Raw genomic sequence first — 144,179 nt, 5'->3', positions numbered from 1 at the left:
TTGAAGGACCAAACGTGCACAACGCACTTTTCAAATAATTAAACTCTGCTTTTTTCGCGCATTGTCTTTTGACTGTAATAAGGTAAGTCTACTTACTGCGAACTTCGGATACAACGAATGTAATCCACGTGATCGTCAGGCTCGTTATAAGTGGGCTCGACTGTATTTCGTGGCATGAAAAGAAAGCCCTCTCTCACCGTGGGCAAATTCGATGCTTCCTTACACCTGTTTGCTTTGCTGCTCATTTATTGTTATTTGCAGCAAGCAGATTTTATTATAGGACGTTTTTATCACAGTTAAAACAACTTTTCCTTGCAATATTTTTTTTGCGAAAGTCTATATTTATTTTTTTGTTGTTATCTTTTAAGGCTAACACTAGCCAAGCCATTTAAGAAACCGCGTCTTCCCGGCATTCCCGTTGTGGATGAAGTGCTGTTTTAAGAAACTCGCATAGACGGTGGGGCGAGCTTTCCGTCTAGTTAATATTTAGAAACTCTACGCCCTTGCTTGAGAAGCCTGCGGTTATGGCGACACAATCTGGAATCTGTACTCTGCCGCAGAATTTGTCGGCTCATAAGAGGAAACTATGCAGCTCGCGCCAGTGAATCAGGGGCCGAACTATCGCGGCATCTCGTCCTCAAAAACGGCCCGTGACTGGCTTGTGGCAGTGGTATTTTTTCGCCGGATGAAGTTCTTCTTCCCTCTTATCTCTCTATCCCCCTTTCCATTTCTCCTGCCCTTTTTGCCGGTGCAGGGTACCCAACCGAAGTCCTGGACTCGTTGACCCCCCTACTCACTGGTTCTCTTGTTCTCTCGTTGGGAATAATACTACGCACACTTCATAATGTTGACGTAGTATAGACTCAGAACCCGAATATTTCGTTTATCTGGCCACTCGCAGTTAATTCGCCGTTCGTCCAATGTGAAAATCTGCTTTTTCCTTTTTATTATTGTTTTTCATAGCGTGGAAACTTTCAGTCAAAAGAATGAAGTTCGTACTTCACGCCAGAGCGGTCGAACTCGTACAGGATGGTTGGATGGACGGACAGACGGACGGACGGTATAGGAGCGTCTCCCTCGAAATGGGATGGTGGCAGTTGCCACCATACTAGGTGTTTTTTTATTATTTCTTTAACGTGTTATAAATGGGTGTATAAATTCGCTATTTGCTTTAAATAAATTTTTTATCTTACACTTTTAAGCGTATGCCACTTCTGTGCTTTTGAGCCACCAATCTGCCAATCGCTTTTCGCTAACTTCCACCGCAGATTTATTCACATGACCATTGTTACCTTTAAACACTAGGGCCTCAGGAAGAGTGACCGTGCCTGCATCGACATCCGGATGGATACCATCACATTCGAGTATGAGGTATTCAATTGTTTCTACAGACTCACCGCACACAGTACATGCGTCACCTCTCTCGTTAAATTTCTTTTTATAGCTGCGCGTTATTTTTGTAGCTGCGCGTTCTAAGACACCCTGACGTAGCTTCAAAGGGTAGGGCACTGCCTCCCAATCCCGACAGAACGATTCCTTCCCGATCTGCCTTTTCCAATTTCGATATAGGTCTACACTCTGCTTTTCCACTGAACTAATTCAGTTTTTATCCTCTGCGTTTTTTACGTGTCGTTTAAAGTTCTTTATTTCTCTTTGTGTCCTGCATACTTACTAGCTGGTTAGTTTCCTAGTCCTTTTCCGCCCTTGTGAGTCAACACTCTTTCTGTAAAAGTATTTAAATACCTTAGCTGCCCACCTGTTGTCATCCAATATCCTCGGGCGTTCTCGATATAAAATTTGACTCTGAGCTCCCCGTGCTTCGAACGATGCCCAGCCCATATCCCCCTGTACTGCATGGTTCGTGGTTTTGCCGTGGGTGCCTTGAGCTAATCTTCCAATAGCTCTCCGACTTATTTCTAATTTCGACTGAACTTCTTCTCTTAGGCATATAACCTCATTCCTGAAAGTAAGCCCTGTCATCAAGCCATGCTAGTGAATGTGAGAAGCTTACGCAACGGCAAAACCCAGCCGTATACGTACGTGAACGCGAAGACGCGTGGTTTCGCAGTCAAACCGAACGTCGTCGCCAGCCGAGCGCAGCGTATGTTTGGGAATATCGCAAGCGTAAGAGGGAAGCATCCGGACTAGCCGCCCCGATGGCCATTCCACCTGCTTAACGTACGCTAACGGGTGGACAGAGTGGTTGCAAAGCGGCCAGTGCGGGGACCGCTTTTCACTGAACTGTTCGTTATATTTGTTATCCCCTTTTTTAGTGTACACGGTGGATAGAGAGGGCAGAGAAGATGGCACCTTTGACCCCGCAAGATGAACAAGCGGCATGAGGGAAGCCTCAGACTTCTAGGCAACGTTTCGGCAACGGGACGAAGATAGGTCCTCTACTGCTACTTCTCTACTATACTATTACTTTTCTGAATGTAGGCCAATGGCTGCATTTTATTTTCAGTGACTCGTCATAAGTTAGCTCTTGGATGATCAGCAAGTGAAAGACTCGCAGCACTGGGGCCAAGAACCGAGTTTCAAGGGCCGTTTAAATCTAAGACCCTGGCTGCAGGTATTTCCTCGCGTACTCTTTGGAAGCGTGAAAAAACACGTACACGAAAGGCACACCTGCATGCAGGACAAAACGCTTTTTCCAGTTTGCGAGTGCGTCTTTCGTATCCGTATTTTTTTTCGGGCTTCCAAACAGTATGAATTTTGTACCAGCAGTCCCACCTTTTCATTTCAACTTATTATCTCTCCTCAACCAACACGTCTATTGCTTCAGTGAAACCAGCCTCACCCCCTTTTTTAAAAATAAATTTTGTCTCTGTCCTCTGTCTTTCTTTTGCATTTTGCTGTTTTTTTTTAGTGTGTGTACTGATACTCCTATCAAGTCCAAGGCAATTCAGAGGAGTTCGCACGGCCCCTTCCTTGTAGACACAATGGCGTCTCGTGCCAATTTTGTTCGCGCTCCCCCGCGCTTCTTCGCGCCGCAGAGCGCTACCTGCGTGAGCGCTCCTACAGGTCTGCTATGGCGTCTTCGCTTGAGCTTCACACGAACGCTACTCCTATTAAGAAATAAAAATGATTCCCCAAGCAATATAATACCCCCATGTGACATACTTTCGGTACAACATCCAGCCCATTACGGCTCCTGCAACCATCTCTGTGCAGTGATCCATTGTATTTATAGAGGGGTTTAATATAGTAGATAACGAAATTCTGCTCTAACCACCAAGTTTAATTGCAAAGAAAACAGACTGAACAGTCCAGTCGCGCAAGGGCTGTGCGCGGAACTCCATTGATTTGCCCAACAGCTTCTGCTACATGCATGTATAACAGGTGAGCCAAGCGTTTAAGTTTAGAAGTACCGTCTTTATCAAAAGTAACCAGGCTGCATGGTTTGCTTCTGGCTTGTATAGTGGAACCATTGTGGCTTTCCTAAAGATCAAAACGTGTTGGAAGGTAAGAAGACTCCCAGTCCTTACCTTTAACGACCATTTCAGCTTCAGGGAAGCTGTAAGGGCTCCACTGTACGAGCTAGAAGCAAACCATGCAGCCTGGTTGCTTTTGACAAAGACTGTACGTTTATGGCACTGTCTTGTGTATATCTAATTAATTATATGCTGACCGAGCAGCCACTAACGCCATTAAAAACTGCACAGTGGAATTTGCTTACCAAGAATTCAGCTGCAGCGATTTGTGCCCTGTGTCAAACGCTGACAAATGAGTAAGAGTTGTTAGTGTAAGACACATACATTATATTAAACTGGACCTGGGATATATTACACTCTGGGCACGTATTAAAACCTCCAAAGTGTCGCGCTTTTTCTTTCCTGATTGCGTCTGGCCGCTTTGCCGCACACGCTAAGCGGAAGCCGCGCCAACACTGTCCGTGACTCCTAGTGCAAAGCTGAAACCTTCCCTGGCCTTGATCATGATCACCATCAACACCGTCCCTGACCTTGTACTCTTTTCAAGCGCAAGTCTGTTACTGGGCAAATGCGGAGTACTCGGAAAAACAGCGCAATCTGATCACTGAAGGCTATATAAAGTAGTCACAAGTTTACTTTATTGATTGCCAGAATTTTATTTTGAAGTAGATATAATTGCATCTCATTTGACATCATACACACCTTTGAATTACAGCGCGTGAGCTGGGTTCACAACTGCACATGGAAGCGCTGTAGCGCTTTCGTGCACCATAGCTTCGTATTCCGCTGCTGTGTAGCTTGTGACGGTATCCTGTAGCCCTTTTTCCAGCGATTCTGTTTACTACCCATTTCCCATTGGTTGGCTCCATCTTTGATACCTGGGCCAGTGAGTGACATTGCTAGCTAACTGTAAGCTCCGACGTTAGATGCGTCAGAGGCGGTGATTATACACCCCACTAAATGCTGAAGGTGCAAGGTGATCATTCCCATCCTCCTAATCAGGCCCAGTGCAGGACAGAAGGCTCTCCCGCATTCCTCCATGAACGTTGTCCTCTACAAGACAAGATACCAGATATCCTACGACAAAGTTGCGGAGACTAACGCAGCTGAAAAGTAATACGTTGGCACGCGTGCATCTTCCACAGCGAGTGCTGGCGAATAAACATCGGGAAGTTAGCACCCTTCGAGCGTGTTCGCAGTTTATTGAAAACTACAGTATCAAAAATACATCATACAGACGTTGCGGCCAATCGGGCCCGTTAGCAGAGAAATTCGGTCGCGGTTCAAGCCCTAGTAGAGAACTTCAACTTGGGTGAGATCGGTCGCTTCTTGAAACGCGTTATGGCTGCGCGAACAGAAGGTGGCACACGTATCGGTCAAGCTAGCCCGAACGAGCATGGGCAAGGGAGGGCTCTGGCTGCGCTCCTACTCGAGCTTGCCTCTGCACGTGCCTCCGTGTGCGCGGCGTTGGAGATAAAGCGTCCGCTTTGGGAGCTACTCTATCAGCGGGAAAGACCGACACTGGCCGTGAGTATGACGCCAAAGAGGCACGGTGGCGCGGCGTGCTCTTCTTAACATCCACACAATGAGTGCGCTGCTTCCCACGCCCCGTGGCTTCCACGACTTCAAAGTTAAGAATACGTTGCTCTTGGTCAAATAGCTATCCGTACACAATAAAATTCCTTCTACAGCGGTGCGCGCCATTATTTAGCTTGCACAGTGAGAAGCCTGCACGGATTGGTGGGAAGCAAGGGGGTGGAGGGGGGGGGGGGGGGGGAGCCTTTACAGCAGGCGCATCTGGAAACATTCCTTCGGCGCAAATCTCGAAGCAGCACAGCTCTCGCCAAAGCTTAGCCACGTCCTTTCCTGGCAATTGAAGCACTGGAAAGGTGACTTGTAGGGCTGTTTCACCGGATGGCTTGCAAAACAGACGGGAACTCATGTCGGCATAGAAATATATGGGCAGATGGACAGCAGTACACATGGTAATGCATAGCCTTTAGTTCAGCTGTCCCAGCTCCTTGTATAGGACATTAAAGTTCTATATGGCTCCCAGAAAAACACTCTGAAGTCTTTCAAGTGCACTAAAATCAGAAATCCGGCGCTCTCAGGAGGTACCCGCTTTACCTTGCCAAAATGTTTGGCGCAGAATTACGGACACTAGGCGCACTGCCGTTGCGTGCAGCAATCCTGAGCACAAAGAATATCTTAGCTGCAGCAAGTGACTCACCATAAAGCGACCGACTGCCGTCCTTATTAATTTTGTGCGCCCCCAATTTTTATTGAGTAGTTGTAAGCAGCTTCCTCGCAGCCGTATCCTGGTTCACTCGCAAGAATGACGCATTCTCGGAAAATATGGCTTGAAGATAGCATCTAGTCCCAGTGAGTGGTTCTTTCCGTACATCATACGGACAAAGGAAGGCTTCTCCACCAGGGTCAGGGCCATCTTGTTGCTAAGAAATTGATTTGAAACGGCGACAAGACCGTATTCCTCCTTTTAAGCGGAGCTTCGCCACCAATGACTCTCGCTGAGTGTAGCCCTGATAGCTGAGGCTGTTGCGCTGCGTCGAGCGGTACTGTGGACCCATCGACAGCGAGACTAAGTCATTTTATCACGGAAGAGCTGCCTATTGGATGCGAATTACATTAGGTAGACGATGTCCGTCATACTACAGCTACATTTCGTTGCTCTCGAATCCAACAACACTTTAGGACTAGTTTCTTTGTCACTCCTATGATTAACACGTGGTAATTGAGCAGGCGGACATTGGCCGCCGCGGTGGCTCAGTGGTTGTGGCGCTCGGCTGCTCACCTGAAAGACGCGGGTTCGATCCCGGCCGCGGCGGTCGAATTTCGATGGAGGCGAAATTCTAGAGGCCCGTGCACTGTGTGATGTCAGTGCACGTTAAAGAACCCCAGGTGGTCGAAATTTCCGGAGCCCTTCACTACGGCCTCTCTCATAGCCTGAGTCGCTTTGGGACGTTAAATCCCCATAAACCAAGCCACTGGGGGATCAAACGACACAAAGACTGAGCGTGACTGACTGTGAGGAAATGGCTGCAAATAACCAAGAAAGCGTGCCGTCCGTCGTGCGTGCAGATTTCGCTCGAGGCGTGTGTGTGAGCCTACGGCATATACGCGCGCGGGCTTCGCGCTATATTGTAAAGTTTTTTGTCTTGTACAGTTTTGTATATACCCTTCCCCTGTCCCTGCTCCCTGTAAGCTCCTTATATCTTTTCATTTCCGCTCTCCGCAGCTCAGGGGCTTCAAGATTCGATTGTTATCAGTAAAGCACTAAGAAAAAGTGGGCCTCGTACTGAAGCACAAAGACTTTGTAGTGTTCTAAGCAATCCAATAGACCGGCAACGCACGTTTCCAGTTGCTGCAAAATCCCTGCCTTCGCTACGCCAGAGAAACCATTGTCCCGATATGAGAACGACGCATTGTTGGGCTGTACGCGGGATTTGCGAGGCAGGAGGCCTTTGCCAAGTTGAAGTGACAGGCTATATCAGTAGACACAAGTAAGAATAACGCATGTAAAATCAAACAGAAGCCTGCAAGGAGCAGCGTCCTACAACTACGTCTTTGCCTTCGTTGTTGCAAAAACACTCAGCGTTGTCACTTGCCTGCCACGCGCTGCACGTCAAAGCATTTTCCAAAAAGCATGCTTCAGTTCGCGACTACCATAATCCTGTGACGCCTTCTACCAATCCTTTTGCTTCTGAGAGAGCGTGCATGTACCGGACATGTCGCTGCAAATGTCTCTGAACGCGGGACGGTACTGCTCCGCGTAGACGGAATTAATCCAGAGTACCTTTGTACTACGCGCTCGCATCGCGCTTAATCCCTCGATGTGCGCGTTCAGTGAGACGGGCCGCTCAGAGTAGCGAAACGTCCGCGGATGAACCGAAGGCCTCTTCGCGCTCACTAACACTTCTTGCACGGCAAAAAATGAGCTGATATCAGCCCATGAAACCTGGCTGACCGGCTGTACTGAGGAAGGAACGAGGAAAAAGAAAGGTGCTATACGCATTTGCGAACCCACCGAGCCACTCCAATTGACTATATGACAGTTGATAACTATATAAGGGGTGATAAATCAGTGCTACAGGTCTGCCATGCCGTGCAATGCTGAAGGCAATAGGTTATGCTCAGGAAGTGAAAGATTTATTTTAACTACCCAAACTATCTGACTTGTAGCACTGGCAAACTTTAACGAAAGAGGAGGGGGAGTCTTCCCTTCGTTCGTCGCAATGGCGACGTTTGACGGGGCATGCGCATGACAATCATCGCGACTTTGTGTACCTTCACCTTAAGACCGCAGCTTCACCGTTGTGACAGACGTTCACACCAAGTGAGTAGTCACTGCGTTCACTTTGTTAGCGGTCTATTGACAGGCTGATTAATCCTCTGAACAGGAAGCAGCGAGCCGGCATTCCTAATCTGGCAGTTAAAGTAAGTTTCTCAAGGAGATGTAGAGCTTCCAGTTATCCTTCGTGTGTATTTTACTTTTATCTTTTTAATTTGGCTGTATAATTAACTATCAATTCGTGTGCAGGGGTATTGGGTCCAGGCCTTGCGCTAAAGCACGTTTTTTGCGCATTGCAGCATTGCAATGCACAATGAGGTGAGGCTGCACGCAAAATTTGAGGTGGCAGCTACTAGGCATTACTACCTGAAACGGCTGTACGCACGCCCACAGGAACATCGCACGAGGAAATTCGCTGGTTCCAACTAAAGGAAATGTATGCCTCGCCTCACGGCAGGAGGTAAGTAGGCCTCTCGTTCGGCATTTTCAATATTGAGAGCAAGTTCACGAGTATCCCGCCGAGAATATCCATGGGCAGACGCCTCGGGGCTTGAGTTGATTCTAAAAGCGTCCCGCGTGGGGCTGTAGTTGCATACTCAATATATAAAACTTTTGGATACCGCTTACAAGACCGAAAGGAAAGGCTTTGCTATTCTAACTAATGGCAAACAGCTGTAACGAATATTTGGCTTCTGGAAGCTGGAATTCCGAGCATGAGCAGCTCTGTGCAAGCGATGCCGCGCGTAAAACACAGAGAAACAACGCACGCAGCGCATCACAACGCCGGCAGGACTTGCCCACGCTAATAGGGCGCGAGTGCTTGCACCATTCAACGCTTGTCAAACGTGCCAACTAGTCATGAAAGTATTCGCGACGCAAACGACGGTGCTGTGTGTAATTGAAGGAATCGCGGGCTACTTACATGGCACAAGTTATTCGAAGCTCTGCGGGGAGCGATCAACCGTGAGATACGATGATTCGTCGCGCCTTCGAAAGATTTCGCGCACGCCAAACCTTTTGGGGCCGGTATAGGTAGTAGTACCTGGGGCCCCGAAGCCGCCGAGCCGAGATCGGCGCGCAACTACGTAACAACGCGCGGACAAGCGTCGCGCGAAGCGGCAGCCGGGGCGCGCCGGCAATCGCCGGCAACGGCACGTCCGCGCAATTTCGGGCGCGCGTTCTTCGTTCCGCCGAGCTTTCTTTTTCCTCGAGTCACCCCGCGCTGCACTGGCCGTTCCTCCTCTCTTCCCACGCGGTGGCACCCGCGGTGTAAGGCGGCCCGTTTGCCTCTTGAACGCGGAATAAGGACGTTGTTGAGTAAGGACGTTCCACCGAGCGCGATTGAGTGGGTCCGACGAAGGAAGGGGGAGGGGGGGAAGGGGCAATTAAAAAGTGCGCGTGCTATTAGCAGCGCGCGGGCGCGAGGAGTTTAAGCAACGCTTGGCTGGGCATACGGGCCTTCGTTACGGTGGAATCCGCGACGAAAATAGCGCCCGATTCGCATGAACAGCGCGATGTCCATCTCGAACGAGATCGGACCTGCGCGGCCGATATATACCTAGTGTTTCCTATTAAAGTAAACAGAAAACAAGCTTCTCTTCTAATAGTTTCTTTATTATAGTTGTTTTTCTTCCATATTGGCTTTATTTCGAAGCATCCAAGGGCAGATGGCAAAACTGGCGCGGGAAGACCTCGTCGAGGCGCATATCTCGACGGATGTCTGTAAGCTTTGCAGTCAGGTTGACTGAAGGTAATACGGCGCAGAAAACGCATTCGATGAAGTCTAATCACAGGCAGCGATTGCTACGCCTCCAGGGCGGGCGAGCCATTTTGTTTTCCTCGTGAGCTTATGTCGCAAATGATGACGCTACAGAAGCAGGCGAGTGGATCACATGAACGCGAGAAAGCGCTCCAACTGCGTTTCGCGGATGCACAAGGAAACCCATATGCTTGAGTCCAGTTTGAACGTGCTTTCACCTAAAGCCTGTGTGAACGACGCACGCGAGAAGCGTGCACGCGGCATTGTCGCAACATGCCGTGCTAGCACGATGCCTTCAGGTATAGAGAGGAGCAGTGCACCGGGAAAGCCTTCATGGCTGACGATTGCCTCTTCTCTTAGTCATCCCTCGTTCCTCCCCTTCCGTCAGTACAGGGTAGGTGGTTTGATGGTAAGAGTAGTAGTGACAGTAGCAATTAAAGCTACCGCCCTGCCAGTTGGCCTCATCGAGGATCCCTCGAACGTGGAGAGAGATTTGGTGTGCTGCAGTCTAATAAAGGAAAGGGTTTAATGAAGTTTAGTGCACCTCGTCGGATGCAGTTAGGTGATATCGGGGTTTTAGTGCGAAAGCGCTACCTAACCGGGAGTCAAACCCAACCAAGAATCTTGTGTGAGGTCTCGGAGTTACTCGGGTACGCTTGGGTTAGTTCGGGGAGCGTCTCGCAAGCTGCAGCCAGTGGGAGGAAGCTCGGGTAAGTTAGGAGGAGTGTCGCACAAGCTGCAGCTAATGTGAGGAGGGTGTCGCGTCAGCTGCCGCCAAGTGGAGAGGGGGTGTGAAGATGAACAGCGAGAAACGCGGTTGCGTGCACATGCAGAGGCCAGAAAGAAGAGGCAAAGAATGAACACATGCTTTCGCAAGTCTACTCGGTTCAACTACGTTAAAACACTACCACTTTTTTTTTTTCGCCAACTTAGGCGCAAGTTCAGCGCTTTCGCAGTGCTTTTGCGAGCGCCCTGTAGGACACCAAACAAGTCTATTATCTCTGAGGCTTCCTTGACGTCAAGTGTATGTGGAATGGTGTTGTCTTCTCTTCAAATAGACGGCTGTGGTGTTTGCTTAGAAGCCTAATGACTGATCAGAAAAATATCAAAAGACCCTGGTAGTATTCCTAATAAAGATAGTAGTAAAATCTCCCATAACAGACAACTTCTCGCCGTCACTGCTCTGTGGTTATGTGCTCATCTAACCTATTAGGGCTGAACGTAGGCGGGTTCACCTGCCGTGAAATGGGAATTTTGAAACAAGCAGCACACGCCTCAGTGGCTCAGTGGATATAGAGTTCGGTTAGCCCAAGGTCCCGGGACTGAATCCCGGCCGCGTCCGTCTCGTTTTTATGGAGGGGAGATGCAGAATGGTTTGTTCGTTGCGTGATTCTGCGCACGTTAAAGATTACACACTAGGTCCTTTAACGAAAACCTTCACTACGGCGTCCTTCATAAGCTATGAGGGACGCCGCAGTTAAGGTTTCCGTTAAAGTACTTAGCTTGGCATCTTTAACGCGCTATGAGTCATAGCCTATGTGCTGCGCTTCGGGACGTTAAGCCATCCATGGCACAGCAACACGCAGCTCAAAATCACAAGACAAGACCATTAAATTCCGCAAGGTACAGTAGTCAAGGACGCACAGCAAGCATGGCCGTTTCAAAATCCAACGTCAAAGAGCCCAAATCATCCACACATGAAGGAGTCGAGGCTGCCCCTAAAGAAGGTGCTTGTGTACTCTATCTGTATTTTCGTGTTTTGCAGCAAAAGTTGCGATACCTTCGTACAAGCCATTTGGTAGATGCAATTTATTTATTTATTGAATACTGCGGACATGCTGAATGTCCAAGCAGGAGAGGGAAATACATACAGGGGGAAAAAGCAAAGCAAGTGCGATAGTACCGAACAATATAGATACCACAAAACAAGTAATGCAAAAGTACAAATGAAAATGCGGTTACAGTACAGCTACAGCCTACAGTGAAATGTAAAGAAATGATTACAAAGCAACGGACAGTTCTCCGGTAGAGCATTCCACTGAAAAACTGTTCTCGAAAAAAAAAGCAAACTTTTATGTATGTGTGCGTGCAAAAATAGGTTTAAGACTAAGAGCATGCTTATGGCGCGAGGCTCGTGTAGAATCATTAGCGATGTAACTTTCGGGTCGGATACCAAGTCGAGAAAAGTATAATGAATGAAGTTGAGACGGCCTTTCTTCCTTCTTTCTGCAAGTGGTTCTAAGTCTGCGAGTTTCAACATGGCGGAAGGAGAGTCGATCTAAGCGCCTGTAACGGTTTAGGAGGCACAATAGCAGCCGTTCAGCGCGTTATGCGTAACTCGTTAGGTGTAACGCCACATACCTCAAAGCGAGACTGAGTTGTCCACTGACCCAGTGAGCCAGTTATGAGGCTTTACTCAAAACCAACGGAGTCTAAACCCCTTCCCGTTGGTTTTAAGAAACGGAGAGATGCATAACTGCCTCAATGTGTAGGTGGACACTACCGCCACATCACAGCGCGATTGAGGTGTCCACTGACCCGGAGAGATAGCTATGCGCCTTTCCATTCCTAAAAATCAATGGGGGGGTTTAGACTGCGAATAAGACAGCACCGGAAACTATACTACCTGCTTCGTGCAAGCGGGCCCTGGAGTTCGTGAAATGTGCCGGGGACGCGATCGAACCGAAGACCGCAAGCGGAAGGAGACCGAGTACGCACGCGAACGCCAAAACGCGCCGTGAAACGCCCGACCGGGCTGTCGCCAGTGGAATGTAAAAATGGGCCTTCCGCTCTCGGCCGCTAATGCCAATGAGCTTTCGCTGATTAATGCGCTTAGCCGGTAGGCTTAGATATGCTAATTTTTTTTTCCAGCAAGACTGATGGGCTCAACGCACCTTCCTAGAGCATGTTTATTTATTATAGGACTAAGGTTATTTTTTTTTTAATGGAGGCCCTCTGCCGGGATTGTCCAGTTCTCTTTTGTCGATTGGGCAGAGAAGTGCTACTCTTAAGTGGTGGGGATCGGTACGTTAATTTGTTTGTTTGTTTGTTTTTGTGGGGTTTAACGTCCCAAAGCGACTAAGGCTATGAGAGACGCCGTAGTGAAGGGCTCCGGAAATTTCGACCACCTGGGGTTCTTTAACGTGCACTGACATCGCACAGTACACGGGCTTCTAGAATTTCTCCTCCAAAGAAATTCTAGCCGCCGCGGCCGGGATCGAACCCGCGTCTTTTGGGTCAGCAGCCGAGCACCATAGCCACTGAGCCACCGCGGCGGCTGGTACGTTAATTTCATAAGGGGCGAAAAATGATTGCTTTGTGGTTGCGCACCGTTTGAATCTGTCGATATCCTGTTATGCTGTTTTTTTTTCTTAGCATTTCTGCAAATTGTTCCTAATGCATTATTGTTGCGAAGGAAAAATGTCGATACGTATTGGTTTGGATAGCACTACATTATTTTCGCCTTTCCTTAGGCGAAAATAAAATAAAACAGTAGCCTTCGCTGATTTATGATGGGAAGCAACAAAGCAATTTTATATCCTTAGAAGAGAAACTGGTGGCCAAAAAAATGATTAAAACAGATTCATAAAGAGTAACTAACTAATCTATGAGAGGAAAGGAAGACTCCCATAAGTGAGAATATATACCAATATAGACTGCACACTTTCAGTGCATCGTATAAGGATGCAAATAAGGTCCATAGGAGACTGACGTCAGTACACTTGATCACTCCCGCGGACAAACTCGCAAAAATCGCTTCTCAGTGTACTGCCGCCTTATTACTTAAACATGTTCCCAAACGCCTTTTAAGTTCTGCTGCAAGGACTTGCTTGCTGATCAGGGCTGGTGCACCAGCTAGCCTGGCTAGTCTTATCTTCGGAACAGTCTGTTACCTTTTTACGGTCAGCGAATCTTCTATCAAACCCACAGAATCGCGCCATGCGCGTTCAGGTTAAATGTGACGGCAGCTCAACATATACTGCTATAAACGCGTACCAGTGTGGTTACAGAAAGGAAGTGTGCACAATATAAATTTCATGGCAGCTACGTATCGCCTTTGCGAAAAGTAACTAGGCAATGGGATTTGTTTCTTTGCCGTGTCACGGAACGCTTTTGACGCCAATAAATCTGTGTAAAGTTTGGTTTGGTTTGGTTTATTGGGGTTTAACGTCACAAAGCAACTGAGGCTATGAGGGACGCCGTAGTGAAGGGCTCCGGAAATTCCTACCACCTGGGGTTCTTTAACGTGCACTAACATCGCACAGCACACGGGTCTCTGGAATTTCGCCTTCATCGAAATCCGCCGCGGCCGGGAAAATCTGTGTAAAGTAAAGAGAATCCTTGTGCTCACTTTTCGAGGCCTTTCGGTTTTCAAGTGTGCCGTAAGGGCACACACACATCATATCGCACGCAGTACGAGGAATGTGCTCGGGTGGGCGGTCTCATTCCAAGCTTTTCTCGAGGGCTATGTGACCGACGCCGAATTGGAACGCACCAGAGCAAGTAGAACTTGTCCGGTCATGGCTGAAGACGCTGGCGCCACTTTTATGCGCAATTAAACGTTTCGCTGTCTTTTTAGCGCTTCTTTTTCCAAGCAAGGATTGCGGGCGGGCCGAGTTGATGGGAAGGGTGCCTTGGCTTCGCCCAGTGCATTTGCTTGTGCGAGGAGGAGGCGGATGATTGATGGTGGAGCCAAGATAGGAATCGTCTTGAGTGCTTTGTCGTGGGCCCTCGTACCACTGCGGTGCTCTTCTGACCTCACGGGCTGCCCACGCGGCTGTTATGGGCCTTCCCCTCAGCCAGAGTATACACGCGCACAGAATTCTGGGCAGGGCGACTGTGGACCACAAGGAAGGCGCCCAGTGCTGTTGCACCCCGTCATTTTACGCAACTTCATCCATCTGGCATCGGAAAAGGAATGGGTGGTACTGCAATAAAGGTGGACCCGCTTGCACCAAAGTAGCGACGCAACTGCTTTTCTATTAATTTTAATACCTCTTTCGGGATTTTCGAACCTTGTCACGTGCGGCTGTCCTAGTTGTTCCAGCTTACTCGCATTCTCTGCGGCGGCGTTGGACTTTAAGAAACAGTGGCCGTTATATAGATCAAACTACTTAATAAACGGTATTAGTTTTTTTTCTAAAAGGCAGCAAATTCAATAAATGGTTGAAAGGGCGCCGTGTAGGTTCGGCCGTCATCGTAGCGCTGCTGTCATGGAAGCCGCACGAAAGGGACCGAATATGCTGCTTTAAACAGTTCGTTCATTAACTTACATTTACTGTATGTGCTAAATGAACCGTGACAAAAATGTCGCTTTGAAATACTATGAACACAGTCGTCGTTCAGTAGACGCGCGTCTTAATGCTTTATCTAAGAAACCGCCTTCATGAAAACGTTTTAAAACTACCTCACTGCTAGCATCGCGGACGAGGCGTTTAGTCGTTTGTTAATTTATTATAAGGAAGAAATTGAACTTGGTTCACTGGGAGAATTCGAATGCTGTCAAAAAAAATAAAAAATACAGCCGCTGCAATAAATCAATACGCACTTCTCCGCTACGCGTCCCTGAGAGCCGAGTTTTGGTTTTTGGCTTGACACTATTCATTTTTGAATTTCTTGAAAATTACTGCTCTCGTGGCATATGCGTCTTAGTCGACCACTGCACTCGGCAAGAATCTGACGGTGTAGAGAAGGCTCTGTTTATGGAGTGAAAGTTGAATGCGAACTTTAGCACGACAACAACATGTGCATAGGAGTAACATAAAAGTGATTTAATCTGCTCGATCGCTTCAAAAGGCGGGTCGGCGTCTCGACAGCGCGGGTACAACCTTTTGTGGAGGCAACAGCGCATTTAAGAAAACCCGCATCTATAAGGGAATCTTCGGATTTTTAGTGAGGGCTCTGGCTGTTGCCAGCTGGCGCTAGTTATGACAAACATTTGGTCAGAGACAGGATAGCAGTGTCTGGTCAAACTTTTGTTATACCGCGTGTTTCATCTAAGATGTTCTGCAGTTTTTAAAAATAGGCTTCTTGAGTTAGAAGAGCGCTTTTATCAGTATCATGTCCAACATTCTCGGATAAAAATTTTGAAAACTAGAAAATTGTAAGTCACTGTTATGGAAATATTGAAGGCAATGGTCTATTCTTCTGATATGTGGAAAAATATTTCTTTTAAAGCGTTTCCATCACTCGCATCGAGCAGTTACGACTTCCACAGAAAACCAATGGAGAACTCTTTTGACGATAGCAAGAGCGTTAATAGAAAAAAAAAACAAGGCTGCCATCGGGTGATCGGCGGATATATCCATTGTTATAATGCAATAAGGCAGAGACTTGGGCTTGTTGGTTCTGACCTAAAACGATCGTTGTAGCGCAACACACGACAACGATACACAACGAAAGGACACACACACATCGCCGTTACAGTGAAATCTTACATTATGTGAAAAAATTGTGTTCATAAGCGGTTTCCCGCTCAAAAATGTTTTTGTCCAGAATTGCTGGGTATGGGCATTGTCAACGGTGTAGCGCATCAGAGTACCGTTAAGATGAGCTATTAGGCTGGTTAACTGATATTGAATAGTTAACTTTTAATACGGTAGCATTTAGGAGGGACATGAAGGCGAGAACTGTCTGGCGACGTCGGCAGCGTCGGCATTGGCGTTTGTGTAGGCGTCTGTGTGCAGCCTCTACCTGGTAGGTGGTATCTAAGAGGATTTGCCTCTCCACCACTCTTCACCTGCCACCTGTCAAGCGTTCCTCTCTCTCCCCCTGCCACTCTCTCCATTTCCACTTGTAGGAAAAAGGAGGGAGAAGCCGGACGAAGAACGACTCATCAGAAATGAAAATGGTAAAATATAATGACTCGCACAACAGCAGGTCTACGTGCAAAATATACAGCACTCGGCTGCTGAGCTGAAAGACGCGGGTTCGATCACGGCCGCGGCGGTCGAATTTCGATGGAGGCGAAATTCTAGAGGCCCGTGTGCTGTGCGATGTCAGTGCACGTCGAAGAACCCCAGGTGGTCGAAATTTCAGGAGCCCTTCACTACGGCGTCCCGCACAGCCTGAGGCGCTTTTGGGGCGTTACATCTCCAATTACTATCTTTTTTTCTCGCTTCTTAGTGTGAAGCGTCGAAAATCTGGACGTGCAAACAGCTCCTTAAGTGGTTATTTTTTTTAGCCGGCGACATTTATCTCTCTCTTACTAAGTACATTTTCTGTGCACCGTCCGCCGTGCAAAGAAGGCGTCCGGCAAGCACTTTCAGAATTTGCCGATGCATCACATTGCTGGGAGTACGTTAAACCCCCATAACCAAACCAAACCAAAAAACTATCCGAACAAATGAGGCTTGCGGGAGCTATTTCTTCTCGCATTATTCGGGAAGAGCAACCTGGGTCTCACAACTCGCACCGGTGACTGTTTAAAACAGTCGCTTGCCAGTGCAGTGGTGCATCGCTTAACCGCTGCGCCACTGCGTCACTGCGCCGGTAGTAGTATGATGACCCGCCGCGATCTATGACTGTGGCACATTTTCCGTAGTTGCACAGTCGTAATTGGAATAGACTGAGGAGTGAAAGGCAATGAACTCAGAATTGGAATAGAACCAGAACTCGAATAGATTGGCGAGTGAAAGAAGCATGCTGTTGCATTACCTCCGCATCAATCCAATTGATCGCCCCTATTTTTAAAACTTTTATTGTTAGTTTGCTTATTTATTGTCAGGCGTGTACTGTAAGCCCACCGTAAGTAATATCCATATGTGTTTTTGGAATTTCGAAAACGCAGTTACTATTGGCACTGCGGCATAACAAATTTTGCCTACATCGCGCCAAAACACATGCGCTCTCGAAAAGCTTGCAATCAAAGCAACCCCTCTAGCGCATATAACTCCTCAAAATACCCAAAATTTTTAGGTTACAGCGCCGAGGGTAACTGCATTTGCAAAACCCTAAAAAACTGATAGGGATGTTACTTACGGTGGGCCACACGTCTCTCAATAAATAAACAAACTAACAGTAACATTTTAAAGTTAACATCTCAATATTAGTTACCCAGCCTACTAGTTAGCACGTCTTAACTATGTTCTGATGCGCTACACCGCTGGCAATGCCATGCCAAAAAAAAAAGCGCTCTCCTAACTCAAAAAACCTATACGTAAAAACTTGAGCGCATCTTAGGTGTAACTCTGTGCATGGTCGTTCACTATACGCGAGTGAACATTTGTTGGACTTCATTATGAACTAAGGAGCCGGTGCAGGCATCCCGGCGAGATGCCAGGCCTCTCGCGCCTTTCACAGAGGAGGAGAAGGAGGAACATTATTTTTAAGAAAAGAACGAAAGGTCCTCAAGTGTGGGATCTTACTTGTCCGAGAGTCCACGGGCCTGGGCCTCACGGAGAGCTCTGTAGACTATAGCCATGTTAGGCCAGCGGTTGAGCAGCTGGCAGAGTGGCTTCCCATTTGGAGGTAGATGGGTTGGGCATGAGGGAACTGCCATGGTTTGGTGCATCCCCACAGGTAGTGCATGAGGGTGGTCTTGGCCGCCCCACATGTTGAGCAGAGTGGGTGGGTCAAGGAAGGTAGCGGTGAAGGAGGTAAAGTGAGATGTAGCAGTTTGCATTTGCCGCCATACAGCACTGTATTTTGTATCTAGTGTACGGGGAGGTGGCGGCAGGGTGAAGCGGCTGTTTTTGCAGCGAGTGATGATTTGGTGGCATGTGAGTAGAGCTCGCGAGGCTTCCTGCGTGAGTTTAGGTGCCCGATCTTTCGGGGCCCGGAGGGATAGTTCTCGAGCCAGCGCATGAACGCGCTGATTACCGGGGATCAAAGCATGCCCAGGGATCCACGTGAGGGTTATCTCTTGGTAAGCGTGTATCCAGATGCGAGACTACGTCGGGCGGTTTGTGTGCGCTTTGCTGACAGTGGCGGCACGCAGCTTGAGAGTCGACGCAGATTTCCGTGATGTTGGGATCATGAGTAGCGTGCATGAGCGCTAATGCGATGACCGCGCCATCAACCTGTGTAGGGTTGTTGGCGTGGAGGGGGGTTACGGCCCCGATGGTGCCATCCTCGTAGGTGGCGACAGCGGTATAATAGCCTTGTAAGATGTGTTGAGTCGTGTCCACGTAGAGGATGTCGGGTGTGCCTGTAGTGTTTGGTGTAATATTCAGCTCGGGCCTGGTGTCTGCCCCTGTGTAGCTCAGGGTTCATATTTCCGGTTAGAGGTTGACGCGCAGTTGTTCCTGGATGTCAGGTGCGATGATATGATTGTTGGGGGCAGGTGAGCAGGTGGCGGGGCCAGGTGAAGATGCCGTAGGAGGTGTTGCCCGGTTTCTGTGTGGGTTCGTCGAAGTATCTGGTTGCTTCGTTGGGCTTCGGTTTTGGTTCGGGGGGGGGGGGGGGGGGTGGATTTAACGTCCCAAAGCGACTCAGGCTATGAGGGATACTGTAGCTTCATGAAGGCTCCGGAAATTTCGACCACCTGAGATTCTTTAACGTGCACTGACATTGCACAATACAGGGACCTCTAGAATTTCGCCTGGCATCGAAATTCGACCGCCGCGGCCGGGATCGAAGCAGCGTTTTTCGGGTCAGCAGCCGAGCGCCATAACCACTGCGCCACCGCGACGGCTTTTCATTGGGCTTAAAGTAGTTCCGAGTTCGTATTGTAAATGCCTGTTGCGAGAAAGCTATTTGTACTAACGGATTGTGGTAGGTGGAGCGCTGAGGTGTTCGCCTTTCTAATACGAACATCTGCTGTCTTGTTACGTTTAGGTGAGCAAGTGATAAGGGAGGTGACAAGTGGCTGGTGATAAGAGCGTCTGTCATATTTAGGGTCTTCCTCTCAGACGGGCCATTGTTGCGTGTGGCCACTCTGCGGATAAGGCCCGAGATTTGTTTGGTTTTCTTGTCTAGAAGTTCGAGTGAAGGCTGCATCCACAGTGTCCTGTATATAGAGCCCAAGGACCTTGAGTCTATTGACCAGTTGTATGGCATTACTCCCTCAGTACGTTCTCCGGAGCTGCGATTTAACTCCGCCACGGGGTACTGTGTTCACACAAACAATAGATGACCATGTAAATATGTATGCTATATATCATGCAGCATATATACCTCTATACGCCGCATATACATCTGCGAGGCTTCTATAGAATTCGCGGCCACTGGCCTTTCTATATAGAAGGATGCAGCAAGAACAAGAATATAAGACTCCCGTTCATAGTCACAGCGAAGCATCCTACCCTTCCTTTACCAGGCAGCTCAGTGAGGCTGAATTTTCATTCTGCTTGTCACTGTATGCGCGCTGTCGACGCTGGACGTCGGCCCGCGTGGCTGCAGCTCGCCTTTCCGTCGGGTCGGCGCGATGGAGCGCCTGCGGCTGCGGTGCGGTTCCGCCGATGGTATATACACACACTAACGCGGTGGTCCGTCGCTGTAGCCCGAAGCAGAGGCGGCCGTCCGTTCTCTTCTTTTCTGGGCGCGTATACGAGGCGAAAACGGAGACGGACGAGGAAGCGGCGCGTGTGACGCCCGGCGATTGTGAAAGGCATCAGGAAACAACTAAACGGAATAGATTGAGGAGTTGCGTTTCCTGAAGGGGGTATCAGGCAAGAAATAGCGGAGGGAGAGAGCACGCGGCTCATCACCCCGAGCGCACGCTCATAGTGTGGCAGGCGGCCTGAAACGACTTCCGCTTCAGGCCTGCGATGAAACAACCAGCGATTAAAAGAGCGCCAGGAAATCAGCGGCGACGCAGAGGAGCCAACGTAGAAGTCTTCGCTCTGGCCGGGCTGAAGGAATAATGTGCGCATAAAAATGAACGCCCCATTGCTGGTGGCAAAACTAAGGCGCCGCGTTGAACTCATTGGTTGGTGCTGCGAACTTACAACGGGCGCTTACAGACGCATAATCAGGGTGACTTAAAATGGCGCCCCCTTTTTAGTTATCTTGCTTCCGCAGTCCGCTGCTGCATTTACAAAAGGCAATGAGTATTCGACCGATGACTGTACGTATGCATACGCAACTTGGCCGCAGGAAGCGCAATGTCAGTCGACGGCTGCGTTACTCTTTCACTGAAGATCTGAAGCCGCGGTCAAGTGTGGCGCCGGTGAAAATTTTCAGTGCTAATTCACATGCTATAGTGTATGCCCACATGAGTTGTAGGCAGTACGGCCAGCAGGAAAGTGAGGCACTTCTGGCACTCTGACCAGTTAAAAGGGATCAGGGGTATTCAGAGCTGTCGAGTTTATTGACTAGATTAGCACCAGGGCCGAAGGAAAAAAAGCATATTAAAAGTGGTTGCTTCAACCATGATGACTCACTGAATGTACCAAAACAAAGAGCCAAAAAATAGGTGTTGGTGATGACTGCGGGGTAGGCGGTACCAGCTATTTTCGGTGTTCGTGTTCGTGTGCGTGTGAACGCATGCGAGTGCTTCTTTCTCACTTTTTTAATTTCCGTTCATTCCTTTCCGTCATCTCATTGCGTATATAAGAAACTTGTAGTTGAAGTAAGCGGGGGCGCAGGCGACCCTTCGCCAACTGGTGGCTGCCCGGATACAAAATACTATAGCAGTCTCATCTGATCACGGACTCCAGAAATTCGTTCATTGGAGGGGGACAAGTTACAGAAAAAAAGTTTTTGCCACTGGGAAGATCCGAACCCGTGCCACCTCGTAGCATCTAGCTCCCGCAATAGTCATCTTTCAATTACGCCACGCGCTCTTCTTTTCTCTGTCTCTTTGATCCCAGGCGAGCATGTCACTATACCGGGTGTTTTTTTCTTAACGTGTACAGATTTTGCTTTAAAAACCCATGAACGATACAGCAATGCTGTCTATTCAGGTGGATTCTACGCTTTGGCGGACAGTATGTCCATGGTACTAGGCAGTTCAAAGAGTATTGAGTAACTGTTATTGAATAACCTTTCAATTTTTGGCTTTAGAAAACAATGTTATAATGCGAAACAGGATGCCTTCAACATCGTAGGAGAGCGCAGTTTTCAAAATTTATAAACCGGCATTGTTGTTCGAGTTATCTAACGTAAAATAATGCGCTATGGCCCCACTACAAGCCAGGGGACTCAGGGTCACGAAAAAAGCCCGCCCACATTCTGAATCATGAGACGCGCGCTTGAGTCGCAGTGTACCTCGTCAGGTGCTCGCTACTCCGCCACTTGACTCGGCGTAGTCACGCATACGCATGTTACCCGCGGGGCTTCCGCCGCGTTGGTGGTAAAATTAAACCGGAGAAGGCAGTAACTGCTGCCGGTCGCTGTTCTTCGCTTTACGTAGTCAGCCGCGCGATGCAGTCTCTTGCATGTGCTACGAGCTCCATACCACGTTAGTTTCGTAATTTGTTCCCGAAACACAGCAGCGTTTCTCTGGCGTCGCGGCTCGGCGCTCGGAGCGTCGCCTCCCTCTTTAGATTGACTTCGGCTGGGAAAGGGTAAGGCGGCGCCCAAGTAACGCCGCTTCATTTGTTAGTATTTAAACGTGTTTCCCTGGCGTTAAATGCACCGATGCTGCTTCCGGCACATCTCGCGCGTTGGATGCGGTGCGGGCTTGTTTTGCACGCGTAATTCTGTGTCCGATATCTGAATCCACAGTGCCAATATCGAAATTTTAAAAGCTGGGTTCGCTTGCGATATTCGGTGCCTCTGATTCCATCACATAATATTGCGCCCTAAAAGCAAACATTACAAAAGGTAATTAGTTAATAATAATTAACTCATCGCTTTTAACTACCTATCACCACGCACGTGACGTCAGCCATGCCGTATAATCCACCCGCACTGACCGTATTGTCGCATCTTTCGCGGCTTTTTAAGGCAATATCTGCTCAGATTAAGAAACAAAAAAAAACATCTGGTATATGCAAACACAAGGCAGAGCTAAATAAAGCCGTGAAAGTAAAACTTCCCGCAAGACATGCCATTGTCGGCATGCTCAGTACTGATTCAACCCGAGGAATCCAGTCGGGAGCCCATTTTCACACCCTATCAAATTGCGAGGAACTTGTAAACTAACTCATGAACGTACTGACGGACTCGTCGCGCGTCGACGCCTGCAATACGCACAAACATCCGGTACCCGACATATTGTGCGGGCTCTGCAACGTACAGTATACAAGGTACACAACAACCTATGCTGACGAAAACTGCGGTCTATCTATTCGTCGAGAGTAGATACAAGCAGCAAGAAACGCATTACAAGAAAGGCCTAACACATAATAGATGGTGGAAGCCGCTGCTGGACGCGCCACCTTCACTCCCCGCTCATGTTCTCCAAGCTTGGAAGAGCGCATTCTGCCCTGGCTGCTTTCACAATTTGAAAAGCCGCCCCCGGCCATCAGGCGCTTCTCTTCCAGCTGGACAGCAGTCTCTGTGTTGGGCAGCGCGCTCAGCATCCCTCGCTGTATTCGCTGTTTAACGCGCCGTCACATTCACCCGCTCTCATAGGGCCTTAGCGACGCTTTTCTGCCGCCATCCCACCTTCGCCTGCGGCTGTATAAAGCTGCTGTTGGCGGCACAGGCGAGCCTTCCCATAGTTTGACTCATCTGAGTCCATTGCGCGTACACGGATGTATCCCTGCTGCCGTCTAGCATTTGAAAGCGCAGAGCTAGTGGATATCGCTTTTTAGTTGCTACTTAGTGCTGTATACCAATTAGAACACACAGCGCAAGACGCTGCGGTGATGGCCGCCAGTGTCTTGTACAGTGGAGGCCCGGGCAGCAACTTATTTAAAAAGGGTAAACGAAGCGGCCGATTTCCCTAATTTAAATCGGATTAAACATCCCGGCTCCCGCCTTTTTTTTTAACTCATCACTGACGGTAGGAAGAGTAAGCCAACGCGTGGAGTGCCTTTCAGCCAGCCCCGTGGCGGCTTGCCGCTCTGCCATCGGCGGAGCGATACGTAGCGATCGGCGAAAGCAGAGAGTTCACGCGTATTTTTATTTCCATTGGCCAAATTTGCAGCTATATTGTCTCTGACTGGATATATGTATTCACAGAAGCCCAAAAAACAAAATAAAAGTGAAAGCGAAGCCGCCACGCGACTGCCTGAAAGGCACTCCACGCGTTATTTGACTCCTCCTACCCTCAGCGGTGAGTTCAAAAGAAGGCGGGAGCCGGTACATTTAATCCGATTTAAATTAGGGAAATCGGCCGCACAGGACGATAATTCGAAGTTTTCTAAGAATGCGCGGAACGTGTAGATCGAGTTTCCACGTTAAAAAGACTAGTTAAGAATTATATTTAGTAAACCTTTAAGGTACGCACTGGAACTTCACATCTGAAAGCTTTTCTGGGAGCAGAAAGGATGCTTCCTCCTTGGCGATCGCATTGCCTGGTGTAAAAGCAGCTGGAAACAAAAAAAAATCAGGGGGGCACTTTGTTGACCTAAAGTGCGGTGAGGCGAAAGCCTGTTGCTGCTCGTGTCACTGATGTGTGGTTAAGATGCTAATTAAGTACACAATTGTTTGGGAATCTTAAATGCTGGAGACACTGGAGGACGTTTTGGAGGTATCCGTCTGATTCGACGCCTTTCTGCAGACACTATCTAGCGTCCTAGACAAGGAGAGCTGCATATGCGCTGGCAGGAAGTAGCGTAGCCATTAGCACGCTCGGCTTCGGAGCGGAAGGATGGTGGTTCGAATACCATCGTGCGCGAAGATTTTTTTTTCTTGTCTGACTAGAAAACGCGTGACACCTCTGCTGACAGCCTTCGCTGACAACCTTCTGTCGACAGCGATGAGGCATTAAAGGCTTTCGCCTGAATAGACCACGTTTTTCCGCGTTCTTGGGGAGTGGTATATTTTTGGGACGTGCTGCAGAGGTATGGAATCGGGTTCCTGCCAGCAGAAAATGAGGACGAGGCTCCGTTGGGCTTATTCATGCTGGTGGGCCTCCACAGTACTTGGCGCCCCCGAATGGCTGGGTATTATTGTGAAACAGAGCCCGACGCACCGCCAGCATGGATGTATTTTTGTGAAAATATACACAAGTTTCTAAAAGTGCAGAACATACATGTGGGTGTTCCTGAGTGTCTACCGAGGCTGGAACCTTTGGGGACATTCAGAGAATTTTTAATCTGACAAAGCCAGGCCGTCTCATCAGGTTTTTGGCGACATAGTTTGGGGTGCTGTTTTGTAAGGTCGAAGCCCGGCAATAAAGAAATAATGCAGCGAGGGTAACGGGAAACGAAACTGCTGTATTGGTGACCGTGATAGTTCTAATCCCGTATGCGGCGCTGACATGGGCAAGTTTCAATGCGATAGCAATGGAAGCTTCATCATGGAAAACAAAAATCACGGCGTGGTTAGCCATCAAATTAGCTGACTGGTCGAGACAGTGATGACATCACAAGGTCACGTAACATGGCCGTGCGCGGGAGCGGGCTTGACGGCAGTTAGCAGCTGCGCTTGGTTGTGTGCAGACGTGCTTAGACAGGTCCGCGTACCATGTTGGAATACAGAAAGAATCAACGCCACGTGTGTCTGTACCGTAGTGGAAAATCTACGCAAGCGGAGAGGGCGACCAGGGAAGTATGTCGCTGATGATGGAGTACCGGCGGCTGCACAGACTCAGCGTATGCGGCGAGCAGCAATTACGGAGGAGGAGAAGCAGGCCGAGTGGGCTTCAGACTTTAATGAAATGGCATTCTCAACAGTTAATGTAATCAGGAGTCCTCTAAATTATTTTTTTTTTCTGCTTTACACCAATCCGAAGTAAATTTTGGAATGTCCTGGAAAGTTTCGGTTTCGGGCCTGTCTTCAGATTCGACGTCGAGTTCGCGGCCGTTTCGAGACTATGTTCGCCTTAGTTCACCGAGAATATCAGCTAAAAGTGTTTCACGCTTACTACCGCATCCCGCGATCTCTTCGACGGCAGCGAGAGCTCAAAGGAATCTGACCGAGCGCGAAAGAGGTGGGGAAACGCCGAACGACTGCGTAGCCCAGAGTGTTCCGCATTGATTTCAGACGTTGGAAAATCAGGGGGACGCAACCGTAAGGGCATTTAATTGCGTTTCTCAACCAACCGCCATGCCCTGGCATTTCGGTTTCGCCGAACATGAAACGCTGTTAACGGCGCTCCTAACAAAGCGCTGCGTGCCTTGGGCTCACGTCTTGTGGTCGCCGTAGTGTATGCGTTATGGCACCGTGGGCGAGGTGCGGTCGGCTTCACTCGTTTACCTTGCAACTGCCTTCGCCTAACGGTCGTGATAGGCACCTTCGCCAAAACACAGCGTGACTCGCCCTCGGGTATCGAAATCGCCGCATTACTGCCACCTGGGCAAGCCGCTTCGGTCTTCGCCTCTGTTGTGCAACTGTGAACAGCTACGGTTTAGTGAGAAGGCCGGTCTATAAGGAGGCCCCACCGCAATGTGAGCCCAGGTTTACAAAAACAAAAAAAGCTGGCTTATGTCTCCGGAATAAAAATTAAGCATCTCTTTAGCGTTCGCGTTCAGAAAGCAGCGGCATTCTCTATGTCATGCTGTTAACATTGTTTGAAAGATGCCACTGAAGACTCCTCATAACCAGCATAGTTTCTTGTGTTCATGAGGGCACATTTACCGGTCTCTTGCTCTCTGTGGTTTTCATTAATGATCTCAGCGCTAAAAATTTGTCCAGCATTTTGACTTTTTATTATGGTTTGCTTTATTGACCTATTTCTGACACTAACGGCGTTCAATTACTTCACAAATGTCTGAATCACAGTTGCTCACTGTGAAGAATTGAGGGATGCCTACAGAACATTAAAAATAATGGCTTTTCACCGCCGGCACACTCTATGCGTTTCCAAAAAGACTGCCAGTTAGATAAGATGTTCGGCAATGCGCTTAAAATGCCTTCGCATCCTGCCATGCAATAATGTTACCCTGCCAAACAACGTATCTAACTTTACCAACGTTGCCAATGGAACCAACCGTCATATCGGCTGCTCTAGACCGTGGTGCCCTAGACTGCGAGTAGCACTTTTTTGTTAATTTACCAGCCTTTTAAACTCGGCTAAAGCAAGGTCTTGCATCCACAATGTAGGTCCTAAGAAGCATTACCTGTGTAAAGTTCTCGAAACTGCACATAATCGCCCACGAGGTTTATATACCCCGATTATCCTTTCACTTCAAGCACCATCAAATATGAACTGAAGGTTTTAGCTTCGCTGATTGAAGTCACGACGCAAACTCGCTGGACTTTGTCTCTTTCATGAGTATCATCACGCCCCTGCTCGACCGGGGCATTGTCAATAAATCTCATAATCTCAGTCATCAAAAAGTGTGCTATCAACTTTTTGCTGGTACTTCCGTTACGTGCTTTAATTTTTGTTTTTTTTTTATTTACACAGACCTGGAACGACTTAAATTTCCCACCATTGAGAAGCACCGTTGCAGCCTGCCTCAATTTTAAACAAGGATTGCAGAAATTGTATAACAAATGCAACTGCGCATCTGAAATTTAATGCCCATAATCTGGGCACTTGGGTCATGGTAAAAAGATGTAGGTAGTAAGCAGTCTTTAAACTGTAGGCCATAGGGAAAAAAGGAAACTTCATGACCATTGACGATACGAATGCTAGAGCAAGGTGCACATATGCGTGCATCAAGCAAAACTCACATAACCCAAGGAACATACAAATGTGGCTATAGACGGTATTTTTCTTTCCATTCACCCCCGTTGGGTTCATTGCAAGAAACGATCGGCGATGCTGTGGTGGTGATATGAGGTCTTTGAGGAACCACACTCTGTCGGACACGGTCAACACGCTGAACAGCATGAATTATCGTTCAGCGCCCGTTCGAAGACCCGCTCCGATCGAAACGTCGTGGTTGGCGCGGACGCCTAAGCCTGGCGGCTTCGCCTGACAAGCATCAACCAGCGGCTGCTCTCGTGTCGGCCGACGCGTCATGAGCTCGCACGTCGGGATCGGGTGACCGCGTGCGTATCTGCGCCGGCGCTGCTTCCCGCCTTCGGCGCGCTTGCCCCCTCTTCGCTGGCGCGCACCCCTGGATCTTTCCGTCGTTGACGCATGCACGGATACGTTACTGACTGCGTTCTCACCCCTCTTTTGCCGAGCAAAGCATCGTGCCGGCACTGTACGGAGTGTCTGCTTGAGTCGCGCTCGGTAAGCCGACCGGGGTGCAGCCTTGTACAGGGAAAAAAGTGAATAAATATATGTTAACAACGACAATGAAAAGCGACTTTGGTGCCACGTCAGAACTCTGTGTTTTTCCATGCTATTATTTTATTATCTTTGCGAGCTCTAGGACACGTAGCACACGCCCGTGCTGACGCACACATTCAAGGTTAGGAGGAAGCAGTTGCTCTGCAGCTTTTATCGCTCGGTGCTCAAAGTCGCTGACTCCTGCACTGCTCCTGTGCTTCTCTGGTTCCGGGGCCAGATGACGTCGCGGTATATCTTCATGACGCGGACGACGCAATGCATTCACGACAAAAGTGTCTGGGTTCCAGACTTACGCCACTTGTGGTCTATTTTGACGTACCTGCGACTTACGTGTCCATCGCAAATGATTGCACAAAGATAGGATACGTATTCTTCAAGGGCTGATAAAACACGAACGACTCTTCCATATTTCCTCGAAACTTAATCCGCCAAGAGGGCGTTGTATTACGCCACCTGATAACTCAGACACTATAAAATGTAGCTCCAGTGCACACGTTACATACACGGAGTGCCTGGACGCCCTTCCTGCCTCATTGCGGGAGCTACCCATCAAGTACGCACGCACATGATGTGCTCGCACGCAATACCACTAATACCACTAAGACCACTAAGCGCCGTACACCACCTTACCCACACTTTGCACCCTACCTCTTCGGAGGGCAGGTTGTAGCCTCCCCAACAGAGTACTTCAAACAACTCTTCCTGCCGCTCCTAAACCAACACATTCCCGACTCAGTCGAGCAAGTCGAGCACCACCATTTCAGACAACCATATACATTCATGTCGTTCGTCTCTCTCTCTCTATATATATATACCGGGTGTCCCAGCTAAATGTAACCAACCTTTTAAAAAAGACGAAGTGTCCTAGTCCAGTGAAATCAACTAAAGGTTGTTCAGAGTCGCATGGCCTAGTCTCGAGTATTTTTTTCATTCTTCATAGTTAATTAATTAGTTAAGTTTAATTAGCTAACTTTTTAATTATTGACTTCCCGAAAAAAGTGTCAATGAAAATGTTTTAGATCGCCTCGAAAAACCGCTAGTAGGGTTGTTTCCACCACGGTACGATTTACGTAGCTTCATTTATCGGCCTTAAAAGAAAGTTATCACGTGCCCAGCTGCTCGCTCGCATCTCTGTCCCAATGTGCACCCAAAGTCTCATCGATCAGAGGACTTCAGAAAAAATTGATTTTATTCTCTAAGGTGCATCTTGGGACGTTGAAGTGGCACTGTTGTCACGTGGAAGCTTTTCTTTATTCTCCCAATTACGGTTAAAGGCCGGTAAAAAAAACTACTTTGCGTAAATAGTACGTTGCTGCAAATGTCTCAGTAAGCTGTTTCTCAAAGCGATCTACAACTTTTATATTGACACTTTGTTCATCAAGTCAATAATTAAAAAGTTAGTTAATTAAGCTTAACTAATTACTTAATCTTGAAAAACGAAAAAATACTGCAGACTAGGTCACGCGACTCTAAAGAACCCTCAGTTGGTTTCAGACGGCTAGGACACCCCATGTTTTTTTAAAAGCTTGGTTACATTTAGCTGGGACACCTGGTATATATATATCCCCCGCAGGCTGACCTGAACGTGACGTCGTTTTCCCCGACTACATTTGTATCGAGACTGAGAGCAACCGTTTGCTGTACAGCGTTCCGGGTGGTGTCATGCGATTTCTCGTTTCCATATAGCTTAAATGTGCAAGTTGGAGGATAGCTTGCGACATGCATTTTAACTGATGACATATGCACCTTCACTTGTATGCCCATTCCCAGCCTCTTTTCCCTTTAAGCGCAGCCCCGCAGTGGTGGCTCAGTGGTTACGGCGCTCGGCTGCTGACCCGAAAGACACGGGTTCGATCCCGGCCGCGGCGGCCGAATGTCGACCAAGGCGAAATTCTAGAGGCCCGTGTACTGTGCGATGTCAGTGCACGTTAAAGAACCCCAAGTGGTCGAAATTTCCGGAGCCCTTCACTACGGCGTCCTTCATAGCCTGAGTTGCTTTGGGACCTTAAGCCCCAATAAACCAATAAACCAAACCTTTAGGCGCGGTTGAGGTGTCCACCGAGATGGGAGATGGGATATGAAAATTAATTTTCATATCAAAATCGCGACGCAACCGTTCGTCGTACACCGTTGAAGGTGGGGTCATACGATTTCTCGTTGAATATAGCATGCATTACTTAGCCAGGTTGGAAGCTAGCTCGCGACAGGTATTCGAACCGAGTGTCCGAGTGTGTAACTCGGACCTTTGCGGAATCAGCGTTCGGAGGCGCGTCTTCGTTTCATTTCTCAGTGCGCAACCTGCGTCGAGTTCGGACGCTAACGATGACACACTGATATTTTCGCCTTCACAGCACGTAAGCAGTCTTAAGTGCCCTATGAATTTTTATTTTCATGGCTTGACATCTGCAGCTGTTCAAGATTTGCTTAATGAGCTCTAAATAATCAGTTTGGTAACCCTGATACAAAAAAATACTCATCCTTGCTCTGGGAGACTGCATGGAACAGGTCTGCCTGAACAGGCCGCGATGGCTTTATAGATTTGACGTTTGGCTGCTTATCCTAAAGTTGCGGAATCGAATCCTGGCCGCGGTGGCCGCATTTCGATGGAGGCGAAAGGCAAAAGCACCCATGTGCAGTGCGGTGTCTGCGCCCGTTAAAGGACCTAAGGTAGTATAATTTAATCCGGAGCCGTCCGCTACGGCGTCCTTCATAGCCTGTGCCGCTTTTGAAGGAAACACCACATACCAAATACCATATCAATTATGCCTCAGTTTCACTCGCGCATCATATCCCAGTTAATTTTTAGTTATAAAAGGAAAGGAGAGCTTGTGCAGTTTCAAGGCACTCAACAGGTACTATACCGCGTGTCGCGCGCATTCGGCGGTGCGCTAAAACTTAACGAAGTAGGAGTTTTTTTCGATAACTGTTTCAACGCGTTTGACAGGCGAATGCAACATGAACGTGCGAAATCAGGCTTTCGGAAGTTGTGTATATTCGTTAGCCCTTCCTTTCTGCTAACGAAGCAGCCCTCTAGCGCACTTAACGTGCTACATTCCTGTAAGCCAACGGTATAACGCACCGCAGCCTTTGACAGCGATTCGATCTTTGGCAGCTGAGCTCATGGAGTGATCGGGTTTCGGGCACAAGGCAGGCTAAAATGAAAGAGAAATGGACCTAACTTTTACTAGTCGAATACCGAAACCTTCCAAAGCATTAATCAATCACTCGCTGGCTTTTCCGCCGTTTAGTGGAGCCAGAACAGCCCGTATTTGGCAACCAAGTGGCAAGCGGACACGCCCGACTTCTTTGCGGCTTGACTCACGGGCCTTTCTGCTGAAATAAAAGTATGCCGAAAGCAAAACTTGCAATTTTTCTACTCTCAGCCGACTGTTTAGGAGCAGCAATGTAGAGCAAGAAAGGGTACATTGTATGTTCTATTCAACACTGGCAAGTTCGGAACTGTGCTCTTACTACCTCATGTGAGGCACGCCATTTCTTCGCTTATTTTTAAAGGATTTGGTTGCTTTTGGCTGGAGAGTTAAAAAAAAAAAACAAGCCTAAGGCTGTTTGGGCCGCATGTTTTTACATGATGGCTACCGCGACATCGGCCCCGGTCACGGGGCAACGTGTGAAAAACTCTGATTCTTGCGCGCACAAGAGCCTTTTGCACACAGCTACTCGTCCACATCAGGTTCCCACGTCATAAAGCCTGCTTTTCAGCAACTGCCTCAGCCAGAGCTCCTCAAGAAGTGATTCCACGGGAGAATCGAACATGCCTACAGGTGATTTAACTATGTTACAGTCTGGTAGTGCGTCTCGGAGAATGCCTTCCTAAGACTGCATACATCCGAACTGCCAGAACTCCGAGTCAACGTCCTGAGGGCATTTTGGATGTCACCGGGGTGCTACATCGCGATATGGTTGCGCGAGGTTGACCGTCGTTGAAGTCACTTTATTGGGAAAGATGCAGAAAAGTTCACAAAAGAGGGTATGGAAGCTAAATTGCAGTCAAAGAAGCGCAAAGTTGACAGTGACGCTTACTGCATGGCTGGCGACTAGTAAATAGACTTCCAGGGAATGGTTGTTCTGGCTCAAAACTGAGCTAATGATGTTTTCTGTTTTTGACCTTAAATATCTCAAAATGTCATCTTTTTTGCTAAATTTGACCCGTCTTCAGAAAAAAAAGAAAGGAAAGAAAGACAGCTGATTTTTTCCCCCTGTTTTTCTCACTAGAATGCTACACATCAACGCAGTAGCGTTTCTTCTAGAAGGGTTTTCACCTTGAAAAGACACCAGCACAATTATCGTCCTTGGAAAAGAAAAAAATCACAAACCTGTCAAAATATCCTGCAAATCAATTATTCTGATTCAATTCAAAGAAGAGGAAATGGGGGATAAATGAAACAAACTCCGGTGAGCAATGCGTATTAGTCGCAAAGAAAACGGGTCTTAAATGTATGCCCCAAAATAGATGGGAAGTTTAGGACCTACTCTGTACCCTTAAACACCCGTTTCCTTTGACAGCAGCGAGCGGTGCAAGTCGCACATAGCTATCCCACGCGGCGTGTCCGATAAGTGTGCACAGCTTGGCTTCTGGTGCCGCACGCACTCCAGAAAGAGAGCAAGGAAGCCACGACAGTCGTGAAAGGCCTCGAGCGCTGCAGTGTCGGAAGGAGTCGAGGACGCGCGCTGCTCGCGTGTTTCACTGTGGCGGCACGACCGCTACAGCCGCAGAGACAGAGACAGCTGCCGTCTTCGGAGTGACGTCCTCCGCATTCGTGACTGCCCGACCGTGGGCCTCGTTTGTTCCCCGGAGCCGGGGCTACGTGCGCGGCGGAGGAGGAATCCCGACGACGCGTCGTGACCGCCCAGACAGACGAAGCCAGCGTGTGGCGCTTGGAAGTGGGAAGCGCGTCGCGAAGGCAGCCAGCCGCAGGGTGGCCCGCGTATGGTCTAGTTTACGGACGCTGCAGGACCGCTTCATGCGGGCGCAGATCGGGAGCGAGCGTAACGGTGTGCGCTTCGTCGATGTCCGTGCCCATGTAATACTGAGCACTGCACACCACTCCTCGTTTGTTCGCTGTAAAGGGAAGAGGAAGCAAATAACCCCAAAAAAGGATGCACGTGGCTTGTAGGGAAGGTGGGAGCAATGTAGTGTGGTTGTGGTAGATCTACTAGCGCAAGAATTGTCGCCTCTTTATTTTTTTTTTCTCTCACGTAGCGAATCCTTGTGAGGTTGTGTTTCATGAACCAACAGTTCTTTCTCAGCCCGTTAGTTGAGCGGCTCACACAGCAGCCTGTTTAACTTCAGTACGTTCTTTCCGAGTTATCGAGGTCTAGAGCAAAGAGCTGGTTGCTCGATCTATCGGTTTACTGATCGATAGAACAAGTAATAAATTAATCAACTTTTACGCCGACTTCGGCTGGCGAGCAGGAGTTTACCACGTAAATACTGCGCGTTCAGCACCGGGCTTACAAAGTGTGAACACGGCTCTTAACAAAAACCACTTATCTTTGGACTTGCATGGGGCAACCGTAGTGCCAACAGTATCAGCAGGACCGAGAAACCTCGCAGTTGTGGTAAAAAAAAAAGTACGTCGGATGTCAGGCTGTATGTTTTAACGACTCCTTTTCTGGTTAATTCTTTTGCCTATTTGCCATTGGCCAGCCTTGGCTTCGATGGCGACACTGATATTGCTTGCTAGCACTCAGCAGTGTCGTCACAGGCGGTATATAGCTAACAACGTTAGAAGGGTTATTCAGTGAATTGGAAAAAAAAACAAGCGTTACAGAATTCGACCCTGGATCTGCTTACAAGACCTTCAGATGTTAAAAGAGACATTAGTCCAAAGCAAACGGAAAGTTCAAATAAACTCAGGTTTTATGGTCGGTCGTGCGCAGGATATCGATCAAGACTGTGCGTTCCTAGAAATAAACAGAAAAATCACGGTGGTGCCCGAAATTACAAAACAATGAAAAACGATTCTTGGAAGTGCGCGTATAAAATATTCAAGATGCGCTATACGAATGGAGAAGGAAGCGATGAATTTCGAGCAGCTTCAGAGATTCGTAGAAAGTTTTTTTTATTGATGTAAAGAGTTTAGAACATTGCTTAAAATATTGATACTTATTTAACTTAAACCGCTCATAAAACCGGCACAGATGTGCTCTTTCAGCGAAGCAAGCCATCAAGGAGGGGAGATAATCGAGGCAAGCCGGTACAAGATCCTCCACCTGGTACGGGGGAACACACACAATAGAAAGGAAAATGCAACGAAAAAATCTACCCGCTTTGACTTCTATAACTCGATGCAGCAGCGATTGATTGATATAAACACGTGCTTTATTTGGAGCCCTTCAACTGCTCGAGGCATCTGTGCGGACGTGAGCGATGATTGAGCGAAAAACGGCTCACTGCAACACAGTGAAATACAACGCAGGTCCTTGCAAGAGATCTTGGGCTGAAGCGTGAAAGCTGTGACTCCTGTGACAAACAACCACCGGAGCTGTCAGACGTGAACCCAGCACTCCAGATTTTACAACATGGGTTTCCTCTGGGCTGTGCTTGACTGGCTTACGTTGGGCCAGACGCATACGCAAAAAGACGGCGCCCGCAACGATTACTAGCAGCTCCCACAATCTATAGGTGTGATTCAGTTAAGTTACAAAGTTTTTTGCTCTCTTGAAGGTCCGACTTCGGCGTGATCAGTGCCCTCTATCACACCGCAATATTGAGTCGTGATGTGATCTAGCTTCATTTATCCATCGGGACAACCAATGGATAAATGAAGCTGCTCGGATTCACATTTGCTCGGGTTTCTGCTGTTATGTTTTTGCCTAGACTGCGCTGTCATTCTTTTTCGCGCCTTTTTTTCAGTTCTGCTAAACACCTGTGCAATTACAAGTAAGGCCATGTTCTCTGCAGAAACCACATGGGCTCCAGTTAATGCATTAGTGTCACATATACGAAAACACATGGAAATTGAGAGCATGGTGTTCATTACAAGGAGCAAGTGACAGGCGAATGGGACCATACGAACGCGATACAAAAGAAAAAAGGATGAACAAAGACAAAACAACCCTGCTAACCTCTTACTTTTATTCCAGGCAGCAGATATTTCTTTACCAGACATGGGAACAAGGTAAAAATATATTTGTATATACAAATACAAGTGAGAGCCAACCATGCTGTCGGCTTTTTGTTCCCCTTTTGTGTTTTTTCCATATTTCGCTTCGCAAACGACTTTGCATCTTGCTTGGCAAGCAAGGTTATTTTATATCTAAATGTCAACATTGACGCGCATACCTTTCTCGTCCACGTCGGCGCTGCTCAAACTAGTTTCTAAACAGTGAAACTTCACGGCTCTGCTCTTCTGAAAGAGGCTTTCCGCGCCACACGTACCCGTCCTTGGCCGAGTACCCTGCGCGTAATTACAAACGTCGGGCAAGCTTCCTCTTCCTGAACAGGAAGCCCCACTCTTTGTGAGCTGCTGAAAATGAAAACATAACGACAAAAGGAGCAATGAAGGAGATATGCCCGTTTGAAGATAAGTTTATTTTGACGCATTTGTAGTTATTATGAAACACTATTTCTACTATAAAAATGTTATTCTTTTTAATTATAGAGGTCATAGACCAAACAGAGAATGTAAGAAAACTGAATCGCAGAGAATCAACTGTCCCGTATTTCCGTTAAGTCGGACGAAAGGAGAAATTACTCTCCAGCTGCGTTGGTAATGCGACAGCCAACCGTGTATCCCTCGTCACGCACATCGCGAGATCAAGTTCCGCATATTTTATTTCTTTTTGTGTCACGCACGCTGGCATGTTTAGATGACTGCAAAATGCAGCCGTGCGTTGCAAGCTGGCTTCTTGTTTTTCGCGGACAGAAAAAAGACGCAGGCTTTTCTTGCAGGGATGGAACTCTGAATTGAACCATGCATGCTAAGGCTGAGTATGGCGACGACATTGCGTCAGCGTTCGCACATAAATAATGATCGTAATGATCGAACCGAATAAATCTAGCAGTGCTATTTTATAATCCGTGTTTAAAAATTAAGTCGATTTAAAGCTCTGTTTTTAAGACGATCGACCATTCAACACTCCGGACAGGACGAAGTTCATATGTTTTAGAGTAATGACTTTTTCTCCCATGGATCGTACATAAACGTAGCTGAATGGCTGATTTGGCTAGCAGGCACTCGTGGGTTGACATGACAAAAGTGGTGCTGACACAGCGGCTGTCGCCTCAAGGTTTTGCACTTGTCTTCTTTCGTACACGAATATTCGTCGCACTGAACACCCTTTCCCAGAGGCGACAGAGCCAGCAGCACCCCATGAAGCGTCCGCCCATCCCCCCTTCCACGCTACGCACCGTACCCTCATGGGCTGTTCCATTGTAGAGCTTGCTCAGTGCTCTACGACAGATAATTCAGTAAAGCACCACATGGAATACCTAATTATATTGAACGATAACCACATCTTTATTGCTACAAAAAAGCAGAAAGCGGAGCCCTAATTTATGGATGTTGTTCTTGCAACCCAGGTAGCACACAAACGTTACAACAGTGTTACTTTTTTGTTTTTGCTCAAACGTTAATGAATTGTTCTGAACGTCCCTTTTTTAAATGTTTCTGAAACGTTAAAAACAAACGTTAGAATGACCTCACCGTAATTTTAGTTAAACATGTAAAGAACATAAATGGAAATTTTTCTACAACGGTAAAGTGACCTTGCAATAGCATGCAGGCCTGCCAGTTGTGAAGGTACACAACTTCAGTAACGCTTTGAAAGGACCAACAACGAGGGCGACACTTGTGTTTTACACTACTCCACAACCAATACATGAAACTCACTCACCTCCGAACGACCGTTATGGAGACAAGGTTTATATCTATTATTGAAGGGTGTCCCAAAAGTAATAGTGGCGAATGGTTAGTAATAAAGTTTTCTAACGAATCGCACAGTACACGGGCCTCTAGAATTTCTCCTCCAAAGAAATTCAACCGCCGCGGCCGGGATCGAACCAGGCCGCGGCGGTTGAATTTCTTTGGAGGAGAAATTCTAGAGGCCCGTGTACTGTGCGATGTCAGTGCACGTTAAAGAACCCCAGGTGGTCGAAATTTCCGGAGCCCTTCACTACGGCATCCCTCATAGCCTTAGTCGCTTTGGGACGTTAAACCCCATAAACTAAACCAAACCAAACCTAACGAATAGTGGGGCTGTGCGAGCAATATCTATGACAGACTCAATCTATGTTATCTATTGCAAAGTGCTGCTAGTTGAAGAACATCTTTACTGTAAGAACAGCGGGAAAAGTTCTGGTATGCAATGCTTCAAAATAAATTTGTAACGCTGTTTTATAGATTGTGACCCAAACATTATGATAACATACAGAATGCAATATTCGAACAATGCTTAGTTGGAACGTTAAACTAATGTTTACGTTACGCCATGTAACAGTATTTGTTAATTTCTAACGCAAAGTGAATTTCGAACACACTGCACTACTTGCTGTGAATGATGAACTAATATGTACGTTGCAACATAAAAAGTTATTTGTTAAATTTTAGCAATAAAACAACAACGTAACATGTAACGTTACTGCAACTTGCATAACAGTTTTATAACATTGTTATAATGTTCGGTGCTACCTGTGAAATCGCGGTGGAGTAAAGAGTGAAGCATTTTTCTTGGCACCAGCGACATTTCATACCCGAGGTCTCGATTGAATAGCGCAGCGCCGCCCCTCCCCCTCCCCTGTCGTTCCAGTAGCGCCTTTGGATCCTCACTTAAGTCCCGTATCAGTGCTAAAGTGAGCCTGCTTCAGACCTATACAAGGCTACGCGATGCTGTTGTGTACACGCGGAACAGAGGCGCCACCTACCAACAGCCGGGAGTACACCTTACGAAGACGCTCTGACGCGGAACTTTCAAGTACGAAGACAACAAAGCCCTCCCTTCGTAAAGGAGGCGGCGAAATAGAAAGGCTGCCTGTCCTCAACCCCATTAGCGGACGTCATGATGCTTCACGTTTTCACGCTTAATCTCTCAACAGAGAGGTTGTAAAGTTCAGCTCATGTCGATGCGCTTCCTTTTTAACGCGATAGGGTTAAGGGTCCGGTGCCGCAGGAAAGCCGGTGTAGTCGTCGGCGTCGTTGGCCGTGGGCGAAAAATCAACAAAAAATCCCCAGAGGAGCAACCAGGTGGCAGGTGGCTATCTAGGTCACGTGACCTCGTGACGTCATCACAACCTTCCCATCAGATTGTGAGCAAAATGCCCGCCGTGGCAACTGGCAGTTAAATTAGTGAATGGTAGCGGAACAACTTGGGTCTCACAAGTCCCACCGGCGGCAGCACCTGCCATCGCTGGGCAGTATTACCCTATCAGTGGTGCAACAGTGAGGACCCCAGGGATATATAAATGTAGAGAATAGCCAAATCAACATACAAGGCGGTCCGCAGAACTTTTGCTAGAGAAGTGTGGGGGGGGGGGGGGGGGGGGGGCTTCCCCCCCCTTTCCCATATATGCGATGCCCATATATGCTGACGCCCATGTCAGCATATATGGGCATTAACCCATTAACACTATCGCTTCATACCCTTAAGGTTGATATTAAGCGTCCCTCCAGTTACTTTTTTTTTCACAAAGTATCTAAAGATAAGTCCGATGTTATCAGTCGATTGTGATTAAAGGTACGGTGGACGCCGCTGTAGGACCGTGGCTAAAATCACGTCCAACGTATGACCGTCAAGCTGCTTGCTAAGCTTGCAAGGAATTCAGCCTTCGCGACTTTCGAAGAGACGCAAAAAGAAGTTTGCCATTCTTACGTATCCACACTCTCAGAAATGACACAGATCAGCGTCTTTACGTCCTGTTGCGTGCAGCGAGCACCGCTGTCGCTCTCTCCAGGTTTCTTTCAAACGACGGTGGCAAGCGACGAGACCCAGCAGGGAGACGCATTCGCTCGGTTCCTTTCCTTCGCACTTATTAAGCAGTCCCGCACTGTCTCCTCGATCTGCTCATAATTTAAGTAACCGGCTATCACTACGCAGCATCTGTGGTGTCTGCGCTTCTACGCTTACCTATAAAGCACGGGTATATGTATACTTGGGATCACGCACTTGTTCCCGGCACAACGCGCATCTTACCGTGCAGAACAGTCCATATGAAATAAATGTTATGCTAGTTCTTTTTTACCGGCAAACAAAACAGATAGGATATCAACCACCTAGATTTCTAGATTCTATCTCACAGCCATGGGAAAACGCATCATCGACATCAGCCTGACTTCGCCTACTGCAGGACAAAGGCCTCTCCCATGTCTCTCCAGTCAACCCTATCTTGTGCCAGCTGCGGCCCCCCTATCGCCGCAAACTTCTTCATATCATCCGCCCATGCACCTAACTGCCGCACCCTGCTTCGAGCTTACTCTTGGAATCCAGTCCGTCTTCTTGGTTTCGACTAAGATACCATTAATCCGTTTTTGTTCCCTCATCCACTTTGCCCTCTTCCTGTCTCTTAACGTTACACTTGTCATTTTTCTTTCCATAGCTCGCTGCATTGTCCTCAGTTTAAGTTGAAACCTTTTCTTTAGCCTCCGCGTTTCTGCCCGTAAGTGTGCACCGGTAAGATACAGCTGTTGTATACTTTTCTTCTGAGGGATATTGGTAAACTGCCATTGATGATGTGAGATAACCTGCCATATGCGCTCCACCCCATTCTCATTTTAATAGTTATTTCACTCTCATGATCCGGATCTACGGTAATTATCTGCCCTAAGTAGGTGTATTCCCTTATCGCATCCAGCGCCTTGCTACAAATTGTAGACTGCTGTTCCCGACCGAGAATGTTGAAAATTAGTTTGTTTTTCTGCATATTAATTTTTAGACCCACCGTTCTGCTCTGCCTGTCTAACTCATTGATCATGCTTTGCAGTTCATCTCTTTATCCCGATCTCGATTCGCTCGATTCAATTCGCTCTCGATTCGCGCTCGATCTCGATTCGCTCCATATTGAACTTCCTTAGTCAGTTACCTTGCGCTTATTGATTAGCTTTGATTGCTCTGCCAGTTCTATTTTCTCTGTGGGGTTAGAGGCTTTCATCGATCATGCTTTACAGTTCATCTCCTGAGTGACTTAGCAAGGCGATGGCATTAGCGAATCGCAGATTATTGAGGTATTCTACATTAACTCTTATCCCTAACTGTACCCAATCCAGGCCCCTGAATGCCTCTTGTAAATGGGTGGTGAATAACACTGCAGAGATCGTATTTCCCTGCCTGACACTCTTCCTGATTGGAAGTTTATTTTATTAATAACTTTATGGACGACTATGTTGGCTGTGTGGGTTATAAATATCTTCCAGTATTTTTACATAATAATCATCTACACCCTGCTTCCTCCCAGCATGCATAGCTGCTGTGGTTTTGACTCTGTCAAATACTTTCTCGTAATCCATGAAGGCTATATATAGGGGTTAGTTCCCTTTTGCGCCTTTCTCTATCACCTCATTGATAGTGTGATTATAGTCTATGGTCGAGAAGCCTTTACAAAAGCCTGCCTGATCGTTTGGTTGATTGAAGTCTAAGGTTGTACTGATTCTATTAGCGATTACCTTAGTAAATACCTTGTAGGCAATGGACAGTAAGCTGATCGGTCTGTAATTCTTCAAGTACTTGACATCTCCTTCCTTATGGATTAAGATGATGTTAGCGTTCTTCTATGCTTCCAGTATGCTCGAGGTCATAAGTCATTGTGTATGCAGGGTGGCTGGTTTTCTAGCACAATCTCTCCGCCGCCCTTCAGTCGATATGATGTTACCTGATCCACACCTTCTGTTTTCCCCCTAAGGCTTTCCTTTACTTCCGAAGGCTTCCTTCATTTCCTTTCTTTACTGGTGGGATGTCCATTGCTGTGCGCTGCTGCCTCTCTCATCAACGTCCTGATTACACTGGCTACTGTATAGATTTGTGTAGAACTCTTCGGCTGCTTGAACTATCTTATCCGAATTGGTAATGACATTTCCCTCATTGTATCTTAACGCATACATCTTATTTTTGTCTATGCCTGTTTCTCTTCACCGCTTTTGCTACCTCCTTTCTTTAGAGCATGCTCGATTCGCTCCATATTGAACTTCCTTAGTCGGTTACCTTGCGCATATTGATTAGCTTTGATTGCTCTGCCAGTTCTATTTTCTCTGTGGGGTTAGAGGCTTTCATGCTTTGGGATTTCTTAATCAGATTTTTCGTCTCCTAAGACATCTTGACGGTATCTTGTCCAATAATACTACTGCGTACTTCTATTGCACATTCCGTAATGATGGCTGTGAGATTAGCGCTCATATTGTTTGGTCATTATGGTTGTCGTCCTCAGTTAAAGCTGAATATCTGTTCTGCAATGATATCCTGAATTCCTCTACTTTCCCTCTAACCACTAACTCGTTAATGGGTTTCCACTTCACTAGCTCCTTCCATTCTATCTTCAAGTCTAGGAAAATTCGATACCGCACTAAAATGGTCGTTACAACGCACTTTTCCGAGGACCTGCATATCCTGCACCATTCCAAGGGGAGCGCCGAATATGAAGTCTATTTCATTTTTAGCCTCACCATTTGAGCTCTTCCACGTCCACTTCCTGTTCTCTCGTTTGCGGGAGAAGGTATTCATGATCAGTAAATTACTTCTTTTTGATTTCATTTCATTTCATTTAATGTATTGAAGCCTTAAGGGCCCGTGGGCATTATCTGCGAACTCTCCTAATAACTCCCCCTTGCTATTCCTAGAGCCTATCTCATAGTTTCCCACTGTCTCCAGCCTGCTTCGTGCCTACCTTGGCATTGAAGTCGCCCATAAGTGTAGTGCGCTGTGTTTTGACTTTGCTCATTGCCGATTCCACATTTATCGGGTATCAAATGGGATGTCATAGGGCTTAATGAGGTTATGAAGACAGATAAAGCATATATAGTGCTAAAGGGGGAAACGAATGTCAAATCTATTTGAGGCCTACGCTGGTACAGCGCGGCGATGAACAAGCCAGAGGCGAAGACGAGCTCCACCGCAATGCACATGGGAACGACCGGAAAGACAAAAGCGCGAACGATCCATTTCCGGGTAAACAGCAACGTTGTTTGTGTAGTTCGGGAAAGACCAACCAAGCGTCCTGCCCGCAGCTTTGTCTTCTCGCGAAAGGTCGCGTACGTGGAGTTTAAACACCCGCGGGTTCGAAGTTAACGCGAGCCGAGCATACATCGCTCAGCGGGCCGTCGTCACATGCGAGCAGATGCGGCGCGCGCACTCAACTTCCACTGGAGAACGCGGCTCGCCACAAGTAAAGCCTCAGCGTTTGTGATGCAGTCTTCGGCACACGAAAGATAATCACTCAGAAAAACAGCTCAGATCGGCGTCTTCACTCCCGGTTGCGCGCCGCGCCCCGTCACTCGCACCGCAAGCGGCGGCGGCAGGGTGACGCCATGGCTAGCAGAGATGTGCATTCGCTCGGTGCCTTCGCACTCTGGTTTCAAAACAGTCTCGTAATCTCTCACCTGTTTGTGCTCGTAATTTATGCAAGTTATCACCAGATGTTATGCTGGCGAAAATTCCGCGCTGATCTCTGAAGCGCAGCGACACACTTGCCAGCGATCGAAACCTCGTATCCGAAACAACACGCATCTTACCCTGCTGAGCACCCGAAAGTAATATGTAATTAATATCATATGCTACCTCTTATTTACCGGCAAACAGAATTTCCATTTTTAAGACTCTAACAATGTGTCTCACAGTCAAGGCAAAAGTAATAGTATGTCAAATTTCTGAGGCCTGTTGTTACTGGCACAACGACGATTACCAAGCGCCGACGTTCCTGCCGAGGCGAAGGCGTGCTACACCACAATGCACGGGAGAGGAGCAACAGCAATTCCGGGAGTGGGTATGAGCCACTTCCGGGCTGACACCGGTTCTTTTGCAGGAAAGACGACTAAAGGGCCCTGTTCGCAGCTTGTCCTTGCATATGGAGTTTAAACCTCACGGATTCTAGCTTAGCACGAGCGCAAGAGCCTGAGCCTGATCCCAGCCATCGTCACAAATGCGTGAGCACCGATGTAGCAGTTTCGACTGGAGGACAGCGGCTGGCCGCAAGGAAACAATCTTCCAAGTTGACGAAGCGCGTTTTGGCGCACGGCAGTACAGCACTGATGGTGACATGGAAATAGCAGGAGCAATTTTGAAGTTCGCACGCTGCAACCAAACGAAGTGCGACAAACGATGCAACCGGAGTAGTAGATAGTGCTTGTGATGCGCTTAGCAGGACATTTGCTGCGCTCCACAAGTACGCGCACCGAACTGCAATCTCTCCATTCCGGGCAGTGATCGTAAATACTCGTGAACCGACATAATGTATAACTAGTTGTATTTGTTAAACCAAATGAGCGCAACGAGAACAAATCAAGCAGACCTCTGAGCGAGCATCAAACTTTGAAAAAAGTTATTGCATCTAAGCTTAACGCTTAGCGCATTGATCAGCGAAAGCAGACTGGCATTAACGGCAGAGAGATGTGGAGTGGCGGACTGATTTTGTCGTTTCACGGGTGACTGCTTGCGGTCTTCGGTTCGATCGCGTTTCCGGCACACTTCACAGACTACAGGGCCCCCTTGCACGATGCAAATAGTTCCCGGTGTCGTCTTATTCGCATTCTAAATCCTCCGCGTGTTTTGAGGAAAGGAAAGGCGCACGCACAACTGGATTACTGGCTCAGTGGACACCTCAATCACGCTTTGACGTGGTAGTGGTGTCCTCCTACAAATTGAGGCAGTTATGCGTCTTTGCTTTTCACCAACGGAGGGTTTAGACTGCGTTGGTTTTGAGGAAAGGAAGGGCGCATAACTGGCTCTCTGGGTCAGTGGACACCTCAGTCGCGCTTTGAACTACGTGGCGGTAGTGTCCACCTACAAAAATTCGCTACGTGTAACGCGTTACACGGCTGCCGTTGTACCCGGTGGTTTGCATCTGAACCGTTTCGGGGGCCTTTTGTGGCATCTGTGGAAGTCCTAACTCTCCGAGGGGTGAGCACAAGAATTGCTAAGCTTCGAAGGATTTGGAACGGTGGTGATGCATAACAAGCTGCAAAGCATCGTCCAGAAGTAAAACCCAGTGATCCTAAACTTTTGGCAAAGGATGGACGTGTTGCTGCGGCCTGTATTTAGACATTATTGGAGATCATCTTTTTTGTGAATATATGTATTAGCTTCTTGAGCGTGGAGGAGGTGGAGGGAATGGACAAGTTGAGGGGGTTGTCTGTAGCGCCCGACAGACGTACTATGTTGCTTCCCGCATCACGGGGTTATAAAGACGAAAATAACGAAAGGCAGGACGTCGTCCTAGTTTTTGTGCTCGACGTCAGCGTACATGGCGGACATGTCGGCAATGGTTTTGTGTAATCTTTCTGTCAGCGTGTTAGTTTATGAATAGTCGTCCTCCGGTGGCCGATCTCGCTTCAGTACAGGATTACTTGGATAAGTTCAGCAGTAAATGCAGTACTCCTGTCCATGATGAAAATTTCGGGTACGATGCCTAAGAAGGATGTTTTCGGTTGCTACAGTTATCCACCTGCCAGCGGACGTCGACGTGGTATATAGGTCGAGTAGATCCATACCTGTTTGCTGGTAATGTCTCATTGGTGGCTTAGTTGGCTCCATAAATCCTGCAGGTCTTTTTGGTAGCGTTTTGCGGCATTGACGTCGCAACAAATTTTAACGCAGCGTGCGACGTCAGTGGACAGACGGGGCCAGTAATATTTGTCTTAGATTTGGCGGATGGTTCGAGTAGAGCCGAGGTGCCTACAGATTCGTCGTGCGAAGCTTGCATAATTTCTTCCTGAAGGTTTCTTTGGCAGGCGGCCTTGTTAGGTGCGAAATTTTTCTTCACGATGATCCCATTCATATGGAAATTGAGAATGATCCACGTTTCAACAGGGCGGGGCTGAGGAAGAGGAAGCCTTGCCTTCGATATACTCAATAATGCGCTGTAGCTCTGTGCCCGAGAGTTGTTAAGCGGCAGTGCTGGCGCTGATTGTTCCCAGGAAGGCGTCCTCACCGTCGCATTTTCAAACCGCGTCGACAGGGACACGTCAGAGGCAGTCTGCGTCGGAGTGCTTGCGTCCATACATGTAGAACATGGTGACATTGAATTATTGGAGTCACAAACTCCAGTGAGTGAGACGGCCAGAGGGGTCTATCAGGTTGGAAAGCCAACACAAGTCGTAATGGTCGCTGATAGCCCAGAATGAGAGGACATAGTAGTAGCGCTAAAAAACAAGGACGACAGGGTAGACAAATACAACACAGGCGCTCAATCCAAACACCAACTAGCCCAGCTTTCTGCTTTAAAAGCTCAGAATGGCCTTCCGTAGAGGCAGAGACGGAATTCTGATTCAGCCGCGATGACCACGAGGCACTCTTTCCCGTCGTTGAACAATAGGTCAACGCCTTTGACAGAGAGTGGCTCACGTAGACGATGATTGCCAGTGTGTAATTTTTTTTTTTTGAACGAATATGGCGCCTGGGCCCAGACTGTTTGCGTGTTTTGTGTTGTGTGTGTTGTGTGTCAGAACAGGAGGATCTTTGGCACACGAAGAAGTCGCTAAACAGCTACGATCGAGGCACCGGACCTTGAAAACTCTAGAATGAATGCATAAAACTTTTATTGAGGAGAGCATAGAGGTTTCTATTGCACATGAGACTGTAAAGGCTCGCTATACTGCTGAGATCTAAAGAGCAGACCTCAGTAGAACTGAAGCACGAAAATGTACCTAACGTGTTTCTGCCGACGAACTTGAGCATATGAACACGATATGAAGTGTTTCGTACATTTTTTTTTCTCCTAGAGTCTGCGATGCGATCTGTACGAAAGGTCATGATGCGAATATTCGAAATTTTCCAATGTCGAATGGAACATACGCCTGTTCTATTAGTTGAGCTTATCAAATAGAGCATATTCACAAATGTTTGAAACGAACTGAATAAGATATGAAGAGTTCTAATAGTTTTCGCCTAACAGACAAATTTTGAATCGGGCACGCCGGAGTTTTCTTTGACGGTTGTTTCAAAAACAGGGCCCACTCCAAACTTCTCATTGCATACTGCCAGTATTGGTCTATGCGTTCAGTGCCGCGACGGTTCTATGGGTGTGGTGACGTTCGTGACGCTTAAACATATGGCCTTCAAGACTGAGATGCGGCGCCAGTTGTGCGCCGTCGTCGTCAGTTAGCAAAAGGTAATTATTAAAATGGCTGTCACAGAGTTAATACGCTGACTTCGGGCTGTGTGACTCATAGTGAAGACCAGTGCTGCGTCTATCGACAACTACAGCTTTAACTCCATGAGTTACAATGCTGTCGCTAGCTCTTCGCTGTTTCGCATGAATATTCGTTTTGTACGTATACCCCCGCAAGCATCGAATAATCATGCGAATATTCCATTCGCATTCGATTCGGTATCGAAAAAGCACTATTCTCGTAGCCCTAGTCATGACTGATAGATGGTACATGCATGGAAAGCGGTTTAACGATACATTTCAACGTTAGAAACTGCGTGACTGTTTGCGAACACTGGATATACTTCTTACGTTCGTACGATGTGGCGATTATGCGCATAATTTGCACCGGAAAAAGGTCGATATTAGTGAACACCAAAAACTCCACTCGATGGTTTACACAGTTTTATCCTCGTCATTATACTTCAGCAAAAAATAAGCTGGCAGTTGAGATGCTCGTGGTTGAATTGCTTGAATCTTCGCGGGCAGAAGGGATTCGTGCCGCTGTCGCCAGCAGGAAGGCGGCGGCTGAAAATGACAATGAAAACGCATGCATACACGTCGCCATCTATGGAAGGAAGTGAGTAACACAACTTACGTATTCTCTCGCCTGCGCGGACACGATTCTCCAATGACTTCCACCAGGTGGCAGAGGCCGGCAGGAAAGCTCGACCGAGTTTGACCCCGTTTTCGCGCGGGCTGGCCCAGATGCGCGAAGCGCGACACAGAAAGCGACCATTTTCTTTCCTGTACGCAACGCTTGCGTCTTTTCGGGAGTCGAGCACTTTCCACCCGTTTCTCGCTTTCGCTCGCGAATATTTCATCTCGGCGCCTGAAAGATCCTCAAGACTTGGGATTCGAGAGCGCTCATTGCCTCAACTTGCAACGCCTCATAAATCGAGACCCCAAGGTTATGGCCTCACACCAGCTAAGACATGTTTTAAAAACGAACCGCAGCAGATATAGTATTCTATGTATCCGTGTCACGCGATCAACCATTTTAGTGAGAAGGGACGCGCGTCTGAGCTGTTTTGTTCTCAGTTTTTTTTTTTTTTAAGGAAACGCGGTCAGCTACGAGGAAGGGATGTATTGTGGTTGCGAACTGTGGCTAAGTCCTTATGTTCGTTTAGCATCGCACAAAATTGCAAATTATATGCGTCCGACCTCAAGTCCACTCAGCATACGATGCAGCGACCTCAGAACAAGCGCGAATAAAAGCTCCGGGTGTATTTCACGCCGAGACGTTTTTACGGAGGTATGAACGTTCTCACCCTGGAGTATCCACTCTGGTTTTCACCAAAATGGCGTCCTCTTAGCTGAAATAATAAAACAGGTGTCCCTGGGCAGCAGCTGCGAAAAACTTCAATGAGGTCGGCCTCTTCATAAGATCATTTCTTTGAGCTGCACCGTATATACCAAAACACATAGAATTGATAGCGGTTAATGAACTAAAGATGAAATTTTCCTCTGATTGAGTATAAATTTTCTGGCTGCATTTGAATTTACCAGGTGTCTTATAACATAGATACGGTATTGGTATGGTATCTAGACAATTCATGCTCGCCGAAACGCACAGCAGACCGAACCGACAATTGTTGTGCACTTTACGTTCCAAACGCGGTAACATTCTTGTAAGGGAGAGTTTCCTTCGATGTCCTTTTATGCGTAGCATATTGCAATCACTCAGTTCAGCCCTTGGGCGCGGCCGGGCAGCCACCAAACCACGTGACGTCACGTCACGTGGTGACGTGACGTCACCAAACCACTTAAAACAAAAGAAAAAAAGGAAAAAAAAAAGAGAAAAAAAAAGAGAAGCGGCTCAGCATGGGGGCGGTTGCCACCGCCCCGTTTCAAAGGGGGCGCTCCTATCCATCCATCCATACGTCACGGAGGAAAAGCTGCTGAGAAAATCGAGTGCCGCCAAGCAATACCTTGCGCAAAAAGACCGCGCAATAAGCAACGCATTCTTGGCTTAACCAAGCTAAGCCTGGGCACCTTTTTTCAGTCGCAGGTCATTCAGAGCAGGCGACACAGTCAATTCTATGCAGTAATTCAGCTGCAGAAGGACTAAAATCGTTACTGCAATATAACACATTTCTCAACAGCTTGCACTCTCAGGGCTGTGACGTACACCCCCCGTCAAAAGTATACAGCCCAAGGGGTTTGATTGTGAGGCCTGCAGCATGGCTCGTTATGCATCCTCAGCAACCGTGATCTCTCGAAAGAGGAAAGGCATTGCGTCCTCAATCCTGCCAAGGTTTGGACTGCTTGATGCGCCAGGGAGCCACGCTAAACAGCTTCGAAGCAAACCCCTTGGGCTGTATACTTTTGACGGGGGCTGTACGTCGAAGTGACGGGCTCGCCCTTTGATTGTAAGAAAACACTCTTTACTTTTTAAGCCGCCGCGGTGGCTCAGTGGTTATGGCGCTCGGCTACTGACCCAAAAGACGCAGGTTCGATCCCGGCCTCGGCTGTCGAATTTCGATGGAGGCGAAATGCTAGAGGCCCGTGTACTGTGCGATGTCAGTGTGCGTTAAAGAATCCCGGGTAGTCAAAATTTCTTGAGCCCTTAACTACGGCATCCCTCAAAGCCTGAACAGCTTTGGGACGTTAAACCCTCATAAATCAAACCAAACCTTCCTCCTTAAGAGATCACAGGCTATTTAATTGGTGTTTTTCAGACTTCTTGGAATTGTAGGGGTTGCCAATTCATCGACAGGGAGAGCTGTCTTTAGCAAGCCTTGGCCTCTGGAATGGAGTCTTTGCCTCGAGTGTCGGCTCGACGTCTGGACGTTAGTCCTTGTGGGCTCGATCATGTTGATTGTGGTCATCATGAGTGAACCGTACGTAGGTTCAAAACATCGCGACATGCACAGGGGAATAAAAGGGGTGCAGGCACAAAGTTTCCTGGTGTGCTTTTTTTTTTTTTGCCTTGGAAGATTAATGCGGGTTTAGTGGTCATAAAAATGAGCTCGAAATGCCAGGACGCATCGTTCACAATTAATTACAAATGATTTTGTACCGGCAGTTTCGGCCTTGGTCGGCGCCAGCGCTAAAGTGTACCTTCACGTCACGGTCGACTCGCCAACCTGGACTACCCATTCCTGATGATGTCGGCGTCGTAGCCAAACACTGGTTGCTCCTGTGAACAACCACTGGGTTCGGTGACGTCACAATAATTGGGGCAAGTGCACCTTGACGTCACTCGATGCGGGTGGAAATGCCGAGCGGCTCCTCGGTCAACATTTAAAAACATATTAAATTCTTTAAGTGAGAACAGAACGCCAACCAAAAATTAGATAACACGCCCTCGCTCAGGGGGTTCTTACTTGAGCCATGGCACTTTTAACAGACGCGGAAAAATGTTGAGCGCTCCCACGGAACCTTTCCCTCCTCTTGCACCCACGGTTTGCGTTCATCAGTGACCAGGCGGCTAACTATACGAGGGTTTTTATTCAAAAGCCAAGCTGCAGCTCACCCGCAGTCACAACTGATGAAGGAACTGAGTAGTTTCCGAAAAGTCATGTTATCTCATTGTTGGTTGGCGTTCTTTTCTCACTTAAATTAATTCTTTTCCCAACCAGACAGATCTCTGGCGAATGTTTTGTTTTGAATAATAAATTATGTTCCACTCAACGTCTGTTACTGAAACTTGCTAGGTAGCGTCTAGTTGCGCCCATTAAACAAATCATATCGTTTGTTTCCTTCAGAAATTTTGTGTCCATACCTCTTTAAGGACATGTTCTATGGTTCCTTGCTGCCAGGGCTCAGCACCAAGGCGATCCCTGGTTGTCTTGGTGTAGACCTCGTCATTGCGGGGAGAAAGGCTCTGCTAGTCCTGTCTGCTGACGGTGTTGGTCAACAGCTCTCCTCTGACGATCCGCCGTATTGCCTGTGAAACTTAGTTTAGGTGGCAACAACTTCATAAGAGGCGAACAGTTCAACAGTTCAGCTGATGTCCTTGTCATTACCAAATCTGGTGTGGTTTCTGTAGGACAACAGGAAGTCGCCGCGCCGCTTTTGCACGGCACGCTACAGCAGTTGTCACAGCCGGCTCCCATCTTTTCCTCCCGTTTTTATGCGAAGCATATTGCTAGAGCTACCACGCCGTCGCCGTGGGACCCCTAGCCGTCACGCCACGTGACACCGTGACGTCACACCACGTGACATCGGATGAGAGAGCCGGCCTCCACCTCGCGCCGTCGCCGTGGGATGCTTCGCATTCCCAAGGCTTAGACAAGCTGAGCCTCAGCAATTTATTATTATTGTTATTTGTGTAGCCACTACTATCACAACTACCGCACGTTTCACTCCAGCAGCTTTGTCAGCCACTACTTGCTTGAAATAGGTAGCTTTATGTTTACTTACGTGCCTCTTTGCAGCCGCACTGTATGCGGCGTGATTTGGAGACGTCTTGGTATGATTGAACCCTTTTAAGTCATCCCAGGTATATTAAGAACAGTTATTAGGAACATTTATTTGTTCGGTGTAGCCAAGCTCTGCGAAGAGTGTTCAAACATTGTACAGTCTTTGCGCTGGTCGCAGCAAGCATGAATAACACCTATATCCATCTGAGTACACAGGCGTTGACAAATACGCATATTTATTTCTTCGGCAGCGTGGTCAATATGAACGTGTTGCCAAATTATTATCGGGTATGGCTATGACTACAGTGAACCGGCAGTCTGGACTAGGGGGATACTCTGACAGACGCGACAGTAACGTCCTTGTCAAGAGGTCGTGAAACATAAGAGCGAGCCAACATCTTCATCCGAGTCACGCCTTGTAGCTTGTGAGTGCTAGCACACCCATGGAGTTGCAAGATCTTGGGTGCAGTAACCCGACCACCTCAAGTTGGGCATGCCTGTTCAACCGGAACCTTGGGTCGGGGCACAAAATATGCCAGTGTTATGTCTAGTTGTCTATTCCGTGAGCGTACTGTTCACAGCCGAAGTAAATATACGGTCGCACTTTATTTATTTTTTTTGCACACTGTTTTGCAGTGAGTTGTGTTGCGTCGAAAGCAGCCAGGCGTGCCGGTTCATCTATTTAAGAGGCAGTCGCAATAGCGCATCTGCAACTTCCATATTCTTACTGTTCCCAAACTTCAGCTTGTACTGTTGTGCCATAACTCTCATCGTTTATTTTTGAATTATTGCTGCTACCAGCGATGACACGCTTTTGTTTTGTCCATGAAGTCCAGAAATGGCTGGCGATCTGGGCAAAGGATGAAATGGCTGCCCAGGCAAGTAGTCGGCTGATGGTGTTTTGTACGACGGCCGTGCGAAACGCCACAAGGTTTCGCTCTGTCACTGCGCAGTACTTGCAGGATGAGAAATGGTCTGACAAGATTCCGTTGCCAACTGCAAGCGTTTGAGTGAGGATCCCCCGAAGAGGGAGTAGATAGAAATAGCCATATCAGTTTTGAGGATTTCGAAAACTGGATCACCCGCAGCGCTGTCACTCAACAAATTTTGGCCAGCTTGCGCCAAAAGACGCGCTCTTTCGAAAGGCCCGTGTGCCAAACACCTCCTAGGGCACGTCCCTTCATGGCAAAAGTGCCACGTGACCTTTTCTGTCCCACCCGCGCGGCGGAGCTCACATCTGTTCGCTTTGCTCGCTACTCCAGAGCACACGAGAGAGAAAAGGTCCCGTGGCAAACGCGCCAGAAGTGCCGTAGCTGGGACCTTTGCTTTGCGCGCGGGCTTTTCGAGAGAGCGTGTCTTTTGCCGCAATGTGGCCAAAATTTGTTCAGCCAAAGCGCCGACGGTCATCGCGTTTGCAAAATTATATAAGCTTATTTTTCTATTACTAACGGTCGGCTACAAACCTCTGACTGCAACCGGGCACCTAACTGTAATAGTCAAAAAGTTTATTATCATAAAGTAGTAATCACCTTACTAGTTGACATTACCCACATGTTTTCTGATGCCCGTGATTACTGGTATTATTGTGCTGCAGAAGCCATCTTCACACCTCAAACAGCCTATTTTTTTTTTAATTAGTGGGGTGCTTCCTTAAAACACCTAGTACAGTCTCCACGAAGTCTGTGTCCAATGCCTTGTTGTGCACTACAATTGGAGTTACCAAGTCAGTCCATCTCGCTCTTTTTATGCTTCCATTCTCCTCCAAACTTCGCAGTTCTTCGGCTACTGGTCCTTTGCAGTCAGGGTGGACTGCAGAGGGCCAGTTTTGATGCCGGTCTTTGATTGAGAATAGAATTGGTCTTGCTTCGCAGTATACGGGCTTACTGTTGGCATGCGAAGTGAGGCTTCCCTCACGTAAGTTTAAGTGGCTGTACGAACGAAGAGAAGGAATGTACACAGGCCTGTTGACTGGCACCAAGCGGGCCACACTCGGGGCGGGTTCTCCTCGACAACACCATCCCGAGGATTATGCAGGCCTGAGTGTAAGGATAGAGAGGGAAGCGGCGGGAATAATGTCCGTTGCACGAAACCGGCTATGCTTAGTGATCACATACTTGACCCGCATACCACCGGGATCAAGGACGATCGCTGGAAGCGCCGCGCTTAGTGTCGGCAAACTTCAAGGTGATTAGGACTGTGGGCGCTGTTGATTGCTTGAGCGGCCTCAATTAATTACAATATGGCGAGCGTAGCCGTAAGCACACGACTGGAAACTAGCGAGCTCTGTGACCTCGTGTATTGCCAGTAGTGATGGCCCAATAACTTATACAGGGTGCCCCACCTAACGTGAACTGTACTACACGCTGTCAGAACAAAACAGAAGCAGTGTTCATGGTGGTCGCGCATCGCATGCAGGAGTATATGTGCATATTGACATTATTAGCCAAAACTATCCGTTCACCATTTAAGCCACTGGATATGCGCTATTTGAAATGGTTCAGCTTCGTTCGTCCGCCCTGGCAGCGACAGCAACTGCGCGATGTTTGGCGTCAGTGTCAACAGTGGCAGGCTGACATCTTGAAAATCAGCGCGACGCACTAGAACAAGGACGAAGGCCGCTAGCAGGTGCACGTGGCGCATTCTAGCACCCATTCCAGTTTTCGGTGTCCTTCAAGAACGCGCCGGCAGGTGCAGACTCCAAAAATAAAAATAATAAAATCACGCTTCGTAACACGAGATGTCCGTTGCACTCGGGCGCACGGCGCGCGCGGGCGCGGACACTTTATTCCGCGAATTCGCCTTTTCACCGGTGCTGCGCGTTAGACTAAACAGGAGCAGGTCCTTGCCCCAGGGCAAGGACAAATTGTGAACGGCTCAATCGCACAGGCTTCACCCACCAACGCAACTTGTGGCGGAACAAGCGAAGCGGGAATGCTTCGCACCGGCCGCCGAAGCGAATCAATCAGCGGCCCCGAAATAACCCACGCCAGTGCTGCCCGGGCACTGAGCGCGGCTGCCTGCCGTTGGGGAAAAAAAAACAGAGCGAGAGAGAGCATCCATCTCGGGCCGTTTCCGTGCCGGCCTTGCTCCACTGCACTGGGTCCAGCTGAGGCTGAGTGGCGCGCACGAGCGCGCGCCGACGGCCCCGAACGAAATCGAACTCACTTCGGCACCACGCCGCCCTAATCGTTTTCCTGATGCCGTTTCTTTGGCAGCTGCGGCTGCGTTGCGCGGCACGCGAGTGCGACACGCTGTATGCGCGCGGGCTCTTGGACGTCCCCCGGGTTGAGCTGCTGCCTCCGAGGCTCTCGTTGCGCTTCGCCCGCAGACACACGACGGCGTCTATGTATAACGCTGCCAATTAGGGTTTTCTTCCGCACCAGGTCGGCTATGCGGGCGTTCAGTGGGAAAGCTCCAAAGCGGCTTCACGCGGCGCGGGATTAATTAATTCGCCGGTGTCGCCTCTAATTCGCGTTCCTTTGCGATAGCAGGCACTCGTTAAGGAAGAATGAACGGAAAGGAACAGAGAGGACTGTAACACGAGCGCCTACAAATACACAAACGCTCCTAAGTCTGTCGATGGAGAACTCGCATCTCGGCGCAAGCACTGGTGAGCATTCGCATTTACCATTCCAGCACTGCCTTCACTTCTTGCTCTTCTGTGACACGAAAAATAAGGATATAGATTAAAAAAAAAAGTTTCGACACAAGGACCTCGAGGCTGCAGTTTCAACTTTTCGTGACAATAACATCGGCAGGAAAGCACTGCAGGTTAGTACAGCTTAATAAACGGCAATCCCTGTGCTGTTGGTAAATTCCCTGTGCGCTCGTTGTGTATTTTCCGATCACTGGCGACAGCTAGGTACTTTTACAGTGACTTTTTTCTTATAACAAAATAGCTGTTCCTAAACGTTATAAATGTAATCAAGATTATGACGCCAGTCACAGCTGAATTGAAACTTAGTTGCGTCGAATGTGTACATTAGTTTTCATTTCAAGACTGCACGGACCATGGCGAATTGCCCGCTTTCTGATGGTGACTCGCGATTTTTTTTGTTGTTTTTTTTTATTTTGCATTGAATATGGAAAGTAAAAACTTTTCTACCCCGGCATCTGCTATCGCTGTTGGAAGCACCTGAGCTGGGGCAGCGGAAACAAAGGATCGCAGGCAGCGTGTAGAAGTGAAAAGAAAGAGGGGAGGGGATAGTAGAAAGGACAGGGGAGGAGTACACTGACAATAAATCTATTTACATATATACATGATAAATATAAATATATACAAGTCGCACGCGCGTGAAGGTTTGGTAGAACACAGTACAAACACACGCGCACGACACAAATCATCGTGATTCGCGCAATGGTGCATTCACGCAAAGGCCTTGAATGGCACCGCCGTGAACGTTCATTGTAGTCCTACCTACCTCGCAAGTTTTTTTTTTTTTAAGTTTCTATTGATATTGCCTTGGAATATTTTGCTCTGTCAGTTCGAAGCGCCCTCCGTGAATATTGGGAAAGGAAGTGGAGATTCCACGACTATCCCTATTTTGAAGCGAACGTGAAACTTTCTGTCTCCATTAAGTAAGCAGACAGTCATTCGACTCGTATATTCAGTAGCACCGACAGGAATGTCCAAGCTACTTTATAAAGCGCGGAACGACACTGACAACGTCAACTTCTTTCCTTCTATCCAGGTGACACCAGACATGCGAGCTCCAAACATCAGCAACTCTGCGTGAGGGCCATTCGTTGTGCTGGAATCCTGAACACCCAACTGAACGGGCACTCGGGTTAACAGTACTGCAGTTCAAAACAAAGCAAATTCCCTTCCTCTGTACTGTACTTTTGCCGGTGAAGAGTGCTATGGCTGCCGCAGTATCTTCTGCAGTATTTGAGGTCATGACCGTTCTCCGATACCGATGTCATCCGCTGCAGGAAGCTAGATTGTATGGATGCGCCAGTGTCAACTATTAACCATACGACCTATAACATTCAAAGTGCGTTCCCTCTTCAGTTACATCTATGAGCAACCATGCTGAGCGTGGCCCACGTTTACCAATTTGCGACGGCTCTACGACCGTTAAAGTCGTTGGGCTGCAACATCAACTCCCCCGCAAAACCAATCTTTTCCACTGGCCACTACACAGAGTACACGAGAGCGTTGCTCCGGAGAAGCAGACCACCCGCTACATAGTAACTTGCATCGGGCGAGGCGGAAAAGGCATTCAGACCCACAATTACCGATTTTCTCGCTTTAGTACTCCAATTTTCTCCTTCAGAAGGGACGCAATAGCTGTTACGTTTTCTACACGACAGGATCCTCAGCGCTGACTCAGGTGTGATGCAGAAGAACAGTTCACTCCTCTTTAGATTACGTACTAAAAATGTGACTTCCGCGTTCCCGCCTGCGCTCAGGAAGCGCGACCAAGCTTTTCCGCAACGCGTACGGCTAAACATGGCCGCACTAAACAATTCGCCCTTTAGCAACAAACGGGCAGCATGCCTGTGTGTTCCGGCTTTGATGTCCGCACGGAAATATGACATGCACTCCGCCCATGCAGCCGCGTTCCAATGACCATGCTTCCTCAGATAGATTAATCATGGTTGATCCGCGCCTCGAACAACGGGGCGTTTGCTGTTCGCTGGCAAGCGCTGGTTCCTTCTTTCCTTATTTGTCTGCACGAGTGTGTACGTGCGCTTTGAACATACAATCTCGGGTACAAAGATGTGGACTGGCGTGAGGAGTCTGGCTTGTTTGGGCTCCAGGGATTATTCTGGATTCACACTAAACGCGAATTAGCCTATATGGGAGTAAAAAAGGAGTAAACTGTCCTCTAGCACACATCCTTTTAGGGGCAGGGTATTTGTAGAGTAGAGCAGGAGTAGAGCAGGAGTAGAGTTTGGAGTAGAGAGTAGAGCAGGACATTGGAGTAGATTTATTTTACTCCAAATATTGTATACTCTGGTTGGTAACCGAAACAAATTCCCTCATCAGAACATGCGACGTTCTACCAGTTGCGAAAATTTTAACAGAGGTTTTGGTATGCTGAATTCGCTAACCTCAAGGCCTCCGGTGCGTTTAAAAGCATCCTCCCATTGCTAACTGCATCAAGTTACTATGCTCTGCGGTGTAAATATGCCTCTGCTGCCAAGTGTCAGCGTTCCGTATATTTAGGGATCGAAATCTACACCAGGGCATGGGCAGCGTACCCTACCACTAAAATAGAGTGTGCTACAGGACAGTTTACTCCATTTTTACTCTCATATAAGCTAGTTCGTGTTCAGAGTGTACTGCAGCAGCCAGCTAAATGCTTTTGAATAATATGAAGTCCACATAAAAACCTTTCGCTTCTTACCCACCGCGATGGCTCAGTGGTATCGATCAAGTCCGCGGCGGCCGCATTTCACCAGAGGCGAAATGCAAAAACGCCCGTGTGCTGTACGGTTTCATGGCACATTAAAAAACCGCAGGTGGTCGAAATTAATCTGGAACCCTCCATTACGGCGTCCTTCATGGCCCACGTTCAATTTCGGAACGTTAAACAACACATACCATATCATACCAAACCATACCATACTACACTATACCATGTCATCCCATACCATATCACACCAACCATACTACACTATACCATGTCATACCATGCCTTCCTATACCACACCACACCACACCACACCACACCACACCCCACCATGCCGTGCCATGTCGTGTCATGCCGCTGCATACCATGCCGTTCCATACCATACCGTACAATTGCGTTCGATATCATACCATGCCATACCATACCATGCCATCACGTACCGTTCCATGTTGTGTCATGCCATTCCATACCGTACCATACCACACCGTGCCATGCCAAGGGCATGCTGCTTCGGCTGCGCGTGGGACAAAAGCCATACAGTTTATCTTAAGGACACGGGCTTGACAGGCACCGTTTGATGATCCTGTATGTTTGTCAGTGCGCGAGTTTCGTGTATGCTTCATTTCACCACCCACCTTTTCTTTCTTTCTTTCCTTTTCTTTGCCCTCTTTTTGACTCTCTTCTTTCACCTTCATCTGGAGTAGCATGCAAGATTAACTACCAGGCCCTGTAATCATTAAAATCTCTCTCTCTCTTGTCCCATATCATGCCATGCTGGTCATACCATACCATACCATACCATACCATACCATACCATACCATACCATACCATACCATACCATACCATACCATACCAACGCAAGAGAAAGCTTCCGCGCAGCCTCTACGCACACGTATGGTGGATCCATGCTTTCCGTTCTTTCTTAAGATTAAGCTGATGCAATGCGGATGTTCTGATTAGTTGCCACACACGTCTGATCGGCTCATTTTGGCAGTTTCGGATCTTATAGCCGTGCTCTAATGACGCAACTGAAGTAAGTTTTAGCATGACCATTGAAGTGGCGCTCTGAATGCTGCAATATTGGGATACGAGTAAGTGTTGGCTTTGAGCGTGGCTATCCTTTGGTTACAACGTGAAATGGTGAAACGCGCTTCGCCAGAAGCGAATCATCGCGGTTACAAGTTCCGTCACTATAAGAAGGCTGAAGCACCGAACATGAGTCGTCAAGGCTTTTGTTCGGCTTGCCTTGAGATCAAATTAGAGGTGACAAATCTAAAAACCAGGGAAACGGTGAGGGGGACAGCGAGAGAGAGAGAAGAAATAGCCGTCCGCAAAGCCGCGGCTATGATCTGCTGCGGTGAACACCACGATAAGACTAACTGTTTCCCTACTCTGGCGTATACGGCCAGCATACTCGCACGGCTAGTTGCGCACGTTAATGGCGAGAGAAGGGCATCCGTGCGAATCACAGCATGGTATTAAGAAGCACGTCGTGAGCGGAACAAATGAAAGCCTCACTGAAACACGAGCCTGCCGAGCAGCTGCAGGAAGACCACACAGCACGCGTGCAGGCATCGAGTTTCACTTTATCGCCCTGATAATCGTGGGAAAATGGACACTGAAAAGGAAAAGAGAAGAATATGAAGAGAGTAAAAGTAAGAAAAGTAAGGAGCGCAGCCAAGGGCGCTTACACGCTCTAGAGACAACGATCGCGAGGGGGCCCCCGTAATAGAGGCCTCGAGCAACTGAATGGGCGAGCGATAACTATCGCTGCCCGATGGCCCGCTCTGGTTTCTTACATCTCGTAATAGCTCCGTCGACACCTCGCTTCTGGACTTAGCGCAATTATGCAGGCGCGATGTTGCTCGTTAACGCGGTGGCATAAGAAGCCTCTTCCATCAGTGACATGCTATTTCTTCCTTTCCTTCGTGCGTGCAGGCAACGAGGCACGCGCTGCTGCCTGCGCCGGAGAATGGGCGCGAAAGCATGTAGCTGAGCTTTGCCACGAAGAGGAGGAAAAAGATGTCAGATGTTGAGTTACCTCGTTATTTTGCAGTCTCGGCGGGTTGAATAAAACAAACGCTGGTAATAACAAAAGAGGAAAAAAAAGGCGACCGAAAAGTGTAGTTCTGAAATGACTGACGCGTTTGATCACGAAAAAAAAAATCTGAAAATGACTAGGAATTTCTGTTCTTTGCAGTGCAGTTATATGTCGCACTGCTGTAAGTTAGAAAATTTTAAATTCACAAAAATGATGTCCTAGCCCCTGAAGTCTCGCGCCGGTCAATGTCAGCTTGGGCTGGGAAGTATTACGAGAGGTTCTTCAGCTGAAAGCGTTAAGGTTATTTCTTACTCCACCTCAGCTGTGCGAATTTACCTTTTTTTTTTCCAGTGCCGCATGATATATGGCATTAACAGGTACTGAAGCCCACTGAAGCTATCACGCCCCCACATGTCGTAAGGTTAACGTTCCTACCACGTTCTTTTCTTCCAAAATTTTGGGATTGATTGATTGATTTTCGGGACCGACCGACCGACCGACCGACCGACTGATTCTCTCTTTAGACCTCGAGGATAAAATTAAAGAGGCTTTAAAAGACACCTCTTTCCAAAGTATGCGCAGTTAGATGTGTAACACAGCGCCTTCGATCGCTTCGGTTGAACTCTTCAGCGATGGCGGACGCATGCAGAAAACAATATGACGCCACGGTGACGCCATGCAAGCTCATGGAATTCTTTCAACGAGTACCTTGATCCCCGTAAGCCTTTGTCAATCGTTTCGAGTAATGTGCGCAGCTTTCAAGAATCTGCGCACCAGCTCCACCGTTTCCAATCTCTCGCATTCGAGCAAAGACCTGGCGAAGCCTACCTGTATACCCCAAGAATTCCGCGCAAACGTGGCAGGCCCAGCGCCTATGTCTGCAGCGATAATTTTCTACGAGGTCCCTGGCTCTCGAGATTCACATATGAAGCTTCTACGTATTGGACCTATAGAGGTTGCTTTGGCAACTTGCAGTGGGTAATCATCTCAGGAACCTGATGGTGTGACGTACTCCGCGCTTGAAAACCTTGGACAAGAAGCGCAACGTACACTTCTGGATCATTACAACAGGTCACTGAGGCTCAGTTCTTTGTAAACGGAAGTTCAGTTGTTTGATCCCACACGAGAAACGTTGCAAGTCTCCTCTAGAACTCACGTAATGCCGTCAGACACCGGCCAGCTGTTCTGAAAAGTCCGGAAACGATGGTTCTTACGATAGGATGGAATGGAACTGTATCGTTGCGAAATAAATCCACATCTCACGTCTACTTTTCGATGAAGCTGCTAATCTATCAACAACCAGACTGATCTTGCAACAACGCTAGGCACCAAAAGCGTCTGAAGCGATTAACCGAGGCATTGTGCTCAGGCGCCAATGCTGGATGTAGAATGTAGCTTAAGAGGCTATTCTGGGGCTTTGCAAGCTATCGAAATGGTCACGTATCCCGCTAGATGCACAGTTATTCTGACTTAAAAGGCCTTATTCTTGCGTTCTACGGATAGACCAATGTGTTCTCGTTACACTTTCTTGGTGTCCCATCGAGTGGAGCGCTGAGCCCAACGCTGTACAGCCTCGCTCGCACAGATCGTGCGCGCATGCGGCCACACTTTGCACAGCCTTAAAAGTCGATAAAAGCGCCTTTGAATATCGCATTTAATAGTTAACTTTTCAGCTATTACTGTTAGGCTCGTTAATTACTGAGAGGCGTGTAGCTCATCGTAGGTAATATCCATTTAAGTTTGTAGAGTTTCGAAAACGCGGTTAATCAGCCTGCTGGTTTATTATTTTACTTTCTTATCCCCCACTTTTTTTTCTGTTTTTTGGCACTTTGTATGTTCGGTGCATGAGTTGTGTGCCGTCTGCTGCCGGGCGCTGCCACTCAAGCCTTCTAAGGCTTTGGCAGGCCCGCATTTGTATTGGAATGAATAAATAAAAATATTATTATTATATTATTATTATTAATTCTTAGCTGTATTTTGATGTACTACACCACCGGCAATGCTACGCCCGGAAAAGCGCTGTTCTAATTAAAACAGCCTGCTTTTAAAAATTGTGTGAAGACTTAAATGAAACATCCTGTAGGATGCAATATTTTTGGTCTTCCTGTGGCACAGTCTGCCTGCACTTGAAAACGTTCGCAGTACCGACACTCGAGCTCTTTAGTGGGCGCAACTGGAAGCCTCAGTAGACTTATCTTGGGCTGACTAAATGCGCCTGTATACTGCAGCAACTGTTGTCGTTATCTGAGAGCATTATATCAGTGCGTACGTTGCGGCTGACTCCGTGAGAGCCCGTATTCGACGTCCGACTCGGCTTTCCTCCCATAACATTGCAAACCTGTCTGCCTCCTACAGGCCACGCTCAGAGTTCACAGAATCACTGTTGCCCACTGCGTCTTTTTGCCATCACAATCTGTACTCGGTTTCAGACCTCCGCCCTCATTATGAAGCCTGCCTGCATGAATCTCAAGTACTGCCTTCTACACGGTGTTTCGGGGAAGATTTTAAGTAATTTTCAGAAATAGGCTTTTTGGGGTGATAGTACGACTTTTCTGGCATATACTATTACCACTGTTGACGGACACCGGAAAGCTGGTGAACTGTGTTAAGTAGTAAGCTGGTTAACAAATTTCGAATAATTAACCTTTTAACTATCACTGCTAAGCAACTGGTTGCAATTAAAGATTTTGTAGCCGGTGGTTAGTAATAGCCATATAAGTTTTTGTAATTTCGAAAATGCGATTATTCTCGGCGCTGTGGCTCGACAAAATTTGTCTGCATCGTGCCAAAATACACGCACTTTCGAAAAGCATGCAGGCACAGCAACCTTTCCAGTACGCGTAACTAGTCAGAAAAGCAAATATTTTGTCGAGCCACAGCGTCAAGAGTAATCGCGTTTTTGAAATTCTAAAAACTCATATGGCTATAACTAACTACCGGCTACAAATCTCTAATTGAAACCAGTTGCTTAGCTGTGATAGTTGAAAAGTTAATTATTCGAAATTTGTTAACCAGCTTACTAAAGGCGACTCGCCGGTTTTCTGGTGTCCGCCAACACTGGTAGTACTATATGCTGAAAAAGATAATTTTACTTTAAAAGACCCATTTTTGATAATTACTTAGTCTTCCCTGAAACATTCATAATTCACAACAGCGCAGGAAACAAGGACAAAAGGAGGGAGAATAGACAGAACAAGCGCTGGTCTCCCCTTTTGCCCGTGTTTCCTGCGCTGTTGTGAATAAAGAATATGTACCAACTCGCCCAGCTGTCTTCATTCTCCCTGAAACACCCTGTACGCGTATACCCGGCACCAGAAAGCGAACCGATGTGACGTGGCTAAGACAGGCCACGCTAGAATTTCTGCATGAGACACACGGACACCGACTGGACGCAGGAATAGATAACGCGGTTAACTCCGTATCTGTTCAGGCCCTGTGGTCGGCCTGGCAAGGTTCGTCGCCATGTAAATGAAAACGTCTTGCAAGAACTCTTCGAGGGGGGTATGAAACTCGCGAATCTTTGTGCTGCCATTGAGCCCATTAACTGAGTCGGCATTAACTGAATCGGCCCTAGCTCTAAGCCTCCTGCACTGTCGCGCGGATCCAAAGAACAACGCTCCCTGAGATCTGAGAATTTAACCCCGGTGCCGTGATCAAAGGAATTCGTATAATGTATACCAATGGCTACCGGCACTGCGCAATTACAGAAGACTACCACGTAAACGAAGCATCCTGATCTGCTGATAGCGACGTTTTTTTTTTTTTTTTTGCATTCATCCAGATATCGAGAATGAACGCAGTGGGTAGGCTTCTTACGCTTGTGCGTGACCTCACGCTAGCCTCATCGAACCCGTGCAAGTTTCCAAACTCGTACAGTGTGCGCTCAAAATGAGGCCATCATAATTTTTTAAACACAGGTGGTGAGGACGGTCAGTAGCTCACGAAAGCCGGCTTTACGCGCAGGTTTCGCGACCGGAAGGACACAATGGGAGATTGTAATCACCGCCTTCAACTAATGATTCACTAAAGCCAATTAAAATATTTAACTCACTGCAGTTCACTTTCATGTCTTTGTATGCAACTTTTGGGCGGTAGTATACCTAGGCTAATCCGTTTTACAGAATCCCCGCAGAAGGCCGATTCCGAAATATCGACGCCTCCAAATTTCCAACTATGTCCGTGTAGTTGCGCATGCAAGGTGGAGACAAAGGGCATGAAACTCTTCGTCGTTGCATTGCAGCTCTAGCTTTTGCGTGTGGCTTTTCTTTTGTCGATTTCGCTAGCCGGAGGTGAGAGGAGCAGTTATTAGCCTCGGTCGGTAAATTTCCGGAGCCCTCCACTACGGCGTCCCTCATAGTCGGAGCCGCTTTCGGACGTTAAACCCTAATAAACCAATATATATATATATATATATATATATATATATATATATATATATATGGGTTGCGAAAGCATGAAGTACCTGACTGCTTACAAGAATATATAGCGAAGTACGCTTCGTTAAAGGAAACATATTTATTCGACTCGACGTTTCGATCGGAAGACCGATCTTCTTCAGGAGTGATTTTACATTGTTAATGCATACCCTTTTATAGGGGTGGGCACAGAACAGGTAAGTGCTTTGTGTTTGCCACTTACCTGTTCTGTGCCCACCCCTATAAAAGGGGATGCATTAACAATGTAAAATCACTCCTGAAGAAGATCGGTCTTCCGATCGAAACGTCGAGTCGAATAAATATGTTTCCTTTAACGAAGCGTATACTTCGCTATATATATATATATATATATATATATATATATATATATATATATATATATATATATATATATATATATGAAATAACCGTTAGATGGTCCCTCCAGAGCGAACGTTCTATTCCTCTGAGTGAACCCACGGTGTTGATGAACTCAAAAAGGTTGGCTTTCTTATTAGATGTCACAAAACTTGCAGTATACCACGCGGTATCCGCTGTCCGTCTTATAAAAAGTCTTGAAGTCCCATGATGTGAGGCCGTAGCAAACTGTTGAAGTTTGTGTTAGATCCACGTCAATAGGCAGATAGACTTCGAACACATATCAAAATCATATCTCCTAGTGTAAGTAAGCCGAAGCGAAATCCTAGGTTTACGAAAAGGAAAAAAGATAATGTATTGTGATTTCCAGAAGCATTTGCTCCAGGCAGACCTTACTACCAGGTTTAAACGAAGAGCAAAAACACGGCGGCTTGACGCATATACGCAGGAAATGTTTGCCACGTGCACGGACGCCGACCGTTGGTCTATGGTAAAACAAACTGCTGCGAAAAATACTCAAGGTTTTAGGTTTACGAGGTTTAGCGTCCCAAAGCGACTCAGGCTATGGGGAAGCCGTAGTAAAGGGCTTCGAAAATTTCGACCACCTGAGGTTCTTTTAACGTGTACTGACATCGCACAGTACACGCGTCTCTAGAATTTCGCCTACGTCGAAATTAGACCGCCACGGCCGGGATCGAACCCTCGTCTTTTTGGTCAGCAGCCGAGGATACTCGACTGCAACTATCATCTAGAGCGTTGATTGTAAGTACGGTGCAAAGACCCAGACTTGACTGTTGGTCAAGAAAAACAGAACCTTTCAGCTCGTGATAGCGGCTGCATACGACGGAGGTCTAGGAATTTATGGCAGTGTCAAGCTTGAAATCGAGCATTAATCGTGTACGAATAGAAACACATTTAGTTACACAAAAGACTGCTCGTTTAACTTCGCTTCAATCTTTCTATAACATAGTATTTTTCTTCCTCAAGCCACGCGCAACTAGGGACACCTGACAACGCTGCTGTATCAAGCATAAGGCTTCCAAGCGAAACGTTCTTCGCTGTGAGAGCACTAAGCCGCCAGCATGCTCCGAGGCTCAAGTATTTCCGCTTGTCAAAAATTAGCGCGGGATGTCGAACACGCTGTGTGTACTTGGCCCCCATGCGGAAGTGTAAAGGCACTCCCCCCTCAAGCTTCTGGGTCCTGTATATATAGCAGGGCGGCTGACCCCGCCAGTTCGGCCGCCTCCGTTCGACGCATCAGGCATCGTTACGCTTGCATTTCGGCAGCATAAGAGCCGTCGAACAGCTCCGAAAGTTGTTCCCGCGGGGGCTAAGCGCGCGAAACTCGACGCCCGGTTGGCAGTTGATGCTGCTGTGATGCTTCTGAAAACTCGCTCGTGTAAAACTCCGCATACTGTTCACTAGCTCTGGACAGCTATAATGGGAAGCTGTATTTCTGGATGCTTCTCGCGCTGGTGTTTTCTTTCGTTACACAATGTGCGTTCGAGGTGACATGCCGTGCGAGATTTTTTTCCTTGTGATTGCTCTCTTGCAGTTTGATATGATTTATATACGGGAACACTCGCGCCGGCAGGTGTTTCGAAGACTCAATGGCTCATTGAAGGCTCGTGTTTCTTTTTGACGTTGTATTTTCTGCGACTTGTGTCCCTGTTTCGAACAATTTGGGGGACGTCGTTATTGTTGTTCTTACTGACAACGAGGCACCGTTTCGCCCTTGTGCCTAGGGCTTCGTGCAGCTCGCCGTCCACTCACCTCTCTAAGCTACATTTTGCGACTGCAGCACTCTCAACGTCGCAATAAACAACAAGAAGCGCTGCCAGCGATTACAAGATTTATTCACGTAATATTAAGATCAGTCTTTACGAAAGCTGTCGCCGACTTATTCCTCTCCTAGGCTTCTTTTTTTATTTTCTCTTCCTCGTAAGAGAAAAAAGAAAAGAAGAAGGTCAGCTGCGATGGAATGCATTTCTGCGTTGAAAGCCTTTACGGCACACATCAATAAAAAGGCTCGAATCAGGCGCAAAAACGGAAAAGCCGCGAGCCGACACTCAGTGGAGCACGTAGTGCAAACGGGCGTTTACATGTACGCCGCTTTAGGAAGTGACGGCTTTATAGGCGACAAACCTAGGTGCAGCGCGCTATGCACGTCCGACACCCGGTTTACTTTTTTTTTCTTTTTCTTTCTCGGCGAGGTACGAGGAAGATGAAATATGGACTTGTTCCGCGACGCGAGACGCGCAGAGAACGCGAGCTTTCCCTGCTGGCACGCATAAAGTGAGAGTTGGTGCCGCGCCCTGTATACTCTTTATACATGCGCAAGAAAGAAGAAAGGCATTCAAACAGGCACGCAAGAAACGATGTGGAAGGGACGGAGGCGGGTGGCGAAAGAGGCAGCACGCAGCGACTCTGCGGCTGTGTGCTAGAGTCAAACACTCCCCTCCTTTTTTTCGTGGAGAGCAAGAGCCGCAGCAAAAAAGAAGGCGAAACAAGAAGTGAGAAAGAAGCGAAAGACACACAGAGCGCGTACCGGCGTGACGATTACGGATTTTCCGCGAGGTAACGCTCCGGCGCCGCCGAAAACGTGCGCCCGCCACCTGCGGAGTTGCGTACTACGGCGCCAAGCATGAGGCCTGGAGCTTGCAGCGCTAATTCGTGGGGTCGTGAAAAGGGAATGGGTCTAATTTCTTTGGCGGAGCGAGAATTGTAGCATACAAAACGATCGGCGCAGTGGAGCCCCTGCGCGAAGTGAGAAACAAGAACGCATCGGTGTCGCTGCACCGCAGCCCATATGCGCATCCGTATGGCGAATGAGCGCGCGCTCCATTTCCGACGTGGCATGGGCGTCACCGTGGTCAGCCTTTCGTCACGGACACGCACTTGAGACGAGGCGGTTTTGTATGACGTCTCTATGGGCATGTACGCTCTAAAAACAGCACACGCTAGATGAGAATACGCAATGTGGGCGTTATAGCTGTGGGGGAAAAAAATGAATCGGATAATAAGGCCTCCTAAAAAAAAAAGAGAAACATTTCGACGATTAAGAATAGGATGCTGAAAACCAGAATAGAGTGAAGGGGGTGGAAGGGGCAGGCTCTAGCCAACAACACACCCCTCTCTGTGTGACGTGAGCCTTCTAGCTACTGGATCAAGAGTTCGCTTTGCTGAAACAACTTGGTCTATCCTCATTTCAAGTCGACTTGCATTCGCTGAGGGATCGAATGTGCTCGTGACTAGAGCGAACCTACATGAATGAATATTTGACGGTGATGGTACTTCGAACGAAGTATTAACGCGGCTGTTTCAACGCGGATTTCCTAAAAAAAAAGTCATGTTTTCTTTCTACGTTAAGCTGAATCTAAAAATGTCGCCATAAATGGAAACGAAAATGCTAATCTGATCGGCAAGGCTTGCTCTTGTGGATCCAGTCCTTCAAACTGAACGTAGCCTCGTGCACAGAGCCTGAAATGCCTCCGAAAACAGAGGAGGAACAAGGAGCAGAAGCAAACGAGATAAACACGGGCGACCAAACTCTAGACCACACATTAGTCTGAACAATCGATCTCTAGCTGAGCCCGCAAGCATCATCCCCTGGACCAAGCAGCGGTCGCAAATCATCTCAGGTTGGCGTTTCGGAGGACCACTTTCTCCTCCTCCTTCCCGGACCACGTCGCGAGGAAAGCGGCTGCGAGAGAAACTGTGCCAGGACGCATCTGCTTCCTCTCCTCTCTTTCCGAAAGAGGCGCGGGGGGTGCTGCGCTTCCGAAATTTCGGCGCGCCCGCGCCGGCATGCGTTGCGATCACTGCTCTCCTGGCAACGCGGCCGCGCCAGCTGGTGAATGTCTGCGCGAGGTGGCTCCGAGTGCGCGCGCAGTTGACGAGTCGACGATGCAGTGATGCGCGCGTGTCTCGCACTGAAATGTCGTGCTCCGCGGGTGCCTGGCTATTCGTTTAGCGGCGGCGGTTTCAATGCGTAGTACCTCTTACATCTATTCCCTCTAGAAAAAGCCGCGCAGTACATTACTGTCATTTCACCGCTGCATTAGTCGCGCAGTGTTGCCGTGCCCCCGACGACTTTTAGCGCGTCTATCTTCCGCGCAGGTTTCCTGGCGTTCCGTAGAAATCGAGGGACAGGTAGAAAAAATCCGCGCTGTCTTCCCCCACAGATCAACATAGCAAGTGAACAGCGAAAACACATTAGTAAGGTTCGGATTGCAAGTGGTCGGCTCTGCTCGTTAAGTGCGCCGCACCTCCTTGCGCGGTGAAGTATGGCTCCGTGGATCGTCGTTGCTTTTTGCCTGGTCCTCCTCGAGATCACGTCGTCGCAGCAGACCCTGAGCTTCACTGAACACGCCTCGCAGAGCCAAGCAGGCGCCCTAGGCCAGACTTCTGTCGCTTCCTTGAGTGCGGCCGATGCCGGCAGCGTCGCGGCCGCGGTGACGTCTGAGCGCGCGGATGACGCGGGAGGCGACTCGGATGACGAGCCCGCGCCAGACGTGGAGGCCTTCGTGCACGACACCATAGACGCCGCCTACAAGAAGGCGCTGCCCATGGTGACCAGGTTCGGCTTTGACCCCGCTGTATCGGCCGAGTGCTCCCAGAGCCTGCTCAAGATGGCCCTGGCCTTCCGCCGCCTGGAACCGTGGGCGATACGCAGTGAGTGGGTCGAGGATTTTATGTCCTTTTGTCGCTCTGGTCGAGCGCTGCCAACCAGCGGAGTGGCCTGAGGCAAGTACTTTTCGTGAGGAGCGTTCTCTATATGAAGTCACTGTTTGCGGGAAAAGGCTCTCAACGGGAAGTCGTAAACTGCGAGTTAGCCTTCACGGTGTGGATATGCCACTGCCTCAGAACAGGCCCCAAGCGGCCTTTTCTTTGGCTGTATTGTCCGCTGGCACCAAGGGCGGCAGGACCGCACACATAACTGCGAAGTGGTTTCAGGCGGCCTCATCACATCAAATGTCAAGCACCATGCTCAATCTGGCACTGAGACTGCTTTTTTGATAATTGTGTTCTTTTTTTAATCTTCACACGAGAAAGAACCTGCGTTGACGGTTTCTGTTAGTCTCGTTCCTTACTTTTATCAGTCATTCTTGGAGTGAGGAGGAGGTACAAACTGGTTCGTCTGTTCTTGCGCTAACTTCCGGCCGTGAACGATTATGCATCGGTAGTGTAATGAACGTTATTAAAGTGATAATGCGCAAATGGACAAAGAAATCCGCACAAGAGGACGCGCGTTTCACAGAGCTCAAGAGAGCACATCGATACCACACCACAAACACGTTGCAAGCCCGGGTATCTCCGCACTCCTCTCAGGTTGTGTGGACATGTCGTGTCCACAGCGTATGTTATCTAGCTCGGGTGTCATAGTCTAGTGTCACTCGTTGTACCGGTGGTTATAAAACCACAGTTTGTCGGAGGGGAAGGAGGCATCAAGAACGGAAAGGCGCGCTAACTGTCTCACTATAGGTGGACACCTGAAGAAAATTATTTCGGCGTACTCACGCAAGCCAAACGCCTCAAATGACTACAGGCATGACAAGACGAGCAAGCTCTAACCGCTAGTATCAATACTAGTCGACTGGGTCGCGAGACAGCGTCACGATATGTTCGTTGTTCAGCATACGTATCCCGCAAAACTTCTGCTTGCGACTGTACTATATAGCGCGCACGCTCTTCAGCGTGCTTAATAGTGGGCACAACCCTCTTATGCTGGGGACCCTGGGGCCGCAACGCACCATGCACCTCAGTCGAGTTAGCTGCTGGTCTAGTTGGTATTCACTAATCAAGTTCGTAGTGAATGTGCTCCAGACCAACATCGCAAGAGCGACGTGTGTTTTTGGGTTTCTGCATAAAGAAGAGTGTGACCCCAGCTGAAGTCAGCGCTGTGTTCGTCTTCCTTCCCGTCCTTCTTGTCCCTTTCTTTCTTTAGCACTGTGCCTTTGCGCTGTTTACTATGAGCACCATGCACCTGCTCAATGCAAACGTCCCTGCGGGTCTCAGGCAAACCAAGCAAGCAGCGTAAGAGCAACAGCAACTGTTTACCAACTGTGTGGAAGACATTCCGCATTTTTGCCCGAGAACTCAGAAGGCTGCCCATGAGGCTCTGTGTGCTATTAAAGCGTCCGTAATACTGGCGTCAATGAATAAAAATGACGTCAACAGCTCTTTTATTACTGGTGGTAGAAGATTTGTCGAATAAATCTGTAACCCACCGCAGCAGTGGCCTAGTGGTTAGACCATCCGCCTCTTATTCAAGAGGCGCGGGATTCGATCCCCAGCGCCGGCGGGTGCCCATTGATTCTCAGTGGGTACAAGCTTTTTCCTGGTCTGGTGCTCCACATCTCTGGGCTGAAATGCTTGGAAAATTAACCTCTGATCCCAACTTCCGTAGACGAAAACACCTAGTGCAATGGCGCTCATTGGCCGAAGCCGCCCTTGACCCAATAAAATTCATCGTCATCAGATCTGCTACATATTTAATTTTGGCTAACAGGAAATTAAACGTAGCATCTGTGGGTCTGGCACCAAAAGAGAGTTATAATAGTTGCAGGAATTTTTGAGTCCATGCATATTTGAAGTCTAAGCCGCCAAAGGTCTCAGCCGCCCCGGTGGCTCAGTGGCTATGGAGCTCGGCTGCTGATCCGAAAGACGGTTATTCGATCCCGGCCAGCGCGGTCGTATTTCGTTGCAGGCGCTATAAACCTGTGTGCTGTGCGATGTCAGTGCCCGTTAAGGATCCCCAGGTGGTCGATATTATCCGGTGTCCTCCACTACGGCGTCCCTGATAGCCTGAGTCGCTTTGGGGCACTAATCCCATAAAACCAAATCAAACTCAGAGCTTTTAGTACAGGCTGCTCTTTATTCTGACAAGAGATAAGTCTCCACTATTACCACATGTCGCACTAACTTCTCTGGGCAACACGGGTTACGAGATAAACGAAATGGCTGAGAAAACTCCGAGCGCGATCGCGGAACGTCGGGTTGTCATGACGTTCTTAGCGATTTAAAGTTCAAAACTGAGTGAAAATCGAAACTGAGTGGAAGTCCAAGACTAAGCTAAAACCAGGAATCACTTCAGGCACAGTAATATGAGCCTCTGTAAAATATTTTCCAAACATGAAAATGGTTGAATCATGGTGGTGCTTCACGGAAAAACGATAAAGGCCGGGGTCCCTCGGTGATACTGTCGTTCTGTTGAATGGTCTGCGAAAACCAACTGATAACATGACCCCAACCTGGGGAAGGGACGTAGCTTCTCTTATCCAGAAAGCAGGAAAAAGAAGCGTTTGTTTAGATTTGAACATCTTCAGTTCTTGAAGTTAAAAAAAAATTTAGGTGACAAAGAAGCTTTGAAACTTCAGCGGGAACATTTGTTGGATAGCCTGCGATGACTTAACAAAACAACAAAGACGATTTTATAGGAAGGTCTGTTCTTCGTTGATCGCAGTGCCACTATAGTGACTAAACGCAGGCGTGCCATTTATGCACTGAGCTTCCTGGTCAAAACAGTCCAAGTCCCAAACTGCACTGAGAAGTTACAACGGAGAAAAGCTCCTGAGAAGGTTTCTTTGAGGCAGAAGAGTCGCCATTCATGTTCAAATTTTGTTCAGAGGTATAATCATAAATAGTGTCTACTACTATAAGGTTGTCGAGTGTGGGCATAACGTCCTGACAAAAAAAGGGATGCGATTTGATCTCTGTAGGTGATGTGGTTATGCAAGGCAGCTCATGCCTGCAAACTACTCTCAGAACAATTTGCGCGATAGAGGAACTCGGCTGCCACCAACAATTGTTCTCAGTCCTCGACTATAGGTTCCAAGACATTTTCACCGGTCGCATTCTTTGCGGGCTTCATAGGGGCCATTGTTTCCGCAGTGACAAAACCGAAATCCATACTAGTGTGCTGGTATCCAAATTCTAGCGCGTATAAATTCACTACTATAAGGGGGCACGAACCAAACAATAAATGCACTTTATCTTTGTTTACGTACGTTGTATACTGTGAAAAAAAAAAGCCATTAGGCCGGCTTCTGTCCTTACGCTCTCACTATTTCCATGCTTAGAAAAGCATGAGCCTTGTTGATTTGGTACTCGTTTTTTTTTCCGCCCCCATGGCTCAAGCTTGGTGAGCGCAAGCAACACATCGTTTTGATGCTTTAGAGCCACCGACACATTTTCAAAGACTCCTCAATGCGAATGCATTATGCGACTCATGAGGCAGAAAATCCGGCGTTGTCCATGCCAGACGGTCTGAAAACGCACGTGACCTCATCAAGAAAGAAGAAAAATAAATCTTCCTAAATAAAACTTCTCCCAAAGTCGGTTTCGAACCCAGGTCGCAACGAACAGATCAGCTTCGCTGGCCACTTCATTAGAGCACTGCGCCATCACCGCAGCGCAACACCTCGCGCGCATGCATTCGCATTCACAGCACGCAAGTAGTCAAGTGCCCTCCGTAATTTTTTCAGTGTGTCTTCAGTCCACACTTAGGTAATGTTGTTAAAACCGTTATACACAAAGACCCGAATGAATTCTCACCACTAGTATAGGTATTTTCCGGCTTCGGCATTTGCGTAGTGTATCGACGCATTTAGGTAGAAGAGAGCTAAGCCGTCAATGCAAGAATTTGGGATAAGTATTGCTTGCTGCCACCTTTTTCATTGAGCCTTCAACCAAAAATACCGTCAGGATTTCGACGGACATGCCGCTACCTGCCTTAATGCCAGTTCTGGTCAGTATATCACACGGCACGCGCATTGCTTCAAAGACAGTGGCGTATGCTCGGCCATAAACCAGGGACGTTTCTCTTTTTAACCTCCCTCCGCCTTTTTTGTTTGGAGCATGATCTTCTTCTTTATTGTTTTGACGTAGGGAAACCATGCTTTCCGTACTCTTGCGAAGAGCGTCATGATAGGCTGCAGGAGATTGCGTTGGCATAATATGTGAGCATTCATAATTGTTGAAAACTAGTGATTTATATCCTCTTGATAGCCGGAAATGAAATTCATATTTTAGCAGCGCAAAAAGCGCAGACCTGAGCAAAGACGTGCCACATGACAGGCGCCCCTCTGTTGTGTTTCGTCTTTGCTGCTGTTTTTGTTTTTTCGTGCTGCTAAAATATGAATATAAACAAACTCGCCCAGATTTCTGTTCTTATGAAAAATTCGTCCAATATATTTAGGGCTCTTTCTTTCAGGGTATAACCAGTTTTCCCCCGATTCTCTCACCCCGACGAGAATACTTCTGAAAAGGCGGGTTAAACGCGGTTTCTACCCGACAATGTTTGCCAGTGCACAAAGCCAAATGCACAGCACTTAAACTAGCGGACGCCTTGTGCTAATCTTGCAGCAGCGCTTGCAAGTAATTGTTGACTTAGAACATCTTTTAACGCTTGTTATTCCTAGTGCGACCTAATCTCAAGATACGTAAGTTCGAAAGGCTCACTTAAGAGAGGAGAAGAGAGGCCAGAACACATACATCGGCCGGATGTCTTCGTGACACCAATGTATCAAACCCAACTGCAGTCAGTGACGTCATGTTCCAATGCTGTTACGTGCTTAAAATGACCGCTCCGCGGTGATGCTGAATGAATAATGATGATGATGATTAGTGAATTTTTATGGCGCAAGGGCATCTGTGGCCAAAGAGTGCCATGGCGTGAGTGCGTTTGTATCCGCTATGCACCCTGGCCAATCCCCGCCGTGGGTATTTGCCGTTAAGCCTGAGGACATCATCACCGTCAGCACCATGACACATGGTGCTTTCTTCCACTCAAGGAGGAGTCAAAGACCCATTTGCCAAGCATGTCACTCTAAAGAAGCCGAGCACCAGGCAGGGGAAGCTTGTAGCCATTGTATCAATGGTGGGTACCCGGCGGCACTGGGGATCGAACCCCCTACCTCCCGCATGCGAGGTGGATGCTCAAACCACTAGGCCACCGCTGCGGTGTTGCTGAATGAATGCTGTCGCAGTGCGCAATCGAAGACAGACAGGTCTAGCCCAGACGAGAAAGCTCCGCGCTTGATGATAGTAATGAATACAGCGAAATAAATACGGCGGATAAAAAGAAAAATCTTACCTTGTAATCCGCTTTTTGATGCATCCTGTCATTTATTCTGTGTTTACAAAAATAATAACCAAAAATAGAGCATTTTAGGTTGCGAACGAAAACGATCTCTAATAATGAAATATTCCTGGCGAAAAAAACAGGGGGGCACTTTGCTGACCTAAAGTGCGGTGAGGCGAAAGCCTTAAGCGCGGTGTTGCTGCTTGTGTCACTGATGTGTGGTTAAGATGTTAAGCTTCGCCTCTAAGGAGTGGAACGCGACAGCGTCTTGCAACGCTGCCAGGGAGTTCACAGAACGCCATCGCCCGTTCGGCGCTACGCCTTGCCCGTCGGTAAATTGGTATTTGAGGAAAGGAAATGTTTGGTTTGGTTTATTGGGGTTTAACGTCCCAAAGCAACTCAGGCTATGAGAATCGCCGTAGTGAAGGGCTCCGGAAATTTCGACCACCTGGGGTTCTTTAACGTGCACTTACATCGCACAGTACATGAGAAAGGAAATGTATCTGTCTCGCATATCTCGGTGGACACCTGAACCTCGCCGTAAGGGAAAGGAGGAAGATGGGAGGGAACGAAGACACCGTATTCACTAGACGCGCCTTTGTTCATTCCACACCATCGAGCTGGCATGGCGGAGTGGTTAGCGCGCTCGTCTCGAACTCCGGAGACCGTAGTTCGATTCCCCAACTCGAGCAATTTCCTGCTCGGCTTTATTTATTTATCTGGTCTTACTGGAAAATTTAATTAGGCTAATTGGTTAATTAAGCAATTAACTAAGCTCAGTCCCACTTACCTGAAGCATCACTATACGGTCCCTTTAATTGGTTGCATGGTTACTAGCAAAAGTACAATTGGCCCCGTTTGAAATTCGCGCACTTTGACGCCACGACCATTTCGATCAATGGAAACAAGGTAAGTGTAGCTACGGCGGCCACCCGAGGTCTCGCTTTGGCTGTCGGAAAAAAGGAAACGAAAACACGAACTCAGGAAATTTCTATTGAATGACCAGATTATTACGTTAATATGAGCCCAAAAAATACCGTCCGGTTTTTACCCCGCGAATTATGGCAAAAATAAAACCCGAGAACGAAGAGCTCTAAATATATTACGCAACGGAATGGCAGATGCGTCAAACATATAGAAGGAGGTTCAGTGCTGTGAACGACATTTTCTTGGGTACATGTGGAATTCCGCCTGGTTTAGAACCATTCATATTGAGCGTATGGTCAAAGGCGTATCGTTTCCCTCCTCTTCAGGAGCCCTCAGAAACGTGGCAGTCAATGTGAGCATACTTTACGCGGCGGCGGCCAAAAAAAAAGAAAAAAAGGGCAAGTGGATTTACGTACCTTTAAAGAGGCGGTAATGCACCTCTAAGCACTTACTGGAACTTGCAGCAGTGGAGCAAACAAACATGAGCAAACATCTGAGCGAAAAGGGAGATGTATTTTTCTTCTGTGCTCTGGAAATAAAATGAGTTATTCCACATAGGACATATCCTTGCACGTACAGCCCAAAGTTTTAAATGCAGCAAAAAAAAAATAAAAATACTTGGCTTGTGTTTTGAAACCCAAATGGTCGTATCCTAAAAGTATGATAAAAAAAAATTAGTGACACAATTTACACTTCGAGCCGCAGAGGCATATTTAGACAGAAATTGGTTTATGGTTTATGGGGTTTTAACGTCCCAAAGCGACTGATGCTATGAGAGACGCCGTAGTGGAGGGCTCCGGAAACTTCGACCACCTGGGGTTCTTTAACGTGCACGGACATCGCACAGTACACGGGCCTCTAGAATTTCTCCTCCAAAGAAATTCTAGCCGCCGCGGCCGGGATCGAACCCGCGTCTTTTGGGTCAGCAGCCGAGCCACCGCGGCGGCTATTTAGACAGAAAATAAAATAATTGATCAAAATTATTAGGTTGACTTAAGAATGAGAAGCTGGTTGGGAGTGGAAGAGAAACGCTTGTTCTGTTGTGGTCTCTGCTCGCTTGTACTACGTGTTGCGCTGAGAGCTAATATTCTAACACATCTGCGCTATAGCAGCAGAGGAGCGACTTCGGATAAAAGAAAAACGGAACACTAGAATAAAGCGTCAAAAAAAAAAAAGTCCACGCTCTATACAAACTGAACTCGCTATAGAAGCATTACGCATCATTTACTGTGCACTCTTTAAACAGGCGTCCCTCGAAGCCTCCTAGTCGCTTTGAGGCGTTAAACACTACAAAACCACTATTCCAACAAAATGCTACTCGCGTGAATTTTCGCGAAAAGATTAAGGTGCGACAGCTTCCCGAGTTATAACATGGGTCCCACACATCGGTACCTTTGGCTCGCTGGCGCACTGCGTATTAAGTGACCCAAAGGAACATAATTCTAAATGCGTAGTACGAGCAGTCCCACTTAAGCCTGCCTTTTGTGAAAACCGCCTGCAATATATCCAACAACAAGAACTGCGCATCGTCATATGAATAATAAGTAGCCTTTTCCGCAGTGCTTTGCAAAACGGTGCTGTCACTTCTACGGCCATTGACGACAAGTTCCGCTTGAAAGTAAAAACGCGGTGAGCTCTGCTCCACAATGATAGCACAAGTGCGCGCTCAAGGACGGAAGTACTCGAGGCGCACTTCGACATTATTATTGAATTTGCGAGCTTCAGGCCAACATCATGAATCGGCGTGTTTGTGGGCAACCCTGTCAGCGGCACTTCCGGGCGTTTCTCACACTGTGCGTTCCAATTTCCGCCTGGCGAAGCGTAAGTGGAGATAGAACTCTTCAATGTGCTCCGTTTGGCTCTGCGTTTCACTTTCGCTCTCACTTTCACTTTATTACCTTAAAGGGCCCGTGCCCACCCCAGCGCAGCAGACACTCTCTACCTCTCTTTGAGCGAGCCTCCTCTCCTTCCATTCCCTCCTCGAAATTCTTCTCTCCCGCTCCTCGTCGAGTAGGCTCGGCAAGGCAAAATCACCCCTTCCTTCTCCGGTGTAAGCCGGAGGCGTGGTGTCTGTGGAGTGCGTCACAGGGCGACGTCATGGCCCCGCCTTCAATAGAATTCTTTTCTCGGTTTTTGCATTTTCTCCGCACACTGACCGATCGAGAGGCGCGATCGGCTCGACCACGTAGACTTGTTAGCGAGCGCATCCTTTCATACATCTGTTTGTCATTCCCAGTTAACGAGCCACCTTTTCATTTTCTTTTAGGCCTCCCCACCGTTTCACGAGCGGAGGGGCGGAAGTCGGTTGTGTTCGAAACACACGGCGAAGCGCGGACCCGGCAACCGCCCGTTTGCTTTTCTCCATGCGTGTTTGTGTTCTGTGTGTTTGTGTCTTTTCTCCGCTCCAAAGCATATGTCATTCATTGGAGTCAAGGCGTACGCAAGATGCACGAAAGATAAGCGGTGTGTGTGCGGAGCGGTCAAGTGGGCGAGCGAGGGAAAGGCTCTGCTGCACTACTAATTAAAACCTTGTTTTGGGGGGCTCGCATAGAAGAAAAGAAACTGAGAAGGGAGCGCGCACGCAGAGCGTCTCGTGACGTGATCACGGCGGGGGGGGGGCGAACCAACTCCCTCAGTTTTACTATTTTTTTACTTTTTATGGCTAGGGTTCAAGGCTGTCGCCGCACGCTCCCTCCGCAGTTTTTTTTTTGTTCCTTCATGCGGGTTTGTAGGCATGAGCCAGAACAGAAGGCGCTGCGGAAAGCCTTGTGCAGACGACGCGACGCCAAGGCTACGCCCAACCTTCTCCCGTCAGTCAGAACGATGCACCAATGGAGTGCCTTTAGCGAAAGTAGCCCCCCTTGACGTCAGCGGGGTGCAGAGTAGTGGGCCGGGCCCGTTTTTGAAGGAAGGAAAGAACGAACGGGCTTTGATTTGAATTTTCGCAGCTTTTCGGGGCGCGCATGGCTCTAGTATTTTGCAGAGGTTATCTTCGATGCCTCATCTATGCAGTGGGCTTGTTTTTCAAAAATGTCCGGACCCTGGGCAGTGGCCCTTTAAAGGCCCCCAGGATGGGGAGTATTACATAAGGGGTGGGTTACTTTGAAAAATCAGATTGAATAAACAAAAAAAAACGTAAGATACAAATGTTATTCGCTTTCACCTGCACACGGGCGAAACCTGAGTTGCTTCAAACCAAGACGCTGCTCACACACTTTTTGTTCACGCTACGCCAGTCTTCACGGCGTGCGTGTAATGCAATCACATGTGTGTTTCTAGCAGCGAGAGTGTTCAAGATGATTCATGTGGTAACAAACGTACTGCTACCAGACTTGTTTCTCTTCTCCTTTAATTTTTTTTTTCCTGTTTCGGAAATTTTGGCATATGTGGTCAAACGCCCTTAATTTATGTGTATTTAGCCTGGGCAAAAGTCTGGGTGGAACGGCAAAAAATTACGCTGCATTTAACGTCCATTTATGCGGCACGCCGTAGTGGATCAGTCCCGGGTAAATTTCGACCGCGCTGGATTCTTTCACGTGCACTGACATCGCAGAGCACACAGGCGTTTTTGAATTTCGCCTCCACCGAAGTACAGCCGCCGCGGTCTGTATTCGCTTCTGCGACCTTAGGATCAGCAGCCGAACACCAGAGGCATTGCGCCACCGTGGCGAGGAATTTATACACTGCCCTTCTTCCCATTCAGCTTTTTGCTCCAGAACGCTGCAACGAATATGGTAGTATGCGCCCTGAGTATGTATCCAGAAACGAAGCGGTGCACTTCGCACTGGTGCATGCCGCCTGCGCAGTGCAGTTCTCAGTTTGGGCCTGTGCTCTCTTGTGACGAAAAAATTCAGCTTTTTTGTTGCTTCCGTTTAGCAAGGACTTCCGTGGGCAGCTGTACGCGAAAAGTGCCGATGTTTCGCTTCTTTGATTTTGTAGAGGGCAAAACGCATGTCTAGAACGACCGAACTGTGTGTTCAGCAGCTCCCAAAGCAGTTGCGACCAGGAAGGCAAAAAATGACAATGAAATCCTGTGAGTTTAACTGCACATGCTTACATCCAGACCGTTTTAAACCGAATGTTTTCACTAGATATCACAGTGTTCAGCCCGAAACACGCCCAAACGTGTTCCAGACAAGCGTGTTGTGCTCTGTACGTATATAAAGGAATGAATAAAAGGGTGCAATGCATGCTTTGACTACGTGGAAATCACCCGGTCTTTTGAGAATAATTAGGAACCTGTTGCGCCTCAGTGTTGCTGCGTTTTCAGAGCACGAATGCGCATACCAAATCAGCCACTCTCCCACCACCACCACTACCAGGAAGTCAATCTTTGTATTGTAAATGTGAACGTTGCATTCGTGCTTCCCCCCTCCCGCCCTTTTCAGATTTTCCACTTCGGTGCATGGCAAGTGCAGGGGCTGTTGAATGCTGAAGAAAATAAACAAATAAAGTAAAAATAAAAACGCGCGCTGGCTAGAAAAGAAAACAGTCACAACAAAGTAACCGACGCGACCGCCCTCATTCTTATCATTGACTACCATGGCCTTCCCGCGCATAGGCATCGGCCACTCGCGCGCTGAGGTTAAAGGGGCTCTGAAAGGGGCTCTAATAAAGTTGCGGTATGCCTGCAATGTTAAAGGACGCCGCTTCGCGAATATGCTCCAGCCATAATTTTTTTAATGCTTTGTGTCGAAGCTGAGTTATCTGTAGTCAAAACTTGAATTTCAGTGTCTCCGTACACTTCCCTCTTCTCTTGTCACTTTTTGCACGCTGAGAGGTTGGCGCTACTCCGCCGGCCCTACAGCCGGGATGGGGTGGGGTGGGGGACTTCCTGATCCGCCAGAGCTACGCGGCTTACTGGCCGCGACCATGGTGATAGCGGCCTGACGTCTGGAAGAATCTATCCAATAGCCATCTCTGAACTGGTATATGTAGAAGTGGTGCGACGGAGGAAGGGGCGAGCATGAAAAAGTCGCCAGGAAGGGCTTGCGAAGTTTCGCTCGTTATTGTGTGGGTTCTCTGCTGCGTGTAGAAGTGTGTTATTTGGCTCAGGTGTTCACGACAACGCAATGCAGTCATTGAGCGAGTTGATGTGCTCTCCTCGGAAGGTGTTTCAGAGCTCCTTTTACGTACGGAGACGTTCCAGGAGCTAGATGGAGGTGGCTCACGATTTATTTTCACAAGCCAAACATAGCGCAACACGCTACAGAATTGCTTTTCTCTACGGAGCCCTCTCGCCTCCTTCAGCGCTGGGAATTGATCAAGCGGCTCGCCCTAAACCTGAGAAATGAGCCGACAGAAGCAAAACCCACTCGGTACTTGCTTTGAGGGACGCCGTGGTTAATGTGCTCTTTTCTTAGTGGGCTGGTGGTTGTGAACTCCGCTGCTACTCGAACACAGCGACAGCCCAACGTTCACTTCCATGAACTCTATTGCGTGATAGCTTATTTTTTTTTTTCAACTAAAAGAAAAAACTGGGGACGACAGCTGAAGTTTCCCAAATATGAGGTCATTTTTGTGAAAGGCTGTCTTTCTCCTCGCGAGTTGGAGCATCTTACTGACCTTAGAGACGAGAAAGACCTAATTATTACCAGGATAAGTTAGCCCTCCATGTGACGGAGATGTGTTACATGACAGAGACGTTCTTGGCTTAGCACACTGCGGAAGAAAAAAGTCGCGCCCTTCCATATGAGGAAATTATCGAACGTGGTTGTGCGCGCTGAGGTAGACCAATAAAATCCGAGGTGGCTGCGCATTTGCTACCCGTCTTGCGGAGACCCTGAAGGTGGCCCCACCCGTCACCCGGAGGTGAGATTTTACGTGACCAATAGTGATTATGCTTAAGCCTAGCCCCCGCTCCCACCACATTCCCCTTTCCTCTTCAGACCGCGCGCCTGCGTTACTCTCTATCTTTCATCGTCATCAACCTACCGTCAATAAGCAAAAATTGCGTCAACAACATTTCAACTTTGTTTTATGCTACTGTTGACAAAATTTGTTGAACAATTCTGTTACCCACTATTAATTTTGAATGAGAGCAAATATAGGTAAACGTAACAATTGTGGGTCTTGCACCTAAAGAACATAGTAAAAACCACGTGAATTTTATTTCAGCATATGCAAAAACGTGGGTAGTTCTTGTCACACTGGGTCGTTTTGTACTTACTCATAGGTCCCAATGCTGCCTGCTATTTATGCTGACAACGGACAGCTGTCCACTATTACCGCACACTCACTAAGGTCGCTAGGCAACGTGAGTTATGAGATAAACAAAATGACTGAGAAAGCTTCGAATGCGACCGCGGAGCACAGGAATTTGAGCCTATGTAAAATATGTTGCACATAAGTGAACGGTGAAAACTCATATGAAAACGTCCACTGCAAGAAAAAGGTCTCTCCCATTTATTTCCAATTAACTCTGTCCTGCGCCAGCTGCGGTCACCTTGTTCCCGCAAACTTCTTAATCTCATCCGCCGACCTCACTTTCTGCATCGCACAGCTACGCTCGCCTTCTCTTGGAATAAACTCCGTCACCCACAAAGGAGTATGACACCTAATTTAGGTGGCATGTTTTCTTCTCTGCAATGATGCGGAAGGCACTACTATGCGTGAATCACTGTGTGGTATTCGCTTACGACGGCTAAATAATTTATAATCGATTTTTTTTCGTCATGCTGTTTCGCTTTCGGTTTCTACAGACGATCGATCACTGTGACGTCAAAGTCTGGTTATACTGCGATATAATCGCTGCTTCATCATTTTAGTTTGCTACAGTGCTGAAGTAAGCCACCCTCAATAGCCGGAATGACAATGAATATAGAAGCAGCGGTAGTATTGCAGTTTTTTCATGCCTCACGTGACCTATAACCATACTTTGACGTCACCGTCATCGTTCGGCTGTTGTAACCGAAACCGAAACAGCACTAGAGAGAAATTGGATTGTAAATTATTTAGCGGTCGTAGGAGAATACCGTGTGGTAATCCATGTATAATAAATAAAGCCTTACGCATCATTGCAAACATGGAAACACGCGCCGAAAAGTTAGGTGTCTATACTCTTTTAATGACCAACGGTTATTAAAGCGACAGCGTTAAGGCTCCCGTTCTGCAGAAAATCCGGCGTCGTCGTCGATGTCGGCGTTGTGAGCGAAAAAGCAGCTTGCCCCCCTGCCACCTAGGTCACATGACCTTGTGACGTTATCACAACCGGCCCACAGTGGCAGGTGGCAGTTAAATTAGTGATTGGTCGGGTGTGGTTGTTAGGGAAGAGCAGTCAGGGTCTCACAACCCCCACCGATGGCTGAGTTTGAAACAGCCACCTGCCAGGGCAGGGGCGCATCCTTTAACCGCTTCTCCACTGCGCCAGAAGCAGTATAAGCATGTAAAGTACGGAATGACCATTTAAGCGAAGTGATACGCAAAGAGGACCCCAAGACGCTGAAGGGAATCGTCAACGTCATCGCGTCATGCCCTTCAGGCAGAGCTCAAGAGTTCCCCGAAGTTTTCTTGCCTTCGCGCTACATGTATGGCCCATGCCCATTCCTTGATTTCGACTAGAATGTCATTAACCCGCGTTTCTTCCCTAACCTACTCCGCTCTTTTCCTGTCTCTTAAGGTTACACCCTTCTTTTTCCTCTTCATAGCTCGCTGCGTTGTCCTGAATCTAAGTTCAACCCTTTTCAACCCGTCCACATTTCTGCCCCATAGGTGAGTACCGGCAAAATACAGCTGTTGTGTACCTGCCTTTTGAGGTATCCTGGTACAATGTCATTCATGAACTGAGAGCACCTGCCAAATGCACTCCACCCCATTCTTATTCCCCTAGTTATTGGACTCTCGTGGTCCGGTTCTTGAGTCACTACCTACCCTAAGTAGGTGTATTCCCTCACCACTTTCAACGCTTCGCAACTGACCGTAAACTGCGGTTCCCTTCCGAAAACTTGTTGTCTTTCTGAATATTAGTTTTTAGACCTATAGTTATGTTTTGCCTGCGTGGGTCCTCGATCATGCTTTGCAATTCGTCCCCTCTCTCCCAATCCAGATATCTGAGTAGTACGGGAGAGGTCATGTCTCCCTGCCTGACACACTTCCTGATTGGGATTTTATCTGCTTCACTGTGGAGGACTATGGTTGCTGTGAAGCCACTATAGATATTTTCCAGTACCTTTTCGTACGCCTCTTCCATAGCCTTGTTACGCAATGCCTGCGTGGCTGCAGAGGTTTCTCGTAACCTACGGAGGTTTATTTGTCACTTCTTTTTCTCTGTCGCTTGATTGGTGGGGTGAATATGATCTATTGTCGAGTAGCCTTTCTGAAAGCCAGGCGTTTCTTTGATTGAATGAAGCCAAAGGTTGGTCTCATTCTATTAGCGATAACATTAGTAAACAACCTGCAGGCCATGGACAGTAAGCTGATCGGTCCGTAGTTTTTCAAGCCCTTGGCGTCCCCTTTCTTATGGATTAAAATAATGTTCTCTCTCGATCTTTCCTCCATCTTTATTACTGAAAATTTCCCCAGCTTAGGAAAAAAAATAAATATATCTGAAGTTCTACACCAGACTGAAGGTCGGGGATTAGCGCTGTGCGCACCGCACGGTTTCCAACGTTGTTAGAGCTGATCTCAAGTAGATAGAAGAAATTTGTGAGTCAGATCGAGACTCTAGCGCATTTAGCAGTATTTTTTAAAGCGCTGATGAAGTATTAGTTGTTTATATTGATCATACCCCTATTAAAAGAGACAAACATAATGTAAGTGGTTAACTGATTAACGGAACCATCTGACTCCGCATTTTCTTGAGTTACGCTTTTCTTCTGAAGTTTTCCTCTCTCTAAACAAACTGGAAACAAGTTCGTGTTACCAGTGCACCTGTCAGCTTCAAAAGCTCGTCACTAGCGAGAAGCACGTACCCTGTCAGGCGCGCCATGTTCAATCCAAGGGCCGTGTTGCGTGTTTTTTGCAGCACGTGCGCTTTTACTGCATTACTGTAACAATGTAACGCAAGTTTTGGAACGCTTCCATGAACAAGGCATGCCATGGTTACGCGCTGCTAAGCAGCTCAAAGAGGAAAGTATGCAGGAAGATCAGAAACAAAGAGAAAGAAAAAAAATAAGGCGGTTAGCCAGGCGATCATTTGGTTTGCGCTCCTACTCTGAGAGGGCAGGAGGCGGGGAACAGGGAACAAATAAATAAGTACGTAGAGGGCACGTCCGCTCGCAGAGAACCACGGCACAGGCAGAAACATATTGCTATAGGTGTGGTTAGGTGACAATATCGAAAGCCCTTTGTGTTTCATCTGATTGAGGCGACGAAATTTTGAGCAGCTTATCTCTTTTCTTGCACGACACACTTCCGATGCCAGAGGCGGTGAGGCCTGGTATCATCACTTTGAGAAGCCCGAAGAGTATAAGACGCAAACTCTCTAAGCATATTTCCGGAAAAAGTGCTAAACAATATCAATGCGTTTTAGCTTTGCACTTACGAAAGGCACTTGAAATAAGTATGACACGTTCCATTTATGCTTAAGAAATTACGTTCATTAGTGTACTCCGAACAAACCCTGTAAGCCTTACGGAAATGCGCAAGCGTGCATTGAAGAACACACACCCCACGGTCTGCGCGTAATTGTACGCGCTTTTAGCGAAGCCACACGGACGCTCGCGCTGCCGCCCCCCATTCAGGGCCTCAACACTTTAATAGTGCTAGCGATTACACGGTCTGCTATTCATTTGTTAATTCAGGAATGCATTTATGACACCTACATGTTCGCCTCTCCGTGTCCGCGAATGTTCTGCCCGTTCGTTCGTCCGTACCATTAGATAATTCCCGAAAATAAAGTTCACCGGAAAGAATTCCAGGTCTTCCCGGATTTCGAAACTATACGCCCCTTGAGTGCGCACCTGGACGCGTGTGTGACGCCTTAAACAGGTCGGCTATCGTCGCAACGCATCTGTGCATATTTCTGGGAGGCATTTGTCCTTGCAAAAGCTAGTGGCCTACGTTGATCGTTGTGAAGCGGCTGCTTCATGGCAGAAAAGCAGCGTACGAAAACGAGAAACAGAGACAAGAGGCACAAACGCTGCACAGACGCTTCATGAACCGAGATTTAAAAAAAAAAAAGGCGGCGTCTATGAAAGAAGAAGAAGAAGAAGAAGGAGGAAAGGAAGCGGTCAGAAAAAGCAAAAAGAGGTTCGTGGGGCAGTTTCGGCCGTTGAAATGAAGAAGCAGAGGGCCAGAGCTTCCGCCGCGGCGAAGCGAAAGCAGGATCGCCCTCGCAACAGGCGGGCGAAAGCCAAGCAGCGACAAACATCTTATACAGTGGCGTCTCCAGGGTGTAGTGCAGCCAAGGTTTCATTGCGCCCTCAGACACTCGGCGGTGGAAGGAGCTCTACCGGTGCACATGAAAGCGAAGCTTGAAGTGGACGTCAGTCACTTGGCCGCCATCCTGAGTGTCGTCAAGAAAGACAAGCACAGCGAAACGGGTGAATAACAGTTTACTGACAGCGCTGGGTGTCTCTGCATGACAAGAAAACACGGCGTAGTACGCATGCATTCCTACAATGAGGTAGTCTAGGCGTAGCACGGGCTAGACCGCAGTTTTTTAGCTTTAGAAAAATTCACCACGAAAGGCGACGCGTTATTTCCTTCAACCAATTGTTATCGGATATTACATCACTGAATGCAGCTGCTGTAAACCGCAGGACTCGTGGCATGGTCAGGCGATCTGGCAAGTAATTGGTAATTAATGGCGATGCTTACTATTTATCACTAGAAAGCCACCGCGAGTCCCATGCGAACTCCGCCTTGCGGTTCTTTCTCAACTGAGCGCCACAGCGCGTGCGCCTAATTTCGTCGACGGTTAACTGGATAGGCGTCGCGCCTCATATCTACCAGTTCGCGCGTTCCATAAAACTTACGGGATTCATAAAAGGGCTAAGGAACCCCGATGTAATATCGTATAAAAATTTCACTTAGCGCGAGTCTTCGTTTACGACTGAACTGCTATCCTTTCCGACGTCATGTTGCACGGATACATGCCGCTCACACGTCCCAACTTTGATGTATATGCGCCTGAATAAAGCATCCCGTTTCAGTGGTTTAAATCCCTCGGAAAAGAAGACGACGACACCACTTGTTTAGGGCTGTTTAGTTGCACTGAGAAGGGTGGAATTAGTTAATTGATTGAATCGTATAATTTCAGTATCACCAAATGACGGACAGACAGCACCTTGCTTGCCTACTTCAATACCGTCTGTCGCCTCAGCGCTGTTAAAACTACGACTACTGCCACTGTTTCTGGGATAACTCGTTTGCTCAGGGCGACATTCACGCGCTGTCACAGGAGCGGAATATTACCGTGCCCCTTACACAATGCCCAATGGCAAAAAATGACGAAGGCCACCTTCTCCGCCTTCTCCCTTTCTTAAAACTGGTTCGCGCTAATTAGGATGCGATTGGCCGATACCATACTACCCGTTTATGGTTTCGCTGCAGAGAAAGGCCACCTTAAGAGAAGAGTGCAGAGGCCAGCACGGGGTACTGTTAATGTGGCTTGTTAGTTTGCGTTGGGTGAGAGGGAAACGCCTGGGAAAACTAGCTGCTAAGGACATTGACGCTGATGACCACGGCGGATTGTAGCAGCTGGTATGAACAACGTATTTTCTAACTGTCATGGAGCCTGTCAGCTTCCCTTCCGATAATAAATGAAGTGTCCTGTTTTAACTGCATCGTCCTACACTGCTGCTACGACCAAAGCAATCCACTGGAACTGAGCAGGATGCGTTGTTGGGCAAGTTGGTGCATATTGCTTTAGAAAGATGGGATGCGCACATGAGACAATCACAAGAAAGAAGACGGGACGGGCTCGTCCCGTCTTCTTTCTTGTGATTGTCTCATGTGCGCATCCCATCTTTCTAAAGCACTGGAACTGAGGGCAACTCTTGAGTGACCACCTGTGTTTCATCATGTTTGCCGATTTACCGTCGTGGACACAAGTCCGTGAAGTAGCTCGTGCCGCTGCGGGCCTTACAATGTACGCGACGGCGGCGTGCAGCGTATAATGAAGGCAAATGGTGTAGCTGATTAGGCCACATGCGAACGCGCAATTTTTCAGATCCTCCCCGCAGCGGTGGCTCACCGGCTATGACATTCTGCTACTTGAGCACAGGGTCATAGGATCGCACCTGGCAGCGGTGGCTTCATTTCTAGGGAAGCGTTGTGCAAAAACTATTGTGTACTGAGATTTCTGTGCGCTTTAAAGACTCGCAGGTGGTCGAAAGTGTTGCGCAGCTCCACTATAGCGGGCCTCAAAGCCTCTACCTCGTGTTTGGCAGGTAATAAACATGCATTTGTTCAGTATAATTATTTCCTGGTTATTCTCGAGGCGACCTGCTTTTCATCTGGTTTGCGTGAAAAATCTTCGCCACACTTCATAGGTGAACATAATGATGAAGACAAATTTCATTGAGAGTAATTGGTTTGATTCTATGGGGTTTAGCCCCCCGAAGCGTCTCAGGCTATGAGGACCACCGTAGTGGCGGGCTCGGGATAATTTCGACCGCCTGGGGTTCTTTAACGCGCATTGACATCGCACAGTAATCGGGCCTACATTTCGCCTCCATCGAAATGCGACCGTCGCTGCAGGAATCTAACCCGCGTCTTTCGGGTCAGCATCCGGACACCATAACCACTGAGCCACCGCGGCGGCTTAGTCGAACGTAATTATTTTGGCACAAAATAGCGAATCGAAAAGGCGCATGCATTCACACGCTGACCAGAGCGGGCACGCACACGCACGAACGCACGCTCAAACGCATACGCAGGGTGCCTCGACCTTATACGCAGCCCTGATTTCTAACGATTTCTAAGGAACTTGCAGCAACAAATGCAGGACGGCGGGCATCCGACAAGGTAATGGTCATCACAACATGATAGAGCCACAGCATGCGGACTGGGCCAACACGACATACGCGATGTGTTCTCAAGGCTTCCCTGCTTCTCCGAGCAGTTTTAAAAGCAAAGGCCTCCGAAAAATGCGCACTTACAAAGCGGCGGCAATGACCAAGTTTACCTGGTCGCACGCAAGGCGGCTTCCTTGTGGTATCTCAAGCGGCAGAAAGCAACCTCAGAGTTCGAAGCAGAGAAAAGTATGCGCACAAAGCGGCATCCAAACAGAGCTTGTCGTGACGAAACGCAATGACAGCCCTCTCGCTACTCGTCCGCATACAGCACCCGCTCCGGCAAATGCAACGGGCTCTCTAGGAAGAGACAGTGAGTCAGCGTGATACCTTAAAGCGGAAAAGGAAAGGCCGAAAGAAAAAAAAGAAGGTTCTAGCGTGGATGGCGGGCCTTGCTCTTCAAAAAGCGAGCCGACGCGGGGCGCACGTGCGCGCTAAGGGCCCCTTCACACCGGCGGCGCGCTGGAGGAAAAAGGCCGGGCAAATAAGACCAGCGTCGAGACAGCCGAAGGCAACGACACGTGAAGTTCATTATGCACCATCAGAGCAGCGGCCTCCACTCGGCGAGCGGCCGCGGTGCGAGCGCGCAACGCTCCGAAGGACGGCGGCGAGCCTCGAAAATAGCCCGCTCCGGGTTCGCTCTCGGCGAAGCCGCTCGCGCCGCCCGGACCCCGTCCGCGTGGTGGTGCGCTTTACATTTGCCGTCCTTCGGGGCGATCGCTTGCCGATGAGGCCCCGTGGGCGAAGACCGCCGCGAGGCGTCCGCTGCAGTGGCTTGTCCCGAAGAAGACGCGCACCTCTATCGCCAGCTCCGAGCGGTCCGGGTTCCGCACGCTTGCGTTTTCGCTTTTGTACTCGGTACGAAGCACGAGCGTCCGTTAAAGGGCAACAACGTAAGGAACCGTTCGCGCGCACCACTTCATCAATCTATTGTTTCCTAGCCATTCTTAATGTTACACTGAGCCTTCCAAGAATTCCGAGTACTTAGCCGAAAACCGTGCATCTCTCAGGCCACGCCAATACGTCGTCAACATCGGCGCTGCTGCTAGCGCTGGAGGCCCGGTGGAAATGAGGGGCCGCGCGACTTGGACGGAAAGCTTAGGCGAGTGAGTGAACACAGTTTTCTGTTGCTACCTGAAAGTTGGCCAGCTGAAATGGACGCAGAAATAATGCATCGGGCCTGCTAGCGCAAGGGAGCTTCCGCACGGGTCATGAGAAATCGCCTTTCGCAATGGCGAACGGGGGAGGCCCTATACAGTATCGCTGCTTGGACATGAGCAACGAATTGCAAAAGGAAATCTCCTTGCGTTGGCCATGACCAGACATACCCATGAAAATGGCTCCCGTGGGAGCGATATCCGCCCGGGAAACCTCCTTGAAGAGGGCAGTCAATGTGTTTGCGAGGCGATATCTCACTGTAATCACAGGACGCCTCATTTTTTTGTGCACTCGGAGTCTTAATGAGCTGTTCTGCGCCAGCTACCGCAGATTCCCGCTTCCAGAGACACCTGGAAACAGTCGCTAGCGGTCATCCTCGGTCATTCACTGTTCAGTAAACGCCGGCTACATGGATGGCTGGCAGATTTACAAGGAAGTCGCCAATGGTGACACATATACCATTGTTATGACCATTATGACCCTGCAAAAATACCTTTATAAAGCAGAGCTTTTTCACCTTTTTTTTATTCCCTTCATTCCAACAAAAAAGGAAAAAGAGTATGCGCAATTTAATCAGGTAAAACAACAACAAAAAAAAAGACCTCGAGCAGACCCAGCGCCATCATCAGCGTATGACAGCGGTGCTGTGGCTGGAGCGAGAAACTTCTGCTTGAGCGACGGGCGCTTCGAGGAAGAGCTTTAGAACGCGCGTAGACTATGGAGAGGGCGCGGAACGAAGAGCGCGGGAGTCAGTCTCCGCGACAATCGAAGCGAGGTCGCGCAGGCGCTAAGCCTCACCCCTCCGTCGTCAGCAGAGGTTATCCGATCCCGCCTGCGGTGATTAAACGTTTTTTCAGCGGGTTCGGCAATTCAAGGGTGATGGATGGCACGGGAAAAAGCGATAAGGAATGGCCCGCAAAAAAACGACGAATGACAGTCGCGGCAAAGTAAACGTTGCACTTCCTGCACGTGGATGTAACATTTTTTTCCTTCGCCGCTAAAGACGACGGCGAGTTATAATCGGCGAAGCTGCTAGAACCTATTTCTTACTGAGCATGCGTAGAACGCCCTCTTTTGTTAAACTGACCCCAATAAAGCAGGCGTCACGGTTTGTCACCCCCAGCGCTAGCCTTCTTTTTGAGGCTGTACCTTCTGTTTCGGCTTAGAATTTTGGCGCGTGGCATGTAACGGCCAGCGTAGATTCCAAAGATTCAAGGAATTTGTTTATGTACAGTCTTTGTAAAAAGTAACCAGGCTGCACGGTTTGCTTCTCAGTCGTATAGTAAAGCGATTATGCCAGCCCCCAAGCTCTAAATCTCTGTATGGTAAGGAGAGCCCCTACCCTGACCTTCAAAGAAGTTTTTGATCTTTAGAGAAGATGTGAGGGGTCTAATATACGAATCAGAAGCAAACCATGCAGCCTGGTTACTTTTGACAAAGACTGTACATACTAACGCGTCCCAGAGAAGCACTGCTGAAGGTGTCGTGACCGAAATGCAGTTGCCAACCATAAGACCACGATAGCAAAATGGAACTTACTGGAAACAGACCTCATGAGATGCTGAGGAGAATAAGTTAGAAGGTGTGTTGGCAATTTCTCTATCCAAGGGATTCCGTTGATTAACGGTTGAATGAGAATGACTCGGAAAAAACAAACATGCGGCAGGCAAGCTGTCGAACATTCCTTTCGTAATTGGCGCAAGGAAAATACTGCGGGAAACTTTTGTTGTGTGCATACTTCTGTCATTCAGAGTTTTACCATTAAATATTTTGTGAAAACTTTATATCGTATAAATTTTCATTGTTGATAAAAGGTTTTGGCTTTTAATGCTTGTTGTGCTCGAGCCAAAATCATAGTTGTTAGTAATGAAACGCGCAGTGCGGTTTCTGACATGTTCCACTTTATTAATTCTGTTATTCGCATGTGTGTCGAGGACTCAACGCGCATTTTAAGAATAGGTCTTCATGAGTGGTATGTAGCGGGATATAGTGTAATTCCTGCTTTGAAGTTTCGTTTCATGAAATATTGCGTCACTAGCATTGTTATTTAGGTGCTCCCTATGTTTGCCCGAAAACTATGGTTTGGTTTAGGGGGTTTACCGTCCCAAAGCGACTCAGGCTATGAGGGACGCCGTAGTGGAGGGCTCCGGAAATTTCGGCCACCTGGGGTTCTTAACGTGCAACGACATCGCACAGTACACAGGCCTTTAGCATTTCTCCTCCATCGAAATGCGACCGTCGCGGCCGGGATCGAATCAGCGTGTTTCCGGTCAGCAACCGAACGCTGTAACCACTACGCCACCGCGGTGACTCTGAGAACTATCAGACGAGAATATACGCCTAAATTTTTAAAGTCGCCATAGCGTTCAAAGAAAATAACAATGAAGTGATATTGGAACAGTAATGGCTGGCATCTTCAGGTAAAACACATAGAATAACATCTGTTTATGTAGAGGCACATTTTGCCACGTATGCACCATGGCGCTACGTAATCAATATCACGTTGAAAGTTATCGCCTTCATTAAAAGTGCGGATACAGGTATAAATAACACTCTTTGGCGTAAATATGCTTGTGAATGATTTATCTTCTGTTCAATCAAGAAATCAAGAATCTATAAATAAAAAAAAGCAGCGACCTCTATGCCGAGTCTCCGTGGTACACCAGAAGTTACCCAAATAGTACGAGGAAGCATAATTAGCGCTACCAAGTTTTCTATTAAGGAAGTAATCCTGTAACCATCTGGCAACGCTGACAGGTCAACTGAGAAGTAACAAAATGCGCAATGAAAGAACATGCAGAACAGTGTCAAAAGCCTTCTGGAAGTCCAAGAGTACGGAATGAACTTGCAAGCCGCTTTGAGACAAGAAGCCCGAATATCGTAAGAAAATTCGTATAATCATGTGACGCATGACCACGAAGGTCTCAAATATCCGCTCCAAACGATTTCTTCAAATAGGCACTGCTGGGCAGTAAGCACCATTTTTTATTATTATTATTTTTTTTTTGCAGATTAACAAACACTTTTCAACACATCTTAGTGCTGCAATCCGAAATTGCAGACGCCAGTGAAGCTATAGAGAACGAAAATTGAACTTGTAGAGATGTAGTAGAAAAAATGCGCATGCCATCCGTAGTAGTGCTTTTGTTCTATGTACCAAAACAACAACTAAAAAGATCGTGAAGGTCCCCAAAACAACAACTAAAAAGATTGTGAAGGTTCCTTGACGGTGTTTTTTTTTTTTTTTCTTTCGCATCTTATTTAAACGTCCGGCTTTGTCTATTCCTCAAGCCGTGCAGGGTCGGCTTGGGGGAACACACTCGACGTGCACACACGCTTGCGTATGCTGGTTTTTATGCGCGTGAGGTATCCCGGTGGCCGCCTATTCACACACGCATACGCGCGCGTGCGTGTGTGACGTCAAGTACCGGAAATATGCATTAGCCGCTTTACTGTGACGTCTGCGACTTCATCAGTACGATCTTGTTGGGTTTACCTGGCGTTAAGTGGACCCGCTCTAGGCGCTGTTATCAGTGATCTTGAGAACCCAATTAGACGGGCGATTCTTTCTTGTGCAACAACGAAGTGTGGCCAGTTGGAATGCATTTGAGAACGTTGTGGAGCCGAAACGGTAATATTTTATTGAAATAATGCAACTAATACTGTGTTCTATCGCCTTACACTTGCAAATACGGGAGGGTATGCTGGAGAACTCAGCCTCATGGACAAGGTTTTGCGTAAAAAGGCTGCGCACAGCTCGTTGTTGCGCGACATTCCCGTCCTAATGGTTTTTTGGCCGCGCTATTGAGGTCTGGCGCATGGGAACACGCACCTATTGCTGTATCCATAAGAGCACTCGTACGCTCATTGTTCCGGTTTGCTCAGACAATGCTGATCCGAATGCACTGACTACGGAAATCTAAAGCTTTTAAGCCTATACTTCAAAAAGAAAAGAACCTTGCGAAAGGCATGATTGAGGGCCAACGAATACGTAGGTTCGCTTGCATGGGATTTAGATTAGACTTGGGTGGTGGTGAAAACCCGGTGACTGCAATAAGCATATATCTCAAAAGCTCCATGGCGACTTCCAGCATGACAGAGACGCTGCTGACAATACATCGCACGCAGATGGCTCTACGAATTCAGTGTACATCGCCAGGCTGGGGGACGTTGTATCCATTAGAAAATCCCGGTGGGTCTATGGCGTAGCGAGGTTATAGCTCAGCACCTCTGGCATGCGGGGCGGTGCTTGTACCATTACGCCACCGTAGCTGCGGTTAAAAATTGAGTTCAAAAAGTGTGCACAGCTCGTGTGGGAGAATAGTTCAGCGCCAAAGAGACAACTTTATTAAATGCAGCCAATTGAACGGGTACAGTATGTTTTGTGTTAGCGTATACGATACTTAATATCGACGAGGTTAGGAGGTTAATGGTCGGAAAATAATTAAATAGTTAATGGAGGCGAAAGGGGGGCTACGCTTACGCTCGCCTATTCATGCCATTCTGCGATGTTCGCTTTTTAGTCTGTCTGCGGGATTAGACATGCTTTCGGCTGGCACTTTGAAATTCTCAGCAGCAGCTTACACACATCGCTGGAAACGAAATTACAGTACCGATACAATGGCAGGAGCAAATGTGGCTCCTATACCATTCGAGCTGCAGTTATACTTAGTTTCGCTTTATTTCAAGGCTGTGCCTGGTGCTGACACAGGCGAGGAGGTGATTGTAGTTATCCAGAAGCATTTCACTTTATTTGTTTCAATCGACGGTGCTCCTTCATGGCGAAGGCGCCAAAAGGCGTCACAGGAGCAGCGAGCGAAGCAACTGCGCGTGGTATACGGAACTTTTGGTGGTATGGGATGACAGGATGCCGTAGTGGAGTGCTCCGGATTTAATTTTGACCACCCGCGGTCCTGTAACGGACGGTAATATCGCACGGCACGCACGCATTTTCGCATTTTTCCTCCATCGAAATGCGGCCGTCACCAAGCCCACAAAGTCTGCACAAACGCTTCTAGTTTTCACGGCTGTCACCACGTTGCGCGTGGCGCTGAACATTCAAAATCACCGAGGGAATTTCGAATTTTTGGAGCATCCCATTCATTTTCTATGGCCATCAGAAATAGTTCGTGTGTGCGCATGAAGCATTTTATAGAAAGATTTTGCAGTTAGGAGGAAGAGTCGGTCATTACCATGTTCGCACAAAATCTTTTGGGACACTCTAGTTTTCTCAGAGTTACAAGTTAAAAACTCTTCATTCACTTAGGTGCTGTTCGCTACTGGCGGCGAAAAGGTGGCGCTAGTTGCTGCGTGTGCAGGACAGTTGGGCATGGGCTAGGATTGGAGGCTAAAACAGGCTAGAATTGAGGCTACGTACAGTGTTGTGTGCGATGGAAAAGAAAGGGGTTCTCAGAGGCCGGGAATCGAGACCGAACGCGAGTTGGGAATTTTTTTGCTGAAATAAAAACAAAGGACTGGACATGTGCTGTTTCCATATCATGCGCAGAACTGGCCACCTGTGATCCAGTACATTATGAGAGTAGATACCAAGCGAAGAAAAATGTAATCAAAGCCGGCCGAAAGTCAGATGGATAAACGAGCTTTGAAAGCTGATTGGAAAAATTACTGGCAGTTCAGCATTGCTATGCCCGAAATATTGCGCGGAAGGACAGCTTTTTGCAGGTGGACACCATTGCCACGTGCCTGAAAGCGCGATTGAGGTGTGCACTGTCCCAGGGAGACAGTTATGCGCGTCTTCAACTTTTTCATCGTCAGTGCCAATTTACCCAATGTGCGCCGGCGGCCTACGCTCCAGTCCCGCGTTTCTGCAGCAATACGAGGTCTGTTAGAAAAGTATCCGACCTTTGGCCGAAGAAAAAAAACTGGCATAACTGGAGCGTTAGAAACCTAATAACCTTCAAAGTAGTCTCCTTAGGGCTCCATATGCATCTCCCAGCGGTGCTGCTATTGTTGGAAGTATTCCGAAAAGACCATTTTCGGAATGGAATTTAGCTCTGCTGTCGTTGCAGCCATAATGTCCTTTCTTTTCTGAAATCGCGCTCCTTTCAATGACCTCTTGATTTTAGGAAACAGCCAGAAGTCGTAGGGGGACATATCAGGAGAGTAAGGAGCCTGTTGAACTACAGGAGTCTGGTTTTTCGCCAGAAAAGTCTGAATCAAATGCGAGGAATGTGCAGGAGCAATGCCGCGAGGGATGCGCCAATTTCTTGTTGACCTTAATTCCGGTCTCTTGCGCCGCACAGCACCACGTAGGCGATGGAGGACATCCCTGTAGTACTGTTTAGTCATTCTTTGACCCTGTGGGGTGAGTACTCGTGGTGTGCCACACAGAGGGAGTCAAAAAGCAGTCAGCATCACTTTGACATTGCTGCGCACTTGTCGGGCCTTCTTTGGTCTTGGTGACGTGGAATGCGTCCTCTGTGACGACTGGGATTTGGTTTCCGGGTCGTACCCGTACACCCAAGGCTCGTCACTAGTGATTACGGCGTCGGTGAAGTCAGGGTAACTGTTTGTGGAATCCAGCATCTCCTGTGAGACTTCAACACGAAGCCGCTTTTTCTCCACCGTCAGCAGCTTCGGCACGAATTTCGCCGCAACTCTCTCCATGGCCAAATCTTCGGTGATAATGGAATGTGCAGAAAAATTGCTGATGTCCACCTCTTCCGCAATTTCTCGGATAGTCACACAACAGTCCCGCATCACCACAGCGTTCACTTCGGCAATTACCTGGTCATTTCGGCATGTTGATGGCCGACCGGAGCGTGGCTCTCTCTCCACGGATGTGCGGCCGTCTTTAAACCAGTTGCACCACTGCTTAATCTGTGTGCTGCTCATAGCATCATCACCGAAAGCCGTCTGAACATTTCGAATAATTTCCACTTGGCTATCGCCAAGTTTCTGGCAAAATTTGAGGTAGTAGCGCTGCTCCTCTCGCTCCGCCATTTTCCTTGCAACAAAAAACCGACGAGAGCACTGCGCACTCCCTCACTCAAACGCTGCTTCCCAGCGACTGACGCTATCGACAGGCGGGAAAAAATTCGTGCATGCGCACGAGGGTTCAAGGTCGGCTGCTGTAAGCGCGCTTGTTTCATATCCATCAGGTGTTCGCAAAAAAAAATAAAGTCGGATACTTTTCTAACAGACTTCGTATTGGTCATGCTAGCGCATGCAGCGCATGCCTCTATGTCACTAACGATACATATATCTGAAAGTGCGAATATTAGTTTGATAGTAGCATTAATTGATGAAGAAGACGATGTGCAATGGACAGCGCGAGAGTGTGTTGCAGTTTAACACGAGGCGTGTTCGGCTGCGGCGATAGCCTAAAAAAAACATTTTGTGCCTTCTGTTAACTGCCGTCTGTGCAGTGCCCTGAAACCACTGAACACTGTTTTATGAACCGCAAGGATGCGATTTTGGTTTGAGATGTGCTGCAAAGGATACTAAAGAAGGACTTTGTTTTAAATTACTACATGTAGTGTTCGTTACCTTGTGGCCACTCAAACTGATTACGAACCATATGACATGTTTTTCCTCATCGGACTTCATAGCCTGTGGAAAACGCGCATGCCGCACCGCAACGCTGAACCTATTATTTCAGCCAGAAGCCATTTCAGTCGAATGATGCTCCAACTCAGGGACATTATGATGAGAGGGACTTTCTACCGGACGGGTTTTCGCTGTTGATACGGTGTCTATCTTTGCCGCCCTTTTAGCTGTGTTGTTTTCTGTCTAGCTAGTGCAGTGCCGTCACTAGCTGCGTGCTTTGTAAATAATTTTGATTTGATTTGATTTGATATTATTTTGGGGGGTTTAACGTCCCAAAGCGACTCAGGCTACGAGAGATGCCGTAGTGAAGGGCTCCGGAAATTTCGACCACCTGGGTTTCTTTGACGTGCACTGACATCGCACAGTACACGGGCCTCTAGAATTTCGCCTCCATCGAAATTCAGCCGCCGCGGCCGGGATCGGACCCACGTCTTTCGGGCCAGTAGCCGAGCGCCGTAACCACTGAGCCACCACGGCAGGTGTAAATAATTTGTATATATCTCGTTTCTGTACATACATAACATCGTGTAGTAAATACCATGCTGGAAAAAAAAAAAATATGCGGTGATAGCCTAGTGCTTTCACGCAGTGGCCAGCGAAGCTGACCTGTTCGCGCCGCCACTGGTCCGTATAGTCGGGGGTATTTATTTCATTTATTTTTATCTCTATTTCACTTGGCGCAAACCCCCAAACAACGCAAACCCACAAACAAGATCTTGCTCGGTGTTTACCCATCGGAATAGTGTTTTCGCACTAATTGATATATCACCGCTGGCGCAAAAGAGAAATAATAAGAGATCATTTGCATTCAGTTTGGCTGATAATGATGATATTATGATGGTGAAAGCGGGGGCGGTGGTGATGGTAACCGTGATGGTAACAAATATTAGAGCCCAAAGTGCCCGCTTTTTTTGTAGGGCTTTGTTTATGACTATTTCAGAGGGAATCGTAAGGTTCCGCGCATACTTTACGGCCGCATAGCGGCCAGAGAGCCTAATTTTTCTTTAACGTCATGGTACGAAAATGCTGTGTCCAATCAGCTGTCCGCATGTTTGCCAGCGTACCGATATAACCCACTCATAGCAGACCGACTGCTGGGGAGCAGCTGACCTGTGGAAGACCTCTCGCCGCCTTGTTTTGACCGCTTTCAGCCATTCTACTTTCGATAGCGATTATTGCTGACTGATGCCTTTTGAAGTCGAGAGTGTGACGGAATCCCGCCTGGCCGGGGGGATACATTTAAAGAAACAGAGACGCCGACCAGTAAAATGAAGTTTGAAATTGACGTTTCGGCGCCCAGAACGGGGGCCTTGTTCACAATGGAATCACACCAAAAGGGGTTCGTCTTTAAAAGCTAGAGTAATCGCCGCAAGGATCTTGCGTAAATCCGGTTAAGATTGCCCTAGTCACGATTAAGCGTGTGTGACGTTGTCTGTACCACCAGGGACTCGAGATGAAGCCGCGATGCTGTCAGTTTTTCTTCCTCAACGGTACGTGCCTTTTCCCAATCGATTTTGTGGTTTTGCGTCACCGCGTGCTCTGTCAAGGCGTTATTTCAGTATTTTCATTCTGCACATCACGAGCATGCTGTTGTGAGCGCTTCTTATAACTTCCAGTTTCACCGATGTAGACACCGTTGCAATCTGCGCAAGAGATGGCATAGACAACTCCTTTGAATTTCTCTTTCGGCAACTGGTCATTGACGTTCATCAGTTGTTGTCGCATTTTCTTGTTGTCGCATGGGCTACTTGCACGTCATATTCTCGTAATACACGGGCGAGACACTCACTTGTTTTCGGAACGTAAGGAATAGCCGCACGTTTCTTGTGGGGAAGAGGGGCGTCAGGTTGTCGAGGTCGTGGCAGCTGTCGTTCAGTTGACCTGATGAAATGACTTGGGCAACCACAGCTAGAGAGATCTTTCCGTACCCTTTATGCGTCCGCAGCGGCTTCAGTGGTGCTTGGGCATATTTTCTTGGCCCGCTGCATTAAACTGCTGACAACTGCTCTTTTTTGAGCGGCAGGATGGACGGAACTGAAATGTAGGTAGCGGCCTCTGTGTGTAGCCTTTCTGTATACGCTAAACGACAACATTCGGCCTTGCCTTGAGACGAGGACGTCCAGGAAAGGTAGACTGCCGTCCACCTCTTCTTCCAATGTTAACTGAATGGCGTCTTCCTGGCTGTTCAGGTGTTTCAGAAACTGGCTCACCGCGTCCTTGTGAATAATGCAAAAGCAGTCGTCGATGTAACGGAGGAAGATCTTGGGGGGAGGGTTAAAGGAGGCTAACGCCCGTCGCTGCATTGATTCCATGGTAAGATTAGCGGCCGTCACCGAAACAGAAGCACCCAAGGGGGTCCCGTGGACTTGCTTGTAGAAGTTTCCCTTAAAAAGTAGGTATTGCTCAGGCAGAAAGCAAGGAGCCGGCGCAGGTCCCGTGCTTCTATTGGCGATATTTCCGGTAAAGAGGCATCGCTATCGAGCGCAGTGGTGTACACGTCGACAGCCAAGTCAATCGGCACACTCGTTAATAGGGACTTCACGTCGAAAGACACCATCACGTCACTGTCGAAAGACGCCATCACGTCACGGTGTTGCGGGTCTTCTCAACAAAGTCGTATGAGTTGCGAACATGACAAGTCCCATGCCCAACAAGAGCGGAAAAAACATGGTGCAAGAATTTGGAGAGGCTGTGCAGAGGGAAGCGGGTAAAATCCACGATGGGTCGCATAGGAACTCCCGGTTTGTGTATTTTTGGCAAGCCATAAAATGTTGGCGCGGAACCATTAGGGCATAACAGCTTGTAGCAGGGCGGTTTTTGGCTCGGCGGGATGAACTGAAATACATCGGCGAGAAGATTTTGTAGTTCCCTCTCCAACTTGAGAGTAGGGTCCTTCTTTAGGCGGATGTCCGTGCCGCCGTCTTCCAGGAGAGACAGCATATTGCGGTCATAGTGGTGGACGGCAGGTGGACGGACGGTGGACGGAGAGGTGGACGGCAGTCTACCTTTCCTGTCGTCCTCGTCTCAAGCGAAGACCTAAATGTGTCGTTTAGCGTATACAGAAAATCTACACACACAGGCTGCTACCTACATTTCAGTTCGTCCAACCTGCTCCCAAAGAAGAGCAGTAGTCAGCAGTTTAATGCAGCGGGCAAATAAAATATGCACAAGCACCACTGACGCCGCTGCGGACGCATCAAGGGTACGAAAAGATGTCGCTAGCTGTGGTTACCCAAGCCATTTCATCAGGGCCTCGCCGCGGTGGCTCAGTGGTTAAGGCGCTCGGCTGCTGATCCGAAAGGCGCGGGTTCTATCCCGGCCGCGGCGGGCGAATTTCGATGAAGGCGAAATTCTAGAGGCCCGTGTGCTGTGCGATGTCAGTGCACGTTAAAGAACCCCCGGAGGTCGAAATTTCCGGAGCCCTTCCCTACGGCATCTTTCATAGCCTGAGTTGCTTTGGGACGTTAAACCCAATAAACAAATAAACCAACCATTTCATCAGGTCAACTGAACGACGGCTGTGATGGCCTCGACAACCTGACGCCCTCTTCCCCCCAAGAAACGTGCGGCTATTCCATATGTCCCGAAAACAAGTGAGTGTCTCGCCCGTGTATTACGAGAATATGGCGTGCAAGTAGCCCATGTCCACGCCAAGAAATGCGACAACAACTGATGAACGTCAGTGACCAGTTGCCGAAAGAGAAATTCAAAGGAGTTGTCTATACCATCGATTGCGCAGATTGCAACGGTGTCTACATCGGCGAAACTGGAAGTTATAAGAAGCGCTCACAACAATATGCTCGTGATGTGCAGAATGAAAATACTGAAACAGTGCCTTGGCAGAGCACGCGGTGACGCAAAATCACAAAATCGATTGGGAAAAGGCATGTATCATCGAGAAAGAAAAACTGACAGCATCACGGCTTCATCTCGAGTCCCTGGCGATACAGACAACGTCACACACGCTTAATCGCAACGAGGGCAATCTTAACCGGATTTACGCGCGATCCTTATGGTGATTACTCTAGCTTTTAAAGACGAACCCCTTTTGGTGTGATTCCATTGTGAACAAGGCCCCCATTCTGGGCGCCAAAACGTCAATTTCAAATATCATTTTCCTGGTCAGCGTCTATGTTTTTTGAAACAGATGCCTTTTGTTTCCGTACTTTACAAAACTCACTTTCCCCAATGCGGCGCCATTCCTTGCTTCGTGGCGGTGAACGTCATTGTTTCGGCGACAGGGCGTGAAATGGAACCGGTTCCATGAACGTCGAAAGCAGCATTAAGAAAGGGGGGCAAGTATATTCTACAAACGAACCTCAAGGCGTTGTAGTACGTCATTTTTATACATTGTGGACACCTCTGCTGTTACTGGGCATTTTCGAGTCGAGGCATTGGAGACGAAAACAAGCGTACAGCTAGTGCGAGCTTGTGCTTCACTCACAGCTGAGAACGTTACTGACTGCCTAGTGCTTTCAAGGTAATCCCAACTGTAGCTTACAACGTCCTATACCTAAACCTCCTTCTCGACTGCTGCGGGTACTTCTGTCTGCGTGTTTGGGAATGCATCAAGAAAAGCAAACAAAAGACGATGCATCATGAATGCGCCGAAGTACGTTAGCGTTTTTGACTTGCAAACGTCGATTGCGTATAATTGTTTAAAAAACTATGGGTAATCTAATTATGCGCACGTGACGCGTATGCGTGGAGCAGCTGTGAAATACTGCTCGAAGCTAGTGACGTGAGGAAGGTAATATCGGTTTATTTCCTTTAGCTCTCGGCGCCAAGAAGCTATATTAGTTAGCCTTCTAATTCCGTTTTGTAAGCGTAGAGTCGAGAATCAGCTTGAGAAATACGTTATGCTGACAAATATGATCCTTTGCCAGCTGTTGACGGTGAAGGATGGGAGAGTGTGTGAGCACAGAAGAGCGCCAGCCTGCTACCTTTGACATGCGGGCAGGTGTGCTCCGAAACGAAGCACTTGTTACGTCTAAGAGGCCCCGTGCCATCAAGCCGGCTCGCTCAGAAGAATGCGGGGCGTAATTATAGCCCTATATTTAATTGCATGGCTCGTTTTTCCTTTGTGCCTCCTTTTAGACTGCTCACGAACACAACGGCTACACCCGAGGTTGTAAATGAACTTATTCCCGTCCGACTTTCTTTGCTGTCCCGGAGCCACGCTCTGAACGGTGGGACCCACTTCCCTGGGTCCTCTCGAGTGACACCCTTCGATGCTTCGCTGCTTCCTCCTCGCGAACCGTGTCGTCTTCCCGGTGCCCCCATGGCGGCGCCGCTGACTGTCTAATGTGCAGGTATTGTTGCTCCTTCATAGCCGTTTCGGCTGAATGATTTCGCGCCTTGAGGATAAACTTGAGTGGATGTTTTTAAAATGCTGCTGGCTAATTCTGCAAGCTTCGAGATGCACGCACTCGGAAGAAAACAGTCGCGTGTTCATGAAGGACATTTCTTCATGCCGGCCATCATTCGCGCGGACGCAAAGTCAACGACGATACAGAGTTCGGATGAATGGTACGGCAAAACAGCGCTGACGGACGGGACGGAAGAAGATGAGACAGACACATGCGCTGAATGTGTCTGTGTCCGTCCCGTCCGTCAGCGCTGTTTTGCCGTACCATTCAACATGAACCAACTAGCCCGACTCAGCCCTCTCCTAGAGTTCGGATGGTTTTGGAGCGTGCACTTCCATTACAGTTTCTTTCCGCGTGTAATCGAATGTTGAAATTTTTTACCTGGCTCCACTCGCTGTCTTCCTTTATAGCTGTTTTTAGCGGCTATTGAATAGTTCTTCCGTTTTTCTTTCATTTCACTCATATTGTTTCGGATGTTTGCCATTGTTGTGCTCCTTGTTTCTCTAAATTCTTTTGTTCACACCCACCCCTGCAATAGCCCGATAGGGCTGCAGAATGTATGAATAAATAAAAAAAATTAGCCAGCTTTACGTGTTTCCTGGGCACCGGCGACACAATTCGCACTGCTGTCGTGCTGTCGTCGCAGCACAGAAAACACAAACGACCTCAGTGATGTGAATGAATGAATGAATGAATGAATGAATGAATGAATGAATGAACGAACGAACGAATGAATGAATGAATGAATGAATGAATGAATGAATGAATGAATGAATGAATGAATGAATGAATGAATGAATGAATGAATGAATGAATGAATGAATGTTTATTTCGCTTTTTGCCTTACAGAAAGTGTGTTGCCGTATGTTCCGTATAGTAACCGAAAATTGCCCTCATGAACCAAAAATCTCTATTTCAGGACCTTTTTATTCCCAGCAGGAGCTCGAAAACCAAGCCAGTCTGGAAAAAAGTAAAACAATTTCGGTTCTTAAAATTGCCTGCAACTTCGCAAAAATTCCCTTTTCGCCCAAGTTTTACTCCTTAAAATTTTCTGAAAAAGGAAAAAAATATTTCCGAATGGAACGAGCTCACGATCAACCCATTATTTATGATGGATTGGTTTCAGAAGCTGCTACAAAAACTATTCAGCATGGAATAACAAGCGCTATTGTTACTTCGCAGAGTGATACGAGCGCCGACAGAAGCCGTGATAGTGGGGCGCAGGCTATCACTGCTGGACCAAAATTTTAGTGCAGGGGCATTTTTCACCTCGTAGTGCACCCGCTAGTACCAGAGAGAGCCCCCACCCCCCTCCTCTTTTTTTTTTTCATGGCGTCCTCATTCATATGTGTATCGATAAAACGCAGCAGGAGAGGTTATAGAACATTTCAGTCACTCTGTTGGAACACTTCTCAAAAAAAAAAAAAAAGCATGCATACTTTGTGCTCGCAATTGGTAACTATTCCTTCACAGGATAATTGCTTTGCCCCTCCACCATCGATCCCGCTCTGGCGATATGCATTGATTTGCTAGCTAGCACTGATTAAGGCAGACAAAAGATTGAGCCGGAAAAAGAGTAGTCCCAAATACAGCCAGTGTTCGAATGTAACACAAGCCGCCGCGGTGGCTCAGTGGTGATGGTGCTCGGCTGCTGACCTGACCCGAAAGACGCGGGTTCGATCCCCAGCTTCGACAGTCGCATTTCGATGGAGGCGAATTGCTAGAGACCTGTGTACAGTGCGATGTCAGTGCACGTTAAAGAACCCCAGGTGGTCGAAATTATCCGAGCCCTCCACTACAGCGTCCCTCATAGCCGAAGTCGCTATGGGACGTTATACCCCGTAAACATAAACTTAATGTAACACAAACCTAGTGACAGGGCTAGGCTGTCTCAGTAGCGGCCAAGTGGTCCGACAAGTTATTGCCCAGATTTCTCTGCGCACTACACCTTTTGCGCGCTTTAAATAGCTGTTTATGACTGCGACGGACAAGCATAATGCCATAATGCCTTAGCGCCCAAAAAATGAGCCTTTCATCTAGTTAATTCGTTTCATAATGTAAAATTTGCTGCAAATGCACTGCATATCGTAAACATTTGCTTGTTGCTTTTCTGAAGCGCGAAATCGGAACAGTTATTTATTTGAAGTTATATAAAAAGTTTTTTCGCGCTTAGCTTCTCTCCCCTTGTGTACTGGTTGTTACTTAGGTAGGAAAAGAAGCGCAAGCACTGCAGGGATGAAATCGCATCTAACGACCCCGCATGAAGATACCACTGGCAGCGCTTCAAATAAAACTAAGAAATTACAGAATGATTCGGCACACACAGGACGAGCGCAATCCGTCAACGGTACATAATGACTGAGTATAAAAGAAATAACCAAAGCTCGAGTGTTTGCGCGCGTGCATACGTGCTCCTCTCATCCTTCGCCCAGTGCTCGATGCTTCCGGCAAGGTGGCGTCCGGTCTGCTGGTGGGCACCATCGGAGACCTGGGCAACTTCGACGAGTGCTTGGCGACCACCGTGGAAAACATGTACGGCGAGAAAGACTTCACCGGCCGCTTTTGCACCGTCTACATGAACTTCAAGAACAACACCTTCGTCGCCAAGATGGTGGCAAGGTTCCAGGAGAAGGGATACCTCAGGGTCAGTGCCTTCACCGCGGTCAGCGGTGGCCGCAGCGTAATGAACAGTTCGCAACCTTGGCGGGAAGCTTCGGGGGTCCAAGGCGCTCGGTGTCTGAGCTAAAATACGTCCCTCACGCCAGCAGTTGGACAAACGTTTTTCGGGGACACGCTGATGCCTTGCGTGGCTGGCAGCAATAAGCGTCGTATATCACGCCCCGCAGCGGTACTTTACTGCCGAAAGACAACCGCGCGTGCGCCGCGTATTAAACTTTTAGCCCACACCCGCACATTTAGAGCGGTGAAGGCAGTTAGAGAAAAAAATGTAGCTGCTTTCCATTCCCGAAACAGGACGCAGTAAACATTAGTGATGACGTGTATGCACATAATCCGCGGTGCTTATTTTATGCATCATTAGGGTCATACGTGGTCCTAGTCACCAAAAACATGTTCGCTGCAACTCGGAACATGTTTCTCTGTATGGCCACAACTCAAAACAAAAACTGAAACGCTCTGCTGTAATACTTCTGCTGCCAACTACTCGCAATTTTCTTCATGCAAAATGAGCCGCGCGCCTCTTAACGCCTAAACTGATCTTTCTTCAGACACCGCGTGCAAGTGATGCAAGCGCCTCCGTATACTACAGCACGCGTTGTTAACGCGACACAGGAAGAAGTTGTTACAACCTGTCGGTAACCTTGCCCGCTCGAGGTCAGCGCGTTTAGCCCAGACTTTTTATCGACTTCCGAGGCCGCTTTTCAATACGCGAAATATCTGCTTACCCGATCTGCTTCGTCATTTCCGAGTGAACGCATTCGGCGTCCTTGCTGTCGCCAAATGAAAGTAGGCGCTCTCAACTTCCTGCGTGATTCCAAGTCGTTCGAATTTGCCACGGGCCGCAGGATCTAGCAGGCTAAATTATGCAGCAGTAGCTGAAGAATGTACGAGCTTCCCATCAGGCGAACATGTTGTCCGCAGAGAACAAGTGCAACTGCCCGCGTGTGTCCTGATTCCGAATGATAAAGAGACGAGCGCGATCAACTGCTATCGTCTCACCTTTGGCATCCGAAACGCAAAACAGCAACGGGGGTGATGCACTAGACGTGTTTGGAACGCAGCCTAATCCAACGCAACCAAGGACATGCGCGCATCTTGTTCTTATTCGCCTAACAGAACAAAGGAGCTGGTGTCAGTGTGTGTAAGATGGATGGTGTGACCTAGAAATTTAGGCCGCGTGACGGCCGCGGGGCGCTGTGATTAGGCGGCGCGCAGTCGTAATAAAAGGCGTACGCGCGCACCGGCTGCATAGTCCACGATCAACGGTCGTGACCATATAGTTCTCCGAACACTTCAAACAAGGAATTCAGCGGCTCACGCGACTTATTGCACTCGTTTTTTCTTTTTTTTTTCGTTCTCTTTCTCGGCCGTTATTTTCTTTCTTTCCGTTTTCTGTCTGTCCGTGACAGAACATAATAGACAGAGATAGGGAGGGTGTGCAAGCATCTGCAAGCGGCAGGTTATTATCGACATAATTGTCGAAGGAACGCTCACCACCCCCCAATCACGGCTAGTTTTCTTTAATTCATCAGATCGCGTGCGCTGTCCCGGCTACCGGCGGGGCGTGCAGGTGCTTGGAGCTCCTCCAAGTTGAAGCCACCTTAATGAGCCTCGAACAGGAGGAGTGTTTTTCCCGAAGGACGGCCGTTGAAATGTGCAACACAAGCAAGGCTGCAAACCGAGGTAGCACGCATGCCTCAGCGTTCGCATTTCCTCTTTCCGCGAGTCCCTCATGCGGCCGAACCGCTGATGCTGCGCTGCTGTGCAACGCGAGCCTCACCGGGGACAGCCGTGGTGCATGTTTGCACGCACAGTGTTGCGACGCCGACCCTCGCAGAACGCTTCCTTAGCGGACCTATTTCGGGTTTCGTTCCTGCAATACGTGCGTCAAGACACCACGCCCTAATCCTCCTCGGGGAGTGGCGCACAACGTTTCTTTTTCTGTCATTCTGCGCGTCGCTTCGATACAAATGTATCGCGCCTAGCTCAGGTGACGCTTTATGCGAGTATTTTTTGTTAATATGTAAGCAAAGGAACAATCGTCTAATTCCATACACGTTGAAAAAGTGAGGATGCGAGAGATAGCTAGCGTTAAACCCACGATCTGTGCTGCAGCCCTGTAGAAGTTACTACAGCAATCTGTATTTATTTCATTTCAATATCTAGTAATTTAGATTCTGCTTTCCTTACGCAGCCAGCATATGTCGTTCGCAAGGCGGTAATGTTTGAGGGCGTGAAATTCCCCACGTCGCTTTAGACAGCAAGTACAGAGTAAAATGCCGAGCAAGCGCATAACTAAAATTTGAAGATAATCGCGAAATATTGGGAAATAAGCGCTTGGTACGTTCAGGCGGGAAATTCCAGGACGGTCACATGGTCGAGTGGGCCCTTTGCTTTGTCCGACCACCAATCATTAAATTCCAGATGGCGGCTACCGGGGGTGGGGTCTGGTGCTGGTGTCGTGTAAACACAGAAAATACGAAAATACGAGAGGAAGGAATTGAACATTTTATTAGAAGACATAAAAACCGGGTGATTAAACTTGGTCACATCGTCTGAATGATCCGATTGACGCGTTCACCCCCGCCCTCTGTGATAAGCATCGCGGAGGTACCGAACAATGGGCACTTAATGTGTATTTGCCGTGTTTTTGACCTTCTCCCAGATATGAGACATAATCGCATAGGCGCTTGCTCGGTTATTAAGAAAAAATTTCAAGGAAAAGGGGAGTGGGCGCTTATACGAGCATGGGCGGATGCTCGGTATTTTACGGTATGTATCGTGATCCCCCTCACTTTAATCTAGATGAACTTTGAACGATCAACTTATGCGGCTAATCAAGGTGTTGAATTTTGCTAAGATGTTGACTTAAGATTCGTCTTTGCTTATTTTGCTGGTTGAGGACAGTGCAGCTTGTTGTCTACCTGGCGCTTAACTTCCTTGTCGCATAGCTTATTTCCTTCTTATTTCGTGGAATACATGCTTGCCCTGTTTACACAGCACTTTGATTTTAACAATTGCGATGTTCTTCGGTCAAATAGATATTTAGTAGCTTAGTTATTTAACAGGCTCAAGTAATTATCTACCTTCTCCAAAATTAATCTTGTTTGCTCATTAAAGGATTGATAATACTAAAAAGAAATCGCAGTCACTTAATTTCTTGCCGCTGATCACCCAAAATCTTTGTCTCCTGCGACACAGGAATACAAGAACCCGCTCAACTGGATTCAGAACAAGATGGCCCACGGCGTCCGTCAGTCGGCATGCATTCCGTCCACTTGCTCTGCCAAGGACCTCTCATACATCGTCAACACACGTAGGAAGACTGCTTGTCAAGCCAATTTTAAACCGTTAGCTTCTTAAAACGCTACGAGACGCCTTGTCATCTGGTGCGCTCTTTTGAAACCAGCCGCTTTGCTTCTTCGAGCAAGCACATTAAAAGCAAAGGTTGTTGTGCACAACGTCGAACACCGTTCTTGCAGCTTAAGTAACCGAAGTGCAGATAAAAGGGCAACTGCATCACTTTTTGAGAATTCCGCTTCATTCAAGGATAGAAATCGATATAGGCTGTAGGTAAAGCATGCGAAATGTTTTTGCGCTAGCGTTTAAAAGAGTGACGTTGTCAACGATTAAATTTTAGCCTTCCCCTCACAGCACCGGAAGAGTGCGGAGAAGCTTAGTGTGACGTCACGGAAGGTCAGGTTTTAACTTTCCACTGCCGTCGACCACACCCTGCCGGGCCTCATTGGATGCGGCCGAACAATGCTCGGCGGCCTTTGCCTTCGGTGGCGTTGTTTTTTTTTTTCCTTGAAAACAAGCGTTTATGCGTTGGGAATGTGCCGGTACCGTCGATGACGTCATGATGCGCCCCCCACTTGGCGTTGTGCGCTGCGGAGAAGCTTGAAGGCTGTTGCGATTTTACATGGCGATTATGTCACCATTTCAAATGCTAGCCCGAAAGGACTTCGCATGCTTTACCTCCAAGTTTCGCACATTCGACCCCTTTAAGTTCGTCAGTTTTTAAAACCTATGCAGTTGCTCTTTGATGCAACCATTTCTTGTCTCAGAACCCCCTGATAACGAAGCGAGTGCTCCGCAACGATGCGCTCTAGTTTGATGTGATATGTAGCATAAAGAACAGACAGAGATGCGAAATTATCTGGAGTCAATTAGATGCTCCGTTGTATAATGTCTGTGCTTCACACTCTGTGAAAGAGACAATAAATATCATCATCAATGAACACACCCTAAGTCACAGTGTGTGACATTGCGCTTAGGAAAGGCACTCTTCCACATTGCTTTGCTCATTTGCAACCGCCACTTCACTGAGTTCTGAATCTGGTCATGGCTCCTGTCGTGAAATCTTTAGTAGCAGCGGTATGTGGTATGTGGGGTTCAGCGTCCCGAAGCAACACATAGGTTATGTCGGACGGCGTAGTGGAGGGCTCCGGATTAACTTAGACTACCTGGGGTTCTTTAACGTGAGCTGACATCGCACAGCACACGGGCTTTTAAGGCCACTTGCAATAGAGCCCCAGTCTCACATTTCACCGATGTTTGTCTGTCCGAAGCCTCTCTGCCTCTCTCTGTGGTCTTAAGGTTGCTCGGGAAGAGGGACCCACAAGTCCCACCAGTGGCAGCACCTGCCCATCCCACGACAGTTGCGCATCGTTTAAACCCGCACGACAACGCCAGGGGTAGTATGAGGACTCACAGAGATCTATGAATGTTAAGTAGAGAGTGACCGATTCCGCATATATGGGCATTCAATCATTAAAGCTATCGCGTCATACCCTTAATGCCGTGCTTATGTCCAATTTTGCCCACCTTTCGCTGAAGCTTGCTTGACCTTGAAAAGCGAGCCTCGAACCGAAACCCAAGTGAAAACCGATGTGCTAGCGCACATAATTCGCACTTGGCTAACCACGCTAAATCGTCCGCCATCTTTGTTTGTATTTCGCCTCTCTCGAAATGCAGCCACCGCGGCCGGGATTCGATTCCGCGACCTAAAGATCAGCAACCGAATGTCACAACCACTGAGGCCGGGACCTTGTTTAGTAGCTTTTCTGCATTAAAAGGCCTAGTTACAAATAAAAATATTGTGATCGAGCCCGAAACCTTCGTAAAAAAAAAAAAAATCGGGTACAAGTTCAAAAGGCGCCGAGGAAGCGTGCGAGTATGAAAGTAGCCTTGATGGCGTGCAAGGTGTGCGCTAGCCAGAATAGCCCCGCGCAACGCAGTAACTCGAAAGGCCGTGAGGTGTCGCGTGGTTAGCCAAGGGCACGAGTTAGTGCCCTTCCTCTACTCGGTAAACGTTGCGAAACGCTTTTATGGCGCGGAAGTTTATCCCCGTAATTACGCAAAGAGATTAGGAAAGAACGAGAAGCATAAACTAAACAAAACTGACCATTCAACCACTGCCGGCGAGTGAAAGGCGTGTTGCACAATCACGGAAAACAGAGCGTGCATGTTGACCAGGCGCCTGTTTCGCGACAACTCACCTATTCATTCGTTTTTATTCTTCCTTCTGGACTCCTTGTGTTTCCAGGAATTTGTTCCTCACAGAATCTTCGCTCTCTTTCCAGTTGGCAAGAAAATAGGAATGAAAGCCCGCATTCGAGGTTGCAAGGCAGAAGGCGAAACGAAGATCCTCGGATGGCAGGCTGGCATACTGTGAGTTCGTTTGAACAAAACCTCGTTCAGTGTGCAACGTGCGCTCAAGTTGTTTTACCGTCATGATTAAACCGCCAGTCAGAAAAAAGGCAGGCGAAACAATGAAAATATTCCAAGAGCACTGCTTTAACAACCATAGCTATATGTGCGACTATGTCCGGATGTAAATGCTTCAGAGTTCTATTAGCCTGTTATAAGAGATGACATAGACGCATAGATAATTCCGAGTATTGGTGAAATACGACGGATACTTAACTGCATTTATTCAGCAAAAAAGTTCTTGCCGGTCTGGGGTTAGGAACTTGAGGTGCGACGAAGAGATCTGAAAAAAAGAAACGTGTTTTTCTGTTATCAATAAAGTGACTGTCGAGGGGTAAAAGCCTTTTATTAGGCACCAGGTGGTTGACATGTTTAAATTGGCATGTGACAAAGAAATAACTAATACATCTATCCTCTTTTTTTTTCTTACCATTTAGATACACCCTGGCCACTGTAGCCATTCTTGTTGCGGCCGCCACAGCGGCTGATGTTGCACTACGGACTGTGCTCAAGAGGAGAATGAGCAAAAAACCGAAAGGTCTGTGACCACTATATCGCAGCCGCACATTCGAAAAGAAAACAGTGTTTTGTGGTACAAAGCAATTTTAGGCAAACTATTTGTTTGGCTAACTCTTGACCACGGCAAGACCTCAGTCTTGGTCGAGAGCCGCGACACCACATACAACCCAAGTTATATCCCAAACACATGCCCGCTATGCAGTGAGCGTTGCTCCCTGCATCACACTACATGGGCTTGCCAAAGAACGCAGGCCGCCCCGAAAATCCTAAACCCACAACCAGCGGGCGCAGGGGGCGCAGCAAACAGATAAGGGCCCCTCCCAGTTTGTGGGGCGCAAAGCTCTTGTTTGAATAGAATGTTTACCACCACCACCGCGACACTTGGTTTTTTTTTTTCGTGACGAATTCCGCGCGTAAATAATATCTTCGGCACTGTTTCTTTCTGGGGGATTTGTGGCGCGTGAAAAAAAAAAAAAAAACATGCCTGCGTATACAGTAACAGTTATCCAAATTTCACTCCTTCATTTACATATTACTATTTCATGCCAGATTTTCATACCTTTCAATATTATGCAACAATGGCACAAAAACGCGGAACACTTTTTGCAAGACGTAATGTTCTGTTCTGTTGCGTCCCGGTATCATACCCAACAGTTCTGGACAAAAGTATTTTTGAACGGGAAAGCGTTTACGAGGACATTTTTTTATATTTTGTAATATTTCACTATAGCAATCAATATATCCGCAGATACTCCGTCGACAGGCTTGCATTTGTTTGCTATTAACGTTTTTGCTATCGACAAAAACAGTTCCCCATTGGTTTTCTATGCCAGTCTTAACTGCTCGATGCGAGCGATGGAAGCGCTATAAAAGAAAGATTTTGGTACATATAGAAAGAATTGACCATTACCTTCAACATTTCTATACCAGTACTTTACAGTTTTCAAATATTCAAATGTTTTGTCCACGAATATTGAACAGGGCATGATTAACGGATGGTTTTCTCAACTTAACCATTCTTACCCGTTTCACCAGCACTAAAGAAGTGTCTAGTCAAAAATGATACGTTTGTTGCGGAAGCTACCATGATGCATTCTTTCAATAGAGAGCAGTCACTGCTATTAGACAGCCGCAGGAAAAAATTTTTACAGCTGCGAACGTTGGCAGCTGACAGGCATTTCCCGTAAGTCGAGCTCCGTGGACATGGCAGCGGCGCTTCCAAATCGAAGTTGCCTTTCCGATCGAACTTGACCGCATTTGACAATTGTTGAGCATTGCGAAACGATGTTTAGGCATTCACCCTAGTAAGCTTTCGAGCCGATTCACAGCAATCTTAATATTCTTTTGACTGAATATTCAGAAGAACTTCTTTGGAAAAGTAATGACATCAAAATCAAGGCGTTCCTTAGGACAAAAATCACATACAACGTCGACGGAGTCGTCATCGCCCCTGCTGCTGCCTTGTAACTCGATTGGTGAGAGACAAATGAAAAATGAACAGCATTACTTCTAATAAATATAATAGAACCAACACTTACATGATAAGGCGGACAGAAATGCATCTTTCACGCTTTTACGCACATGTCATAACTGGTTGGTTTATTGGTTTATCGGGGTTCAACGTCCCAAAGCAACTCAGGCTATGAGGGACGCCGTAGTGAAGGGCTCCGGAAGTTTCGACCATCTGGGGTTCTTTAATGTGCACTGACATCGCACAGTACACGGGCATCTAGAATTTCGCCTCCATCGAAATTCAGCCGCCGCGGCCGGGATCGAACCCGCGTCTTTCGGGCCAGCAGCCGAGCGCCGTAACCACTGAGCCACCGCGGCGGGTGATGTCATAACTGCTTCATAATAGTTAAGAGAATGTATATTTAATAAGGCTTTGGATATTATGAAGACACAGCTACTTCTGTGGGTAAATTACACCACTTATTCGTTTGTTCCCTTCGCGTTGTCCAAACAGAATACTTAGAAAAACATTGTCACAGCGCTCTAGCTGGAAGTGGTATAGAAAATCTCGAAACAGTTTTCGTGTCCATGCTTCAGCACAGTAAAATCAGAACGTTAACTGACACTTGCAGGAGTTTCAGTCTACTAGTAACATCTCCTTACAGCTTGTTTTGTGGTCACTGGAAGAAGAAAAGTAAACCAAAATGATCCCCTTAGTATAGTATCCCCCATGACAGATAGGGCACGCAGTGCTTAGCGGAACGACTGCACTGTTGCATAAACAAAGCACTCAGCGAATATTTTTTTTTTATCTGCGAAGCATTTCATGTTTATATAAGAAGTACCTCCAAGATGGACAGGTAGGCAGCTTTCAGAAATAAAAGTTTAGTTGGTCTGTATTGGAAGCAATTTTCACTTGAGAGAGGAACAACTTCAGTTGTGCTGTTTTTACAAAAGGTTTGCTACAAGCAAACACCCGAGAAGAAAAGTGAGCTAAAAAGCACACAGGAACAAATATCTCTGAAACTTTCAGCATTTCGTACAATTCGGAGCTCTCATATGGCATAATGGAAGCTTGGAAACAACCATCTTTTGCACTTGAATAAAAAAGCGTACAGCAGACCCGTACCTGAGCACGGTAGAGCGTGTTTTAGGATCCTAGGGCTTTCGCCCTAGGCTCTAGCACTGTACGCAACATACGAGCGGCGTCGTGGGTTGGGATACCACTGGCGACACGTGCTTCTTTTTGCTTCTACTTTCTATTGAACTACCTGTAAGACATAAAACAATTACACCTTCTAATTCGCCATTGATCAGCACCACAAATTAAGAAAAAAATACAGAGACGTTTACTTATGCCTTCCCTGGTTTTGGTGCCTGTTGGCTTTCTTAATACGTATGTCGTAACGAGCCCATCATGTCCGTATACCCTTGACTGCTCATGCAGTTGTGAGTGTTTTGTTTTCCCGCTTTGGATACTGGGTGCATTACAGGCGGTGGATTACTGGTCTGCTGTAACTCTTCAATATCAGCGAACGTCTTGAGCGCGCACACACACACACCAAAACTGGTCTCTTGCGCATTCCATTTTGCGGCATAACTGTTTCTAGGAACCAATTTCAATTAATATAAGTGTGATAACCATTTCGTGATGGCCTAGCTTGCCAGCCTAAAGTGAATGGGAAAAAAAAGGGGGGGGGGGGGGGGGGGCGAGCTGCGCAGTGCCAGCATACGAGACACAGAGTGCACATAGGTGTAAGCGCATTGCATAGTAACTTCCAATTTCCCTTCTCTTCTGTAAAAGGTACCCTCTACGACATCGTCTTTGGTTTCTCGATCGTTTCAAACACCGAGAAACTGCTCAAGACGGATCCGAGCGACCCTGCCGACTCAAAGCTGAAGTTTATTCACGGACTTCGCTTCTACAGCTCAACATGGGTCATGCTGGGCCATGCTTTTCTCATCGCGGACCCAACCGCCACTGGTACCATCAAACTTATGCATAGTTCTGGTACAAATCAAGTACAGCGAGATGAAATTAAAAAAGAGGAACAAGTTCTCGCTAAGTTGAAATCTTTAACTGTCATTCGGAGATGCCTTAGCTTGCACATGCTAAAAAGATCTTTTTTTTTAGATAGTAACTTATGAGTAACAGTACTAATAAGATGAAAACAAAATTAATGTCCTTCCTAATGAGAGGAAGTGAAACCCAGAGACCCATTGATGAAGCATAGAATATTGACGTTGCCTTCCCACCGCTTTCTTCTCAGGGTCGTTAATGAATGTTGTGGATCTCGTTGAAGATTTCCTAACGACACTGATAGCGAATGCTTTCCCGTCGGTGGAGACGTTCCTTTTCATCAGGTACGTTCTAAATGCTGTGCAGCTCGTTATTCTTTTGAACAATGCCTCGAAGGTCGTTTGGAGTCGTTTATTCTTTGTAACGTTCTCACAGATTCCGTTTGCAGCATGTACTTTCTTCTTTTTTGATTCCTTGCAGCGGCTTTCTGGTGTCGTATAACGTACAGAAAACACTTCGGAACAAAACAAAGCTTATCTTCTGGGTGCCGCTGATTATTCTTCGCCGCTATATCAGGTACTTGTGAAGCTTCTTTGGGTATTAGTAATTTCTTTCGAACTCAGGGGGATGATCGGATGCCGTTTTTTAGCGTTAGGATTTGTATTACCGATGCAGTGGTTGGTTTACTTAGTTTCCTGCCTTTACATAGTACGACTAGAGCTTAATATCTCTGCCGCCGTCATCCTGCATTTGTGTGTGCGCGTTAAAATTCTGCCATCATGCATCCATCATTTCTTCCGCAAGCTATGTTTACCAAAAGTGCTCTGTGTATTTCTTAATGCATATTAATTATTTTGTTGCCATAAAATAGTTATTTTTCCTTCACGAAGGCGCCGTTTGCTTGTCATGCCCAACGACTGCTTTGTGTACTGTTAAGATTCAGGGCGGGAGAGCTAAAAACAGCAAGGAGCTCATGAAATTTCTGGGACTGCGCGTGGCTTTGGGGTCGGCTGCCTCGCAGACTCACAGTTCCGGCCATGTTCGTGGTGGGCGTCTGGCTTCTGCTGCCGCTCATGGCGGATGGTCCCGTGCTCAACGACTACAAGGCCACCTTCCTGGACACCTGCCAGCGGAGGTGGTGGACAGTAATGCTGCACACTAACAACTTTTCTCCTTTCCTTGAAATGGTGAGTCACCGCCTGGCATGGGCGACTTTGATTAGAACGCCTTTAGGCCTTCTTGCTTCACCCTGAACAAACAGCACGCATGTACATACAGGCATGTATCGATAGGTGACTTGTTACCATGAGCCTGGACAGGTTTATCACCTTCCGTCGCCATCGAAAATCTATCGACCGCAAGAACTGAGGCCGAAATTTATCGCGGCGCCATATGACGTCGCATGGCCGGTGCCGAGATCTGTACGCAGTTCCCGTGCGCGCCCTTTCTCGTCTGCTGGCCAGCCCGTTCGATCACATTGATCCGGACACCGTGATCCGGACTGAGCAGCGTTCTTCGGAAAGGGCGTTAGGCGCCGCTTTTAAAACTATTGTCTCTCTTTTGTCTGGCCGCCCGCAACAAGTGACGACGCACTGTGCGCTCCAGGCGGCGCAAGTCGCTTTTAATACCGAGACTTAATGCCTTAATACTTAACATCGGCAATCGGTCAACAATAGTTACCACCACGTCTGCTTCTGTTTTTCTGTCTTTCCTGTTTGAGTGGATAAACCAAGCACAGTCAACTTTTTTTTCTATCTCAGGCAGTTCATTTCTTGTGTCTCTTCGCTGTTGGCATTTGGAATGATCTGTCGCGACCAAAGTACTGGGTTTCACGCGAAGCAAAAATAAAAATAAAAAGAAGCATTAAACATATGAGTTGCGCATCATCGACCACCAAATGCCTCGAAATAAAAAGTGCGGCTCTTGGCTCTCAGGGGCCACAACGACTGTCAAATTGGCACCTTGCACCTTTTCTAGCGAGGAGCTCCGACTGTACTGCTCCGTCGGTCTGGCTGGAGCAGAACTGCAGCAGAGAAACGAAGCACGTTGGTGTCGCCACGTGCCGTCAAGTATAATGTGGGGTTACTGTGGTTCCAGCTGAAGCATAGGACCGAAATGCTTACAGCAATGCATTCACATGAGGGGCGGCTGAGGTTCCTTCTTTTTCTTCTTCAAATCTTCAATGACGGTTGCGGTAACTAATTCTAGAAGAGAAAAAACTTTTCATTGTTTGTGGAAAGAAGTGCGGCTGGAGATCGGGCCCTGGCATGAGCGTCTTGGGCGTCACCCCACATTCATTTGTTATATTGAACATTTCACGTCCAGTCTACTGTTCGGTGTTGCCATCTACATCGCAGGGTACTCTGCTTCGGTAACGTCAAGCGTAGCATTGTTGCAACGATGACATTTGCGGATATTTTACTACACTCTCAAATCGCTTGTCTAGATTTGTATAGCTTTGTCTAGCTTGTCTAGTTTTGGATGCGGTGACCTAGTGGTTAGAGTTTTAACCGTGTCTGCGGGAGCTGCGGCGTTCGTTCTCCAGCGCCACAGGATACTCACTCGTTTCTAATCGGTACACGCTGTACCCTGGTGCTTGACACGTTTGAGGTGAAATGCTGGGAAAATCGGGCCTTTGGCGCCACCTCGAGCAGACCAACATATTCTAGCCGTGGCGCTCTTTGGCCAAGTTACCCTTGCACTGTTGAAATCAAACCATTATGAAGATACTGTGCGTATGTCTCAGTGGGCGTCTTGCAATAAACCACAGATTTAATCACGTGTACAATGCTCATGTCTGAGCACCCGAACAAAAGCACCGGGCTCTTCCACCCTGCATGAAGCACAGCTTGCTGGCGGGATGCTGCACCTTGGCTACCGGTTATCGCGGCACGTTGTAGGGGTCTTAATATAATTTGATCGAAGTATCATCACCATTTATTTTCTAGTAACGAGAAAGAAGAAAGAAGCTGGCAATTCGCCTTTACCCACTGTTGCATATTTACTGCAGCACAAGCGTTAAACGCGCAGCAGTGATTGGATCGATTGAAGCGTTTCGTTCCACATCGTTTCTTAACAGACAGATTCGGTGGTAGAAACTGCCATAAAATATTACATAGGATAGTCCTGACTACATAGGAAAACTGGCATTAAGGAAAATGCCGTGACGAATGGTAGCGCAATGCCTTGCAGAAGCTATTAAACCAGAACCCGACTGATTTAACCAGTGAAGGTAAAATATTTGCTCCTCTTTATAAAAGGCGCTGAGGACAGAATGCAACATTATTCTATATGTTTTCATTGGGCGTCCGCAACGGTGATAGATACAAGAGAGCAGCCATGGGAAGTAGCACACTCGTACCTGAAGGTACTTACTAGCTCTGATTAAGTGAGGTGCTTAACTGCCATGTTACCGTTAACGGTGCTTTAGCTAAAAAAAAAGTCAATAATAGCTTCAGTTAATATTTTCTGTGCCTGTCGAGATTTTACTAAACTGTAGATGGCTTCGTTCCTTCGTGGGTACCGCTTAGAAGATGCCTCTTATATTCCAGTGCCTCGGGCACCTGTGGTACATCAACATCGACTTCCAGCTCTACGTTGCCTTGCTCTTCATTCCACTGGTCATGATTCGGTAAGACCACAAGTTTCTCAACGAGTGCACCATGCTATGTTGAAGACCAACGTCGCACAGAACGAACATGTTTACCACGTCATATCTCTTCGCTTTTCTTTTTCTACTTTCCTTTTCTTTTTTCGTTTCCAGACGTCCCTACCTTGGAGCTCTTTTCGCTGCTTTAGCGACGGTAGTATCGTCCGCGTATACCGGAGTAGTAAGTTATTTGAACAACTATCAGCCCGCTGTGATCTTCACGCATACAGACGTAAGGTGAGCACTTCCCGTCATTTTACTGCACATTGACTCCCTGCCCTTGGTACTCGATTGAGCTACAGCCGATATTCTCGATTACACCCCGTTATGTCGTTCGTGCGTGGACGTGCACCCTTGCATAGCGTCCGTCTCTCTTTTGATTTGCTTGTATGCACGTGTTCGCTCGCATATGTGGATCATGTGTGTGACTGCAGGCGATGACAGGACGACATAAGCTTAATTTGTAAGGTATCCTGATATATATATACACACACACACAAGAGACTGCATCCTCCGATACCTAGAATCTATGGTGGTCGGTAATAACTTTCGCTCAGATAGCTGGAAAGTTAACTTCGCCTGATAACCTTTCCTTCCGACGCTAGTGGAAATCTGAGTGGTTTGTTAGTGGAAGCGATATCAACCTTTCATAAATGATGTGAAACAAGCGAACATATGGACCCTTTTTTTTTTTACAAACTATCGTCATCGCTCGCAGCTACACGATCGGCACTGCCAACCAGATCTACTTCAAGCCCTTTGCTCATGTCGGTTCCTTCTGCATCGGCGTGCTGCTCGGGTACTACATTTACGTCGCACCCAAGATGAAGCTGTCCAAGGTGGGTGCATCAAATAAGGCTCCGGCTTAAAAATGCTTGAAATAACGCGTACACCAGGAAATCACTAGGCTTTTTGTTTTATTTATTCCGACATTTACCTACGAGCCCATCCCCATCCTCCCTTCTCGTGCTTATACTTGCTTACTCAAACCTTTTGCTGCTTCATAACGACCCGGCGAAAAACGAAGCGATGGAGTGAAAAATTCATGCACCCATAATTGCGGGGCAGCAGCCGCGTTCGAAAGATGTGCTCTCTTCCGTCATTCATGCTCCGCGTTGCCTGGGCACTTGCAGTTCAGAAGCTCACGGACAGCGCTTTAGCATTGAGTAGACTCCGGAGCCATGCATGACTAATGCGTGAACACCAATGACCGCGGAACAAAGACCAGAGAGCCCCATTCCCTTCCCTTTCACTCCTCGGAATTGCAGTTGGTCCGCTCAGAAGTCAGTGTGCAGGACCTATTTTCCTGCCGAGGGCTATAAAGTAAACGTGATACTACTGATGACTTAGATGCTTTCTTCTTGTTGCTGTGCAGTTTAGCAAAAGAAGCAAATTAAATGGCGCTCCCTTATAAAGGTGAATGCAGCTACAATACGATGTGACTGCTCGTAAAGTTCTTCCAAAGCACACATGCACAGAGCTTCTTAGCTGCATGTGTTTTCCTTTAGTTTCTTCTCAGCGGAGAAATATTTTCATTCTACAACCCCTTAAGCCATTCCATTCTAATTACAATTAATGTAGTTCCTTAAGCTCGTGTACTTTGAAAATATTATGGACATTTACTTCAAGGTTGCGGTCGTGTTTCCGCAATGCTAGCGAAGCCAGTTACTCCAACTATTCTGAAGGTATTACGATTGGGGAGCAATAACCTTGCAGTGCACCAACCTTTACATTCCACAAGCCGCTTTATGTTCTCTACTTTATTTTTCGCGACCCCCTGTTAAATAAAATCAGTGGGAATTGTTGGAGTGGCAAGAAATTTTAGTCGCTCATTATTTAGCCTAAAAGCCCGTGCGGTGCTACTATTCATTCATTATTTAGCGCTTCTGACGTGCGCACTTTTCTTTCCGGTGAAAACAATTTCCGCCGGATAGCGATGCGCTAAAAGAGAGGCCTACAGAGAAAGCGGGCTTTATTCATTTAGCGTGACAATCTCGGTCACGCCTTCCTCGTTGAGTCTGCAGGCGCAGCCCCTACTGCGGGGTACATTTTCTCGAGACCTGTCCGCCATCCTTGAAGCCCCTGCCCTGCCCGTAAGGAAGGCCCTGTCGCATTCGGAGCGTGAAGGACGAACATGCAGAGCCAGGGAAGTCCGCTGAAAGTGCTAAGTTGGCAAACATTTGAACACGACCGTAATGTGCCCACTGACCTTTGATGCTTGCGATTCAGCGGCAGGCAGGCGTGGTTAACAACCTTCCAGCAACGTCGCCTCATTTTAGAAAATGATGATAACCGGCTCAGACCCGGAGTGTCACTTGAGTCCGACTGACTACCTGTTTTCTCTGTTTCCAACTTTTGGCTCTATGCTCGCAAATTACCAATATGGAGAAACTCAGAGGAAAAATAGGGTCCCCCCTTGGCTCCGGTGTGCGCTTGTGTGCGTCGGGTGCACTGTTACGAGTCCTATTAAAGCGCTTTTTTAAAGGGACGCTGAGGACAAACCTGTATTAATAGACTGCTGCTTTATAACAACAAAAATTCTACCCTTACTGACAACAGACCTTTTATAAGTCACAAACGTTCAAAGGAACAAATACAGGTGCCGGCGCCACCGTCCGCTTCCTCTAGTAAACTATGGTGCGGAGCCAGTAGTGAATCTCGGAGGCTACGCTACACAGTTCTTTTGGCGTAGACGTTACGAGTTTGAATCTAGTGGCGGGAAAATTTTTAAATGCAATTTTCTCAGGAGTAGACACGTCTTTGCAGTCGGACAAACGTCAGCATAGCCAGAAAGAGCCAGGGAACCGATTTTTGCTATGAATGAAAATTGGCTAGAATTTTTCTTGGTGTCCCTTTAATGCCTAGAGGAACACATGTGAATCCGATAGCTTTTTTCTTTCACCCCTACAGTAAAATGTGCTCGCACTGACCTTTTTGAAGCCTTCTGAAGAGGAGAGAAATGATACGACTTTGGCTACACGTATACTCACTACTTAGGAACACAGACCCTTTACGTCACTAAACCTATTTCCATGGCTGCCGCGCATGCAATTGCGCTGCCCAACATAGTGGACAGATTTTCCATAGCCGGGCCTCGCCTCTTCCATGCGCTTTCTATGCTCATGCATGCAGACTCGCCAACACAAAATGGGCTCTTTTGGAGACAGGAAAGAAATATTCTGGCTTCTCGCTAAACTAGATGCCATCTCTTTGTGGGAAATTGCGGCAATCTTTTCAGCTTGCTAGCTGCTCTGTTGTGCTTGTTATAGAACTAATTAGGCTTGACTCGAAAAGAGATTCCACCTAATTCCAGATGAGCGCCTTAAGCTGTCGACAGCGATTCAATCGCTCCATCATTTTAGGCAACGATATTATCTCTCTGAATGAAACCATACAACACTGTTCAACACATGGCTGGTGTCAGCTAACCTGGGACTGAATTCACTAAAGTACTGTTATGTAAGAACTGTTAATAATTGGCAGGTACTCGTTCGCAGGTCATTCACTATGAGCAAAGATGCGACGGCCATGACAACGGGCAATTACGAACCGTTATTGTGCTGGCTCCTCAGGTGTCAGGCAGGTTTCGAGGCGCCATAGGCGCTGACGATTTACGTCTAACTCTACTCTGAGTTTTTTTTTTGTGCTTTCGTTGCTAGCTTAAGCGACACCAGACGTTCACAATGGTTAGGATCGGGTCGTAAGAGAGGAATAGAATAGAAAAAGACTGCACGTACTGTACCTGTCGGAGCAGTAGTATGAGAAATGGTGACGCTGTGCTCAAGTTGTCAGCGAAGGCGCACATTGATCACCCACACAAACTTGACATGTCAAGATCATGTGGATGCGAATTCCACGTAGCACGAATTCAACGTGGCGCGACTTGATCGTACACACGCACTTTTCGTCGAATGGCCCTTGCGCGAGGCTCCCAACGCGAATCGTGCCCTGCAGCGCCGAAAGAGAAACTGAAGTGGCAAGTATGTCAGTTGTTGAACGCCAGCACCAGAGAGTGCACGAAGTATTCGAATCCAGCAGCTAGATAGCACTACACTGATTTGAAGCAGTGCGCTCCGTTTTCACTCCTTCCTATAATCTCCTTGTACGTCTGGTTCCACCTGCTGCAGGCGGAATCGTGAGATTAGTGCTCGTCTGGCTCTCTCACGTTTCCATTCTCCTCGCCTATGCACATTTTTTTTATCTTTCTTTTTTGCGGCGCTTTGCCCCGGTCAGGAAATTTGCCGCAGGTTGTGAGGACAAAACGTTACGCACACGCTCTAAGAACTCTGACGCAGGTCTCGCGCGGCACGTAGTGCATCTTCGGTGCACAAGTTTCGGAATTTAAACGCGCCAGCATTCATTGGAGGGCCGCCGAAATTGCGATGCGTGTGGCCACGAAGCTATGGGAAGGCGCATCAGCGGCTGATGACTCTCCGGCTGGCGCGCCGGTGGTTCTCCGTGAGCGCAGCCCGTGCAGGTGTTGTGCTGGTGCGCGGCGACTGCGTGCAACCTGGCCATCGTGCTGGCGCCGCACAAGTGGTACACGGATCACTCGTACTCCATCAAGCAGCCCGAGTGCCTGCTGTACGCATCCCTGCATCGCGTCGCCTGGACGCTGGGCGTCGCCTGGCTCGTGTTCGCCTGCGCCACGGGCCGCGGAGGTACGCCGGTTGGGCGGTGCCTTCTTCGGGCTCGGGATGTATACCGGGAGTCGCAGCAACGCACGCATGTGCACATTTAGATGGCGGAGGTTATTAACACTCCGACGAGAGTGCAATGTGATCCAGAAAAGGGTAAAAAAAAATTGCAGATCTATCCGTGAAGCGATGATGTATACGTGAGTTGTTAGACTACGTTTGTCCCGTGTGGTTCTCCTTCTCTCTTGTCCCGTCCTTTTTGCGCAGTTTTTCTTTGTTCTCATAATGTCGTACCAACTGGCCCCTCACCGCACTCTTCTAGATTACAAGCGCTGCAAGTACTGCTGCAGAAATGCATCCCTACCGACTGCCATATATAGAGGCCTATGTGGCCCTTCGTTTTCAGGTAAAATCTCGGTATGACCCGATTCTTGCACGCCGAGCAAATAACTAAAGAATCAGAACTGTTAAAGCGGAATGACGGGCTAGTTGGTCTCGGTACGTACAATGCAATTTTTCAGCGCGAAATACACAGGACAAAAAAAAAAAAAGGAGATACACAGAGGACGAACGCTGTCGAGATACACGGAGGATTCTCACTTCACCGGAAACAGACAAAAGTCGAAGATTACCCTTATCATGGCGTCGTATTCGCGGAGAAGTGGGAACGTAAACAGCTGTGTTAACAGTTACAAAAGCGCGCTGGAAGCTGGCGCGCAAAAGCTGTAAGAATGCGCAGAAAAGGAAAAGTGAGGCAGCTGGAAAGAAAGGAAGGTGGCGTTGGGACCTCGAGATGGCGCCGATAATGCATGCAAGAAAGGGCGGATGTTGTATTTTTGTTTTATTTCTTTTTAATCTCTACACGATACTGCAGGCCTGTCACGGCCAAAGCACGATGGGCAAAAGAATAGAAGCAAGCGACATTCATAAAGCCACGGAATACTTTGGAAGCGGCCAAGAGGAACAGATCGTGCTCTAAGGTTTTCCTGGTTAAGCTGAGGTCACAAATCAACGGCAAACGTCCTGTGTGTTGCGGCGCGAGCTGCTCTTACACGAGGAACAAGCTGTGGTCTCGGGGGCTGGGTAATTAGCGTAAGCGTCGGGCAAGACCCCGTCATGACACTGAAAATGATTATGAATGGCCTGTTGTAGTGAGGCCTGCCGTGGTTGTCTTTCTTTTTCGTGAGCAGTTTTCTTTGGGTTTTTTCTCTTTGTTAGGGGACGTGCATTGGTGCCACGTATGACGTCCTCCTGGTGCAATCGAATGCAGTCTGCTCAGTACTGATCCTACTCTGCGCAGGCATCGTAATGTCGTTGCTGTCGTGGCCGGCACTGGTCCCCCTGAGCCGGCTGTCGTACGGGGCGTTCCTATGCCACGTCGTCATTCTGCTGGTGCAGATGATGACCAACCGAGAGAGAATCGCCTACACCTACATGGTCAAGGTGCGCCAAGCCTCCTTCGCTCGAGCGGTGCATCGAAAATGGGTTCCATTGACTTGTCCTTTCTCACGCATGCCGCGGCCTTTCCAGGCACCTAGAGTTGAAAACCTCTGTATCTTATTACTAGGTTTGGTTCTTCTGCGTTCCATTTGCATCAACAATTTATCCATTTAAACGCTGTCTTTCAGACATCTGTTAAAAGTGAAAGAGTGAAATGCCCTAATAACTTCAATATTTCAGATTTGAGGTGCGAAATGCAGTATATATCCCCGCTGGCAAATTATTTCATAGATACGAGGAAAATGTAACCAGGAAAGAGAATGAGCCACAGGAACCAAAATTAATTCTTTTATACCCAAAGTTTTGCTTTGTCGAAGGAACTGAAAACTTACAGTGCATGAAGAAACGCAAATATGGTGTAAGGAAAGAAAAAAAAATGCTTTTCTGCAGGCCCCGCCGCGGTGGCTCAGTGGTTACGGCGCTCGGCTGCTGACCCGAAAGACGCGGGTTCGATCCCGGCCGCGGCGGCTGAATTTCTTGAAGGCGAAATTCTAGAGGCCCGTGTACTGTGCGATGTCAGTGCACGTTAAAGAACCCCAGGTGGTCGAAATTTCCGGAGCCCTTCACTACGGCGTCTCTCATAGCCTCAGTCGCTTTGGGACGTTAAACCCCAATAAACCAAACCAAACCAAGCTTTTCTGCAGCTTCACGATGAAGAGTTTCTCCTAAGGAGTTTCTCTTTGTTCTACTTAATCTCATGTTCACAAGCTATTGCCAGGTTATGTGTATGCAGCGTTCAACTTCGTTGTTCTCTTCTGAAGTGATTGAAATCAGATATTCTATGCAGTACAAAGTCCGGCTTTGATGCTAATAACAGCTTGTCCCTCACATTTCTCGTCCGCGTGTAACGGCTGGTCCACCGGCCTCATTCTAGATACCATGGAATTCAAAGGGCCTTGTCTTGCAAAGGTGACAACAGAGAGATCAAAGCTAGCTTAGTATGCGAGGGAAAAAATACTTCAGCGGTTCATTGAAAGAGTTAATCAAAACAGTGAAGTTTTATTTTAAGTTAAAACTTATCTGCCTTCATTAGTTTTGACTCCTTTCTCAATCGCCACACTTTCATCAAGAAGAACCACACCAAAGGTTTCTTCCATTTCTTCTGGCTGTTCTTAAGAAATGCGCGGCAACCACGATATATATAATGGCTCTGAGATTGGTAGGAACGACGTTCCTGGCCTTATTCGTGCACTCGCGCAGCATCGAGGCTTCACTTCGTTCTCCCAATGTCAAATATTTCACAACGTAACGGAATAAAGAACCCCCTGGACGCACGCGCGCAGCAACGCACCATTCCGTTGCCTCGTGGCGAATTCATATCAGCTTGCATTTCTGGTGTGAGTTTTAGTGAGAGCCAGTTTTCTGAGATAGTCTAGTTGACGCATGATTCAACGCAAACAGTGGCTCTAAACCGGGCGTTTATAGTTTACAGGTTTACAGGTTAGGAAGTTTTGACTGTCGTACAGATTGATACCTCGATTGCCTGGCCCATATCAATCCTTTCGTACAATGTAATGATACCTGCGCGGTCTCTCTCTCTCTTGTAGACCATGAACTACCTGGCGGTGGTGATGGCGTCGTACCTGTGCGCGTACCTGCTGTACCTCTTCTGCGAGGCACCCGTGGCGACGCTCGAGCGCACGCTCTTGGGAGGCATCGGGAGCCCGCGCCGCGGCGGCCCTGCCTCGCGCCTCACTGTGATCGTGCCCAAGGCGGCGGACCAGCACTTGCCCCCCGGCTCCAGCCTCCGTGAACTCCCTGCTACTCCGGCCGCGCACGCGAGGCACGGAGCAGCCGAGGAAAGCACCCAAAGGAGTCATCTTTGACAGGACGCCGCTGGTCTCACGCTAGCTCCTTTACACATGCCAAATAGATGCGCAAGCTCGCCAAGCACATTCGCCGCGTAAAGGCAGCGTACAGCACGAGAATCGTCAGTTCGCGGCGCGGCAGGTATTCCGGGGTCAGCTGGTTGTGAGGGCGATTTTTGGCTTCACAGTTGCAACGCCGACCTCGCGGTACTCTGTTTTTTTTTTTTTTTTTTTTTTTGTGACCAGCACTGAATATCAAGCAGAAACAAGGTCGTTGATGAGTAAGCCTCCATGCGAGCGACAGACACTTCAACATGTCGCGCTGACCATTTTGGCTGGTCTGTTTATACCTGCGTACCACGCTGGGAGCGATGAAATCCCGCTCCGACTCAGGAAAACTTCGCAAGAAGTGAAGGTTTAATAGAGGACAATGATGCATAGATGTGAATGTTTGAGGATGAGTGGGCCGGGCGGCCTTTATTTATAAGCCACAATCGACGTTGCGCGTGCGTAGCACGGCTAGCCTGACTGTGCTGTTTAAGCTTAGCTGGAAACAACATCCGACGGGGATTTCCAACTCGAACCGCTTATCTGTATGTGACGTCATTTTGTATAAAAGTTTTTACCTCTGAGAACTGCGGCGACGACGCGAGGAATCAGAGGTACCCTTGCACTTACGTATGACGCAGGAAAAGTAGTATAATGCAAAACCAAGAAAAATATACCCTTAATGTTTTAACGTTCATCAGATGAGAAGACGCATTTTGAAGGTGGTATGCGCGAAAAATTCCGATAGCACATATCGAGCGTCTTACAGCATGTGCACAAACCATGCGTTCCGGCGATTCTTCATGCGTGCCTTTTGTGAATCTTGTTTCACGGTTCTGTACAGAAGGTAAAAACACAGAGATGTAGTGGTTGCTGAAAACTCCGACAGACCGGAAAAAGGGCGAGTTATGAGCACGGTATCACATCGGGGAGCAAAAGCTCTAGGACGGGTGCACCGCAAACGGATAATTCAATTATTAGTTGCAGTATCAAGACCGAAATTGTGGAGGTGAAAGTCAAACTGACGTCCGTAGTGAAATGATGTGATCGCTGAAAAACACGGCGCCTAAGGACCCGAATCCCTTTCCGAGCGTCCCAGAGACTTTTGTTCCCGAAAGAACATTGTATAATCAAATATGAACGCGGAAACCTTGTTTGTGTTTAGCCAAAGATTACTCTCCAAGCCTGAGCTCTAAGCTCGCTTGTAGGCAGTATTGAGGTCGCTTTCCTGTTGAAGAATAAGCTCCACTGCACGTTTGAAGCTAAAAAAAAAAGCAAAGATAAATATTCTATTTTGAACTCAGACATTGTGTTCCTTTGAATTTTGGACCAGGGTGAACGCACTCATCCTAAAAAATAAAAAAGAAGGCTGCTTTTGTATGTGTTGAAATAAAGCAATTTTATCTGGGCCGAGTTTATTACTGTGTTGAATGCACCTTGCGTCTTAGAGGAGGTTTCGAGTATGTGTCTGCGACCACTGTGACAGTTTCCAAGGCCTCATTGTTCCCAGCACGAGATAAGAAAGATACGATTCTGTGCACGTACGGAAGACAGTTCGCTATCCACCTGTTTACGGCCACCGTTTTTTCTGGCAAAGCGAATCGTTTCGCTGCCCACTGAGCAGCGGGCTGCCCGAATGAAGGCGGACCTTGAGTGAGAACTTGACAGCGGGTGCGACTGCGCTACTGCGCAGCCAGAGCTTCACTTAAGCTGCGAATGGATGGCAGGCTTAAACACTTCGTTTGCTCAGGATTCAGTGGGCAGTGTGCCTAAACGCGCGCTTACGGACACAGCCACTGACGTGAGAGTTCTTCAAGTCTCAAAAATTTATACACCACGTCACTGAAGCGAGTTGTTTTACTTCCCGTTCTATATTTTTTTTTAAACTCCGCTTCCAAGGCGTTCCTGTGCATCGCTCTGGTTTCAATATCCAGATCCTTCGATAACGTATTGTGCGAAACGGGACATACTGCAGTGTTCTGGTTTAGTTTTACTGGGTTTAACGCCACAAAGCTACTCAAGCTATGAGGGACGCCGTAGTGGAGGGCTCCAGATAATTTCCACCACCTGGGGTTTGTTAACGTGCACTGACATCGCGCAGTAACATGAGCCTTTAGCATTTCGCTTCCATCAAAATGTGACGGCCGTGGCCGGGATCGAATCCGCCTCTTTTGGGTCAGCAGCCGAGCACTATAACCACCGAGCCATCGCGGCGGCTACATACTGCAGTAGATGCAAGTTCACGGCGTTTTATACTAAAAAAATACAAAGAAAAAAAACAAAGCTGTCACATTCGGCAGATGTTGTTGAGTAAGGGGAACCTTAAAAGGGTGGAAGGTGACAGTGCCCCATGGTTACTTTTAAGCTGAAAAACACATGCGAGCCCGAATGTCGCGTTTGAGAATTCCAGGCAGGCACAGAATGAGAAAAAGGTTCCTGGGATGTTTCAGGAGCAATCATTGATTGACTCCATACATAAACTGCGAAGTCGAAAGGAACCGCACAGTCAACATTAGTGATTATAAACTGGTTCTTCTTTTTAATCTTATATCATTATATTTAGTACCGACCTTGATTGGCTTGAGCCGTAGAGCACTACTGTTGTGCATTTATCGCCCGATAGCGGAGGCGGAAAATAAATGAAATCAGAGTACAAAGAATCCTTACAAATGCTGACCCATGAGAGCTAGCGGAAGTTTCTCAGCACAAGGTCGCAAAATTTGAATTCCCATGCGTAATGCTAACTTGCAACAAGTAGTCAACGCGCGATTGGCAAGTTTCTTTTTTCGAGGCGAGCCTTTCCGAGCTCAGCACTGATTGCATGTCACTGGAAAAAATAGTTTCCAGCCGCTTAGTGCCTGCACTCAGGACAACTAAGAAACTTCTGTGCAATATTTCGATGACATTGTGAGATCAACACTTTTAGAAGTTAAAATAATGACGCTGGGCGAGAAGCCAGGAGAAAAAAAGACTCCCGGTGTATTTTTTCAAAAATAGCGTAAAATTTAAGCACTCAAAGCTTACTCTCTCTGGCGTCTGCACCCTGCAACTCTCCCTGAGGCTTGACGAAGTTGGTAGTGCCACCCCGTGCCGCCGGCACACTGTCACTGCCGGTGTGCATGGAGTAAGACATGACTGCTTGCGGATACTTTTGCTAGTACCGTTTAGCTCTGATCAGTGTCGCGATACGGTTACACTGGCGGTTCACTGAAAGATGAAGAAATGGACACTAACGAGGAATTGAAGTTGGCTTGTATCGCTTGTATCGACAGAATACCAGCTTCTAACCCCAAAAATATCACTCTTGCTGAAAACAAAGCTTTGTAAGGTAGAAAAGAGCAATAACTAAAGTACAGGTATCGCCGCCAAAGGCAAATCTCGCAAGTACAAGCGTGATGACAAAATAGAAAGGACACCACAGATCTCCGAGGATGACAAAGGTGCATGAAGGTTACGCGTTTAATCAATATTCAAGTATAGAAGTTTTGTTTTGAGACCGCTAGTGCACTTTAATCACAAGAGGAAGATGAAAAAAGAAGACAACCTGAATGTTGGAAGTCAAACAAAACCTGCAATTGTCGGGGCAACAGACGGCCAGCTGAGTTTCGGTATGTTTTGGGGTGCTTCGCGCCTGTGCGTTCTGCGTGCCCGCATGGTTTCGTTATGCGCCTCAATTTACAAGCGCGGAGCAGCAGAGGAGCTCCAAGTGCCTCTCTGAAGTGCTCCTCGGACGAAGTTTGTTCAAAGGCTCGCATCTGCGACAAGTAAAAAGAGCTGTTAATAGCTAATGATCCACGCACCTCCACGTTAGCTAACGCACCACCCGGCGTGTTCGCTTCGTCAACGTACCAAGACGTTGGGCTGCATAACCAGCCCCACGAGGACTATTTTAACAGAATTTAAATATGCCCGCACGTATCATTCTCTACACATCAGTCGTTACGGTGACTCGGCGATGACACCAATGCTGCCGACACCTCGGTGCTCGGACTTTCTTGCCAGACCCGCCGCCTATAAACCCCCAAAAGCATCGCACGCTGTGTGGGGTTTAGGTCGCTGAAGTGCAGGCCGCAGTTCTTTGCGAGAACTTTTTTGTCGGGATCGGGAACGGGAACAATAGTAACGGTGGTGCAAACGTAAACAAAGCCTTGACGGCTGATGGAGTCCAACAATGGCAATGTCCGGCCGTCAGTAGTTTTCACTTCGGGTGCTGCTAGGCGGCAGTGCGGCACTTGACACCAGCAATCACGGAGTCCCCGCTTCCGCCATTTTACGTCAATCTTCTTCTATTTCGTCATTAGAGAGTTCTGAGTTTGAATCGGAGTGGTGGGAAAAGGTTTTTCAAAATCGAATCCAAATCTCTTAGCGATAAATGCGCCTTTCGCTGCCGGACAAGCGGCAACAAAGCCGTGAAATGCCGAACTATCGGATTTTACTGACAAAAAAAATTTGACAGCGTTGCCCTCAGTGTCCCTTTAATGTTAGATGACGAGTCAACGTGCATAAATGCGGCATGCTTCGAGTTTTGGGGGGAAACTGGGTTATCAGTGATCTCTTTGGATACTAAAGATTTGGCAGTGAACCGTAATTTTTCCAGATGGGACATGTTGACCAGTTTTTCCGACGCTAACGTTAGAACTAGCTTAGTGTTAACAAGTCTATTTCGAGCGAAGCACCGACGCAAATTTCGAAGTGCCATCTCAAGCTTCGATTCTAATTTATACGTATCGTCTGAACCCAGTCTTGATGATGGCGCTAATAACAGAATGCATTTTATGCTTAAAACTGAAATGAATAGTAGTGATGTTAGCCCTTATGTTCCTAGTGATGAGTTGCGTCTCCGTATCTCCAGCAGCTGCGCTGCTCTGCAGGCCCGGCTGCGTTCGCTTCGTACCTTGGCGAATCGAAGTGTTAGATAGGATTCTTGCTTTCAAGTAAGAGCAGCTTCGGGGGTGTGTACTGCGTGCAAAACACGCAGGGAGATAAATAGAAAGTAACTTTGTTGTTAGCGCAATAATAATCGCTTGTATCCACAGCCAGCGAACAGTCCAGATGAGACCGCTGAAACAGGCGTCCATCGTCCACAACTGAATTCGTGCGAGTACGTGCCTCATCATCACGTGCATTTAACTACCTATGTCCACTGCATGAAAAATGCCTCTCCCATACACCTCCAATTAACCCTGTCCTGTGCCAGCTGCGGCCACCCTATGCCCGCAGATATCCTAATCTCATCCGAGCGTGCCCCTAGCACGCTTGCCCTCTCTTGGCATCTATTCCGTTACCATATGGGACCATCGATTAACTTGCCGTCGCACTACATGCCCTGTCTATGCCCACTTCATCTTCTTGATTTCAACTAGGATATGATTAGCTCGATATCTTTAACTCGCTAGAAAGCAGATGACTCAGGTTCTTACTCTGTTGTCCCCTATACAGTTGTGTCGCCAGCGTTATCTCGGGGTTCTTGACACCAGTATTTTAAAGCGTGTTAAGCACATGTGCATTCAGTCCGGTGGAAAAAAACTTTCTTTTTTAAAAAAATTAAACAGATCAATGCTGTCTGTCAGGGCATGGATTTACACTAAGGAGATTCTTGTGCCATGGCTGGTGAACTGCCTCCTGTGTAATACACCCGAGACAACTGATCATTGTTTTACTCAGTGCCATGATGCTATGTTCTTCCGGGACATATCACAAGTTCACAACGAACGCTTATGAAGGACTTTGAAATCCCTCTGTACAGTATTATATTTTGGCCTGTTGAGGAAAACTGTGTTGTGCCTTCTGATCTCTTTCTGTTGATGGGACTATTCAGTCTTTGGGAGAGCCTTTTATGATGGACTGAATAACCACATCGAAGACTGTTCCAAAAGCAATGCACTTTGGTGCGAAGAGTACATGCTGCCCTAGAAGATCCTCCTAGTTGGCTGCCCTGTCTAGGTGCATGTGTGTGCCTCCCAGAATTTTTATGTTTATGTTGGTGGTGAACTGTGGGTGTATGGCGGGCTCGTATGATGCAGCCCTGTGATTTTAGGCATGAGTATGTTCGGGTTTTTGCTGTTTCGGCAGTTTTCCCATGCAATAAAAAGAAAACCTTGGCGATGGCCCAAACGTCTAAAGCCGCAACAAGCAAAGCTTATCCGTTCGCTCCGACGCGGGTTCGAATCCCGCTATAGAGGCCGAAAGTATGGCAAGTTTTCATTCTGCTCCAAGCTCTGTTGGACATGCGTCGGACGCCGGGTTCTCGTTCACATAGCCGTTCTAATCGCAACGATTAAAATTTTACTTACGTAAACTGCGCACGATCACGGCGCATTTTGCGCTTCGAATTTTATGCTGGATTCCAGATGGGCTGTTCCCACATTTCGCAGCGAAATTTTCTCATTAGATTGTCACAGCTACTGTTCAATGACGAGAAGAAAAGCGGCAGCTGTTCTTCAGCTGTTCTTCTTCAGCTGTTGTTCTTCGGTGTACGGAGAGGTTACCGACTTAATATCAACGATTTAGCACTACTGGCCACTACGACCCCTTTTAGAACACTACTAGACCCCTCTTTTGTGTGCCGCGTTGTACTGTACTCTGTGCTGCGCCGATCGGAGTGTTTCGGCTTCCCAATTTACCCACAGTTCATTGTTTGCATATGTGCAGTGAATGAGTTTTCCTTTGTTATTGCTGCCAGGTAGCTGTTGGCGGCTACAGATTAGTTTCACCACAGGTGTTCCCTGCTGAAATCGAACTGGCTTGGCTCGCGTTACTCATCCCTATGTGTGCCGTAAGTTTGCTAGTTTATGGGGGTGTGTGAGTTAAAGACCGGAAAACATGCTACTCGAAACAGTAAGACACCAGCTGCTAACTGATTATTGCAGAATACAGAGAGCAACGAAACCAGCCGTCTGGCTTTTGACACTCCTGGAAGGCAGCTAGCTCAAGCCTGTGGACGTTGACGCTAGCTCTAGACAAGGAGGCACTTCGTCTTTATTTTTTAACATCTTCCAACACCCGCAAGATACTGGTCGCCCTGACACAACATTCTCCCGAGCCCACAATATGCTGGTCAATCACTGGTGTAGAATGACGTCTGCCTAGAGAATGTTGCTGGCGTCCTTGGTGTGGTGCCTGCCGTTATCGCTTGTCCACTTGGGCTAGTTGTATATGAGAGCCCACATTGTGGGATGGTAGAAGGCCGGCGGCAGCACCAATTCGTAGCGGCCAACATGGCAGAAGCCTCGGAAGCCCTGCTCAGTTCGTTCCCCTTTTGACAGTTCTCTGCCTCGAAGTGGAAAGCTGGGAGCCATCGCTGACCGCCAACTGCAAGCCATCCAAGGCTTGTGCGCTGACTGTCGTTCTGGCGCGCCTTGCGGCGCTTCATGATTTTTTGTACGCTTCGACTTTTGCAGCATGTAATTGACGTCCTGTTCTAGGCAAGGCAGGATTTCTTGATCTCTGTATATTGTGTCGTGAGCTCTGTCCATGTGCCAAATACCTGAAGGTCTGGCACTCTTGGCCTGGCTGCTCTGGTATGTTCGCCGGAGCAGAGGTGTGCGAACCTCTTTGCGTTATGGAGCCGATGGTAGAGCTGAGGACGTCAAAGCTGTGGCAAGAGGCCAGTGAGCGGTGACCTCCGTTATTCGCGATTATTAACGCACAATATGACGAACAGTCGTTTCCACTTTTGACACAAGAGCTTCAGGAGGGATAGTCGACGTGTTCGCTGTCCTTGTCTTGTCCTACAGCAGTTCTCTGGCGAACGACGTGTCGTCGAAGTTGCCAACTGTCTTACACGTTTCTTCTGCCACCATCCTAAGTGTACTCCGTACCGTGACTCTTGCGAGAAAGCGTGACTCTCGTACAAAAGTTTTTGGTCCAGTCGAGTAAGATGCGCCATGCTTTGCTAGGATTTCACGAACTGATGTGTCACTGTCGATGCTGGCATCGTCTGGAAAGCACGGCAGTCTAGCACTGCTAGCGACGTTTCTCTCTCTAGCTCTGATGTGTCGTCGGGTCCTGAGCCGTCCGAATGCTTCTGAACTCTGGTTGTGTCCTCAGCGAAGTTGAGAGGTATCTCATCGCTTGCCAGTGACACGTTCTCTGGCACTTTCAGGTCATCGGTCAGGTGCGTATGGGGCTCCGACATGTCACAAAAGCGGCCAGGTTTTGACATGTACAAGGAATATGTAGAGGTCTGTGGTCCTATCGGTTTAGCGCTGGGAACCCTCGAAGCCATGTCCGATCGAGTAAGCGACGTGGACTCTGAGCTCGTTGTCTTTTACGTGTTGCGGAACTGGTTTGTTCGGGCTGCGTTTCTTGGAAGAAATGTGCACCGCGTCCAGGTTATCTACTGGGAATTCGAGTTTCAAGTTCTTTACAGGCACGCTGGTGGATCTGAAGCCGCCATATTCTCGTGATGAAGGCGTTGAAGTGCCATAGAAGTGACCAGATTGTTCGTGTAGGCGTCAGAGTTGCTGTTGGGCGTTGTGCCGTCGATTCTTGTGTCAGGGAAGTTTCCTTGTCGAGTCACGATGAAGTTTGAGCCGACATTTTCACCCTTGGCGAACGACGTGATTATATTTGGTCGTCGACTTCTGAGGCGCTGACAGGACAAACTTGTTAAGGCCTTCGGTAAGCACGGTTCTCTAGCTCGTGGGCTACGTTGCAGTCCTCGAGCATTTGAGTAAAGCGTTTTGCCGGGCTGCTTGGTGCTTCATTCTCTTGGGTAAAACTTTGCTCAACGTAAAGACGTTCAGAATTGAGAAAGACAAGACAACGCATGAGTACCGTCGAGCTGTAGACGTGTAGGGCTATTTCTAAATGGCGATGCCCGTGTGCCCATGTGCTGTCCAGAGAGCCGCTGTCGAGGCGATACATCGGTGGCTTGCTGAAATCCGTGGCAATGCGCAGCTGCCTGTCAAAACCAACTCCTTGCCCAGTTCTGGCGTCTTAGAATATCGGTGGTCTCGGTGGTCTCGGTGGCGGTGGTCTCGATGGTCTCGGTGGTCTCGGTGGTCTCGGTGGCGCTGCAAATCAAAGGCTTTGCGGAACTGTAGGGCTGCCCAGCGGCTGTGCTTGCGCGCTCACCGAGTTCTGTGTCCAGCGCTCACCGGTAGTTGGGGATGCGGTGGCAATGACGGCTGGTGGGGCAAGCTGCGTGGGGAGACGAACGAGGGTCGTCACAGAACTGACCTTGTGGTAGTATTCAAACGCGGAGGGTATCTCGGCATCGAACTCGTCGTTAGGGACGCTCTCGGAGATGCGTTCATCAAAATTCCTTCAGGTTGCGGTGCGTCTCCAAGACAAGGGCCAGGTACATCTGGAAATCGGCCCGGGGCGTGGCCGGATCCCCCAGGATCGCTTCTATAGAGGGCGCGACCTTTGTGATGAGGGTGCGTAGGGACCCTCAACGACATCCGAGTTGGTTCTTGAGTGTGGATCAGATGGTGCGGCAGACTCTAAGTCCAAGATTTCAGCACCAATACATTATATATATCCGAACACGGAGAGCAACGTAACTAGGCGCTGGCCTTTCCCACTCCTGGTTGCGAACTGGCTCGGGTTCGAGATAGTTGACTTCCACGAGTCGCACAGACAAGGCGGCTGTTTCAGTCTCTCTTCTTCCTCTGCAATACTGGTTTTTCGAATTATGTGCGGCCCTTCCTTTTCTGCCCGGTGGTGACAAAAAGGAGACTGCGTAATACAAAATTATCATGTATACTGAAGAGCTCTTCGCGCTTGATACGCTGAAAACGCAGGTGATTCTAGCTTTTGACAATTGATCCGCCGTGAACGGACATTAGAGAAAACGCACTGCTGCTAAAGTTGCTCTGTGTGTAGTACGCTAAAAAATTTCCTCCGAGTATGCGAGATCCGCAGTATAGTATGCAAGATGCGCTGCGTATCGATACACCGGCTTACTGGACGCGAAACAGGCGTTGCAATGCACTTGCAGACATTTAAACTGTTGAGCTGTGAACCGGCCTCTAGCAATAAATCCCCCTTTTCTGCCGGCTGTCAAAACTGTCGCGGTGTTTTCAAGCCGCAATCGCAACGCGTGCGTGTGAGTTGAAGCTACCACATCCGCCAATGGTGTTGTAGAAAAATCTCCTTCTGAGATAGTTGGTGCTAAGCAATGAAAGCGACAGTCAAAACGAAAACAACGCCAATAAAGGAAGGGACACAGGAAACGAGGCTGACTAACAAGTGCATTTTATTTCGGCGGTCAAGAACATGTATATGTTAGGGGAGGAGAAGACTTCATCGCCAAGTGGTTTCAATTCAGTAATGACCCAAGAGAATGAATAGCATGGCCGTAACATTTCATTAAAGAACTGTCTTTAACTAGGCGAAATAACAAGGAACGACGGTTTACACAAGCGCCTAGGAATATGCGCATACGAGAAGGAGAGCGCTAAAGGGTTGCTGAAGCAGTGAGCCACGGCGACTCCACTTAGGGAAGATGACTCCCAGGCTGTTTCCGGCCGCAGATAGGACAGTGAAAAGAGATACGGATGAACATGCAAGAAAGCAAAATATTTTCTCCGCAATACTTTTCCCAGGCAAATTTAAAAATACAAGCACACAACGAATTAAAAAAAAAAGTAAAAATAAGCCAACAGCGGGTGGTGAATGTCCAGAGTACGTGGGAATGTCAGCGTTGAATGCAAACTGCGCACCGCTGGTGACGTGAATCACGCACGACTGAAGGACGCTCCGTACGTCTGTGGACGGCCGCGGGCAACGTGTCGCACGCAGTCAGGCTGTGTTCCTCCCGCCCTCGGCGACTCGGGTTGTAGTAGTCCTTGTAATTAATTCCTCCCAAGGCACCTTTGTGTCAGCACTCGTGCGCTTCTGCCCTGTAATCATTCCTCATTCTTTTTGTATTGCGCAAAAAGTTACGCTTTTAGGTGGGATTGACCCGTCCGTACACCTTCAATTAAACTTTCTTTTGTTACCCGGCCTGAGTGTTTTTCTTCTTTTTTTCGTCTTAAGCGTCAATAGCGAGTGCCTTGTTCAGGGAGCTCGCAGAAGCCGTTGACTCTTCAAACGCTAGGCGTGAATTACGAAGCTTACACACCGTGGCGCAAAACCTTGCCCCAAAAAGAAGGTGCGAGTTGGACGGGCACCCAACGGAACTTTCTTGTACTCCGTGTGTTCATGTAATACAGGTCAAGGACGTTGAATACAAGCCAACGGTCATAAACGCAAGGTAATGAGGCGTTCAGCCGTTCTGCATTTATTTAAAAGAGTTTGCCCTCTCAACGCGAGCGCAGGCCTCGCATGCAGCCCAGAAGCACAAGTTGGGTGTATTCGGTGACCTGATACTCAAAAGACTCGGGAAAATAACATTGATTCCCGACGAAAAATGTAGCGCTCATAACGCAATGACCAAACGAAGACGACATCACGCGCGTGTGGTGTCCTCTTCGTTTGGTCGTTGCGTCACGAACGGTATACATTTGTCGCCACGAGCAACCAACTCGCCTATAAAAGTGGCACTTATTCAACTACATTTGAGTTATGAACATTAACTCCAAATCGTCCTTATGGAATAATTTTCAGAAATCTCAGCGTCATCGAAAGAAGTAGAATGAGCTAATCAAGGTGTCACATTTGAGCGCGTTCATTTACTAGAGAACCGCGTTCATTTGCTAGAGAACCGTAAAACGCCACCCACCCTCATACCGAATTCGCAGCGTTTTCACAGCGACAGAGTGACTAAGTTGGTCATACGACCGATAATTTAATGCTTCCATTACACACTGTCTTTGCAGTTTCGGTGGTACCTCGATGTGCATATGTGTTCAAATTTTATTAAGCTCAGAAGTAAGAGCTGTAAATGACGTTTTGGTTCGCTTTTCTGGAGCAAATCGGAGAGAAGAACATGCGCTACCTAAATGCTGCTCGAAGCTGAGATGAGGCAGTCATTACCTTCCTGTCCTAGTTACGTTCGCGGTGTGCCAATCAGCGCGGAAAAAAAGTCAGCTCCTAACGACCGCTCGCAGGCACACTTTAAACATGAACACGCCTATATGGAAGCAAAAAGGGACTAAGCTGTCCTCTCTTATACAAAAGGGAGTGCAATAGTGGACAACTTCTTTCCTTTTTACTGCTTTCTGTTTAAAGTGTATAGCGTTCATCCGAGCTAGCCAAGCAGTCTGCTATGCACTGAAGTACGAGGTCTGTTAGGAAAGTATCCGACTTTATTTTTTTTTTTGCGGACACCTGATGGATATGAAACAAGCGCGCTTACAGCAGTCAACCTTGAACCCTCGGGCACATGCACGAATTTTTTCCCTCATGCCGATAGCGTCAGTCGCTGGCAAGCAGCGTTTGAGTGAGGCAGTGCGCAGTGCTCTCGTCGGTTTTTTGTTGCAAGGAAAATGGCGGAGCGAGAGGAGCAGCGCTACTACCTCAAATTTTGCCAGAAACTTGGCCACAGCCAAGTTGAAACCATTCGGAATATTCAGACGGCTTTCGGTGATGATGCTATGAGCAACACACAGATTAAGCAGTGGAGCAACTGGTTTAAAGACGGCCGCACATCCGTGGAGAGAGAGCCACGCTCCAGTCGGCCATCAACATGCCGAAATGACCAGGTAATTGCCGAAGTGAACGCTGTGGTGATGCGGGACTGTTGTGTGACTATCCGAGAAATTGCGGAAGAGGTGGACATCAGCAACTTTTCTGCACATTCCAATACCACCGAAGATTTGGCCATGGAGAGAGTGGCAGCGAAATTCGTGCCGAAGCTGCTGACAGTGGAGAAAAAGCAGCTTCGTGTTGAAGTCTCAAAGGAGATGCTGGATTCCACAAACAGTTACCTTGACTTCACCGACGCCGTAATCACTAGTGACGAGTCTTGGGTGTACGGGTACGACCCGGAAACCAAATCACAGTCGTCACAGAGGACGCATTCCACGTCATCAAGACCAAAGAAGGCCCGCCAAGTGCGCAGCAATGTCAAAGTGATGCTGACTGCTTTTTTGACTCCCTCTGTGTGGCACACCACGAGTACGCACCCTACAGGGTCAAAGAATGACTAAAGAGTAACAGAGATGTCCTCCATCGCCTACGTGGTGCTGTGCGGCGCAAGAGACCGGAATTAAGGTCAACAAGAAATTGGCGCATCCCTCGCGGCATTGCTCCTGCACATTCCTCTCATTTGATTCAGACTTTTCTGTCGAAAAACCAGACTCCTGTAGTTCAACAGGCTCCTTACTCTCCTGATATGTCCCCCTACGACTTCTGGCTGTTTCCTAATATGAAGAGGCCATTGAAAGGAGCGCGATTTCAGAAAAGAAAGGATATTATGGCTGCAACGACAGCAGAGCTAAATTCCATTCCGAAAAGGGCCTTTTCGGAATACTTCCAACGATGGCAGCACCGCTGGGAGATGTATATGGAGCCCCAAGGAGACTAATTTGAAGGTTATTAGGTTTCTAACGCTCCAGTTATGCCAGTTTTTTTTCTTCGGCCAAAGGTCGGATACTTTTCTAACAGACCTCGTATCTCGCAGACTGCCGACAAACAGCCACTCGTGCGTGCTCTTCGGGGTGGAAGAGATGCGCCACTATTGTTGCGCGAACGCCATCAATTGTAGCCGGCGCTTTCCGTGAATGTTCTATGGAGAGATAATGCCAACGAGCATGCTGTCTTCGGGAAACGTGAGCTCACCCAGCCTGGCCTCTCCTACTCCCATGCGCTGACTATATACCCATCCCCCTCCGATATAGTTTTCTCGCATCCGATTTACCGCGGTACGCCCGCTGGCTGGTGGCCTGCCGCAGTAACTTTCAGCGGGACTCGCAAAATATTTTTCTGGCCTTGCTCGCCTCCTGGACCGGGCTATACTCTCCTCAGCTTCCCCGCTTTTATTTGTGCTTTATACGCAGCAAAAGGCTAAGTATGCTAACTTTTTATTACCCGAATGCCAGCTGGCGGGTGGCCTGGAGATCGCTAAGCCCGAAATATTCCGCGTAACTATTTGCTGTTGGCTATATCCTTCGAAGTTCTCGTGTGGCACTGAATGCGTCTTAGGAGACCCGTGAGACAAAAATCAAGCAGCCGTGGCTTGGCGTCGCAAAAGGCCGTGAGTGTATGGTAATACGATCGCTCAGGAGAGGGAGAGAGCGAAAGGCTAAAAGAGGGTGCCAGGAGCTTAGCGCGCGAGAGAGACAAATCACGGAAAAGCGGCAATTTCTTCGAGCAAATTGTGCAACGCGTTGTGCCCATCGAGCCTTGACGAGTGAGGAATGGAACGGCCCCAAACGAGCTTTCTCCCTTCTTTGTCTTCCCCTTCAGCACGTGTGGGTTGTCAGCTCAAGCGTCAAAACAAAAGGTCCCGCCCGCAATGGTTCGCTGGATTTAAACGCGGAGCCAAAGAGGCCCCATTCGCGCGCAGCGCCTACAAAACTTCACTCCCTCTATTATAGCGCGTATAATCGGCCTTCCCGATCTTAACGTCCTTGTCAAGTCCCACTGAATGTCATTATCCTTGGAGTCGGGTAGCACGTGGCTGGGCCCCGCAATAATGGGGGCAATTACTTAAAAGAATCCGTCACCCGTTTTTTTTTATTTTTATTTTTCGCAAAGCCCCCCTTCCCTCTCGGAAACAATGACCGGGTCGCTTTAGCGCGCGTTTTGTATACTGCGCGGGGAAAACACTCCGCGGGCACCATAAAGAGGAACGTGGGGCGTCAGTTTTGGCAAAATGCACTAGGAAAAACATGTGTCAGCACTCGGCAGGAAAAAGAGAGTGGTCACATGTCCGGATTACTTACGCTCGTCGCTGCCGCCGTTCTCGTTATCCTCCTTTCAACGAAGCGATTCAGCGCTCAGTCAGGCGCGGTTGTGTACACGTCCAGGCATTTCTTCCCCCATTACGTTGGTCGCTGTTCGGACTGAATATGCTTTTTTTTTTTCTCAGAAGCACACCGAGCAGTCAAGAAGATAAGAACTGTATTCAGACGAGAAAACGGAGTTTACAGTGTATAGGGGGTTGGCGAAAATACAGTGAAATGCCTGACAAAGCGCCATCGCCTTTCCGGACCCAAAATCTTACATTTAAGTGCAAGCATAAAGGAAATCATACTCATGCTCGACAAGGAAGAAACAACACAATTGTAGCACAGAGAGTCCAATTCGACAAAAACTTACAACAGCATGTCACTTCAAGCAAAGCATGGTGCACTCTTAATTATTGCTTTATTGATTTATTGGGGTTTAACGTCCCGAAGCAACTCAGGCTATGAGGGACGCCATAGTGAAGGGCTCCGGAAATTTCGACCACCTGGGGTTATTTAACGTGCACTGACATCAAACAGAACACGGGCCTCTAGAATTTCGCCTTCATCGAAATTCGGCAACCGCGGCCGGGATCGAACCCGCGTCTTTCGGGTCAGCAGCCGAGCGCCGTAACCACTGAGCCACCGCGGCGGGGCGCGCTCTTAATTATGAGCCATAAATCTATGAATCATTGATATAATACCATGGTAGTCCTTAGCTTAGGATCAAACAATAAGCAATCAAGAGTCTTCTTCTTAAAATCGGTGCTGAATGGGAACTATTGTCTTCTACTAATGTCTACTAAATAGGGCAAATGCAAACGGTGGAATAATGTTACTGCCACGTCATTTTTCCTGTCTTAAGCACGTTAGCCTTTTTCAGTTTATTCCGTGCCACGTCAAGTCCGAAAAATTCGCGAGGAAGGCAGTTTCAGCCGAAAACTCGGGCTACCCGCTTCTCCTATTCGATCTTTTTATCATTATTTCCTTAATGTCTTATTCGTGACTTACTTGTAGCATGAGCTTGAGACGTCTGGGCACAAGTACAACAGCCCCTTTTAATGCTTGAGAAAATCAAGAGATAAAAAAACTTGGGGGGACACTTGAGCTCCGCCTTAAGGGTATGACGCTACAGCGTCATTGGGTCCCTTCAGTACCCCCTTTGCGTATCCCTTCGCAGACATAGACTCTGTTCTTTCTTTCACCCTCACCTAACGCTTAACCTACCTTAGGAGTACAATGCGGATGTATTGGAGATGCCTCCCGCGCAAATACGCCTTCTCTGTCCCCTAGGTTCTACTTATACGCCCATATATGCGGAATTGGTAATTCTCTGCTTTGCATTCATAGAGCGCCGGAAGTCATGATACCACTCTGGCTCAGTGGTGCAGTGGTTAAGCGATGCGCCACTGCTTCGCGACCAATAATTAACTTAACTGCCACCTGCCTCGGTGGGCACTTTGCTCACAATCCGACGGGCAGGTTCCTGGCCCCGTTCAGCAGTAAGGTGGGCAGGTTGTGATGATGTCTCAAGGACACGTGACCTAGGCGGCAGGCGGGCAACCTGCTTTTCCCGACCCGCCGCCGACGTCGGGGTTGCCTCTGAACAGGACCCCTAAAGCAGACGCCGTAAAAAGTTTCCAACGTGATGAGAAAGCCAGCTCACATGCAAGACGACGATCTCTCATTCACAGAAAACGCAAGAAAAGAGAGCCGGTTTATGGTAACCTAAGCACGTTCCCTCCACTCCATGCAAACAAGCAAGATTACAGCAGCCCGAAAGAAACAATGTCCGAGCAGCTGCATTATGCGAGCCACAATCACCGGAGCCGTATCTTCCTACATGCGGACAATAACAGCAAGAAAAGAATTGCGTCTAAATCTCGTGCAGATTACTTCGCCGACAGCATGCCACTTAAGAGAGCAGAAACAATTGTGTTCACACCATGGAGCTGTTCCACGCAAACGATTCCTTACGGAAAAAAAATGACAGATCAAGCTAAGGAGGCTCGGCAGATTACTTCGCAGCTGACGCTAGATGCTAGCAGTGCATCGCACCGACGAAGCCAGGAGACCGGTTTCGAGTTCACGAACGCGCGCACGGGCAAAAAATGAATGAGCCGCTACCGCAGCGTACACATACAAATTGCCGACGGACAGCGGCGGAAGGTTAGAAGCGAAACGCATAGCCGCCCGTGTTATTGCGCCTTTCATTTCCTCAGAAGCACTCAATTAAAATATATAGAGACGATTATACATACCGTAATGGTTGACTATTCGATTCCTCAACGCACTATCACAGTACGTGATCCTCTTCGCATCAATTTTTTTTTTTTTTTTTTTTGGGGGGGGGGGGGAATACGGGTCTTGTAATATCACGTCTCACAGAGATCGCATCTCCTTTCATCCGTCGGCGCTGCTCCTTGCGTCTCACCGTAAACAAGAATATTTGCTTTTGCAATTACATGTCGAGTGGACTGCACTACGTGAGCTAGGCGCGGCTCGGTCTTACTGAACACCGAAAAAACCGCGTGGTATACCACGCGGTCGCATGTCTATACACCTGCGACAAAGAGCACGAGAGAAGAAATACAGAACTTCAATCACGGAGCTTCTCTTTTTTACTTTTTTATGTGGAATGTGGAATGATACTTCGACAACAGCCTTCACGGAAAGGTAATTGAAGTGTGACACCCCCCCCCCCGAATCTCGGCTCTATCTAAGGTTGTTATATGCATGCCCTAGTACTTGGAAACTCATTTTCTCGAGACGGCAAATGGTTTCCGTGTGCTTTATTTGCGATGGGGAAATACCAGTCCCGTAATCAAAAAACATCTTGCGGAGGTCGTGTGCTCTATGCGTTCTCTCACTCTTTCGCTACTTCTTCCGTCACGTAGGCAGCAGCTTTATTTGTACATGCAACCACACCTTGCCTGAAGAGTGGTTTTTACTGGAGTTTGGGAAAGCCGCGCGTCCTTTGGCCACCACCGTTTCCCTTCCGTGCCAAGTGTGCCCGAGGGTTTATTTTTTTCTTCTTTCTGCCCCCGTCTCTTACCGGCTTATCGAGAAGCACGCAGCGGGCTGGTCGTGGGCGGTTTACGCTTCTCGAAACCGTTTACCGGTTCGTGCTTTTCCTGTTGTTTTCTTTGTAAGGAGGCCGGGCTTTCGCGTGCGAAGACTCATGTCCAATTTGCGCAGCCCATTCTTTGGGCTGAAATGAAATCAAAGAAGTGGCGTTTAAACATGGCCTTCCGTGGTCTACCTGTAGCAGATCCCCCCTCCCACTCCTGTTCCCTCGCGGAACCCTCTCCCCCTCCTCTCCTCTCTCCATCGTCTGGCCTTGCACTAGCAAAAGTGAGGGCAAAGGGGGAGGTCTAGTGGCAAGAACAAATGGTGCGCTCAATGCAGTTGTGTGAGGGCAGCATTTCGATCGACGTCTGCTAAGCGTCCAGCGCGGAAGGCGAGAGAACCGGCGAGGGTAGTCCTTGTGACCGCGATGTTGCGCCCTTTACGCGACAAGATCAGAGGAGGCATATTCGTTGGGCTCCTTCGGAGGAGACGTCCGCTCGTTTGTGTGAAGCCCGTTGTCGACGACGCCGCGGTTGCTGTGGCAGCACGTCGCCAGCAGGCTCCAGTGTGGCGCGCAAGCGGGCCCTTCGCTGAGAACGTGCAGTGACACTGTTAAGCGCCTGTGCACTGGTCAGGTCAGGAAGACACTTTTCTAATTCCTCACACGTTGTCTTGGCAAAGCGAAACTT

The 144,179-nt window shown here is 47.9% G+C and overlaps 1 protein-coding gene across 1 annotated transcript; it reads left to right on the top strand.

Annotated features, from left to right (window-relative positions):
• Window positions 1–67,749: 67,749 nt before the first annotated feature.
• On the top strand, window positions 67,750–126,969 carry LOC149352989 (nose resistant to fluoxetine protein 6-like). Its single transcript, XM_089577262.1, has 15 exons — window positions 67,750–68,228; window positions 104,050–104,261; window positions 107,498–107,612; window positions 109,882–109,969; window positions 110,446–110,546; window positions 113,784–113,963; window positions 114,250–114,343; window positions 114,480–114,575; window positions 115,021–115,186; window positions 117,551–117,630; window positions 117,763–117,885; window positions 118,367–118,487; window positions 122,117–122,309; window positions 123,586–123,728; window positions 125,333–126,969. Exons 1-15 carry the CDS (start codon window positions 67,841–67,843, stop codon window positions 125,609–125,611), a joined length of 2,379 nt encoding a protein of 792 aa, XP_089433388.1. The 5' UTR covers window positions 67,750–67,840; the 3' UTR covers window positions 125,612–126,969.
• The last annotated feature ends 17,210 nt before the right edge of the window (window positions 126,970–144,179 follow it).

This window comes from Amblyomma mixtum, chromosome 3, assembly GCF_055824585.1.
Source record: "Amblyomma mixtum isolate Tamu chromosome 3, ASM5582458v1, whole genome shotgun sequence".
Lineage (NCBI taxonomy): Eukaryota > Metazoa > Arthropoda > Arachnida > Ixodida > Ixodidae > Amblyomma > Amblyomma mixtum.
This window is presented reverse-complemented; position numbering and strand designations above follow the sequence as displayed.

Bases quoted from the DNA above. Each gene is read 5' to 3' on its own strand.
- LOC149352989 (XM_089577262.1), top strand. From the start codon at position 67,841: ATGGCTCCGTGGATCGTCGTTGCTTTTTGCCTGGTCCTCCTCGAGATC. The intron at 113,964-114,249 runs GTACCATCAAAC...CTTTCTTCTCAG, and splicing joins CGCGGACCCAACCGCCACTG to GGTCGTTAATGAATGTTGTG. The intron at 117,886-118,366 runs GTGAGCACTTCC...CATCGCTCGCAG, and splicing joins TTCACGCATACAGACGTAAG to CTACACGATCGGCACTGCCA.